At 40.8% G+C, this 144,179-nt stretch overlaps 2 protein-coding genes across 2 annotated transcripts; one reads left to right on the top strand and one right to left on the bottom strand.

Annotated features, from left to right (window-relative positions):
- Positions 1-40,790: 40,790 nt before the first annotated feature.
- On the bottom strand, positions 40,791-97,626 carry LOC127651897 (cyclic AMP-responsive element-binding protein 1-like). The gene is made up of 8 exons (XM_052137946.1): positions 97,487-97,626; positions 96,056-96,154; positions 95,545-95,691; positions 55,645-55,745; positions 48,559-48,698; positions 48,242-48,424; positions 47,825-47,978; positions 40,791-43,141 (listed from the first exon to the last, which is right to left on the bottom strand). Exons 2-8 carry the CDS (start codon positions 96,143-96,145, stop codon positions 42,997-42,999), a joined length of 960 nt encoding a protein of 319 aa, XP_051993906.1. The 5' UTR covers positions 96,146-96,154; positions 97,487-97,626; the 3' UTR covers positions 40,791-42,996.
- Positions 97,627-98,039: 413 nt separating this feature from the next.
- Positions 98,040-130,270, top strand: LOC127651203 (charged multivesicular body protein 2b-like). The gene is made up of 6 exons (XM_052136928.1): positions 98,040-98,175; positions 120,638-120,729; positions 122,753-122,947; positions 125,819-125,921; positions 126,100-126,206; positions 127,217-130,270. The coding sequence occupies exons 1-6, from the start codon at positions 98,142-98,144 to the stop codon at positions 127,328-127,330; spliced, it is 645 nt and encodes a 214-aa protein (XP_051992888.1). The 5' UTR covers positions 98,040-98,141; the 3' UTR covers positions 127,331-130,270.
- Positions 130,271-144,179: the final 13,909 nt, after the last annotated feature.

Below are 144,179 nucleotides of genomic sequence, written 5' to 3'. Positions count from 1 at the left end.
GTGGTGTATAGAGCCAAAAAGATTAGAATTGTGTCGATGTCCCAATATTTATGGACCTGACTGTATATTGTATGTGTCTTTAAAATTGTGCAAGGCTGGTCAGTTGATGTTTCAAAGACACAGAGCAGTAGCCATACAATCTTCATGCTCTGCTAATTGGAATAGATTGAAATGGCTACATTTATCCTTTATTAAAATGTTCCAGGAAAAGCATTGAAAATGATTGAATTCTCACTAATACTTATTCAAGTTCAGTCATGCATATTTACATGTATCTTGAGGCATTTGGTGTATTAATTTTATAGATTTGAAGTCATAGGTGTAAGTTTTTTTTTTCTAAAATATGTTAGATGTAGGCGACAGAACTGCAATTGTTGAGACCTGAAATCCACTACTGGAGTGGACGACTCATGTGAATTTGTCATTAATGCCGTAAGCAGTCCGTGAGGCATATCCAACTGAAGCACATCCTAGCACAAACTCTCAAACACACGCAAAGATATGTAAGGTTGATAGGAGTGTTGTACCAGGAAAGTGTTGCTTGGCAAAGTCACAGTCACTGCTAAGCTATTAATGTTAACCCTGATGTCTGATGATTAATTACAATTGTGATGACCTTCATGGAAGTGAAAAAATTCACAGACTCACTTTAGAGGTGACCAGCAGTTTCATCCATATGCTTTAAACTTTATCAGTCATCTAACAGACTTGCTCTGAATTAAACCTCTTGCTCTATTCAACTCTCAGTGGGAAAAAGAGAAAAGTATGTGAAGAGGTCTGTTTTCTTACCCATAAATCTCTAATTAGTGTCCACGGGCCACAGTTGTGTGTGAGGGAGTGTCTGCATGTTTGCGCTTGACTTGATCCATGGTCCCCTGTAGTATGTTTTCCAGCAGAAATGATGGCTATCTCTAATTTATCACTGTTACAGGCTTGCCAAGGCTTGTCACACTTTGCCAGTCACATTTTGGTCTCTATGGTGCTCCAGTTGGTCCCCCACTGCATCTGTAATCCAACTCTTAGCTTCACCATTCTAATCCTTATTTGACCCTGATTTGTACATTTTGTTTGCTCGATAAAATACGTGGGCTACACTTGGGCAGGTAAGTAGTCTCTGTGGAATTTAATAAATTAGTCGACAGTCACTTTCTTATCATGTTTCATCCACCAACTCCGAAACAATTGTCTTACCATTCAGAGCACAAGATGTGAAAAATATGGAATTTGACCTATAGGTCTTTGTGATTATGTCCCCTGAGAAAACCTTCCTTGTACCTGCCACAGATTTGTGTGTGAGTTATCATACAAATCCTACTTATCCACTGCAGCCTAAGGACATGGACTAACTGTGTTACCAGAAATGTCCTTTCCCTGTTAAATACTCTGCTGAAGAGTATAGCATTGTTGGCCACCAGTTTATTTTGGTTGCTGGTCCCCCTGCAATTAATCTATCTTAACCAGCTTCATAAGACTGTGCAGGTCATCCAGCTTCACCAGCTAGGTTTTGCTTGTAAAAAGCATGGCTATGCTGGTTCACCAGCTAGACTAGCAACAAACCATCATCAACCAGCCTAGACCATCATGAGAATTGCATGTTGGTTATGCTGGCCTTTGTAGCAGGGAAAAATCAGCTTTCTTACATGTCTACTTAGAATAAAAGAGTCATTTAAACATCCGTGTTAACCATTTCTCTTTCATTTTATGGATAGTTAGGAGAACTGTGGTTGGGCTTCGGGTCAGGGTTGGGGGTAACACAACATTAGGTTCTTTTCCACCACAAGGCCGAATAATTCTGAGCACGGTAAGTAACTGTTCAGTTAACATTTCCTCTTAAGCATGGTTTGGTATGGTATGATCATGACGCAACTTGTTAGCTCCTTGTGTGCGCATCCGCCTCTCACGCCGGAGACGTCAGTTCGAGTCCCGTTCGTAGTGTACTTTTACAGGGCCAGTGGTGGCTCAGCGGTTAAGGCTCTGGGTTTCTGAACACAAGGTCAGGGGTTCAAGCCCCAGCACTGCCAAGATAATAATGTTGGGCCCTTGAGCAAGGCCCTTGACCCTATCAGCTCCAGGGGCGCTGTTTCATGGCTGACCCTGCGCTCTGACCCCAGCTTAGTTGGGATATGCGAAAACAACTGCATTTCATTGGCTCTGTACCTGTATTCTGCACAATGACAATAAAGTTGAATCTTAATCTTAATCACAAACTGTTACCAACTTGGATTTCTCAACATGGTTAGCTAAACATACTAAGGTCAGGGAAACCACGTCTGGTCACTTTCCCAGTCAGACCTTTCTAATCCTGATTTCACAGCACTGTTGTGGACAAAGAAACCATTACTTTGCCAGCAAGCCTGGGTCAGTGCAGAACAGCATGGTTGGCAACAGTAACTGCTCAACCACATTGTAAAAAAAAACACCTATTGTTACCAAACAGTAATTTCTCTCTGATTTGATGGTTAGATTGGGGTTAGGAGTAAGATTAAGTTTGTAGTTGGGCTTCTGGCTGGGGCTACAGGCTTTAACATCATTTTTATCAAACAATCTTTGATTTTTTGGAAAAGATTGTGGTCATGTGTAGTATTAGGTTTAGGGTTAGGCTTTGGGCTGGGGTTAAAACATTATAGAACTGGGCTACAACTATTAGAGATCATATTAGTAATCCTAAAGAAACATCCTTTGATGAGAAAGACACTGCTTAAAGGCAGAAATGTCAAAAATTGCAGTCTCAGTCTCAAAAAATTATCAAAATGACATCAGGGCCCAATGGGTCTTAATGGATGACTTGACTGCAAAGTATTTTCTTGAGAAAATGTCAAATTTCTTTTTTTTTTTTTACAACAAAAGTAAAATTAGGCACAATATGCAAATTATTTGTGCTAATATAAATTTGGACGGAGTAATTATGGTAAATAAAATGTGTATATTTTACATTTGTAAATGAGCAAAAGCTTGGTTATTGATGTAAGTTAATCTGTTGGTGGATATGTGCAAATTGTGACAGTTGCAGTGATTTATCATGTAGGGTCAGTTTGACCTAGTAACAGCAACACTGTATCTTCAATGGGAACATCACGGAAGGGTTGAGCACTGTAAGTTCACTGCTATTAGCTCCTGTGCCCCCTTGTCAAGCTCCGTGGAAAGGCGTTATCCCAAAAACCAGCCAGCCTCCTCATACCTTGGTGGTATTGCCTCGATAAGCCTCAAAATTAAATCTTTCCCTCGACTATCCCATCCAAACCATAGTCATTATACATATTTAACAAGAGTCGGATGGACTCTTACCTCACAAGTGAAGATGCAGTGCCCTAACCAATTATTCATACTCTTACTCTTATTACAGTTCTCTTATTTGACTGAAGAACAAAGTCTAGGCTATACTAAAATAGTGTTTTCTGTGATATTTTATTTCAAAGCACTCAAATTAAAATTCTTTATAATTATTTTTATATGACTGTTGTACGTTCGAAAATGTACATTTTGGGTTTCATTTTTTTGGGAAGGTTCAGTGAGGTCAGACACTGATGTTGAACGATGGGCCAATCGAGTTCTTCCAAACTAGACTCAGTAAATTATTTCTTTACAGAGCTCACTTTGTAACCACATTTCCCTTATGACTCAGTCCACTTGACATTGCATTTAATAACGCATATGGGGAGTGCCTTCATACACAACCTATTTGAAACTTCTCTACAATACCAACAATATTCTAATATTGGCTATGGTGTTTGAGCCCTGCCTGTTTTGACAAAAATAGGACAGGGGAAGACCGCCTTCCCCAATGCATTTCATAGCGTGAAGATAGCCCCAGCCGCTTTACACTCTATGCGAGAGACATAGAGAGAGAAAAGGCTGCGGCTGCTGGGCTTGCTCCCATGCTGGTCATGTAGCACCTGTTCCCCCCTCAGGGGTGCTGGGAACCTAAGGTCTGTATATGACACATTTTCTGGGGGCGTTGGGGAGGGTTACGTGCGGCCAATACAGTTGTTTCTAGCATGCAGCAGCCTGCTTGCATCTGTGTCAGCAGTTCACGTAACACGGGCTAGTGCATGACGCTTTTGAACGGGACACCTTGTGTCACTTCATTCGACACAACATCGAGTGAGTGATAGAAGGGGAACATCACGGTTATTGTTGTAACCTCCGATCCCTGAGGGAGGGAACGAGACTTTGTGTCCCTTCTGCCACGACCTTAGACCTACCTCTGTAAATGGCCATATTTTATTCTTGGCTCCTCAGTGCAAAAACCTGACTGATAGACACACGCCCGCTTCCCTTTATACCCGTATGTCCGGGGGCGTGACATGCAAATTCTGTCTGCCAATTTCTCATTGGTCTATTGTCAAGTTCAGAGGTACGTGAGGCTCCCAAGGAAGACCCCTTGTGTCACTTAATTCGACACAGTGTCTCGTTCCTTCCCTCAGGGAATGGAAGTTTCAACCGTAACGTGACATTTTTAATTTCCACATGGCAATAATTTTACATGCCTCTTCATGTCTAATAAGTGAAACTATTTAACAAGTGTTTATTAATAGCTGCGTAATACTAGGGTTTAGTGTTGATTACATGAGTCGGGCAAGCTGATGCCCAGAAATACTGAAGCTGTTTTGAGTTATTTGGTTTAACCATATACAATAAGCAGAATATGTTGCATTAATACATGTGTGTTGTATTAATTTCTCGGATCAAAAAAGCACAGTTTTTATTCACAGTACATTACAGAAATATGCATTTTCTGTCTTTAAGACCTTTGTGTATTGTATGAATCTATGAATGCTAAGTTTGTTTTTGTTTTTACTTATTTATTTATTTATTTACCATACATTTCAAGCTGCTTTATAGAGAGGGAATAAAAAATTACATACCAGGTCTGAAGTAAGTCTAGATAAAATGCTCTAGGCTTTTATTACTGTTGTTGTTCTCCCTGCACGTGAGCTCTCAGATTAACAATATTGCTGTAATAAGTGGTTTTCATAATCAAAATGTGAGGAGACAAGGTAGTCTAAGTGGAACTGTATTTTGCCCCCTCAAGGCTTTCTTGTTGCAGTAAGGGGAGAAGGATAGACTGCGAGAGAGAGAGGCAGATGTGCCTAGAATCGCGATTAGTACACTTTCTTTTCCCTCAGTCTTATTGTACCCCAGGTCAGATGTTAAATACATATTGCAGTTTTTCCCAGTTGATTAGACAATACAGTCCATTCTGTTTGTTTGACTCGTTCCTTGTAATGAGTGTTCAAAGATGAGATCCATGCAATCCATTTGTCATTGAATAATGCCACTTTTAATATTCTTGTCTGTTCTTTACAGTCAATTGTGGATCAAAAACAACAAAAAATAAACATTTAATTCTAATCAGTCATAGCACAAATGCATTTTAAAAAGTCTTTCAACTCCACTCTTTTTAACATGCTCTCAACCAAAACACATTGAGACGAGACAGTTGCTAAACTGCCACTATTCTTAAAGAGACTGTTTCCTTTATAAATTTGTTCTACAAATCAATGTGAATACTTGGAAATGGTAGAAATGATGTATGTAACAATTAACATATAACAAAATATACAGTATATATACAAAATAGAGACAATATATTTATGGATGGACAGGAATACATGAGTTTGTATATAAAAAAAAAGCTCAAATGTGACAAAGTTGGAAAAAAATATATAAGAAAATTTTTAATTACGAAATGTGCCTAGTTAGAAGGTCCCCAGTATATATAATACCATTGGCTGATAGTGAATTACATTCACAAGTAAATTAGACATTGTAACTAAATTATGCCCAATTGAATTCGGAATCAAATTGAGAGCTTGTGAAGTTGAAACGTGAAATCTGTATCAGTATCCAGGCCTAGTATTTTTAGTTGTATACACACTAAATCAATGCACCAATGAATCAATTGCTTTTGTTAATATAGCAGACGCATTTACTATTGTTGAAAAACTGCAAACACATTTTTGTTGCTTCTATACAATTTGCAAAACTCTACACAAGGCTCTCAGTGCTCCAGCACATTTCACATTGTCAATACACTTTTTTCAAATCTAGAGTCTAAAACTAAATAAACTAAAAACATGGCACATCAGTGCATAAACATTGAACCATTATTCCAGTCCATTTTCCTCATTGTCAGATTTTTATTTACACAATTGCACAAGACAGAGCACAAGAGAGAAGAGGTAGAAGAAGATTTAGAGTAACAGGAAGACAGAAAAATACTAGATAAGTTCTATATAGAATGGTGTGTCTTGCCCTTGTTCTGCAAGGGGTCATTCCATATCTCAAATGTACAATACAACACAGCACTGCTTTTATAATTCCTAGTATAGGCATCTATTCCTACCCCCTGAAGAACAGCATATAAGAACATACTATCTATGTTGTTAAAGTATATAGGGCAAAGCCAGCTTCCACTATTTACAGTAGTGCACATACAAGAATGTTTTACCCCCTATATTCCAAGATTACATTACCTCCACCATTTTTCAATTGGATACACATTATGACTGAATCAACACTACATGACAAAATACTGTTTCTGCAAAACTGTAAACACATTTGTGTTGCTTCCACATAAGTTGCAGTTGTTTTTGTGCACAATTCTTAACTCTCAATGCTCTAGTCTGCCAAATGTATCAATGTGAACACACTTCACTTGACTTAAAGGAATATTCTGAGTTCAATACAAGTTAAACTCAATCTACAGCATTTGTTGCATAATATATGGAAGTGAATGTGAAAAAATAACTTACTAACGTTTTTTTGTGTAAAGTTATTGCCAATTTTACAACTTTGTTACCATGACGATGTAATGTCAACAAAAACTAAAATGTTGTTGATTGAGCTGAACTTGTATTGAACCCGGAAACATTCCTTTAGATCTAAAATCATTGGTCACTTGGGAAAATCACAGTCTAATAATATAGAAAACATCTCACTTGTAAAAAATATTTGACGGTTCTCCTCATTGTCTCAAATATATTATGTCACCCAATTTCTGATTGAAATGCCATAAATGAAAGAGTAAAGAGCCCAGTAAAGAATAATGAATATCAGATGAGATGTATATCCAAAGTAATGATGTGTCTTGCTCTTGGTCTGCAAAGAGACCGTCATCACCATTACACCAGGACCATACCATTCACAGTAGTGCACAAGAATTGATCATCCCCATCCTCCTAGATTATATTACCTCCATCATGTCCCCCCTTATTTAAAAAGTGCAGTACAAAATGTATAAAGTTTGCTCTGAAAACAATTGTCTCACTTAAGACAATTTCCCCAACAGCACACATATGCCATTGCTCAGAGGTCTATTTGATGTGTGTTTTCAGATTACATTTTTCATGATTTTGGAGTGCTTATCTGCTATATATCTGTAGCCAAGTTGAGGAATTTCATGTAATTTAACTCTAGTCATAAATTGGTCATGGCCCCTTTAAGAACTTGTGTTTATGCAACACTTGCTTTCTGGCACTCCTAGTGTTGCACGTGTGTGCTGGTTAGAGACAGGAGAACATATGTTGGGCAAGCTCCCAGTTTTGTTCATTGTTTGATCATTCTTTGGGTGAATATAACATTTTACACAAATGCTCAAAATTGCATTAAATATGTGTTCAGAAGAGTCATATATAGTAAAATGGAGTGTTTGTTATGGATAATTTTTGAAGGATGCGTATAGACACATTGCATGTGTGGAGTTTGACCACGTTTTGGTGCACATGCGAGGACTGGTATGTAAATTTTGAATTAATCATATCTCATTTAATGCTTTATAGCCCAGAGTGTTTTCCAATTAAGTGAACATGTGTAATGAGAATTACCGTAATTTCCGGACTATTGAGCGCACCTGAATATAAGCCGCACCCACTGAATTTAAAAAAAATATTATTTTGAACATAAATAAGCCGCACCTGTCTATAAGCCGCAGGTGCCTACCGGTACACTGTGTGGCAGCGGGGGCGTGGTCAAGCGCCCGTCCGGGAGAGAAAAGCGGTAAGGGCGCTTACACCTGAGCTAATGTCTAACACCTGTGTCTAATTTCAGTAAGCGTGGGGAGAGCGGCATAAAAAGGCAGCAGAGAGAGTGTGAGAGAGTGACACACGTCAGTCTAGTGTTGGCGCATAGAAGTCCAAGAATTGAGAAACTTTATAAAAATGTATTGTAAACATTGCTGTGGCCATTAAAAGCCTTACCTGGAACGTCAAGTGCCCTGCTTCACGTGTCCTTCTTGGGAAAACTGTCACACTGGCACCAGTGTGACAGTTTTCAGCACTTGATGTAAGCGCCCTTTACCGCTTTTCTCTCCCGGACGGGCGCTTGACCACGCCCCCCGCTGCCACACACGGCTTGTAACAAAAAATAAAAAATTAGCAGTAAACAGTAGCCTAGCAAGAAAGTCATTGGTCACTATCTTCCTCCTCTTGTGCACATGAAACCACTGAAGTCATCTCCTTCGGTGTCGGAGTTGAATAGCCTCAGCTTTAGTTGTCTTTTTGCACTGAGTCAATTCATCACGCTGCTGTTTCCAGCATCTCCCGTGCAGCAGCTCTATTTCCTTTTCCAACAGCCAGATCAATCGCCTTCAACTTGAAAGCTGCATCATATGCATTTCTCCGTGTCTTGAGGGTGACAAAATGACTACCATAATCAGAATTATGGGAAGTTTGAGCGCGCTCGATTTAATCTAAACAGTAAACTAAAAAGTTGTTTGACCTTAACCCGTTCGGCAATTTCATTGGTCTAATGAAAGCTTCATGCCGCCAAAAAACTGAGCACGTCACAGAATGTTTTTTTTTTTTTTAAATAAAATTTGAAAGCGGGAAAAATCCATATATTAGCCGCGTCGTTGTTTAAGCCGCGAGGTTCAAAGTGTGGGAAAAAAGTTGCGGCTTATAGTCCGGAAATTACGGTATATTGTTTAAACTGTTATACATGTCCATAAAGCCTGGTTAAAAATGAATGAAATTATTTGAGTGATTTAAGCATGTGTTAAATGCATAAAATGCTTTGAGTGATTTAAGCAAGTACTTATATGCATAAAATGATGTGAATGATATAAGCATGCATTATGGTGATGTATGCTGAAGCATGTGGGTAGGCTGTTTGTATTTTAATTTGGCATTAGCCTATACCATATTTCATTTCCGAATTGAAATTTTTCTATTTCATTGTACAGTGTTTAATTTTGTGTATTTTCTTTATTCTTTTATTTATATATATATATATATATATATATATATATATATATATATATATATATATATATATATATATATTTTTTTTTTTTTTTTTTTTTTAACAGCTGTCAGAATAAACCAGACAAAACTAATTTGTATCCTGTGTTGTTTAATTTCAACCCACCGACTTTTACTGTCAGATGTTAGAATGGCATTCATCTAATCTCTTTGAGATACTTAGGATTTAGAATGGATGTGAATCTGCTCTTTTAAAATGTTTATCGGATGTCTGTCTTTAATAAGAACATAGTAACTTGGGAACGTATCCATGCTTACTGGGTTTATAACCATTTCTATTATTTTCTTGTGCACTAATATTTTATAAGCATATGTATGACTGAGAAATGATAACAGGCTTCTAAAGAGGTATGGATGCCTTAAAACTGAAATGAGGTTTCTCAAAGACAGATGAGTGGAGGGAACTCATCTGAACATATCCAGCTTCAGGGTATTGATATCACAACATCCAAACCATTCATGCAGGAAGAGTTCCCATTAGTGATACTGTGTTCATTTTCTTCAGCGGTGCATGTCATATGAATTTCTGCTTGATAACTGATAACGTCCTAAAAATAAACGTTTATAAAACGTCTCATCTATATGTCACTTCAATTTCCCATAGGCAAATTCAGTCAGAAACAAATAAATCAAACGCACATTCATTTCATCAAAAATTACAACCACTCTTTACCCCAAGAACATATGGCTCAATTTTCCTTCAGCCTTCTGACAAACCAAATGTACTGAATTTAAACATTAATGTCATCAACAAATCCCTGAAACAAATTGCTCAGATGTTTGTAGCTGAATGACAGTTGACAGAAAGAGCTCTGAATGTAATCAATATGGCCGCTTTTGTGGTAAGGCTGCTTTCAATTACATCCCTGATTAATTCTGTCAGGGTCCTGACAGCATTTGATTAGGTTCAGAGTTGAGACAGCTTGGGTTGCACTGACCAAGAATCAGAATAGAAGGTCACAGTGCTACAAAAACATGTCCCTTAAGCATTACAATATAGAGTTTCTGATCAGTTATGCTGGAGGCAATTTTGACGTAAGAATCAAGCAACTGTTTACTCATCATTATACATTGCTGTGAAAAAGTATTTTCCTGGTTTCTTAAATTTGTGTGTATTTTTCATACTAAATTGTTCTTCAAATGAGATATATACACTCACCTAAAGGATTATTAGGAACACCTGTTCAATTTCTCATTAATGCAATTATCTAATCAACCAATCACATGGCAGTTGCTTCAATGCATTTAGGGGTGTGGTCCTGGTCAAGACAATCTCCTGAAATCCAAACTGAATGTCAGAATGGGAAAGAAAGGTGATTTAAGCAATTTTGAGCGTGGCATGGTTGTTGGTGCCAGACGGGCTGGTCTGAGTATTTCACAATCTGCTCAGTTACTGGGATTTTCACTCACAACCATTTCTAGGGTTTACAAAGAATGGTGTGAAAAGGGAAAAACATCCAGTATGCGGCAGTCCTGTGGGCGAAAATGCCTTGTTGATGCTAGAGGTCAGAGGAGAATGGGCTGACTGATTCAAGCTGATAGAAGAGCAACTTTGCCTGAAATAACCACTCATTACAACCGAGGTATGCAGCAAAGCATTTGTGAAGCCACAACAAACATGCACAACCTTGAGGCGGATGGGCTACAACAGCAGAAGACCCCACCGGGTACCACTCATCTCCACTACAAATAGGAAAAAGAGGCTACAATTTGCAAGAGCTCACCAAAATTGGACAGTTGAAGACTGGAAAAATGTTGCCTGGTCTGATGAGTCTCGATTTCTGTTGAGACATTCAGATGGGAGAGTCAGAATTTGGCGTAAACAGAATGAGAACATGGATCCATCATGCCTTGTTACCACTGTGCAGGCTGGTGGTGGTGGTGTAATGGTGTGGGGGATGTTTTCTTGGCACACTTTAGGCCCCTTAGTGCCAATTGGGCATCGTTTAAATGCCACGGCCTACCTGAGCATTGTTTCTGACCATGTCCATCCCTTTATGGCCACCATGTACCCATCCTCTGATGGCTACTTCCAGCAGGATAATGCACCATGTCACAAAGCTCGAATCATTTCAAATTGGTTTCTTGAACATGACAATGAGTTCACTGTACTAAAATGGCCCCCACAGTCACCAGATCTCAACCCAATAGAGCATCTTTGGGATGTGGTGGAATGGGAGCTTCGTGCCCTGGATGTGCATCCCACAAATCTCATTTGAAGAACAAATTAATGTACTTGTAATTACAAATTAATGTACTTGTAGTGTGTACTAGTGAATGTATTTTTTGACAGTCCAAAATGCATATTTAGGGTGCATCAAAATAATCCACAGGACTCCAGTCAACAAATAATGTTCTCCTGAACCCAAACGATTGATTATCTTAAGAAACAAAACAATACTTATATACTTTCTAACTACAAATGTCCGCTTCCATACATCTCTATGTCTGTTTTATAAATCTAACGTTAGGGCACAGTGTCTATTTAAAGAAAAATACGAAGGAAAGTACACTGCTGTTTCTACGTTACATTTTCCTGGTGCATTCAGGTTAAAATTGTTGTCTTTGGTGGTCAGATTTGTAAAATTGCTGCTGACCATTCCAGTGGTTCGGAACTGTGGGAAGAGTGACCTGTGAGGCCTATAATGTTGAAAATGGTAACTGGCAATCTTTTCTTTTTGTTGCATGTTAAAAAAAACTCTTCTGGCACTATGGTTCATTGTATGATTTAATGGGTATAAACATGCTTGACTCAATATATGACAGTTTGCCACTGTGACAATTGTTTCCAGTGACTGGTGGGCTCTAAAGCAACAATTTATGTCAATAACATTTTCGCGACATTACACACCTGTATTTTGGCAACTGCATTACATCTGTGTATTGGTTGTTCCTGGGATACGGTAACATTTCAACTTGGATTTGTTTTTTGTTTGTTTTTTCAACTACATTTGAATAATTGTCTGAATACCTTTAATAAAAACCTGGTAGAGCACCCTGTTCTTATATTCTAATCTTTTCTATTTCTTTTCTATTTGCAAATGTAATGTTTGGGAGTCTAACATTTATATTTCCTATTGACACCCTAAAGCTGAGGGTAATAAATAATAAATAATCATCTTAAGACAAATTCTTCTGTGAAACATCTGATGTGCCTTAGACTTTTGTACAGTACTGTATATATTATGTATTTTTTGTTAAAGTATCTTTCTCTGGAAACACAAATACATGTTCATATTAATAACAAAATTATATACAAATCAGTTAAGTGACATGACAAAATGCTTGGTATATGACTGAAAGAAGCCATTCTTGTATGATAAATATTATTTTAATTCAATAATTCTTTGAATTAATTATAATAAATTTTAATGGATATATCACCGTCCTGTAAAAAGAATCCAACATTTTATTTTAGTGAACCACCACATTACAAAGAATGACCCATTTCAAAATAGCCCAACTAGGTGTGAAAACTGCAAACCTGGCAACACTGTGTCCAGTTTGTGTACAGTGCACATATGTCAAGTTCAAGCATCTCTCATTAGGAGTTAAGGAATTCTGGTCTGTTTCTCAGCCAAAGTGATCATATCACTTCAGAAGACATATATTAAACCACTAAAGTTGTATCGATTACTTTAATGATGCCTTTATGTCCTTTTTGGAAAGTTTTGGAGACTTACATTGTATAGACATACATCCTTCAAAATATCTTTGCTTATTTTCCGCAGAAGAACAAAAGTCACACAAGTTTAAGACGGCATGAGGGTGAGTAAATGATGAGAGAATTATACTTTTTGGCTGAATAATCCCTTTAAATTTTATAAAGTGTACTTACATAATTTGCCCAACTTACATAATTAACTTCAATTAAATCAATTTATTTTACAGTTACAACATAATTTAGGCTATTGTAGCTTATTCGCCAATGTAGAACGTCTAGGTTACATATGTAACCTCCGTTCCCCGATGGAGGGAACGAGACGTTGTGTCGGAGAAGCGACACTAGGGATCTCTCTTGAGCGCCGATATATACCTCTGTTCTATGAAAAAAGGCCAATGAGAAGTTGGCAGATGGTATTTGCATATCCCGCCCCCGGACATATGGGTATTTAGGCGGGGAAAATATGGGAGTTCATTCAGGATTTTTCTGAGGAGCCGGAAATGGTCCGGCCACAACATACGTAACCTAGACCGAGGCAGCTGGAACTGCCTAAGGGAGACACGGGGGTCCGCTCGTGAGGGGACAGTGCCGCGGAAATACACACAGGGGGAGTCCGAACAGGAGGCCTTAACCTGTGGAGCACCTATTACAGTACAGGGTAGATAGAGTACCCGTAGTGGCTTGGGTCGGCGAGTTCCTCCGCTGAACTGCGGACCCATGAGGGCTAGGGAGGAATCAACCAGTGACCCGACAGATGGGGTCTCCTGAGAACAAAGGCGCACTATTTTACCTCGGCTGAGGGAAAGGGCGCTTGGCGCAAGCGATTCACCCGGCCAGTTCGTCAGCGTGTTACCGAGTTCTACGGGCTCGGACCAGAGAAAACACGGGACGATACTGACTCAACTCGGAGATTGTAGAATCTCGTGAAAGTGTTAGGTGTTGCCCACCCTGCTGCTCTACAGATGTCTGCTAGGGAGGTGCCTCTGGCCAGTGCCCACGAGGATGCTACACCTCTGGTTGAGTGTACTCGAAAGGGAGGCGGGCACGGCCTGGGTGTGATAAGCCAGTGAAATGGCATCGACAACCCAGTGGGTGAGCCTCTGTTTGGAGAAAGTGTTCCCTTTCTGCTGTCCCCCGAAGCAGACAAAGAGCTGCTCAGTACGTCTAGAGCTCTGCGTGCGGTCCAGATAGATACGCAAAGCACGTACCGGACACAGCAACGAAAGGGCTCTGTCTGCCTCCTCCTGGGGCAGCGCTTGCAGGTTCACCACCTGATCCTGAAGGGTGTGGTAGGAACCTTGGGCACGTAGCCCGGTCGCGGTCTTAGGATCACATATGTGTCTGCTGGACCGAACTCCAGGCAAGTATCTCTGACAGAGAATGTTTGCAGGTCCCCGACCCTCTTGATGGAGGCGAGCACGATCAGCAGGGCTGTTTTGAGAGAGAGGGCCCTGAGTCCAGCTGAATCTAGCGGCTCGAAGGGGGGGTCTCCGGAGGCCCGTGAGGACCACCGAGAGATCCCAGGTGGAGAACAGGCTTGGGCGGGAGGGAGTTAGCCTCAGGGCACCTTTTAGGAACCTGATAATTAAGTCATGCTTACCCAGAGACTTGCCGTCTATTGTGTTGTAGTGAGCTGCAACGGCGGCAACATACACCTCGAGGGTGGAGGGGGACAGCCTCCCCTCCAGCCTCTTCTGTAGGAACACAAGCACTGACCTAATTGCACACCTCTGTGGGTCTTCAGCCCGGCAAGAACACCAATTTGCGAACAGGCGCCACTTTAGGGCGTAAAGATGCCTGGTAGAAGGGGCTCTGGCTGGTTGATTGTGTCTACGACGGCCGATGGTAGACCGGCTAGACCTTCCGCATCCTGTCCAAGGGCCAGACGTGGAGGTTCCAGAGGTCTGGGTGTGGGTGCCCCGTCCCTGAGAAAGAAGGTCCGTCCTCAGGGGAATTTGCCAGAGAGGAGCTGTCGCGAGAAGCGTGAGATCCGAGAACCAAGTCTGAGTGGGGCCACCACTGAGGTGCTGTCTGACCTGACTAGGGCATGTTTGTCTCGAATTAACAGGATTCCCTTGCACAGGGCACCCCAACCCGTCGGTCGTGACCAGGACGCGTCGGGACACCTGCTGCAAGGGTACTCCTGCCCGTAGAAAGCAGAGGTCTGTCCAGGGTTTGAAGTTTTTTCAGCAGGCGGTGGTGATTCTCACACAGTGCGTGCCGCGGCACCAAGCTCGTGTCGGGACTCAAGTCTGAGGCCAGTGCTGAGGTGGTCTCATATGCATCAACCCCAGCAGCGCAGCCACCGCGGAGGATGCCATATGCCCCAGGAGCCTTTGGAAACGTTAAAGGGACCACAGTGCCTCGCTTGAAGGAAGCGAGGCATTTCAGCACCAACTGTGCACGCTCGTTGGAGAGACGTACTGACATTGAGACTGAGTCTAACTCCATGCTGAGAAAAGAGATGCTCTGAACCAGGGCGAGCTTACTCTTTTCCCAGTTGACCTGAAGCCCCAAACAGCTGAGGTGCCTAAGCACCTGGTCTCTGTGCGCGCATAGTAATTCTCACGAGGGGGCCAGGATGAGCCCGTCGTCGAGGTAATTGATTATGCGTATGCTGGATTCTCGGAGCGGGGCAAGAGCTGCCTCTGTGACTTTCGTAAAGACGCGAGGGGACAGAGACAGGCCGGAGGGGAGGACTTTGTACTGATATGAACGCGAACCGTAGAAGGGGTCGGTGTCGTGGCAGAATCGAGACGTGTAAGTACGCGTCCTTCAGGTCTACTGCTGCTAACCAATCTAGATGCCGGACACCAGACAGAATCAGTTTCTGGGTGAGCATTTTGAACGGTAGTTTGGACAGAGCCCGGTTGAAACTCGCAGGTCCAAGATCGGTCGTAAGCCGCCGCCTTTCTTGGGTACAATGAAGTAAGGGCTTTGTAGAAACCCTTCTTCCTTTCGGTTGGAGGGACAGGCTCTATCGCATCTTTGAGTAAAAGAGGGGCGATATCCTTGCGCAGGGATTTGGCATGTTCGCCGTATACTGCGGAAAGACAGATGCCCGCGAAGGGGGGTGGAGGCCTGGCAAACTGAATTGCGTAACCGAGTTGAAAGGTCCGGTGCAGCCAGCGTGATGGGTTGGGCAGTGAAAGCCACGCCTCTAAACTCCGTGGTAGGGGCACCAATGGGACGAGTATGTTGGACGTACCTGGCGGGGCTTTGCAGCGGGGTGGAACAGGTAATATGGCGTCGGGAGGCAGTGGTGCATCCCGAGGCTTGGTGCTGAGAACAAACTTGAAGCACTTACCTTGCTCCGCGCACCCGGCAGGGGGCGGGTTCGTGACTGAGGAGGAGGTCCGATGTTGGCGTCCTCTGGACTCATCAGAACCGGCCGGCCGGGGAACAGTCGTTGGGCTGAGGGCGGAGGTACCGCGTTCAGGGAGCCAGGACTGTTGAGATCTGGCTGCAGAGTGCTGTGAGAACGGCATTTGCGGGCCAGGTGACCCAGAGACAAAAGGAAATAGCTCTATTATTGAGAATGTAATGAATTTAACAAAAATATTCTCCTCCCGGCCCTCCACCGGGGAACGGAGCGGTCTTACCAGCTCCGGAGCTACCGTCTCGGTCTCTGGGTCGGTCATCTCAGGAGCACCTGGGAGCCTTCCGGGTCTTCAAGGGGGTCCGTGAGACGAGGGGCATCCAACTTCTGCGGGGAGCTCGACGCTGGGGCTGAGAGCTGGGCCCACTCTCTTTTGTTAGTTGAGGCGGAGCACCACATTCTTTCTTTCTTGAAAGCCGCAGGAGGACGCCCTCTGCGAGCAGACAGGGCATGGCCCCTGGCGGCAGATTTGCGGCAGGGCAAGATGTGTGAAATAGCCTCCGTCTGTTTCTTCAACACTGAGGACTGCTGGACGGAGTCGTCAATTGGTGTCGCCGAATGGACGGAGCTGGGAGACGGGAGTGTTTTGAGAAAGCGTGCTTTGTCTGCCTCCTGTACTGCGACCAGGTCCTGTCCATGTGTTGCGTTTCTGGACAACGGGGGTGGCCATCACCTGTTCGAGTGCAGTTCCTGCGGCACGTCAAGAACAGGACTACCCAAGTGCAGATTTTGAAGTGCCTTGGCCCGGTGGACTTGCAGGAGGGGGCAATGGCGTGCAGGGGGGAGTGGTCTGGGGTAGCGAGGGTTACCGAGGGTAGCGAGAGTGGAGGAGTGAGGAAGCTGGGCTTGCTCATCTCATCATGCACGTTCGGGAAGGAACCGGGGCACTCAGCACTCATCCCGAGCTCGGGGGAAGCAGGCAAGCGTGCGGGGAGGCAGGGGGTTTCGAGGTTCACCCGGCGAAACGGAGCCCGTCATTGTCCCCAGGTACTGCGTGTGATCGCAACCCAGGTACGCGAGGCAGTTTTTATGACCATCAGAGGTGGGGAGAAATCAACCGCATACAGAAACTACACAGGGGCGGAAAAAACATCTTTAAAAAGACGCGTCCTGAGAAGGACGTTCAACGCCGCTGTGTTTTGCTCTTTTTAGAACGAAATTACTCTTTTAGACTAACTCTTTCAAGTTGTCTGCGCTGTTGAAGCGCCCAGGGGCAACAATGCACAGCCGTGCAAGGAAGGACAAAGCCGCTGTTATGCGCCATCAGATCCAACAGCACGTCAGAGGATTAAAGAGGAACTGGTGTGTGACTCGCAGCAGACTGCATGCACGCCCATCGGCTCCGAAGAAATTTTCTGAATGAACTCTCGTATTTGCCCCACCTAAATACCCGTATATCCGGGGGCGGGATATGCAAATACGGCCTTTTTTTTATAGAACAGAGGTATATATCGGCACTCAAGAGAGACCCTAGTGTAACTTCTCCAACACAATGTGGAGCGAGCAACAGAAGGGGAACAGCCTTTTTGATGGGAAAAAGTTTTTAAATTTTTTTCTGCAGTACTCTAGTTATGTACTACTTGTTTTTACCCAACTGAATTCATTAATTGTAATTTTTAGGTGTTTAAAAAACTAATAAATAAAAATTTAACTTTTTTGGCAGCCTTCCACTTCCACTATATTTCCAGGAACACATTATGCTTTTGTTAAAGGGCTTGCTAACCTGTAATAGCTAAGTCACAACAATCAATATACAAATGCATATGACACATATTTATATTATATAATGTGAAACTGAGTTAGTGTAAGCACGCATGTCTTTGTATCTGAGTTTAAACATAGACAAATATAAGCATTCAGCTGACAGAACCTAAGGAGGCTGGGTTACTCTGATAATCACCGGGATTTGATTTGCATTTCAAATGGAGTTTGCAGAGCAATGGAAGGAAGAGAAATGCAGGGCCAGAGAGTCTCCACATAAAAACACAGATAACAGATACTGTGCAGCTAAACGTGTGGCTTTGTTAGGGCTGTACGTAATCTCAAGGTTAAACATATCTGTGGGGGCAGTGCTGCAGAAAATAAACAGTTAAAATTATTAGAGTCAAAAATTATGATCTAAACACAAGCAAACGTGTAGAAGGCAGCTATGTTTAGCACATAAACCCAACCTACAAATGTACATTACACTCACTAGAATGTACACCATACACATGCAAAGCATGGATTTTATCCATTAAGAAGCACATACCTTTCTTTCCTATATCAATATGAATTATTGCCACATAGGAAACAAGAAAGCAATCAAATTAAATGTAAATTAGTCATTATAAGTGATAACAGTATGTTTCTATGTTCACTGGTAGAGCATGGTAACACCATAGACACCAGATTAAATTTCTAAAGAAAACATATAGTAATAAAATATATAGCTGGAATGCTCTAAAAATCGCTAGGATAAAAGCATCTGGCAAATGCATAAATGGAAAAGGTTACTGGAAATGTCCATACAGCAATCGTTTAGTTTGCTTTAGAAGTCAAACATTTCTTTAGCCTGTTTTATGATTATGAATTTTGAATTATGTCAAAATGTCAACAAATAGAGACTGAAAATTTAACATAAATAAAATCACAGCAAATATAATAATGTGCTCACAATTATCTCTTACAAAAATCAGTCTATAAGCATATGCACATACAATAACAGAATCTGGCATAATTTTTTTAGTGTCAACCAATTTTTCCCTCTGCATATTACAAACTTTGATTTAGGTGAGTGTTTTGGCCCATGCGATGTTCCCTGTCCAGGGTAATGTGTCCCATCTGTTCTCTCTCCCACCATGTAAGCCACCACCTGTAATGACGGAGCTCTCAAGGTCAACAGCTCTTTATTGCAGCTATTAATCACAGGACATTGAGTAGATACACACACACACACACACACACACACACACACACACAATACTGTGTTCCACAGTAATCAGAAACACTGCACTCTGACCTCTGAATCTCCACTTCACGCTAACAATGAAAAATAACTTGTTTCGCACAGTGTAATTACTGAGAGGGTAGACAAGGAGCACAAAGGGAGACAGGACAAGAGAAGCAGGTGTCATATGCTCAGATGCTGGCAGACTCAGAGCTAAGGAATGCGCCAGTGTATATATAGTGAACCCTTACCTTAAAGCTGACGTGTTTCATTTCTGCACCACTAGCATCACCAAACTGAATGGCAAAAATAATGAATGTTTTTATCAGATTTCCCGAACACTCATCTCATCTGCAATCAGACTGATCCCACTGTGAATTCGGTGTCAAAAGTTCTGCTGCTGAAATCGGTCTGTGCTTACAGAAGTAATCCGATGTTGGAAGTGTTGTTGAACGTTCCAAAAATGCTTCAGGTTCCGGGTGAAATGTCCACACAGTGGCAACAAAAGCGGGTTGTAAAATTAGTTGTATTTCTACCTGTAAATGTTGAAACATAACGTCAATGGGGTAAAAATTTTAGTTTAGAGAGAAAAATGCAACATCTGAATCGCGCTTATTATTGTAAATATGAACAAAATGACTTCCTGGTTTCCATGGGACCAGATACTGTGTTTCTGAGGCTGATCAATAGAAAAAGATAAATACGTTTGAATTTATTCAAATATGTCTGATGGGGGATGCTGTTTTTTCATGGTAGCAGAACATTCAGTAGCAATGTGTGATTTCCCATGTGATCATGTTGCTGCTATTGGTTAACCAAAGAGATAGTTGCATACCAAACTCAGACAGTTGGTTGAGAAAATATTTGACTGGTTGGGGTTCAAACAGAACAATGTTTTGATTGTGACACAGCAGTGTTTTCATAAAAAATTATTTATGATTGGATAAACTGAAACATACAATATCAATATATTTATAGCTGTATGTAAAGCTTTAGAAATTTACAAATTATTAAGATCTCTGGTGGCTAGTTGGAACAGAAATTTAAGAAAGAAAGCTTTAAGAGATACAATTGCAGGTTACACTATCCCTTTTATAGGTGCACTAAGTAATTTTTTCCTGATTAAAAAAGCTTTATCCCCAAAGTATTGAAAAGTAATTTTGAAAAATATATGTAAAATTATGAGCACTCACATGAGATGAAGAGTCCAGTCATATCATTAACTCTACAAAAGCTGTTTAAATCCACACGGAGAGGGTCCTCTCATGGGGGCTGCCATGTTAGAATCTCATGACCAGGCAAACTATACTCGCTTAAACTCAGTAACCACACTGTTATTGGACACTTTCACTATTGGATTCCATTAATCATGGCTGACTGTGAATAATGATTTCTACAATGGCATAGGTTACTGAATGCTATTGTGTTTGAACAATGCTGCATCCACACCACTAGATATCAGAGTCCAAGACGATATATACAAAATAAATGACTGAGTGCACTTTTAATCATCAGTGAATTTTAAGAACATTTAGTCAGAAAGACCCTTTTAATGGCATATTTAAATATTAATGACATCTAGATGGGACTAATTAAAGTATAATTATTTCCACTTTGGATGGCTGAATTAAATTATCATCTAACCACATGTATGGTATATAAGGGAAACACTGTTGATGTTACAGTGTAATATTAACTATCCAATTCCTTGAACCCCAAAGGATTTGTAAACATGTGTATGTCTCTAAAGTTGTCCAAAGTTAAAATCATTTATATTTTAGATACTGTCAATTTGTTGATATTGTATATTTCTATGCTTATGCAAATATATATATATTTTTACATATGATAGAACCACATTTTATTTACGGATATCTATAATAAAGAGTTCATGTTGACTATAGAACCAGTGTTTGCATTATTATATATTTATTTGTGGCAATCAACCTAGCAATGGCTTACTTATTGTTGACTCTGCTTATTAAGCTGGGACAGAAGAAATTATTACAAATTGTTGGGTGCTTTGTTCAGGAGCAGGTTTGGTTATTAGCAATAATTAATAATTATCAGAGATAATTATTAATTATTAAAATCAATAGAACATTGATTAGAATCAACATTAGCTTATTAATCCTTCAAATCAACAATCATCAAAGATAAACATCAATTATCAAAATCAATACAATATTAATTATCAAAGACAGCTATTTATTATCAAAATCAATAGAACATTGATGATAATCAACATTAGTTTATGAATTATTCAAATCAACAGAATATTATTAAGGAGTAATATCGCCAGGGCACCACCCAGGGACTAATGACCAGACAGTATAGCAGTCCCACAATAGGATGATGGGTGATGATGGTAGGCCGTTTCTTCGCTCTGTGAGCGGGTGGTATGACGCCGCCGCCAGGCACCGCTATTTGCGCCATTTAGAATTTCAGCCGCCGCCAGACAATAATTTCGTAAGCCAAATTGAGCCGCCATCTGATAAAGTTTGGCTGAGCCGGCTAGAATTATTTGCATCAAATAATAATTCTATCATATAGAGACATACACACACGAAATATATAAACAATACACGAGATCTATTTTCCCACTGGATTCATAACAGCACAGTCTTGTGCTCGTTGCTACGATACACAGACTCACAGTGAATTGACGACCAATTAAAATTGCTCGTTTTCCGTACAGAAGAAGTGATGCATTTTGTTCTCGCACTGAGGTGAAATGGCGGAAAGAAGCAAGCAAGGTAATTTTGATCTCACTTCTCACATACTTTCCTAATTCCTACTTACTTTTTTTTTTAAACTTTGGCCTACCCAGACTTTTGTTAAATCTTCAGGGCACGGTTGCACAAACACCTGAATCAAAGAATGATGTTATGAACCAAATATTCTGGAACGGAGAGGTTTATAGCACTGAACGTGATATTACTGCAGTAACAAACCACCGTTTCCACATTGCTAATTCACGACGCATGCTTCAGTGTACATTGAAGTGAAATGTGCAAAACTTTGTCCAAAATAATACTGATAACAGTGTGTGTTTATATTAAGGCGAGACGCGGCAGGCAAAAACATCGTTTTTTTTTTACTGGTCAATTTTGAGATTTTTGGATATTTGTCTTCAATAACATGTCTTCTTTCAGACTTGTGGTGAAAAAATTCTGAATACACATTTAGGTCTTTATTTTACTACACTTCGTCTGTTTGCGTCTGTAGATTTCTCATAAATTCAACAAAAGTTTGCGTTCTTAATCAACATACTTCTCCGCGATCTCTGCCGTCATTCTGTAGACATGAAGTGGCAGCTTCAGCCATTTGCAGCTATGAAAAGTTTGGCGGCTGCAGCAGCCATTTAGGTTTTGGCTGAGCCGGCTAGCCAGCCAATAACTTCATCAGCCAGCCATTATTCTCAAAACAAATGGCTTCGGGCTCTAGGTATGACGGCTGATTCTCTGCAGGTCAGCGGAAAAAATGGCGAATCTCTGCTCATCCAGCGACATGGAGATTGTATGGCCAAAGTTCAGGTACATACGTTACTTCCTTTGGCAATGAGGCTACACCTGGGAGCAGCAGGGCTGCAACTAGACGTGGCTCATACTGTCTCTGGAAACAAAGCTTAGAAGCATCACAGAGGTTTTATACTCTCGATGACTTCATGGTTGAGGGACGTGTTCTGTTATGCGTTATATCCAATAGGAGTTGAGAGTTCGATCCTTCAGAATTTCACACATAGGTTTAAAGCAGGGGTGGGGAATGTCAGGCTGTATAAGGCCCTGCGAGACCATTTTACCCGGCCCGATAGGCCATTTGAGAAATAATTTGAAAAGCAAAAAATGTCCTTGATTTAATTTACCTGGAAAAAAAATCCTTTCAAATAATAATAAATTTTTTTTTTAATTGATAACAACACAAAATATTGTATACTAGACAAACCTTTTAGTGTTTTTGGTTTGTAAGCACGTAACGGAATGCGTACATTAATTTCAACCCACAATCAGAAATTGCAAGCAATTGTATGGCCTGTGAATAATTTCGTAAATACTCAAATGGCCCTTAATGGGAAAAAAAATTCCCCAACCCTGGTTTAAAGTGAGCAAGGCTTGATGGGATCTGTAATCTATTTTGGACTCGCTTTGTTTGATTTTGGCACCGTTTGTTTTATCAGGCTTTGAGTGTTCCTACAGGCCTCAGTCAGATTTATGACTGTATGTAGGCCTGCCTTTGTCTCCTATCTGAGTACGTGAGGCCCAACTACATAAAAATATACTCTTCACACCAAATAAGTATGACAATAAAATAAAACAAACTTAAATAAAATATTGGTTACTTGTTTGGCTATAGTTTGGATCCTTGAACAGACTTGCTCTCAAATGTGAGCGGGATTTGCATAGATTATAGTCACGATGACTGTAAATGCCTCATATTCCGTGTGAGTGCTGATATATTTCTTCTGTGGGTTTGAGGGAGAACTGAGAAGTGTAGGCCAGCAGCATCAATAACCAATCTGAAGTTGCTGAAATTGCACCGTTGATAGAAATTGCCTTACATTTTCTTCTCGTATAAGGTAAACCCGATAAAAAAAGCAAAATAATCAGTGCTCAAGCTATTATTCCACCCCATAGTGGGAGACAGCAGAGAGCAAATGAAAGAGGCGATCACCATCTGTGTTATTTCAGGGAATGGAGAAAAATATCACCATACCTTACCAAAATGGGAATCACCAAAGATATCACCACTGCAAAGCCCAGTGGATTGTGGGGCGGTTGAGCCAGGATTGAATGCATAATAGGTGCAATTGTTGACCCTGCCTTAGAAGACACACACAAACATTTTGACAGAAGTGGTAACAGGCTGTGGCCTTTGGTTTCCTGCCTGATTGCTTTGTAGTATTACCTTTTCCGAACTGTCTGTGCTGACTGATCTTCACTTCTACATATACACAGTGCATCATTTATTTACAGAAAACACATTCACATATAAAATCCAATATTAATCCATTTTTATAGGAATAATTCTTCCATTAATGAACGTTCTGCGATCATTTACTCACCCCATATTGTTCCAAAACCTGTATCAATTGCTTCTCACAAAATGAGATATTAGGCAGAAAGTTAGCCTCAGTAAACATTCATTATCTAGAAAACAATGCATTGATAGTGAATGGTGACTGAGGTTAACATTCAGCACATTTAATCTTGTGTTTCATGGAGAGAAAGAGAGTCATGCAGGTTTGAGCAACACGAGGGTGAGTAAATGATGAACGAACGTGTTATACTGCTTATAGTATACATGTGTTTACATCCCAGGTTTAATGTAGAATCAATTGCCCTTGATATACATGGCTTACCTCTATGACACATTTATAGATCGGGACATGGAAGCACTAAATTAGGTGCCCAATGAATAGCAATGGCTGAGCCTCCATTGTCTTGTGCCACTGCTCAGCGAGCGCAACAAGATGATCCACAAAAATCACCTATTACAGTGGACTGTGTGGCTTCTTACTGTGAGAAAATGGAATGTGCCAGGACACATATTTGGAGGCTGGACTCTGTAAGGGGAAAATGGGATTTGTCAGTGTTGAGGTAATAGATATATTCATCATCACTGGCTGACTGTCACAGTCTAGTTGGGGTGTTGAAACACATATTAGAATGTAACGGGCAGAGCCGGCTTCATCCATGTGTGAGACTTGAAGAGACTCAGAATTATCAGTATAATGAGGTCTAAGCTCTCCCTGCTGCCAAAATGGTAATCCAGATTATGTTTCTTATTTTTTTTGTGCTCTAACAAGCTCTGTGCTATTTTTGGATGCCTTGCTTTCCACACTGTATGTGAAGTGATTTATATTTTGTGTATTCATGGTATTTATGGTACCATGTCTGAGCCTCTCTTCTAAAATCACTCTAATGTTTGATTATCAGCATAAACATTTTCACATAAGTGATATGAAAACCATTTTCCGCAGAGGTAAGAATCTCATTAGACATGTTTTAGATGTTTAATAAATTAAATTAAATAAGACATTTGTGTAGAGGAATATGATCTGAACATCTGATAAGGTACAATATATGGCCAAAATATGTGAACACCCCAACACCACACCCATATATGCATGGATGTTTGTAGCTATAAGCAGTATAAGCGGTCGCTTGGGGCCCCTAAGTGACCACTTATACTGCTTATAGCTTCAAACAAAGCATAAACTTTGTTCTCAGAAAAACTTCTGGAATAGCTAAACCCGTTAATTAGAAGGGGGGTGCCCACATACACTGTATAGGTGAAATGAATAACACGATTGAAAAACATGCTTTAAAAATGATTGTCTTTAGGTCCCCAGTGAGCAAGCCAAAGGTGACTGTAGCAAGGAACACAAAATTCTATAAGATATTAGTTGATGGAGAAAAATAACCTTGGGAGAAACTAGGCTCAGCTGGGGGAGCCAGTTCCCCTCTGGCTTAATAATATGAATGTAATGTCAAGACTTTTTTTTATAAGAGTAGATGGTGGGCAATGTATGAAACAAAAGCATTTTGCATGAACTGTAATATTATTGATAAATTGTCTTTAAAGTCCATTCCGAAATTAAAGTCGGCTTGGAATCAAAATTAACCCTATATATTTTCTTAATGCATGCTAATGGTCTTATTGGGAGCATTTAATCAATGTAATTAATCAAATTGTCATAACTTCCATCTCTTCCACTGATATGATTGACTCTGCTGATGTATGTGAGACTGCAGCCATACATCAGCAGACTTTAGTCAGTTTTCCGGACGGCCGGAAGTTCTGCTGTGGGAATGGCCTCCGTGGCTGAGGAGGCTACCACTGGGATGGCCGAGGCTTCAGGAACTGGCTCGTTGGCCGTGGCAGGCGTGGGCACTGGCTCGTTGACCGGTGCCTCAAAGCATATTCAATTAACTTGATCAAGGCAAGTTCCCATCTGGCTCATTCAGTCCAAACCAATAGCAGTCCTTGAAAAGTCGCTAGATCCATAGTATGGTCAGTTGTTCTGTAACGTTTGCAGGCATGAGGAGGATCTATGTGTAGGCTTTTTAATTAAAACTCAGAGAAATAAACATAAAAAAATAAAATAAAAAACACACCAACAGAAACAAACCGTTACATATATGAAAGGTTAAAAACTGACTAAAACAGAAAGAACGCCAGGGCAATATATACACAAGAACTGACAAGGTTAATAAGACAGCTGGGCTCAATCAAGGGGAACACAGAGAACAGAGACACAACAAAAACCAAAACCAATCTTCAAACTAAAAGTATTTATCCTTCAAGTGACCTCTAGTGGCCGCTATGGAGAAAGTCCCAAGTGTTGGGAATATTCCTGAGCATTTCAAGACTTATTTTAAAGCAAATTCAAAGGTCCACTCTTACTTAACTTGTCAGTCTTCAGATTATCATCCTCTTTAAATTTCTCACTTGTACAGGTCAATTTTCGATTTTTGGGAAATTGTGAAGCATGAAATTATGGAATGGCTTTCCTCAACTGGCCAAAAAAAATATATATAAAACAGGCTTAAAAGATCACTTATTGCTGTCTTGTAACTGCGTTTCCCCATTTATCATTGACCATGTATTCATGTTTTAATTATTTCATTCACAGTGATATATTATTACTTTTGTTCAGGAGTCACTACACGTGTATTCAATATCTCCCTTATAGGCACTCATATGCACTCATACACATACATACGTACACACATTTTATATAAGATTACATGCAGGTATGCACATGCACACACTATGCATATATGCATGCATACACATGCACATATACACACAGACATATACACATTTTATTTACTTTTTTTATATATATTGATATATTTGTATTTATTGATGTTGTTATGATACATATTTTGTTTTATTTAGTTTGTCATCATTGTGATATAGTTGTTATTTTCTGTATGTTAATTTTGTGTTCTTTATTAGCATTATGAAATTGTAACATTATTTATGTGGAGGCCCTTAAGGCTCTTTCTGCCTCTCCCTGCACTGTATATACATTTTTATCTTTGCTATTTCATTTTTTGTAAACGTTTTAAATCGTGCCAATAAAAATAAATCAATCAATCAAAACCCTCATGCCATCTAAGATGTGCATGACCTTCTTTAATCTGCTAAACACAAACAAAGATTTTTAGAAGAATTTCTCAGCTCTGTAGGTTCATACAATATAAGTGAATGGTTGCCAAAATTTTGATGCTTCAAAATCCACATAAGGGTCACATAAAAGTACTTCAGACTACTCTGGTGGTTATATATTGACATTCTCCTTCTTCTGTTTTTGGTGATTCACATTCTTGTATATCACACCCTACTGGGCAGGGAGGAGAATTTATGATAAAAAATGACTTAAAAATTTATCTGTTTCTCACCTACATGTATTATTTCATGTCTGAGGACATGGATTTAACCACTGGAGTCATATAAATTACTTTTTACTCCACTATGTGCTTCAAAATTGTGGCACCTATTCACTTGCAATGTAAGGATCTACAGAGCTGAAATATTGTTTTAAAATCCTTAATTTGTGTTCAGAAGAAGAAAGTCATGCACATCTGTAATTGCCAGATGGTGAATAAATCATGAGAGAATTTTCATTGTTGGGTGACTACAAGATTGCTTTATTTTTTTATATTTAGTGAGTTTTGATTCAGAACTTTGAAATATTGTAATCTCTCACTCGCTTTTTTCTTATTCATAAAGATGACTTGCACAACTGCTCCAACGGCTTGTTATAAGCAAAGATTGTGATGTGCTGAGTATGTTTGTAGACTGGTTATGTAATAATGTTGTCAGTTAGATCATGGTTAGGTGATCAAGTAAGTGGAAATGTGGGCTGGTATTGAGATCACTTCTCAGTTTTCCCAACTGGTACTGACACGAGTAGCACGTGAAAATGGTTAAAGCCTATTGGCCTTTTCTTTTTTTTTAAAGGAACGAGCCGTTCAACATGTCCCACCCCTTCTTTCTGTTTGAGTAGAAAATATTACAAAACACCAAATAGAACTGCACTCATCAAGGCACTGCACTGCGATTTAACATGAAATGAATCATTTTGTAAATGCATAAGTACAATTGTGATTTACCAACCTAACACATGGAAGTGACAGATGAATTCTCCGAAAAAATACAAGTTTGATTGGGAACACAGCCTTTGCTGCCAACAACCATGATAAAATGGGAAATAAACATGTTGCTTTTGAAAGTTCATGTACCCCAAAATCAATCCCATGCAGTCAAACTACTGACAAGCACCATCCCCATCAGACATTTTTGCATCAATTCAAGCGTAAACAAATTTCCCTCAGATTGCAAGTTGTGTAACCAGAACCTGTGTCGAACCCAGGAAGTAATACCGTTCACATAATCTGTGTTTAGCATGGTTCAGAGGTTTCATTTTTGTTGTAAAATCAAATTTTTACTAAATTGAATGAAAAGTTTAGGGTTTGGGTTGGGGGTAGATTTATTTAAATATGCATTCCTGTTGACATTTTATAGAATTTACAACTATAAATCAACTCGCATTTGTCGCCACTCTGTGGAAATTTCACCAGGAAACTGGAGCTCATGCATACCCATACGTTCAACAAAACTTTAAGCTGCAGATGCTGGGTCAGTGATTCGAATTTAGGTAAGCACAGACCGATTTCAGCAGGAAAAATATCAACTTAATGTTGCTGAATTCAGATTCAGAATTCAGAAGATTCAGAATCAGCTTTATTGCCAAGTATGCTTACACATACAAGGAATTTGTCTTGGTGACAGGAGCTTCCAGTGCACAACAATACAAAAACAGCAGCAAAACATAGATAATAAAAAATATCTATATAATTATACATATACTTACATACACACAGTCACACACCTTCATTCATACATACATACATACACATACGTAGTGAAAATCTAAACAAATCCATTATATAAATTACACAAATACAGTATGTTATGTACAGTGCAAAATTTTTTAATTTTTTAATTTTTTTTTCTTTGTATGTAATGGCAGAAGAGGATATGTTAGATAATATAAATAGACTTAAACTGTGTATTGCACATAATTATTGCTCAATGGGGCAGCTTTAATTATTTATTATATGGATAGCCTGAGGGAAAAATCTGTTCCTGTGCCTGACGGTTCTAGTGCTCAGAGCTCTGAAGCGTCAGACAGAGGGCAACAGTTCAAAAAGGTAGTGGGCTGAATGAGTGGGATCCAGAGTGATTTTACCAGCCTTTTTCCTCACTCTGGAAGTGTACAGTTCTTGAAGGGGGGCAGGGGCAACCAATAATCCGCTCAGCAGTCCGAACTGTCCTCTTCTGATGTCTGATTTCGTAGCTGCACCAAACCAGACAGTTATTGAAGTGCAGAGGACAGACTCAATGACTGCTGTGTAGAACTGTATCAGCAGCGCCTGTGGCAGGTTGAAGTTCCTCAGCTGGTGAAGGAAGTACAACCTCTGATGGGCCTTTTTCACAACGGAGTCATTGTGGGTCTCCCACTTCAGGTCCTGTGAGATGGTAGTGCCCAGGAACCTGAATGACTCCACTGCTGCCACAGTGCTGTTTAGAATGGTGAGGGTGGTCAGTGTTGGGGTGTTCCTCCTAAAGTCCACAATCATCTCCACCGTTTTGAGTGTGTTAGCGCCAGGTTGTTTTGACTACACCAGTGAGTCAGCTGTTCAACCTCCTTTCTTTATGCAGACTCATCGTCATCTTGGATGAGGCCGATAACAGTGGTGTCGTCTGCAAACTTCAGGAGCTTGACAGAGGGGTCCTTGGTGGTGCAGTCATTGGTGTAGAGGGAGAAGAGTAGTGGGGAGAGCACACATCCCTGGGGGGCACCAGTGCTGATTGTACAGGTGCTGGAAGTGAATTTTCCCTGTCTCACAAGCTGCTGCCTGTCTGTCAGAAAGCTGGTAATCCACTGACAGGTAGACATGGGAACAGGGAGTTGGTTTAACTTAGTCCGGAGAATAGCTGGGATGATGGTGTTGAAAGCCGAACTGAAGTCCACAAAAAGGACCCTTGCATATGTCCGCGGTCTGCCCAGATGTCCATGTTGACTGCATCATCCACAGACCTGTTTGCACGATAAGCAAATAGAAGGGGATCTAGAAAGGGTCCAGTGATGTCCTTCAGTCCTCAGTGTGAAGCATGTTCTACTACCTTTTAAAAGTTGATATGCCTATTTCTTTTGCTATTGATGCTGATTGGTCAGTTGCATTTACTGTTGTTATTTGCCTGCTGTCCATGACCCTGTCCCACCAGCCGAGAACCACTATCTATCAGGGTCTATCAGGGTGCTTTCACACCGAGTTCAAATGACATCAAAGTTCGGTTCATTTGGGTGAAATGAACACACTGTTTTCCGAACTGGGGTGCATCTGAGGTACAGTTCATGTGAACTCCGGTGCGATTCGTTGCTAATATGAATGCAATTTTACCAAAACTTGCAAGTGGAATGCTATTGATGACGTATAATTTGCATCTTTGCAGGCTCCCGATCGCAATTATTATGGTTTAAGAAATATCTCATACCAGCTTGTGTCCAAATAATCACCTTCAGGGAGCTGCACACATACTTCACATCTCTTACAAGTTAAAGAATCCTCTGTAAAAATGCTAATATTCTTCACATCATTGCACATTCAATGCATCCATGACAGACATAATTGTTATTTTTTGCATATAAAGTTTTGGTGGTAATACCAAAGAGATGATTACTTTAATAAGGAGAGAGACTTTAATAAGGAGAGAAACTAACTCGGGTTCATTCCAAGCAATCAAACCAAGTTTGAAAGCACCCTCAGACAACTATTTATAGTGCTGAAATAATTCCTCTACATTTATACTGTATACTTCAGTCATACTTGACTTGAAAAAGACACTACTATATTCACTATTTTTTGGTGAGTACGATAAAGATTAAGCATAACCATAAAGTACACCTAAAATCAGAGAAAATATTGGTTGATAGGCATGTTGCTGAAACCCCAACCCCAGCACTAACCCAAGCGCTGAACCTAACCCTAAAATCTGATTGCGGTGCTGCTCCAGAAACATTTCCTACTTGAAAAATCACATTTACCAACCATTTCCAAAAGATATGCATGATGATGAATGCTGATGAATAATGTACATTTTTGTTATTGTGTGTATGTTTTTGTAGTGGGGTTATAATTGATTCTGCGTTTGTATTCTATTTGAAGACAAACTTTTAAAAAATAAACAAGAAAATCACAAGTCGTGACCGCAATAAAGCAGTCATGAAAAACATTGGTATCCCCAAACTATTTCATTTGCAATTTGCCTCTGCCCTCTGTCCTTGAAATAAAACCAAAATCTTCTCAGGACAGCAATGGAGCATGACAACAGAAAATAAATAAACAGGTTTTCAGTGATTTGCTCCAGGACCGGATCCTGGATGAGTAATACCACTGGAGCGCATTGTTCTCTCTGCTCTGTCTCTGTGTAATTAGATTGTAATTGTACCACAGTGAGATGCCCAAAGGAACCAAGTCGTCAACTCAATTGTGCTCTCTTCATTCATAGCTATTTCTGTTATTTTTTTAATTTTTATGAATAATTGAAACATCTTGAAAGCGACAAAAGGCTTTGGGCAGACAAACCTGCAAAGCTTGTTCTGCTCTTATTAAGTGATGATTTGATTTTTGTGAATGGGTGAAAAAGCAACCATTCTGGGGTCCATGTAACACTTTACTGTTCATTTTTCAGACCATACCAATCCAAATACAAAAATAGAAAAGAAAAAAAAAATCCAGTTATTTAAAAAATGGATAATTGATCTTGTCTCTCATTTTCTTCATTTTAACTTTTTCTAAATTGTTAAATTATTATTATTTGGAATAATTGACCAAATTTTGTGCTAGTTGTGGGGGAGGAAAGTCGACCCCTGGGAAAGGCTTTTAAACTACTCAACGTACATATAGTCCGTTCCTTAACCCACACTCCGATGCTAATGGTACAGCCCACATCGCACACTGCAAGACAAAAAATTTGAAAAAATTATAATTGGTGATAAGACAATTATTTAAATAAATAGTTTATAAAGTCTCAATGTAAAAAAGCGTTTAAATGTATGTTTTTTCCCTTTCCATTGCAAATCTAACCAATTCAAACAAATTTCTTTTAATTATTATGTGAATTATCACTCTCTGTGTGATATACCAATGTGTCGCAATGTCTTTTGAATGGTTTCGTCCATTAAAGGCATAAAAATTCACAAATACACATCATTCAATTGTGCGATGGAGAGCATGTTGAATCCGTCTCCATCACAGGATTTTATTGTGTCTAAAATACTTTTTTATCGTTTTACTCGCCATTTTGCAATATTTATTGGGGTTTTATTGTGCATATGTTATCCGTCCTATACATTGTATCTGTTGGTATGTTAGCATGTTTTTAACTCTCATTTTAACTCATTCTTATGCATTTATTCAAAGATTTCGTTTTTAAGGAGGTGAGGGTTAGTTTTATTTAAAGTAATGGTTTGTTCCAATTAGCAAAGGTGGGGAAATTGTGTATTTAAACCAGCCATCACTAAGGAAGAGGAAAAAGATGGACGACAAGTGCTTGAGAAAATGAGAAAGGTTATGCTAACACTGCTTGACTGCAAATATACTCCAGCCTCAATTGTTTAGAGAGCGGAGTAGGTACTGCTGTTAGTACTAAAAACAGGGATAGTTTTTAGACTTTTTTTAATGTAACCTTGTTTTTAAACACTTTATTTGCCCATTTTGCACCTCTAATGGATGAAACATCTTTTTGTAATGCCATTCCTTCTCTCTGGTGATCTCTCCTTGTGACAGCTCTGGTCCCTATCACAAATTGGATTAGCATCATAAAGTTGCTTTTAGTTTCTTAAATTGCTTTTGTAGTTGGCTTCAAAAATGTATATGAATGCACTTTTGTTGTAGTGATAACTTTGAGACATTTTTGGGGCATAACATTTTACAAATATAACTGTTTGATCTCTAACCACATGTGGATGGTGTCGTATGGATTACTTTAATGTTTCCTTTATGTGATATTTGGATCTTCAGACCATTCACTTGAATTGTGAGGACCTACATCGCTGAGATACACTTCTAAAAATATTAATTTAAGTTCTTCAGAAGAAATTAAGTCATACACATCTGGAATGGCATGAGTTTGAGTAAATGATGAGAGAATTTGTATTTATGGGTGAAATTTCCAATTAACATGGTCAATATCACAAACTTGCTTATTTGCTTAGTGTCGTGGAAATACTGCAGAATCTTAAATATTTACTATTTATTTCATGTCATACCATTCATTTGTTTTAATTTTCTTAAAAGATTCTATTTATTTCCAGATTTAAATTACATTTCTAGACCCAGGCTTTCAATGTGGACTTTTGAACCCACTGTATATGGAGAACAGAGATGACAAAGGGTTCACACTTCATTTACTATTTAATTTATTTCAATTAGTAACACAATCAGTTTGAAGGACCTCACTAAGAAAAACAATCAAATTCCAAAACAGCAATCAAACTCACAGTAAAAAAATGCAGGGTCAAAAAGTTAAATACCAAAAAGAGTGTGAGAGAAATGAGAAAGGAGTTCATGCCAAAAATGTTCAACAGTGTATCTGTAACGAGGACTCAGGCAAGTTGGGATCCATCTGCGGTTCTTTATTGAATAGCAGAACACAAGTCGTACAAGCAAGGTCGTGGGCAGGCAAACAGAGAATATAACAGGCAGGCAATAGCGTAACTAGAACAGGCAGCAAACAATCATGGTACAAGACAGGCAAGAGGCAAACAAGGGCAAGGTCTAAGTAACAGGCTAGGTTGGCACACAGAATAACTAGAGAAATAGACAGAGTTTAACTTGCTTGGTAATGTCGCCGGGGCTAACAAGACTTCGCAAAGAAGGATTAAACAGGCATGGTTAAATAGGGCAGGGTAACACAAAACAGCTGGTGATTAATCAGACCTAGGTATGCAGGCAGTAGGGAAATGTAGTTTAAATGATCAGTATTCGGTGAAAGCGATCTCTGACGGCTGAGGGAGGAGGCGCCTTCACCGGCATTCGTGACAGAGCCCCCCCTGTGAGCGGCTCCTGACGCGAAGACGCGACCTGCGTCGAGGTCTTCCCCAAGGTCGAGGGGCTGGTCTCTCCGGGTTGACCCGATAGAACTCGGCGATGAGGTTTGGGTCGAAGATCTCGCCGGCGTCAACCCAGGATCTCTCCTCCGGGCCGTACCCCTCCCAGTCCACCAGGTATTGGATCTGACCTCGGAGACGCCTGGAGTCAAGCAGACTTAACACCAGGAAGGCTTCTTCGCCGGCCACTACTAGGGGAGGGGGGCCGTGGGTCACCTCCTCTTCAGCCCTCGGATTGTCGGCTGGTTTCAATAGGGAGACATGGAAAGTGGGAGAGATACGATAATTAGCGGGGAGTTGTAAACGAAAGGTTACTGGATTAATTTTTCTTAAAATCTTAAAGGGACCCACATACCTAGGACTGAGCTTCTTGCAAGGTAGGCGGAGACGGAGGTCTCGGGTGAAAAGCCAAACCCATTGGCCTGGAGCGTAGTCAGGGCCGGGATGGCGGCGGCGGTCCTCTTGTATCTTGGAGCGGAACATGGCCCGTTGTAGGCGGACGTGGGCCTGTTCCCACACTGCCTCACTGCGCTGAAGCCAGTCGTTTACAGCCGGGACCTCTGAGGGTTCGCCGGACCAAGGAAAAGAGGGGGTTGGTAAGGGGTGCACTGGAAGGGGGTCAGGTTGGTAGACGGTTTGAGAAGGGAGTTCTGGGCGTATTCGGCCCAAGGAAGGAATCTGCTCCAGTCAGACTGGTTGTGGTGGCAGTAGGTGCGTAAGAACCTGATGATCTCCTGGTTGAGTCTCTCCGTCTGCCCATTGGACTGGGGGTGGTATCCTGAAATAAAGCTTAGGTTGACTTCGAGGAGGCGGAAGAAAGCTTTCCATACCCGGGAGGTGAACTGGGGCCCCCGGTCGGAGACAATGTTCTCTGGCAGCCCGTAGAAGCGGAACACGTACTGAAACAGGTGCTCAGTGGTTTCAAGGGCTGTGGGCAGTTTAGGTTAGGGGTATTAGGCGACAAGCCTTAGAAACCCGGTCTATGACCGTGAGAATGGTGGTGTTTCCTTGGGAGCTGGGTAGGTCGGTGACAAAGTCTACTGCAATGTGTGACCAGGGGCGCTGGGGTACGGGCAGTGGTAGTAGCAGGCCAGCCGGTGCTTGTTTCGGGGATTTGGTGAAGTTGCAGGCGTGGAATCTTTTAACAAAGTCGGCGGCGTCTTCGGGTAATGTCTCCCACCAGAAGTGGTTCCTTTGAAGTCGCGTGGTGGCGGAGATGCCGGGATGACCAGAGTTCGGGGAGTCATGCACCCAGTGGAGCGTCCTCTCCCGGAGACTGGGGGGCACGAAGGTCCGGTCAAGGGGACACTCGGGTGGAGGCGGAGCTGAGGCATGGGCCTGGGTAATGTAAGACATGAGATCCCACTGGACTGGGGCTAAAATCAGTGCTGGGGAAACGATCGGTTCGGCCGAGGGACAGTTTGCGGGAGAAGAAGGCGCAGGGGAACAACTGGCCCCTATGCCAGTGTTTGAGGCATCCACCTCCACCACGAAAGGGAGGTCAGAATTGGGATGATGCAGGATGGGAGCGGAGGTAAAACGCTCCTTAAGCCGGGCGAAGGCCTGGAGGGCATCGGCGGACCAGTGGAGCTTGGTTCTCCCCCCCTCAACATGGAGGTCAGAGGTGCGGCGACAGTGCTGAAGCTACGGATGAACCGGCGGTAAAAGTTTGCGAACCCCAGAAAACGTTGGAGCTCCTTCACTGTGGCGGGTTGTGGCCATTCCAAGACGGCTCGCACCTTGCTGTCATCCATGGCCACCCCCTCCGGGCTGATGACATACCCCAGAAAGGTCACTGACTTCAAGTGGAACTCGCACTTCTCTGCCTTGGCATATAGCTGGTGTGCGATCAGGCGTTTGAGAACCGTTCTCACGTGACAGATATGTTCCTCGAGCGAGTTGGAGTAGATCAAGATGTCGTCGCTGTACACAATCAGGCAGCGATTGAGCAAGTCTCTGAACACCTCGTTGATGAAAGACTGGAACACGGAGGGACTGTTGGACAATCCGAACAGCATCACCAAATATTCATAATGGCCGCTGGTGGTGGAAAAGGCGGTCTTCCACTCGTCCCCCTCCCGAATACGGATCAGGATGTAGGCGCACCGCAAGTCCAGTTTGGTGTAGGGCTGCGGGGATGAGTGGCAAGGGGTAGCGGAACTTGACGGTGACATAGTTCAAGCCTTGGTAGTCAATACACGGGCGGAGGGAGCCGTCCTTCTTGCCAACGAAGAAGAACCCGGCTGCCGCCGGAGAGGTGGAGGGTCGGATGAAGCCCTTGGCCAGTTCCTCCTCGATGTAAGTCTTCATGGCGAGGGACTCGGGTTCGGACAGGGGAAAGATATGACCTCGGGGTGGAGTGGCTCCTGGCTTGAGCTCAATGGTGCAGTTGTAAGGTCTGTGAGGAGGGAGCTGGGATGCCTTGGTCTTGCTGAAGGCCTCCCTCAAGTCGGCATATGCAGGGGGTATTTGGGTGGAGTGGTCGGGCGACCCCAGGACCTTTGTGGTCCCCACGGTGGTGGGAAGAATGGTCCACAAGCATTTTGCCGAGCACTCGGAGCCCCACTGCACGATTTGGCTGTCCCGCCAGGAGATGCGTGGGTTGTGAAGTCGGAGCCAGGGGAGACCGAGGATGACTGGATGGTGGGGGGAAGTGACAACGTGGAAGCGTATGGTCTCAGTGTGTAACACTCCCACCAGCAGGAAGATGTCGGTGGTGGTGTGACTCACCTTACCTGAGCCCAAGGGACGTCCGTCTAGCGCCGCCACTGTTAGGGGAGGACAGCAGGCCGTCAGGGATATGTTATGTTGCTTACAGAAATTAGCATCAATGAAGTTGCCCGCTGCTCCTGAATCAACCATAGCGTGGGCGCTTACACTAAAAGACTGGCAACGGAGCTTAATGGGTACCACTAGGCTGGTCCCGGTTAGGGTTGAGGAAAGCAACAAACTCACCCCGGGTCGTTGTGGTTCGGACGGTCGCGTCGGGCAGTTGGCCAGGAGGTGGCCGGCTAAACCGCAGTATAGGCAGAGACGATGGGCGCGGCGGCGCTCTCTCTCTTCCTGGGTCAGGTGAGTACGGTCTAGTTGCATGGGTTCTGGGACGGCATGCTGTTGAGGCGCTTTAGCGGGCTGCAGGAACCACCTGACTGGTCGTCTGGAGCGGATGAGGTTGTCCACGCGGATCGCAAACGAGATGAATTGGTCCAACAGAACTCCCTCATCGCGACATGCCAGCTCCGACTGCAGTTCCGAGTTTAGCCCCTGGCGGAAGAGGAGTTTGAGCGTGCTCTCGAGCCAGCCGGTTTGAGTGGCGAGGGTGCAAAAAGTGAGAGCATAGTCGGACGCTGAACGATTACCCTGGCGGAGTGCCAGGAGCTGTTCCCCAGCGCTCTTGCCGCCTTCTGGATGGTCAAACACTTCAATCAAACCCTGCATGAATGAGTCGAAGGTGAACTGTGAATAACCCTGGCTCGTCCAAATCGCGGTCGCCCAGTCGAGGGCTCTGCCCGTCAGCACTGAGCTGACGAAGAGGATCTTGCTCTCGTCGGTCGGATATAGAGCCAGTTGTTGTGACAGAAAGATGGAACTCTGCATCACAAAGCCCCTGCACTTCGAGGGTGTTCCGTCGAATTTCTTCGGGAGTGCAAGTCGGGGGTTGGCCGCGGTTTGTGGAGGAGAGATGGGTTTGGTCCGCCGCGGGTGCGGGCGTGGGTGCTGGCAAGGATATGGGATGTTGCGAGGCTTGAACGGCGCGCATTATCTCCTCAATGACTGATGTCAGCCGCCCGAGCTGATGTTGCTGTGCGGACAGAAGGCTCGCTTGCGTGGAGAGTTCCTCGGACATGCGAGAGATCACCGCTGGATCGATGGGTGGCGAAGTCTTCTGTAACGAGGACTCAGGCAAGTTGGGATCCATCTGCGGTTCTTTTTTGAATAGCAGAACACAAGTCGTACAAGCAAGGTCGTGGGCAGGCAAGCAGAGAATATAACAGGCAGGCAATAGCGTAACTAGAACAGGCAGGGGTCTGGGCAGGCAGCAAACAATCGTGGTACGAGACAGGAAAGAGGTAAACAAGGCAGGCTGCAAACGGGCAAGGTCTAAGTAACAGGCTAGGTTGGCACACAGAATAACTAGAGAAATAGACAGAGTTTAACTTGCTTGGTAATGTCGCCGGGGCTAACAAGACTTCGCAAAGAAGGATTAAACAGGCATGGTTAAATAGGGCAGGGTAACACAAAACAGCTGGTGATTAATCAGACCTAGGTATGCGGGCAGTAGGTAAATGTAGTTTAAATGATCAGTATTCGGGTGAAAGCGATCTCTGACGGCTGAGGGAGGAGGCGCCTTCACCGGCGTTCCTGACAATGTCAGCACACAGCTGTATGATGGCAAAAGCAATCACACTCTGCATATCAATACTGGTTAATAATCAGATCTGATAAACAAATGACCAGGTGGTGAAAAAATTATTTGAATGAAAATGTCTACTATGTGAATGCGAGTGTTCTTGGAACTGGGACATATTTGAAGATTGTAGTTATTTGTACTCTGACTGAGACTGGCATCATCAGTGGATGGAGGAGTGAATACTTTGACTTTGAAAACCATCCATTTTTAACAATGTGATTTTCATTTATCTGGGTTTCCACTGAGCCTCAAAATAATTTGAGAACATGCATTGAAACTCTTTATAATGGTTGAGCTCTCAAAAGATATAGCAGGGACCAAAAGATTGAGATCAGTGAAAATCTGGACAATCTAATTTAATCATATTGAAAATCTTATTTAAACCTGGAAATGGAAACAGGATGTTTTTCTGTTTTTTGAAAAATGTAAAAAAAATTATGCCATTAAATGAATAATCTTAAGACTCGTCAGTTCTAGTTTTAATTAAATATGCAAATTCTGTGAATTTGAAAACTGTACTACAGGTCAATTTTTCTTTCTTCCATTGAAGCACACATGACACTCTATAAAACATTCTCACATCATGCGATGTGATAACTTGGATCATCCGGATTTGTACAAATTTGTGGAATATATGCCAAATGGAATGTGTGCAATATGTGGGACATGCCCTATCCTAAAATACTCTAAAATGTTTCAGTTAAACTTTTTACCCAAATTGTTATGCTGATAATATATTTGTGACAAAAGACATTGCGTTAAAACATTTTAAAATTAAAAATGCAAAATAGAACCATTTTCACTAGTGGTCTCAGAATTTTGGACTCTACTTAATATTTTCCTCTTTTGAGTGTTTCCTATATATTCCTTTCATGTGTAAGGGCTTGACAGGGGTAGCTTACGCATTTATGCAAATGAAAGAACTTGTAACCAGTGTTGAATAATTTTAAGAAACATAAATAATATCGATGATCATTTTAAATGATTTAAGGTATCACTAAAGAATCAGCGCAAATTACTGGAGTTTGTAATCACTGATCAAAGAACATTCTAATCGTTTTTCTAACTAAACTAATTTTGGGTAAACATAATTAAAACCTAAGGACCTATTGTTTACCTTTAAAGTTTTTTTTTTTTTTTTTATCGTTTCACACAGGTCAGGTGCATCAGAAATGGGGCAATTGTTTGTTTAGAATTGCAATTTTGATTGATTCGTTGTCTGTTGGGGGGTGCCTGGGTGTGGTCCTTGATCGTTTCATTCAGGTTGGGGGCATCAGAAGTTTCTGGCCCCCCCAGCACTCCCTTAGATCTGCTATGACCTAAAATAAAGGTACCACCCCAGTGATGTCTTTGTACATAAAGCGGTACCTTTTTTCTGACAGTGATGGCTGTTACACACTATATTTAGTTCACACAAGTGGTATTAAGATCACATAAGTCGTATTAAGGGTTTTATCACACATCCTCATGAACACATGCAGTGGAGTATATGATTGAGCTGGAATTAATGATGCGGAGACCTGAGAGCACTAACTTGTAATTTCTATGGAATTTCCTCCCTCTCTAAATCAAAATCATCCTCAGAGGGAATCCTGTTTGGCAGGACTGCCCACTTGCTGTTATTTTTTTAAATCAGCTCAGTTTTGTGTGAGGCATGAATGTGCTGCACGTGTTTTAGAAATATGTTTGTCTGTGGACACTTACAAAGACTGCTGGAGACCTTGGTCTGCTGACCGTAACAGTAAAAGCAGTGAATAATAGAATACATGCAATCTAACGGGAGACAATCAGTGAGTTCTGTGCTGATTTGTTGCAAATAATGCCCCAAATTATTTTCTTTTTTTTACCTGTAAATGCAATCTGGTGTTCTCTGAGCAGAATATTGAGATTTGACTTTGGGAAATAAGATTCCCTTAATGCCTAAAACTCAGTTTCGACATACAGACAATTTACCATGTTAGTTTTTTTATTTTACTCAACTCGTAGACAACACTAGAATAAATGGCTGAAGTAGTGACCACCTTTATCAAACAAGTAACCTGCATAAAATCAATGCCATTTAGCCGAATGACTGACAAGCGCCATCCCATATCAGACATTTTTGCATCAATTCAAGTGTGAATGTATTTCCCTCTAGCTATGCTAGCATGTTGCATGAGCAACCTCTGAGATGCAGGATCTGGTCCCGTAGAAACCAGAAAGTAATCGCATCCACATAAACAATCGCGAGCACAATTTGAAGGTTGCGCTGAAATTATATTTTTATTCCACTGACAAGTAAAAAAATAGGTTTAGGGTTTGAGTCCTAACTCAAACCCTAAAGTTAGAGAAATATGCATTCTTGTTGACTATTACATAATTTATAACTAAAAACAACTTGCTTTATACAACACTTTCAGCTTCGATCACAGGAAAGGGCAGAGATTTGACTATCGACAAGCACAGGCTGATTTCAGCAGCAGAACTTTCGACCTACTGATGCCGAATTCTGTCCAATCAGTCTGGGTAAACTGCTATTCTAAATTTAGCTCCGCCCATAGCTGCTAATAATGTTTGAAGCAAGGTTGCTAAATTCTCTATCTGGAGATCCACCTTACTATGCCCATTGTTGCTGAAAGTTTTTCACTATGTGTCTTAGAACATGGTTGTTCCTAATCTTATTGAGCCTGTCAGGCACAAAGCAGGCCATTTTACATACAACCTTTGTATGAAAAAGTTCATTCCTATGAACTTTCCAATGAATTTGTGAAAAAAAAAAAAAGAAAAGCAAAAAACCGCAGGCAGTTGTGAACGGAGTTGGAACCAAACTGTGCAGGTTTGAAGCAAAGATTAAATCTGATATTTCATACATTATTTTACAGATAAACTCTATAGTAAATAAAAACTAGCCCAACACATTATATTATGAACCGCTGCCAAATATATAATTGCTGATGAAAGACTATTCCAGACTGCTTTTTAACTGATTTTGGTTACACATAAGCGACTTGTCTTAAAAACACAATATATAATAAAAATTCACAAATTTTTTTACAAAAAAAAAAAAAAAAAGATTTAAAAATAACATGTATGTCATGGAAAGCTACATGTTATGGCAAAGGACAGAAAAGGATAACAACAGCATTTCCATCATAGCAATGTGGAACAGAAGAGCTCAGGCAAAAACAAAAAACAAACAAAAAACAACCTTTTACAGTGATCAGAGATGACAATCAACACAACTTGTCTCTGATCAATGTAGATGGCACCAGAAAGACCAGTAATGTCTGGCATATATGAAGAAATATATTACAATATAAGCACACTTAAAAGTTTAAAAATGAATTTCTTATTATGGGCTACCAATGCTCACTGAAAATCACATATTTGATATATTTAATTGCTTTAAAACTTTTCCAAACATCATTCAATATTTTTAAAGGATCCACCTTCTATTCTTGGTTGACAAAGGTGACCGAGTTTCTCCATATAGCACTTAATTTTGTAACAAAAGCAACACTGCTTAAAATTACATAAAGGGAAAGAAATAGTAGACAATGGTGCATATATATATTTATCTGAATGTTTTCATTAGAACAAAATAAATGAGTATATGTATTAATAACAATAGCAGGAGTGGGCACTGTTGATTTGATCTTAATCATTAAAGATCCATGCTGCAAAAGTGAAAAATCCATCACTCTTTAATCATGCTTGCAGGCAACACCGAAACTGGTGCAGTGCAGGAAAGTCTTTCAAAGCCTCAGAATGACAGGAGCAGGTCTAAGAAGCAACCTGAGCTGTTTCCATCATAAAAACCCACACAAACATTAATTCCCTCTCACGGCTCCAGCTGAAAGGTGCTCTTATATGGTTCAGAATGCTCCTTAAGTAGGGCAACTTCTTGATAGCCAAACTGTACCTTGCAAATCATCTTCTCTTAAATTAGAGAAACCAACTCTCTTCCTCTTAAAGAGAAAGTGGAAAATAAAAAGTTTACACTTACAAACTTACAATGTATTCCTGATGATAACTGATTTGTTTCAGACGATAATATATATATAAAAAAAGAAATGAAAGAGAGAAATATAGATGCTGTGCAGGTGCCTGTGTTATGTTCAGAGTCTCTATCTCTTGAGGCACCACAAGAAATCTGTTCAGCACATATGTGAGTGCGAGTGTAATTATTCAGATTTGTGACAGTAAAGGTCCTTAAGTGCTTTAAGCTCCTCGATGAGTGTTTTGTTCTGATTCTCCAACACAGCCACTCTGTTTTCCAGACACTTAACGTATTCCTTCTTTTTCCTGCGGCACTCCCGAGCTGCCTCCCTGTGGTGGAAACACATTACTAATGTCAGGCGATTTTAAACAGTTATTCCTTGTTTTAATGACTTGGTGACTTACTACAAAAATCTAAAGATTGTAAATCATATACAGTCGTATACAGTCATAGAAAAATAATATGAGGAGTCCAATTAAAGATCTACAACAAACACACCACTAATAAATTCAGCAGTGTCAATTTATATCATTAACAACTTCACATTGTTATCAGACCATTATTTTAAGGTTGGGCAGGGCGATATACAGTTGTCACAAGTTTACATACACTTATGTTGAAGTCATTAAAAACATTTTTTTAACCATTCCACAGATTTAATATTAACTAGTTTTAGCAAGTCGCTTGGGACATCTACTTTGTGCATGACACAAGTAATTTTTCCAATAATTGTTTACAGACAGATCCTTTCACTTTTAATTGACAATATCACAATTCCAGTGGATCAGAAGTTTACATACACAAAGTTAACTGTGCCTTTAAGTAGCTTGGAAAATTCCAGATGTCAAGCCTTTAGGTAATTTAGACAATTAGCTTCTGATAGGAGGTGTACCTGTGGATGTATTTTAAGGTCTACCTTCAAAAACATTGCCTCTTTGCTTGACATAATGAAAGAAAAAAAAAAAAAAAAAAAAAAATCAGCAACGTCCTCAGAAAAAAAATTGTGGACCTCCACAAGTCTGGTTCATTCTTGGTAGCCATCGTTATGTTTGGAGGAAAAACGGCGAGGCTTGTAAGCCGAAGAACACCATCCCAACTGTGAAGCATGGGGGTGGCAGCATCATGTTGTGGGGGTGCTTTGCTGCAGCAGGGAAGCAACATCTCAAGACATCAGCCATGAAGTTAAAGCTCAGTCGCAAATGGGTCTTCCCTTTGCCAAGGTACTGGGGTGGCCATCACAAAGCTATGACCACACTCCGATAGAAAATTTGTGTGCAGAACTGAAAAAGCATGTGCGAGCAAGGAGGCCTACAAACCTGACTTGGTTACACCAGTTCTGTCTGGTGGAATGGGCCAAAATTCCAGCAACTTATTGTGAGAAGCTTGTAGAAGTCTACCCAAAACGTTTGACCCAAATTAAACAATATAAAGGCAATGCTACTAAATACTAACAAAGTGTATTTAAACTGGGAATGTGATGAAAGAAATAAAAGCTGAAATATACTACTATTCTGATGTTTCCCTTTTTTTTTTCTCCCCTTTTCTCCTAATGGAATGCCCAATTCCCACTACTTAGTAGGTCCTCGTGGTGGCGCAGTTACTCACCTCAATCCAAGTGGCGGAGGACACAGTTGCTGCGGTTCTGAGACCGTAAATCCACGCATCTTATCACGTGGCTCACTGTGCATGACACCGTGGAGACTCACAGCACATGGAGGCTCATGCTACTCTCCACGATCCACGCACGTGAACCTCTAATCGCGACCACGAGGAGGTTACCCCATGTGACTCTTCCCTCCCTAGCAAACGGGCCAATTTGGTTGCTTGGGAGACCTGCCTGGAATTACTCAGCGCGGCCTGAATTTGAACTCACGATTCCAGGGGTGGTAGTCAGCGTCAATACTCGCTGAGCTACTCAGACATTTCACATTCTTAAAATAAAGTAGTGATCCTAACTTACATAAGACAGGGAATGTTTTTTACAATTAAATGTCAGGAATTGTGAAAATGTATGTGTAATTTATGTAAACTTCTGAATTCAACTGTAGCTAAAATTCTATCTTGATATTTTTTCGGCCTTTAGACGATATTCAATGTGTGTATATATATATCTCAATTAAAGGTTGCCGATAGTGGATTTTGTTGATATGTTCACTAAGGGGGTGGAAAAGTCTGATAACTGAGTAATAAAAAGTTCATAGTTTAAAAAAAAGATTTATTGAATGTTAAAAACATGTTTTTAGCTATTTCCATGACGGGTACAGACATAGAGGCTACAAGAGTCCAAAATAAATAAAATCCCAATCCTAATAAAAACCATAAAAAAAGAACATCTGGGACTTATTTTATAATATTCGTTTTAATAATCCTGCATGAATCAACAAACAGTCGTGTGACAGAGACATGGCTCCATTACAATGCTCCATATGAAAGTATTCACTCAAATTAAGCTTTTAGAGCATGTATTTTCAATAGATAAGGTTTTTTTTATTATTATTATTTACAAAGATGTACAGTTGCTGACACAATGTATGTGCTGACTAGGGTCGCAGCGGTGTACCGGTTTCACGGTATGCCACGGTATGAAAATGTACAGTTTTCATACATGTACATTTACTTATCTATGGTATTGAGAAAAAAAATGCAACCGGACGGAGAATCTCACATCTCCTTTCCTCCTCGACTGCCTGTCAGACTCGTCAACTTGCATCTCACACACACACACACACACACACACACACACACACACACACACACACACACACACACACACACACACACACACAGGGGAGAAAATGTCAGAGAGAAGCGAGGGGGTCTGACATAAGTGAGTTAAAGCAGTGTTTCTCAACTGGTGGGTCACGACCCAAAAGTGGGTCACAGGTCTATTCGGACTGGGTCACGGACAGCAGGGAAAGATGATATTGACGGTATTTCAGCGGCCGTCCAAGTGATAGCCTATTTAGGACTGCGAGGCAGATTTAATGATAATCTTGCAAGCAGCTAAAGGCTTCTCATCCGCACTTTCGCGCGAGTGTAGCGGAACCAGCTCGCGATCATGATCTGCTCTTCTCTCTGGCACGCGCAACAGCCAAGCTTCCCTCGATATTGTGGAGTGCAGACCTCAAAACCGATGTGACCAATTTCAATTCTAGTGAGACTTTTCTAGTTTAAAGCGTTACGGAGGAAGTCGAAACTCTCAAACAGTAGGCAGCCCTGACATGCCAAACAGCACTGAGGAGGAAAAGAGCATCACTGTGCTATAACTGTTATATTTTGACACAATGTTAATTTCATATGAAATAATCTAAAAGGTAGAATCTTTTAGACCTCATTTTATACCAACAGTGGCAGTTGTAGTTAAAGTTTCAAGATGTGTTTCAGCTAGCATTTAATTTTTCATAAACACTAATTTATTATTACTATTATTTAAGGCTAGCTACACTGACCAAACCATGGTAATGAAGAGCCTTTCCTCCTGTGTAATAAGTATATTCAGTTTGAATTATGTTCGAAATTAGAAAACAAACGTGATAATAATGGGCTCATATAAGTAAATATGCTCTTACATTTTTAAAAGAGGAGGGGTGGGGGGGGACTTCCTGTGGCTTTTGTTATTGATGTCAACAACAAAAATAATGTCCCTTGATGCATGTCCTTGTACTTGACAAAACTATGCAACATAAAAGGAAATGCGAACCAGTATACATTAAATACAGGTTACATTTTTACTATAGTGGGTCGCCACTTGATTTCCATTGTAATATCTGGGTCCTGAAGTAAAACCAATTGAGAACCACTAGTTAAGAGTTAAAAGTACAGACAGGAGCAGTATATGCTAATTATTAATAATCATAGGACATTAATTTAAAGCTTACACAGCTGATGTTATTTTTCATGTAGTAGTTAATTTAACATGCTATGCTAACATGTAAACTAACATGCTTTATTTATATAACATGTTATAGATACATGCCATTTTTTTATCATGTTTATAATTCGGTTTATTATAATTCTGTTAAATTTCTTATGCATTCTTTTTTTAGACTTTTCTTCCATTAAAAAAATGGTTTCAAGTTTCAATTATAATAAAGCGTTTGTTCAACCAAACATACTGTTTGTAAATGATAAAAAACGGTAATTGTAAATGATAATAATTGTGTAATACCTTATAATATGATATTTTCTGAGATGGTTATCGTACCATGAAAATCTCATACCATTGCAACCCTAGTGCTGAAGTTTCCATATAGTCACATTTTTCTTTGCATAACCCTCAGTTCAATTTAGAGCAAATTCACGGTGTCAGTGATTGTTTTCATTTCACTGCTATACTGGCTAACTAAGCCATAGTATGCTTCTAACGTACATTTGAGCGATTTTTTATTTTTTTTTTAATCAGAGGAACCATTGTTTCAACCAAACAGTTATTGTGAGCAATTCAATTATAAATGTAATAATAATAATAATAATAAAACAAGTTTAAATAATAAGTCTTATAATAAGGCTAACATTATCAACACGTTATTGTTTTCATTAAATGAACACAAGAAAGAATGATATATTAATTGTAATTAATGTACACTAATATAACTTAACAGGGTTTTTCATGGGTCAAAAATGTTCTTTGGTGGTAGCTTACGTACATGATCGTCCACATGTGCAATGTTGGTTGATTACATAATTGCAATTACTAGTAATTAATAGTTAACAATTACTTAAGACACCCTTGTTTATAGAAGATGTGTGTGTTATTATCGATCACCTAAGCATCTGGAGCCTTTTTAATTCAACACAGATGTCAAATTGTTATGAAAAATCAAACTAACTTAAAACATTATTTATCTAGGACTAGTTAAAATATTCTGCCTGTATCCATGCCTTTAGATTTTCATGGTGCTTAATTTTATATGACCATTATAAATATATTGTAAACATTCAACATGTCGCAGAGCCCTATTCCCAGCACATTAACATATGGATCGCAATGCTTCTTAAGTTTTTAATCGTACCTGTTCTTCATAAGCCGAACCTCCCTTTTACGTGTGACTTCCTCTGTTCCTCCCTGACTAGGCAGAGCAGGAGAGGAGGTCATGACCACTCCTGGTGCAATTGCGTTGGTAGCAGTGGTGCGGATTTGATACGCTTGCACGTCTCCTGAGGCCGCTGAAAAACACAAGCACCAAACACTTATAGTTAAAAAATGCACATTTAGGTTTCTTGTGTGGCTGCCTTCCAAGACAAATATTAAGCCTTGCACAGAAGACAAACCTAGTACTTAATCAGATTCAATCTACATCTCGGAATCTAGACTGGCACTTAAGTCTCTGGTTTATCTCTCTTTATCTGTTATTTTCTTCTCTTTAAATACATATGTATATGTTTAAAGCTAAAATGTGCAGACTTTAAATGTTTTTTTGCAATCTAACCTTGCACAACTACTTGATTGCTGGGCACAAGTATCTGCTGGCCATCACTGGTTTGTGCATACTGCAGGATGGTGGTGCCGGGCTGAGCGCCTGCTGCATTGGTCATGGTCAGGGTTTGCAGCCCTTGAACACCATCTGTTCCATTATTGGCTATCTGGATTGCCCCACCCTGAGTGATAGCAACTGGGAGAGAACAAATAACGAGATTGATTTACCAATGTATATTAAATATTGTTGATTTAGAGGATTCATACAGTGTTAGATTATTTTATTTAGTCATGCAGTCACTTATTAGTAGGAGTAAGTGATCAACTTACTGTACTGCCCACTACTTGTTTGGTAGATAGGCGTTGGCACAGTAACTGTTGTGATGGCTGGGGTGGAATCCTCTTCTGATTTCTCCTCTTCTATTCGTGGCACTGCTGGGGCATCTGATGACAGGTCATTCAGGATCTTTCTGCATTACAAAACATCAAATCAAGTCTGTTATAAATAAACTAAGATACATCTATGATAATTACATTAAAGGTGCATTCAGTAACTTTTTGCTCATGTCATCTTGGACTTGCACACTGTCTACACCGGACGCGAGTGGTGCATTGCATCAAAAGTAATCAAACCCCATTATAATCACTGATGCGATCTACACTGGTGTCACATTCCATTTTGTGCTGCACGTGCTGGTGCCTCTACACAAATTAAATGGTTTAGAACGTTCGTGTCGATGCAGCACATCAACGGACTCGCCCAGTATACACAGGGTTTTACAGTGACACCTAGTGGTGTGGATGCAGCATCATTCAAAAGCAAGTTTTCAGTTACAGATGCCATTGTAGAAATTAAATATTCACAAGCAGCCATAATTCATTTAATCAAAGAGTAAGTGTCCAATAGGGCTGCAACTAATGATTATTTTGATTGTCGATTAATCTAGCAATTATTAGAATGATTATTGCAATGATTAATCATTAAATCTTAACTGATTATTCAGCTTGTGTCCCGACATAAAAGATTGCATTAAACATGCTTACTAACAATAAAAAGAGAAAATCATATTTTATAAATACCTCTAAATGACATTCACTGTATTAAATGGAACATTTATTTTTATTAAGTTTAATTCAGTAAAGAAATTCACTGCGAATAATCCTATAGTTATCAAGTGTTTTTGTCTTGTTTTCCATTTAAAATTGTCAAAAAATCCTTAAAACAAGATACATTTAATTGAGAAGCAACATATAAGATATTTAGACTTGCTTTAAGAGAATGTCTCTTAAATAAACATTAAGGGTATTTTGTATACAAGTGTATTTTTTCGCTTGGTTATACTTCTGAGAGTTCAGTAAAGACAAAATATGTGACCCTGTCTGTGAAAACCCAGCTGAAGTCATTTTTTTGTGATTCACTGTTTTTTACATAAAATCATCCTACATAATGTAAAGAACATTCTGTGAAAATATAATTTTGATATCTTTAATATTGACTAAGGCTATGTTACAAACTTGCTGAATTTTGGGCTCAGAAAATCATGTTTTTGAGAAATTCCAATGTAAAAACAAGCTTATTTTTAAAACTGCAACACATGTGAACCATAATTATCCTGACTATGTACCATATACCACATTAAAGCTGAGATTCTCCCATTTTCAGTGAAATGACACATGAAACTTCTTGAAGGCCTATTTATTATGATGCGCATGTCCAAAAAGCATAAAAACATTGAAACAAATGGGGGTACCACAAGAGCTTGAATGTAGCAACAATTACCAAGTCAATTCAGTGGAATGATTTTTATAACTTTATTAGTGAAATGAAATATCAGTAGAAAATGTCATTAACATATAAATAAATTCATATATAATATTTCGGTAGAAAATTTTCATCTCTTACTGGGCTACTGTGTAACATTTGGAGTAAATTTGGAGGGGGAAAAAAACACATTTAGAAAAATCAACCAAAAATGAACATTTTGTCATCATTTACTCACCCTCAAGCTATTCCAAATCTGTATGAGTTTATTCTGTTGAACACAAAAGAAGACATTTTGAAGAATGTTGATAATCAAACAGCTGAAGTTAACCATTGACTCCCATAGTAGGAAATAAAAATTCTATGGAAATCAATGGTTACTGTCAACTGTCTGGTTACCAACATTCTTCAAAATATCTTCTTTTGTGTTCAACAGAAGAAAGAAACTCAAACATGTTTGGAACAAAATGAGGTTGAGTAATAGGGCTGTATTCAACCAAAGAAAATCTTGGTCGACTGAAGTCCTGAAGTTTTCGACTAAAAATGACGTTAGAAAAAAAACGTTAAATTAATTAGCTGCGCACTGTGCGCAGTACTTGGTAGCCTTGATGTCCGCCTAAATGAATTATAAATAAACATAAAAAACTAGTAGGCTATTTGCAGTATATTAAACCGTTTTTGACCTAATTATTTTGCACTGAAATGAGTCTGACACATGAATCTGTCGGCTCTGACAGCGTTGCATCACGTGCACCTGCGCAATATCATAGCCTATGATTTCCGAAAATAGTAGGCCTACTATGTTGTCATGTGATATCATCACAAGAACTGTTGAGGAATATGCAACATAATTTAGACAATTATTTTTGTCATATGTTATAATAAGAAGTTATAACTGTCAGACACTATCATTTTTCAGAGACACGAATAGACTATTAACTTAAAGCTTTTACTCTTAATAAACACAAAAGGCACATCCACTTTAATAAAAAAAAGAATATTTATTAAACAAACCAGATCAAGAGCAGAAACAAAATAAAGTGCATAACTGAAAAATAAAGCATCTTAGGCTCAAAACTAACACAAAGTGGGCACAGCGCAATTGCGCACTAGGCTCCAAATTAAAAATAATAATAATAACAAAGTGCCCAAATCCAATAAATAATACTAGAAATAAATTTGCAGTTTGCACAATAATAAAAGGGAACCATACAAGTAAAGTAGGCTACAACATGTTATTCAGCCAAATTTTAAACGAAATAAAATAAATAAAGTGCATATACAACAACAAGGTATGTGAACTCAGAACAAATAGGCCTACAAAAATAAATAAATCAAATGCCCAAATCCACAAGTATTTCAAAAAAACTAAAACAAACAGTGGGCACAGCGCAATTGCGCGTTAGGCTACAAAAAAATAAATAAAAATAAGTGCCCAAATCACACAATACTTTAAATAAATGTGCAACATTAAAAAATGTATTAATGTTCAAAACGAAATAATGTAAAAACAATGAAATAAAACAAATGGCTACTCACTCACAGAGAGTACACTTCAATCAGTGTCCACGCCAAACTTTTTTGTGTTGTGTGCGAGAAACACAGACATATCCACGTTCTTTGTAAGGAGACAGCTTCTTGCTTTATTGACAATAAATCCCACCTTGGAGAAAATGCGTTCAGAAGGCGTGGATGTTGCAGGGATACAGAGCAGTCGCTTTGCAACTCGGGCCAGGCTCGGGTATCTGTCTTGGTTTTTTTTCCACCACCCCAATGATCCGGAGTCGATTTTGGTTCTGTCCTGAAGATAGTTTTTAATTTCTTCTGTCACTGTGCTTCTCCCACCTGATTCTCTAGAAACCTCGTCATCCTCATCTTCGCACAACAGCATAGCAATCTCCTTCTCTTTGTCGTTTTTCTGCTTTTTTGACACATGTTGCTCCTCCTCACTTCCAGGTTCACCTGTGCCTGTGACTGCGCTCACTGCGCACTCAGTCGTTCTGCTAGCTGTGCAACTACTGTATAGGCCTCGTCTCGTTTGGCATCATCCAGAAAAGACAGCTGCTTAAAATGAGGGTCTACTACTGCAGCTGTAATGTATACACTGTTAGTCATCATCATTCGGTTTTTAAACTCCCACCAACTGTCAATTTCTTCGACCAGCTTGCTTTTCATTTTTTTGGTAATGGGGCTTTCATCATCCGCGATGGCCAGGTGACGTTTCTTTAAGTTTGCCAGCATGGGTACTGTTGCAGACAGGGACACGTTGTCCTCTTCAGACAGCAGCTCGGTCAGGGTTGTCATCGGTTTCAGCACATTTTTAATGTCCTCTACCGCATTCCAGTGTGCTGTGGTAAGGTCCAGTGTACTGCTGTCGCTCTTCTTTGTAAAGTTTGGGTCAGACAGCACTGCGGTAATGGGCCAGCGTTGCTCCAGCAGTCACTCCAACATCGAAAATGTTGAGTTCCAACGTGTAGACACATCCTGAATGAGTTCATGCTGAGGGACGTTTTGCTGCTCCTGCTTTTGTTTTAGCCCAGTTTTTGCTTTGTGCCCCTTTTTGAAATGTCCCACCAGATGACGTGATGCAGCCACGGCATGACAAATTGGATCTTGTTTGAGTGCAGCGTTAATACAGAGCTGCAAAGTGTGCCCGGCGCACCTGACGCCCTGCATCTCTGGACATTTATGTGATTCCTTTAGTGTTTCCACACAGAGTGCCATATTAGCCGCGTTGTCACATACAATAGAAATTCTCTTTGCTTCTTGAATTCCAAATGAATCAGCAAATTCAGATAGTCGCGCAGCAATGTTTATTCCGTGTAGCCTCTTCTATTTGTTTTGTCTCAAGCACAAGACTCTGTGCTTTCCAGTCTCCATCAATGAAATGGGCAGTCACTGTCATATAGGAATCCATTCTAAGAGATGTCCACATATCTGTGGTCAAGCTCAGTGCCTCGCTGTGTTGTATTAACTCTGAAACTTTCTCTTTGAGTCCCGCATATTTTGCGGTTAGTGCATGCATGATTGTGTGGCGTATTGGCAGTGTATATCCAGGTTCCAAAACTTTTAACAGGTTCTTAAAACCTTGGCCCTCCACAACAGCAATGGGCCTCATATCCTGAGCAATAAAGTTAACAATTCCTTCCGTGATTTTATTTTTCCGTTTGGATGATAAAGGAGGCTTAAAATCCAGCGTGGTCTGGGTGTGGGTGGGGATGCTACCGTCATTGCGGATGGGTGCGCCTGCAGTTATAAAACGATTATTACACTAAAACATTGAAATATGCCAATTCTGATATTTTCATATAATGTTAGCCTACTCAAAACAGACAGAGCAACCTAACGCAGAACAAGTGAGCTTACCGCTTTTAGATGATACGACATGTTTGTCGTCGAGGCTGTGGAAGGCAAACTGTTTCTTGCAAACTTTGCATTCTACCTTTTTCCGTCAATTTTGACAAAATGCTGCCACACTGTCGTCATGTTGGACGAGGACTGACTAATATAATACAATAAATAATATTCCGCATATAGCCTATCTACCGCTCTTCTCCAGTGGGTTGGGCTAATCCAAAAAAAGTGAAAACAAGGGGGGTGTTCTGAAGACAGACTGTTACCTGTGTAACAGGGGTACTCTGAAAACCCCCCCATTAGCAGTTAGTGCTTTCCACCTGATGAAATGAGCGCGCCTCAGCGCGGCAAAACTGATGAAATGAACGCGGCAAAAAATCGACCAATCAGAATTTTGGTCAAACCAGAACGTATCGACCAATTAATCGACTAATCGACTAGGACAATACAGCCCTAGTGAGTAAATGACAGAATTTTCATTTTTGGGTGAACTATCCCTTTAACAGTTCAGTCTCAAACTTTGTATACACAGAACTACACACTCTAAAATTGCCAGAGCAATATATTTGATAATTTCAGGGATTCTATTAACAAAAGTATGACAATTTTGGTATTAAACAGTCTAAAATTAGTATTAAAATACAAAAATACCAGTTAAATCATAATTTTAGGCAATTCCACCGAGATTAATAACATACAAGCAGTTTAAGCAATCAGCTATTTTCTGTTCCTGCTCGCGCTTCCTAGGTACCATGTCAGATATTTAATTTGTCAACCCGATGCATCAGCATCCAGAAAACGACTTGTTTTGACTTGTACCAGGCCTAAAATGTCCTTAAAATAAGATGATTATTATTGACAGAATGTTGAGCTACGAAACAAATAAGCTGTTCTTAAAATATCAGCGATGACATGAAAAAAAAAAAAAAAAAAAACTCCACAGACATCAGAACCCAGCTTAAGTCGCATTTTTTTGCCTTAACTGGTGTTGACCTGATTGTCACTCCTGCGGATAGATATTAAGGTCTATTTACACTTTCTAATGGTAGAAAAGAAGTTCCTGAACTCAATGACACAAGAATCAGCAGGTGTTTTTGTGCCAAATTAAACACAGAGACAATTTAAATCAATGTTTAGGAAGCCCGCGTCTGGTATTTCTTTGCGCAAAATTATAAAACGTAGTAAATACATTAATTAATTTCAGTATTTATCATATTATAAATGAAAATTTTAGTATTGCATCTCAAATCCCTTGGTACAATAGATAATTTACAGCAATAAACACACTCATAATTAGATTATGCGACTTTAGCCGGGGTTTCACAGATGGGGTCACATATACTTATACTCAAGACCTATTTTCTAAAAGCAAGTCTAAATATGTTATATGCTGCTTCTTAGGTGAATACGTCTTTTTATAATTTTAATATTATATTCTTATTCTCAGATAACAATTTTCTCTTCTGCAGTATAGCTGCTAAAGAAAATGTATGTTGTTTTAAAGGAGATTTTGATATTTATATTGGAAAACAAGTCAAAACAAAAATGTATTTTGTTGCAGTGTATAATGGGGCAAAGTCTACCCTCTCTCATCTTTCTGTTCAATTCAATCATCTTTAACTCACCAAAAAAACTCTCTCTTATTAATAAAGCTGTATATTGCCAATTTTCTTCACGATAAGATACACACAGTGACATATATATTCTGATTCAATAGGTCGCGAGCCATCATGTTATAATCTAGTTGCAGCAAGTGTGCACGCTCGAGGGACAAGCGTCCCCGCAACAGAGTGTGCATCAGCCTCTTCCCCCTCAGATGAACACACAAACAAATGCCATTCTGCTCTCGCGAATCATCATTAGAGTTTAATGTGATCTCATGTTACATTAAATTAGATCAAATGACTATTCGAAAAAAACGTCAAAATGTTTTTTTTTTATTGTCGACCTTGTCAATAACGTCGTCTATACGTTTCAGCCCTAGTGTCCAATAACAAGATGGTTACTGAGATTGAGTAGTATTCATTTGGTCTTGTGATTCTAAAATGGCAGCCCCCAAGAGGGCACCTCTGCCCCATACAGAATAAAACATCATCTCATGTGAGTGGTGATGATTTTATGCATATCTTTCAAAATTATAATTCATTTCTTTAGGAGTACAACTTTTTTTTAATGGGGAAAAATTACTGAGTGCATCTTTAAAATATCTGTAAGGACTGTTGATATCTGGACAAGATCCAATTAATGATTATAAAAAGGACTTCTTGATATTCATTGAAACTACAAATACAGTCAAGAACCTGTATGAAGGCCGTCTGGACAGGATCTCTCTTCTTTTCTGGGAATCGGTCACACTGTCCACTGACTCTTGTGAATCATCACTTTCAGCAATGGTAGAAATCTAATACAATACATAACAAACACATGAATATTAATAGTAAAAAAGAAAAAGGCCTTTAATTCCAATTTCTCACATTTTATATTTCAAACATGAGTCTTTTATATCAGTGGTTCTCAACTGGTTTTGCTACGGGACCCAGATTTTACATCGGACATCAAGTGAGACACAACAAAGTAAAAAATGCAACCTGTATTTAATGTTGCCTGGGTCACATGATCTTATCTTGCATAGTTTTGCTCATGATTTTCAAGTGACATTATTTTTGTTGTTGATGTCAAAAACAAAATAGATATTTATACTATATATTATAATATTATCAGAGGCCAAGCACATACGGCGAGATGACAAAAACAATAAAATTTTACAGAAAAGATCTTGTGGATGCTGTGGACAGCTGTTTTGGAATGACATTTCACCTGCTTTGAACACAGTTGCAAAAATAGGATTGTCTTAAATTATAGCACCCACTAGCATTATAAATTAATGAAACTCGTTATATTACCTCAGAGTGTACTCTTGTCCCTGTATACAAATTTTGCGAAGTTTGAAAATTACACTCACAAGATACAGGCTTATAAGTCATTATAGGCCACGGCAAAAACATATTTGCTTATATCTTTGGAATGATTCGACACATTAAAATTCTTTGATAACTTTTTGTCAGGAGGTTCTGTAGATGATATATTCCAAGGTTTGTGAGAATCAGGAAAACGGCCTGGGACAAGTTCAGAAATGTAGGTTTTTCGATAAATTGAAATTGTAAAAAAAGTTTATTGTGGAAATTCACATCATTGTGTGGAACTGGTGGATTCAGAGAAGCTACACATTTGTATTGTAGCCTATATGGTTCCAGAGTTATGAGCAAAAATGCAAATTAGCTAATTATACAGCCACTGTGGCCGATTGTCATAAAATTTGGTATGCTGCTTCGAGTTGATACCCTGCTTATATAGTATAGTAATTTCCATAACCCTCAGACATTCCCAATACGAGTTATAAGGTGCTGACATTTTATTAGCCGGTGGCAGCCATTTTTGTTAATTTGTCAAATCTATTTTTTTAAGAATATGTTTGCATTTGAATCAAAGAATATGCATATTTAATTTTAACTTTGTTGCTCAAATGGTTGCAAAGTTATGACAGTTTTTATGTGTTGTGCCCCCTAGGGGTCCCCCTGCAATAAAATGACAAGCTGGATTGAACGAAACTTTGTTGACATCTTCTAAACGTCCTGTTGACTATGTGCACTGAGTTTGGTTACATTTGAAGTTTGCGATTAGATATCATTACTCAAATCATGTTAAACCGAAGGAATTGTATCGTTAATATCTTCGGAACAATTTGACATATCTACATTTTTGTCAGGAGGGTCTACAGATGATGTATAGCAAATTGCATGCCGATTGAACTAACGGTCTAGGAGGAGTTAAAAAAAATTCAGATATTAAATCGGAGGTATACAATATACAGGGCTTGACTCAAGGAATCAGAGGGAAAAATTCTGATTCTAGCCCTTACGGTCGCAGAGATATGAGCCAAAATGTAAAATTCTCATAGCACCACTCAGATGAGTGTGCCTTTGTGTGCCGGAGTAGTGTGGAGGATTTGGGATCATCCTGGCAAGTTTGATGACTCCACAACTTAGTCTCTGATACCTAGACACTTTTAGGACAGGAAAAAAAAAGAACAAAAGAAAGAAAATAAGAAAATCAGTACAATTACAATAGGGTTCCAGCAGCTTCGCCCCTAAAAGAAGAAAATCAGTACAATTACAATAGGGTTCCAGCAGCTTCACTGCTTGGCCCCCTAAACATACAGGAAGTTTATTTATTATATATATTTCCAGTTTATTTCCTAATATCAAACATGACATAAACAAAACCTACATTCCACAAGAAAACTTTGTCCAAAATGTAATTTGTCCTTAAGTCTTGGAGGTCCAGACTTTAAAAGCCTTAATGTACTTGCCTTTATATTTACAGTGCAATGACATACAAGCAAATGTAAAACTGTGAATGGCTCCTCATTAACCAGGTCAATGGAGCTAGTCTTTCTAAAATAATTATAATATTAAAGTCCCCCTCCAGTGAAAATCAAGTTTTTACTCGGGTTTGCAGTAGTCATTTTACAGAGAACTGTTTTGAAAGTTTTACCCAAAAACAGATGGGTTTTTCCACTAAACATATATTGAAGCCCAATGCAGTTTCATCAATTTATCCACGGGACACAGTGAGCCTGAGCTGCAGACGAGCGGTGCAGGGTCGAGTAGAGATGGTGGCGGGGACTCATTTGCATATTCTAACACATGCTAGCATCACCTAGCGAAGTGCTAAAAAATGCTAAAAATGTGCTAGCATCATGCTAACACATTGTAGCATCGCCTAGCGAAGTGCTAAAACGGGCTAAAAATGTGCTAGCATCATGATAACACATGCTAGCATTGCCTAGCGAAGTGCTAAAACATGCTAAAAACGTGTCTATCTAGCAACTAAGTTAAACTTTAAACTACTTTAAACTACAAACTACTTTAAACTTTAAACTAATTTAAACTACAAACTAATTTAAACTTTAAACTAATTTAAACTACAAACTAATTTAAACTTTAAACTAATTTAAACTGTAAACTACTTTAAACTAATTTAAACTACTTTAAACTTCTTCAAACTTTCTGGTCCAAACTTTCACAAGCCAACTTAAAGTTTGTCTCGACGAACTTTTTTTTCTAGTTAAGTTGGCTTGTGAGAGCCAACTTACTGAAATCCTACTTAAACTTATTATTATTCTGATTCTTATTAGTGGTGCTTGCAAAGCATCACTATTGTAATCTCACATACTTATTAGTGGTGCTTGCAAAGCATCACTATTGTAATCTCACATATTTATTATTCTTCTTTTTATTAGCGGTGCTTGCAAAGCATCACTATTGTAATCTCACATACTTATTAGTGGTGCTTGCAAAGCATCACTATTGTAATCTCACATACTTATTTTTCTTCTTATTAGTGGTGCTTGCCAAAGGCAAGGCATCACTATTGTTATTCGCCATACTTATTATTAGTGGTGCTTGCCAAAGGCAAGGCATCACTATTGTTATTCGCCATACTTATTAGTGGTGCTTGCCAAAGGCAAGGCATCACTATTGTTATTCGCCATACTTATTATTATTATTATTAGTGGTGCTTGCAAAGCATCACTAATGTAATCTCACATACTTATTAGTGGTGCTTGCCAAAGGCAAGGCATCACTATTGTTATTCGCCATACTTATTAGTGGTGCTTGCAAAGCATCACTATTGTAATCTCACATACTTATTAGTGGTGCTTGCAAAGCATCACTATTGTAATCTCACATACTTATTAGTGGTGCTTGCAAAGCATCACTATTGTAATCTCACATACTTATTAGTGGTGCTTGCAAAGCATCACTATTGTAATCTCACATACTTATTATTAGTGGTGCTTGCAAAGCATCACTATTGTAATCTCACATACTTATTATTAGTGGTGCTTGCAAAGCATCACTATTGTAATCTCACATACTTATTAGTGGTGCTTGCCAAAGGCAAGGCATCACTATTGTTATTCGCCATACTTATTATTATTAGTGGTGCTTACCAAAGGCAAGACATCACTATTGTTATTCGCCATACTTATTAGTGGTGCTTGCAAAGCATCACTATTGTAATCTCACATACTTATTTTTCTTCTTATTATTATATCTCCGTACAAAACTTCGGCACCTAACTCGTCCCCAGACCGCTTGGCGTGAGACCCACGAATGAGGTATCAAATCGAACGGCCTATTGAGGACACGTGTGCTATGACTTTTATGTTTATCGGAGTACGGTATTTGCCCCAGGGGCAAAAAAGCAGCCGCAAAATCCCATAGACTTAACATTGCGAGAAACTTTGACGCATCACAGCTCCGAGCGAGGATTTCGCAGAAACGTGTGATTTGCTACATTTTAAGAGGCTGGCAGGCTCTGTAAGAGCATGCCTCAATATGGGGTAAAAGTTGCACCCCTGGGGGCAGGAGCAGCCCAAAGTTGCCCCCACTGACTTACAATGGTGTAGGACGGACCATGAAATAGGCATTTTGTATTGAACATAGCTCTGGATCACAGTGTCATAGAGACAAGGGGCGGGCTCATTTTACTCAGATGACCAATCAGTCTCTCAGGATCATTGTGAAGCTATCAAGCCACGCCCTAACAACAATTTAAAGCACCTTAGCAACAAGTCCCATAGACTTCTAATGAAAGACATCAAAGGGATATCTCTGGATAGAAGTGTCATAGAAACACAAGGGTGGTCTCGTTTGACTCGGGGCAGCAAACAGCCAATCATGAATCACCTCAACACTTCCTAGCCCCTCCCTACCAACCATTGTCGAAGCACCTTAGCAACCAAAATCCATAGAGGGATATCTTCCATTCTGAATGTCACAGAGGCATGGGAGTTGGTTTATATCATTCATACTGACAAGCAGCCTTTGAAGTTTCACGATTGGCAGCTGCCAAGCCACTCCCTAGCAACTAAACAGAGTACCCTAGCAACCGCTTAGCTATAACTATATCTCTGCACCAGAAAATCAGAGAGACTTCTGGGTTGATTTATTCCAATCAGGATGGCAAGGACACTTGATAAGTATCACTACGGTAACTGCCTAGCAACCACATGGGATTACCCTAGCAACAGAGTAACAAATCACATATCTCTGCATCAGAAAAACATACAGACTTCGGGTTGACTTATTTCAGCTCGGGATGGAAAGGAGCCATGTATTGTATTACCTTGGTAACTGCAAAACAACCACACGGGCTTACCCTAGCAACCGAGTAACAAATCACATATTTCTACACCAGAAAATCGTACAGACTTCCGGGTTGATTTATTTACTGACCGTGATTTTTGTTCTTTTCGAAGTTACAGCATGCTTTTTGACGAGTTTTGCCACGGCAAGCACCACTCACATTTTCTTCAGGAAATGTACCCATCTAGTTATTATTATAATAACAATAATTATTCTTCCACACAAAAGTTCGGCGCGTAACTTGTCCCGCAGCTTTTGTCACACACCCCTGAGTGAGGCGTCAAATTATGCGGCCTATTGAGGAGAGGTGTGGAATGACTTTATAAGCTATCGGGTACGGTATTTGCCCCAGGGGCAAAAAAGCGGCCTAAAAAATCCCATAGACTTAACATTGCGACAAACTTTAACGAGTCACAGCTCCGAGCGAGAATTTCGCAGAAACGCAGTGATTTGCCACATTTGAAGAGGCTGGCAGGCTCTGTAAGAGCATACCTCAATATGGGGTAAAAGTTGCACCCTGGGGGCAGGAGCTGCCCAAATTTGCCCCATTGACTTACAATGGTGTAGGACGGCCCATGAAATGACACTGCATAGGGATATTGTATTGAACATAGCTCTGGATCAGTGTCATAGAGACAAGGGGGCGGGCTCATTTCACTCAGATGACCAATCAGTCTCTCGCAATCATTGTGAAGCTATCAAGCCACGCCCTAGCAACAATTTAAGGCACCTTAGCAACAAGTCCTATAGACTTCTAATGAAAGACATCAAAGGGATATCTCCGGATAGAAGTGTCATAGAAACACAAGGGTGGTCTCGTTTTACTCGGGACAACAAACAGCCAATCATGAATCACCTCAACACTTCCTAGCCCCTCCCTAGCAACCATTGTCGAGCACCTTAGCAACCAAAATCCATAGAGGGATATCTTCCATTCTGAATGTCACAGAGGCATGGGAGTTGGTTTATATCATTCATACTGACAAGCAGCCTTTGGAGTTTAATGATTGGCAGCTGCCAAGCCACTCCCTAGCAACTAAACAGAGTACCCTAGCAACCGTTTAGCAATAACTATATCTCTGCACCAGAAAATCAGAGAGACTTCTGGGTTGATTTATTTCAATCAGGATGGCAAGGAGACTTGATAAGTATCACTATAGTAACTGCTTAGTAACCACATGGGGTTACCCTAGCAACAGAGTAACAAATCACATATCTCTGCATCAGAAAAACGTACAGACTTCCGGGTTGACTTATTTCAATCAGGATGGCAAGGACACTTCATCAGTATCACTATGGTAACTGCCTAGCAACCACATGGGGTTACCCTAGCAACCGAGTAACAAATCATATATCTCTGCATCAGAAAACGTAGAGACTTCCGGGTTGACTTATTTCAATCAGGATGGCAAGGAGACTTAATTAGTATCACTATGGTAACTGCCTAGCAACCAGATGGGGTTACCCTAGCAACCGAGTAACAAATCACATATCTCTGCATCACAAAAACGTAGAGACTTCCGGGTTGACTTATTTCAATCAGGATGGCAAGGAGACTTGATTAGTATCACTATGGTAACTCTCTAGCAACCAGATGGGGTTACCCTAGCAACCGAAGTAACAAATCACATATCTCTGCATCAGAAAACGTAGAGACTTCAAGGTTGACTTATTTCAATCAGGATGGCAAGGAGACTTGATTAGTATCACTATGGTAACTGCCTAGCAACCAGATGGGGTTACTCTAGCAACCGAGTAACAAATCACATATCTCTGCACCAGAAAATAGTACAGACTTCTGGGTTGATTTATTTCACTCAGGATGGCAAGGACACTTGATTACTATCAATATGGTAACTGCCTAGCAACTAGATGGGGTTACCCTAGCAACCGAGTAACAAATCACATATCTCTGCACCAGAAAATAGTACAGACTTCCGGGTTGACTTATTTCAATCAGGATGGCAAGGACACTTCGTTAGTATCACTATTTTAACTGCCTAGCAACCAGATGGGGTTACCCTAGCAACCGAGTAACAAATTACATATTTCTGCACCAGAAAATCGTACAAACTTCTGGGTTGGTTTATTTCAATCAGGATGGCAAAGACACTTGATTAGAATCACTATGGTAACTGCCTAGCAACAAGGAGGGGTTACCCTAGCAACCAAATAACAAATCACATATCTCTGGATCAGAACATCGTAGAGACTTCCGGGTTGACTGATTTTACTCAGGATAGCAAGGAGACTTGATAAATATCACTATGGTAACTGCCTAGCAACCAGATAGGGTACCCTAGCAACCGAGTAAAAAAAAACATCTCAGCAGTTATAAAATGCTATTTGACGAGTTTTGCCACGGCAAGCACCACTCACATTTTCTTCAGGAAATGTACATTCTAGTTTTTATTATTAGTGGTGCTTGCAAAGCATCACTATTGTAATCTCACATACTTATTATTTTTATTTTTATTTTTATATCTCTTAACAAAACTTCAGCACCTAACTCGTCCCGCACCGTTTGGCGTAGACCCACGAATGAGGTGTCAAATCGAACGGCCTATTGAGGACACGTGTGCTATGACTTTTATAAGCTTATCGGGTACGGTATTTGCCCCAGGGGCAAAAAAGCGCCGAAAAATCCCATAGACTTAACATTGAGACAAACTTTGACGCGTCACAGCTCCAAGCTGAGGATTTCAGAGAAACGTAGTGATTTGCCACATTTGAAGAGGCTGGCAGGCTCTGTAAGAGCATACCTCAATATGGGGTAAAAGTTGCACCCTGGGGGCAGGAGCTGCCCAAAAATGCCCCAATTGACTTATAATGGTGTAGGACGGCCCATGAAATGAAAAGGCATAGGGATTTGTACTGAACATAGCTCTGGATCACAGTGTCATAGAGACGAGGGGTGGGCTCATTTTACTCAGACGACCAATCAGTCTCTCAGGATCATTGTGAAGCTATCAAGCCACGCCCTAGCAACCATTAAGAGCACCTTAGCAACAAGTCCCATACACTTCTATTGAAACAGATCAAAGGGATATCTCCGGATAGAAGTGTCATAGAAACACAAGGGTGGTCTCGTTTGACTCGGGACAGCAAACAGCCAATCATGCATCAAATCAACACTTCCTAGCCCCTCCCTAGCAACCATTGTCAAGCACCTTAACAACCAAAATCCATAGAGGGATATCTTCCATTCTGAATGTCACAGAGGCATGGGAGTTGGTTTATATCATTCATACTGACAAGCAGCCTTTGGAGATTCATGATTGGCAGCTGCCAAGCCACTCCCTAGCAACTACACAGAGTACCCTAGCAACCGTTTAGCAGTAACTATATCTCTGCACCAGAAAATCAGAGAGACTTCTGGGTTGATTTATTTCAATCAGGATGGCAAGGACACTTGATTAGTATCACTATGGTAACTGCCTAGCAACCAGATGGGGTTACCCTAGCAACCGAGTAACAAATCACATATCTCTGCATCAGAAAACGTAGAGACTTCCGGGTTGACTTATTTCAATCAGGATGGAAAGGAGACTTCATTAGTATCACTATGGTAACTGCCTAGCAACCAGATGGGCTTACCCTAGCAACCGAGTAACAAATCACATATCTCTGCATCACAAAAACATAGAGACTTCGGGTTGACTTATTTCAATCAGGATGGCAAGGACACTTGATTAGTATCACTATGGTAACTGCCTAGCAACCACATGGGGTTACCCTAGCAACCAAGTAACAAATCACATATCTCTGCACCAGAAAACAGTACAGATTTTTGGGTTGACTTATTTCACTCAGGATGGAAAGGAGCCATGTATTGTATTACCTTGCTAACTGCATAGCAACCACATGGGCTTACCCTAGCAACCTAGTAACAAATCACATATTTCTGCACCAGAACATTATACAGACTTCTGGGTTGATTTATTTATGACCACAATTTCTGTTCTTTTCAAGCAGGCTATTTGATCGAGTTTTGCCACGGCAAGCACCACTCACATTTTCTTCAGGAAATGTACCTATCTAGTTAGTGGTGCTTGCAAGCATCACTATTGTAATCTCACATACTTATTAGTGGTGCTTGCAAAGCATCACTATTGTAATCTCACATACTTATTATACTTTTATTTTATTTTTATATCTCTTAACAAAACTCGCACCTAACTCGTCCAGACCGCTTGAGACCCACCTAATGAGGTGTCAAATCGAACGCCTATTGAGGACACATGTGCTATGACTTTTATAGCTTATCGGGTACGGTATTTGCCCCAGGGGCAAAAAAGCAGCCGAAAAATCCCATAGACTTAACATTGCGACAAACTTTGACGGCCACAGCTCCAAGCGAGGATTTCAGAGAAACGTGTGATTTGCCACATTTGAAGAGGCTGGCAGGCTCTGTAAGAGCATACCTCAATATGGGGTAAAAGTTGCACCCCTGGGGGCAGGAGCTGCCCAAAAATGCCCCAATTGACTTATAATGGTGTAGGACGGCCCATGAAATGAAAAGGCATAGGGATTTGTATTGAACATAGCTCTGGATCACAGTGTCATAGAGACGAGGGGTGGGCTCATTTTACTCAGACAACCAATCAGTCTCTCTGGATCATTGTGAAGCTATCAAGCCACGCCCTAGCAACCATTAAGAGCACCTTAGCAACAAGTCCCATAGACTTCTATTGAAAAAGATCAAAGGGATATCTCCAGATAGAAGTGTCATAGAAACACAAGGGTGGTCTCGTTTGACTCGGGACAGCAAACAGCCAATCATGCATCACTTCAACACTTCCTAGCCCCTCCCTAGCAACCATTGTCGAGCACCTTAACAACCAAAATCCATAGAGGGATATCTTCCATTCTGAATGTCACAGAGGCATGGGAGTTGGTTTATATCATTCATACTGACAAGCAGCCTTTGGAGATTCATGATTGGCAGCTGCCATGCCACTCCCTAGCAACTACATAGAGTACCCTAGCAACCGAGTAACAAATCACATATTTCTGCACCAGAAAATCGCAGAGACTTCTGGGTTGATTTATTTCAACCAGGATGGCAAGGAGACTTCATTAGTATCACTATGGTAACTGCCTAGCAACCAGATGGGGTTACCCTAGCAACCGAGTAACAAATCACATATCTCTGCACCAGAAAATACTACAGACTTCGGGTTGACTTATTTCACTCAGGATGGAAAGGAGCCATGTATTGTATTACCTTGGTAACTGCATAGCAACCACATGGGCTTACCCTAGCAACCGAGTAACAAATCACATATTTCTGCACCAGAAAATCGTACAGACTTCTGGATTGATTTATTTATGACCATAATTTTTGTTCTTTTCAAGCATGCTATTTGACGAGTTTTGCCACGGCAAGCACCACTCACATTTTCTTCAGGAAATGTACCTATCTAGTTATACTTTTTATTTTTATTTTTATTATATCTCTTAACAAAACTTCGGCACCTAACTCGTCCCGCACCGTTTGGCGTAGACCCACGAATGAGGTATCAAATCGAGCGGCCTATTGAGGACACGTGTGCTATGACTTTTATAAGCGATCGGAGTGCGGTATTTGCCCCAGGGGCAAAAAAGCGGCCGAAAAATCCCATAGACTTAACATTGAGACAAACTTTGGCGCGTCACAGCTCCAAGCGAGGATTTCAGTAGAAGCGTGTGATTTGCCACATTTGAAGAGGCTGGCAGGCTCTGTAAGAGCATACCTCAATATGGGGTAAAAGTTGCACCCCTGGGGGCAGGAGCTGCCCAAAAATGCCCCAATTGACTTATAATGGTGTAGGACGGCCCATGAAATGAAAAGGCATAGGGATTTGTATTGAACATAGCTCTGGATCACAGTGTCATAGAGACGAGGGGTGGGCTCATTTTACTCAGACAACCAATCAGTCTCTCTGGATCATTGTGAAGCTATCAAGCCACGCCCTAGCAACCATTAAGAGCACCTTAGCAACAAGTCCCATAGACTTCTATTGAAAAAGATCAAAGGGATATCTCCGGATAGAAGTGTCATAGAAACACAAGGGTGGTCTCGTTTGACTCGGGACAGCAAACAGCCAATCATGCATCACTTCAACACTTCCTAGCCCCTCCCTAGCAACCATTGTCGAGCACCTTAACAACCAAAATCCATAGAGGGATATCTTCCATTCTGAATGTCACAGAGGCATGGGAGTTGGTTTATATCATTCATACTGACAAGCAGCCTTTGGAGATTCATGATTGGCAGCTGCCAAGCCACTCCTAGCAACTACACAGAGTACCCTAGCAACCGTTTAGCAGTAACTATATCTCTGCACCAGAAAATCAGAGAGACTTCTGGGTTGATTTATTTCAATCAGGATGGCAAGGAGACTTGATAAGTATCACTATGTTAACTGCCTAGCAACCAGATGGGGTTACCCTAGCAACCGAGTAACAAATCACATATCTCTGCATCAGAAAAGCGTAGAGACTTCGGGTTGACTTATTTCAATCAGGATGGCAAGGACACTTCATTAGTATCACTATGGTAACTGCCTAGCAACCAGATGGGCTTACCCTAGCAACCGAGTAACAAATCACATATCTCTGCATCACAAAAACATAGAGACTTCCGGGTTGACTTACTTCAATCAGGATGGCAAGGAGACTTCATTAGTATCACTATGGTAACTGCCTAGCAACCAGATGGGCTTACCCTAGCAACCGAGTAACAAATCACATATCTCTGCATCAGAAAAGCGTAGAGACTTCCGGGTTGACTTATTTCAATAAGGATGGCAAGGACACTTGATTAGTATCACTATGGTATCTGCCTAGCAACCAGATGGGGTTACCCTAGCAACCGAGTAACAAATCACATATCTCTGCATCACAAAAACATAGAGACTTCGGGTTGACTTATTTCAATCAGGATGGCAAGGAGACTTCATTAGTATCACTATGGTAACTGCCTAGCAACCAGATGGGCTTACCCTAGCAACCGAGTAACAAATCACATATCTCTGCATCAGAAAAGCGTAGAGACTTCGGGTTGACTTATTTCAATAAGGATGGCAAGGACACTTGATTAGTATCACTATGGTATCTGCCTAGCAACCAGATGGGGTTACCCTAGCAACCGAGTAAAAATCACATATCTCTGCATCACAAAAACATAGAGACTTCGGGTTGATTTATTTTAATCAGGATGGCCAGGAGACTTGATTAGTATCACTATGGTAACTGCCTAGCAACCAGATGGAGTTACCCTAGCAACCGAGCAACATATCACATATCTCTGCACCAGAACACACTACAGACTTCGGGTTGACTTATTTCACTCAGGATGGAAAGGAGCCATGTATTGTATTACCTTGGTAACTGCATAGCAACCACACGGGCTTACCCTAGCAACCGAGTAACAAATCACATATTTCTGCACCAGAACATCGTACACATTTCTGGGTTGGTTTATTTATGACCATAATTTTTGTTATTTTCAAGTTACAACATGCTGTTTGGCGAGTTTTGCCACGGCAAGCACCACTCACATTTTCTTCAGGAAATGTACCCATCTAGTTATTTTTATTTTATTTTTATTTTTTATATCTCTTAACAAAACTTGGCACCTAACTTCGTCCGCTACCGTTTGGCGTAGACCCACGAATGAGGTGTCAAATCGAGCGGCCTATTGAGGACACGTGTGCTATGACTTTTATAAGCGATCGAGTGCGGTATTTGCCCCAGGGGCAAAAAGCGGCCGAAAAATCCCATAGACTTAACATTGAGACAAACTTTGAGCGTCACAGCTCCAAGCGAGGATTTCGTAGAAGCGTGTGATTTGCCACATTTGAAGAGGCTGGCAGGCTCTGTAAGAGCATACCTCAATATGGGGTAAAAGTTGCACCCCTGGGGGCAGGAGCTGCCCAAAAATGCCCCAATTGACTTATAATGGTGTAGGGCGGCCCATGAAATGAAAAGGCATAGGGATTTGTATTGAACATAGCTCTGGATCACAGTGTCATAGAGGCGAGGGGTGGGCTCATTTTACTCAGACGACCAATCAGTCTCTCAGGATCATTGTGAAGCTATCAAGCCACGCCCTAGCAACCATTAAGAGCACCTTAGCAACAAGTCCCATAGACTTCTATTGAAACAGATCAAAGGGATATCTCCGGATAGAAGTGTCATAGAAACACAAGGGTGGTCTCGTTTGACTCGGGACAGCAAACAGCCAATCATGCATCAAATCAACACTTCCTAGCCCCTCCCTAGCAACCATTGTCGAGCACCTTAACAACCAAAATCCATAGAGGGATATCTTCCATTCTGAATGTCACAGAGGCATGGGAGTTGGTTTATATCATTCATACTGACAAGCAGCCTTTGGAGATTCATGATTGGCAGCTGCCAAGCCACTCCCTAGCAACTACACAGAGTACCCTAGCAACCGTTTAGCAGTAACTATATCTCTGCACCAGAAAATCAGAGAGACTTCTGGGTTGATTTATTTCAATCAGGATGGCAAGGACACTTGATTAGTATCACTATGGTAACTGCCTAGCAACCAGATGGGGTTACCCTAGCAACCGAGTAACAAATCACATATCTCTGCATCAGAAAAGCGTAGAGACTTCGGGTTGACTTATTTCAATCAGGATGGCAAGGAGACTTCATTAGTATCACTATGGTAACTGCCTAGCAACCAGATGGGCTTACCCTAGCAACCGAGTAACAAATCACATATCTCTGCATCACAAAAACATAGAGACTTCGGGTTGACTTATTTCAATCAGGATGGCAAGGACACTTGATTAGTATCACTATGGTAACTGCCTAGCAACCAGATGGGGTTACCCTAGCAACCGAGTAACAAATCACATATCTCTGCACCAGAAAACAGTACAGATTTCTGGGTTGACTTATTTCACTCAGGATGGAAAGGAGCCATGTATTGTATTACCTTGCTAACTGCATAGCAACCACATGGGCTTACCCTAGCAACCTAGTAACAAATCACATATTTCTGCACCAGAACATTATACAGACTTCTGGGTTGATTTATTTATGACCACAATTTCTGTTCTTTTCAAGTACAGCATGCTATTTGGCCGAGTTTTGCCACGGCAAGCACCACTCACATTTTCTTCAGGAAATGTACCTATCTAGTTATTATTTATTATTATTTATTCTTATTTTATTATATCTCTTAACAAAACTTGACACCTAACTTCGTCCGCACCGTTTGGCGTAGACCCACGAATGAGGTGTCAAATCGAGCGACCTATTGAGGACACGTGTGCTATGACTTTTATAAGCGATCGAGTGCGGTATTTGCCCCAGGGGCAAAAAAGCGGCGAAAAATCCCATAGACTTAACATTGAGACAAACTTTGGGCGTCACAGCTCCAAGCGAGGATTTCAGTAGAAAGCGTGTGATTTGCCACATTTGAAGAGGCTGGCAGGCTCTGTAAGAGCATACCTCAATATGGGGTAAAAGTTGCACCCCTGGGGGCAGGAGCTGCCCAAAAATGCCCCAATTGACTTATAATGGTGTAGGGCGGCCCATGAAATGAAAAGGCATAGGGATTTGTATTGAACATAGCTCTGGATCACAGTGTCATAGAGACGAGGGGGTGGGCTCATTTTACTCAGACGACCAATCAGTCTCTCAGGATCATTGTGAAGCTATCAAGCCACGCCCTAGCAACCATTAAGAGCACCTTAGCAACAAGTCCCATAGACTTCTATTGAAACAGATCAAAGGGATATCTCCGGATAGAAGTGTCATAGAAACACAAGGGTGGTCTCGTTTGACTCGGGACAGCAAACAGCCAATCATGCATCAAATCAACACTTCCTAGCCCCTCCTAGCAACCATTGTCGAGCACCTTAACAACCAAAATCCATAGAGGGATATCTTCCATTCTGAATGTCACAGAGGCATGGGAGTTGGTTTATATCATTCATACTGACAAGCAGCCTTTGGAGATTCATGATTGGCAGCTGCCATAGCTAACTCCCTAGCAACTAGACAGAGTTACCCTAGCAACCGTTGTAACAAGTAACTATATCTCTGCACCAGAAAATCAGTAGAGACTTCTGGGTTGATTTATTTCAATCAGGATGGCAAGGACACTTGATTAGTATCACTATGGTAACTGCCTAGCAACCAGATGGGCTTACCCTAGCAACCGAGTAACAAATCACATATCTCTGCATCACAAAAACATACAGACTTCGGTTTGACTTATTTCAATCAGGATGGCAAGGACACTTGATTAGTATCACTATGGTAACTGCCTAGCAACCACATGGGGTTACCCTAGCAACCTACTAACAAATCACATATTTCTGCACCAGAACATTATACAGACTTCTGGGTTGATTTATTTATGACCACAATTTCTGTTCTTTTCAAGCAGGCTATTTGACGAGTTTTGCCACGGCAAGCACCACTCACATTTTCTTCAGGAAATGTACCTATCTAGTTATTATTATCTTTTATTATCTTATTTTATTATATCTCTTAACAAAACTTGACACCTAACTCGTCCGCACCGTTTGGCGTAGACCCACGAATGAGGTGTCAAATCGAGCGACCTATTGAGGACACGTGTGCTATGACTTTTATAAGCGTCGGAGTGCGGTATTTGCCCCAGGGGCAAAAAGCGGCCGAAAAATCCCATAGACTTAACATTGAGACAAACTTTGGCGTCACAGCTCCAAGCGAGGATTTAGTAGAAGCGTGTGATTTGCCACATTTGAAGAGGCTGGCAGGCTCTGTAGAGCATACCTCAATATGGGGTAAAAGTTGCACCCCTGGGGGCAGGAGCTGCCCAAAAATGCCCCAATTGACTTATAATGGTGTAGGGCGGCCCATGAAATGAAAAGGCATAGGGATTTGTATTGAACATAGCTCTGGATCACAGTGTCATAGAGACGAGGGGTGGGCTCATTTTACTCAGACGACCAATCAGTCTCTCAGGATCATTGTGAAGCTATCAAGCCACGCCCTAGCAACCATTAAGAGCACCTTAGCAACAAGTCCCATAGACTTCTATTGAAAAAGATCAAAGGGATATCTCCGGATAGAAGTGTCATAGAAACACAAGGGTGGTCTCGTTTGACTCGGGACAGCAAACAGCCAATCATGCATCACTTCAACACTTCCTAGCCCCTCCTAGCAACCATTGTCGAGCACCTTAACAACCAAAATCCATAGAGGGATATCTTCCATTCTGAATGTCACAGAGGCATGGGAGTTGGTTTATATCATTCATACTGACAAGCAGCCTTTGGAGATTCATGATTGGCAGCTGCCAAGTCACTCCTAGCAACTAAACAGAGTACCCTAGCAACCGTTTAGCAGTAACTATATCTCTGCACCAGAAAATCAGAGAGACTTCTGGGTTGATTTATTTCAATCAGGATGGCAAGGAGACTTGATTAGTATCACTATGGTAACTGCCTAGCAACCAGATGGGGTTACCCTAGCAACCGAGTAACAAATCACATATCTCTGCATCAGAAAAGCGTAGAGACTTCGGGTTGACTTATTTCAATCAGGATGGCAAGGACACTTCATTAGTATCACTATGGTAACTGCCTAGCAACCAGATGGGGTTACCCTAGCAACCGAGTAACAAATCACATATCTCTGCATCACAAAAACATAGAGACTTCGGGTTGACTTATTTCAATCAGGATGGCAAGGAGACTTCATTAGTATCACTATGGTAACTGCCTAGCAACCAGATGGGGTTACCCTAGCAACCGAGTAACAAATCACATATCTCTGCATCAGAAAACAGTAGAGACTTCGGGTTGACTTATTTCAATCAGGATGGCAAGGACACTTGATTAGTATCACTATGGTAACTGCCTAGCAACCAGATGGGGTTACCCTAGCAACCGAGTAACAAATCACATATCTCTGCATCAGAAAATCGTAGAGACTTCTGGGTTGACTTATTTCAATCAGGATGGCAAGGACACTTGATTAGTATCACTATGGTAACTGCCTAGCAACCAGATGGGGTTACCCTAGCAACCGAGTAACAAATCACATATCTCTGCATCAGAAAACGTAGAGACTTCGGGTTGACTTATTTCAATCAGGATGGCAAGGACACTTGATTAGTATCACTATGGTAACTGCCTAGCAACCAGATGGGGTTACCCTAGCAACCGAGTAACAAATCACATATCTCTGCATCAGAAAACATAGAGACTTCGGGTTGATTTATTTCAATCAGGATGGCAAGGACACTTGATTAGTATCACTATGGTAACTGCCTAGCAACCAGATGGGGTTACCCTAGCAACCGAGTAACAAATCACATATCTCTGCACCAGAAAACACTACAGACTTCGGGTTGACTTATTTCACTCAGGATGGAAAGGAGCCATGTATTGTATTACCTTGGTAACTGCATAGCAACCACATGGGCTTACCCTAGCAACCAGTAACAAATCACATATTTCTGCACCAGAAAATCGTACAGACTTCTGGGTTGATTTATTTATGACCATAATTTTTGTTCTTTTCAAGTTACAACATGCTGTTTGGCGAGTTTTGCCACGGCAAGCACCACTCACATTTTCTTCAGGAAATGTACCTATCTAGTTATTATTTTTATTTTTTATTTTTATATCTCTTAACAAAACTTGACACCTAACTTCGTCCGCACCGTTTGGCGTAGACCCACGAATGAGGTGTCAAATCGAGCGACCTATTGAGGACCGTGTGCTATGACTTTTATAAGCGTCGAGTGCGGTATTTGCCCCAGGGGCAAAAAGCGGCGAAAAATCCCATAGACTTAACATTGAGACAAACTTTGTGGCGTCACAGCTCCAAGCGAGGATTTAGTAGAAGCGTGTGATTTGCCACATTTGAAGAGGCTGGCAGGCTCTGTAGAGCATACCTCAATATGGGGTAAAAGTTGCACCCCTGGGGGCAGGAGCTGCCCAAAAATGCCCCAATTGACTTATAATGGTGTAGGGCGGCCCATGAAATGAAAAGGCATAGGGATTTGTATTGAACATAGCTCTGGATCACAGTGTCATAGAGGCGAGGGGTGGGCTCATTTTACTCAGGCGACCAATCAGTCTCTCAGGATCATTGTGAAGCTATCAAGCCACGCCCTAGCAACCATTAAGAGCACCTTAGCAACAAGTCCCATAGACTTCTATTGAAACAGATCAAAGGGATATCTCCGGATAGAAGTGTCATAGAAACACAAGGGTGGTCTCGTTTGACTCGGGACAGCAAACAGCCAATCATGCATCAAATCAACACTTCCTAGCCCCTCCCTAGCAACCATTGTCGAGCACCTTAACAACCAAAATCCATAGAGGGATATCTTCCATTCTGAATGTCACAGAGGCATGGGAGTTGGTTTATATCATTCATACTGACAAGCAGCCTTTGGAGATTCATGATTGGCAGCTGCCAAGCCACTCCTAGCAACTAAACAGAGTACCCTAGCAACCGTTTAGCAGTAACTATATCTCTGCACCAGAAAATCAGAGAGACTTCTGGGTTGATTTATTTCAATCAGGATGGCAAGGAGACTTGATTAGTATCACTATGGTAACTGCCTAGCAACCAGATGGGGTTACCCTAGCAACCGAGTAACAAATCACATATCTCTGCATCAGAAAACAGTAGAGACTTCGGGTTGACTTATTTCAATCAGGATGGCAAGGAGACTTCATTAGTATCACTATGGTAACTGCCTAGCAACCAGATGGGGTTACCCTAGCAACCAGTAACAAATCACATATCTCTGCATCACAAAAACATAGAGACTTCTGGGTTGACTTATTTCAATCAGGATGGCAAGGACACTTGATTAGTATCACTATGGTAACTGCCTAGCAACCACATGGGGTTACCCTAGCAACCGAGTAACAAATCACATATCTCTGCATCAGAAAAGCGTACAGACTTCTGGGTTGATTTATTTCAATCAGGATGGCAAGGACACTTGATTAGTATCACTATGGTAACTGCCTAGCAACCAGATGGGGTTACCCTAGCAACCGAGCAACAAATCACATATCTCTGCACCAGAAAACACTACAGACTTCGGGTTGACTTATTTCACTCAGGATGGAAAGGAGCCATGTATTGTATTACCTTGGTAACTGCATAGCAACCACATGGGCTTACCCTAGCAACCGAGTAACAAATCACATATTTCTGCACCAGAAAATCGTACAGACTTCTGGGTTGATTTATTTATGACCATAATTTTTGTTCTTTTCAAGTTACAACATGCTGTTTGACGAGGTTTTGCCACGGCAAGCACCACTCACATTTTCTTCAGGAAATGTACCTATCTAGTTTATTATTTTTATTTTTATTTTTTTATTTTTATATCTCTTAACAAAACTTGGCACCTAACTTGCGTCCGCACCGTTTGGCGTAGACCCACGAATGAGGTGTCAAATCGAGCGACCTATTGAGGACACGTGTGCTATGACTTTTATAAGCGATCGAGTGCGGTATTTGCCCCAGGGGCAAAAAAGCGGCGAAAAATCACATAGACTTAACATTGAGACAAACTTTGGCGTCACAGCTCCAAGCGAGGATTTCAGTAGAAGCGTGTGATTTGCCACATTTGAAGAGGCTGGCAGGCTCTGTAGAGCATACCTCAATATGGGGTAAAAGTTGCACCCCTGGGGGCAGGAGCTGCCCAAAAATGCCCCAATTGACTTATAATGGTGTAGGGCGGCCCATGAAATGAAAAGGCATAGGGATTTGTATTGAACATAGCTCTGGATCACAGTGTCATAGAGGCGAGGGGTGGGCTCATTTTACTCAGACGACCAATCAGTCTCTCAGGATCATTGTGAAGCTATCAAGCCACGCCCTAGCAACCATTAAGAGCACCTTAGCAACAAGTCCCATAGACTTCTATTGAAACATATCAAAGGGATATCTCCGGATAGAAGTGTCATAGAAACACAAGGGTGGTCTCGTTTGACTTCGGGACAGCAAACAGCCAATCATGCATCAAATCAACACTTCCTAGCCCCTCCCTAGCAACCATTGTCGAGCACCTTAACAACCAAAATCCATAGAGGGATATCTTCCATTCTGAATGTCACAGAGGCATGGGAGTTGGTTTATATCATTCATACTGACAAGCAGCCTTTGGAGATTCATGATTGGCAGCTGCCAAGCCACTCCTAGCAACTAAACAGAGTACCCTAGCAACCGTTTAGCAGTAACTATATCTCTGCACCAGAAAATCAGAGAGACTTCTGGGTTGATTTATTTCAATCAGGATGGCAAGGAGACTTGATTAGTATCACTATGGTAACTGCCTAGCAACCAGATGGGGTTACCCTAGCAGCCGAGTAACAAATCACATATCTCTGCATCAGAAAAGCGTAGAGACTTCGGGTTGACTTATTTCAATCAGGATGGAAAGGACACTTCATTAGTATCACTATGGTAACTGCCTAGCAACCAGATGGGCTTACCCTAGCAACCGAGTAACAAATCACATATCTCTGCATCACAAAAACATAGAGACTTCGGGTTGACTTATTTCAATCAGGCTGGCAAGGACACTTGATTAGTATCACTATGGTAACTGCCTAGCAACCAGATGGGGTTACCCTAGCAACCAGTAACAAATCACATATCTCTGCACCACAAAATAGTACAGACCTCTGGGTTGATTTATTTCATTCAGGATGGCAAGGACACTTTATTACTATCACTATGGTAACTGCCTAGCAACCAGATGGGGTTACCCTAGCAACCAAGTAACAAATCACATATCTCTGCACCAGAAAATATCACAGACCTCTGGGTTGATTTATTTCACTCAGGATGGCAAGGACACTTGATTACTATCACTATGGTAACTGCCTAGCAACCAGATGGGGTTACCCTAGCAGCCGAGTAACAAATCACATATCTCTGCACTAGAAAACAGTAGAGACTTCGGGTTGACTTATTTTACTCAGGATGGCAAGGAGACTTCATTAGTATCACTATGGTAACTGCCTAGCAACCATATGGGGTTACCCTAGCAACCAAGTAACAAATCACATATCTCTGCATCAGAAAAGCGTAGATACTTCTGGGTTGGTTTATTTCAATCAGGATGGCAAAGACACTTGATTATGATCACTATGGTAACTGCCTAGCAACAAGGAGGGGTTACCCTAGCAGCCAGTAACAAATCACATATCTCTGCACCAGAAAATTGAAGAGAATTCTGGGTTGATTTATTTTAATCAGGATGGCCAGGAGACTTGATTAGTATCACTATGGTAACTGCCTAGAAACCAGATGGGGTTAACCTAGCAACCGAGTAACAAATCACATATCTTTCCACCAGAAATTTGTAGAGATTTCGGGTTGACTTATTTCACTCAGGATGGCAAGGAGACTTCATTACTATCACTATGGTAACTGCCTAGCAACCATATGGGGTTACCCTAGCAACCAAGTAACAAATCACATATCTCTGCATCAGAAAAGCGTACAGACTTCTGGGTTGGTTTATTTCACTCAGGATGGCAAGGAGACCTGATTACTATCACTATGGTAACTGCCTAGCAACCAGATGGGGTTACCCTAGCAACCAGTAACAAATCACATATCTCTGCACCACAAAATAGTACAGACTTCTGGGTTGATTTATTTCATTCAGGATGGCAAGGACACTTTATTACTATCACTATGGTAACTGCCTAGCAACCAGATGGGGTTACCCTAGCAACCAAGTAACAAATCACATATCTCTGCACCAGAAAATATCACAGACTTCTGGGTTGATTTATTTCACTCAGGATGGCAAGGACACTTGATTACTATCACTATGGTAACTGCCTAGCAACCAGATGGGGTTACCCTAGCAACCGAGTAACAAATCACATATCTCTGCACCAGAAAATTGAAGAGACTTCTGGGTTGATTTATTTCAATCAGGATGGCCAGGAGACTTGATTAGTATCACTATGGTAACTGCCTAGCAACCAGATGAGGCTTACCCTAGCAACCGAGTAACAAATCACATATCTCTGCATCAGAAAAGCATAGAGACTTCTGGGTTGACTTATTTCAATCAGGATGGCAAGGACACTTGATTAGTATCACTATGGTAACTGCCTAGCAACCAGATGGGGTTACCCTAGCAACCGAGTAACAAATCACATATCTCTGCACCAGAAAACACTACAGACTTCGGGTTGACTTATTTCACTCAGGATGGAAAGGAGCCATGTATTGTATTACCTTGGTAACTGCATAGCAACCACTTGGGCTTACCCTAGCAACCGAGTAACAAATCACATATTTCTGCACCAGAAAATCGTACAGACTTCTGGGTTGATTTATTTATGACCATAATTTTTGTTCTTTTCAAGTTATAGCATGCTGTTTGGCCGAGTTTTGCCACGACAAGCACCACTCACATTTTCTTCAGGAAATGTACCTATCTAGTTAGTGGTGCTTGCAAAGCATCACTATTGTAATCTCACATACTTATTATTTTTATTTTTATTTTTATTTTATATCTCTTAACAAAACTTGGCACCTAACTTCGTCCCGCTACCGTTTGGCGTAGACCCACGAATGAGGTGTCAAATCGAGCGACCTATTGAGGACACGTGTGCTATGACTTTTATAAGCGATCGAGTGCGGTATTTGCCCCAGGGGCAAAAAGCGGCGAAAAATCCCATAGACTTAACATTGAGACAAACTTTGTGGCGTCACAGCTCCAAGCGAGGATTTCAGTAGAAGCGTGTGATTTGCCACATTTGAAGAGGCTGGCAGGCTCTGTAAGAGCATACCTCAATATGGGGTAAAAGTTGCACCCCTGGGGGCAGGAGCTGCCCAAAAATGCCCCAATTGACTTATAATGGTGTAGGGCGGCCCATGAAATGAAAAGGCATAGGGATTTGTATTGAACATAGCTCTGGATCACAGTGTCATAGAGGCGAGGGGTGGGCTCATTTTACTCAGACGACCAATCAGTCTCTCAGGATCATTGTGAAGCTATCAAGCCACGCCCTAGCAACCATTAAGAGCACCTTAGCAACAAGTCCCATAGACTTCTATTGAAACAGATCAAAGGGATATCTCCGGATAGAAGTGTCATAGAAACACAAGGGTGGTCTCGTTTGACTCGGGACAGCAAACAGCCAATCATGCATCACATCAACACTTCCTAGCCCCTCCCTAGCAACCATTGTCGAGCACCTTAACAACCAAAATCCATAGAGGGATATCTTCCATTCTGAATGTCACAGAGGCATGGGAGTTGGTTTATATCATTCATACTGACAAGCAGCCTTTGGAGATTCATGATTGGCAGCTGCCAAGCCACTCCTAGCAACTAAACAGAGTACCCTAGCAACCGTTTAGCAGTAACTATATCTCTGCACCAGAAAATCAGAGAGACTTCTGGGTTGATTTATTTCAATCAGGATGGCAAGGAGACTTGATTAGTATCACTATGGTAACTGCCTAGCAACCAGATGGGGTTACCCTAGCAACCGAGTAACAAATCACATATCTCTGCATCAGAAAAGCGTAGAGACTTCGGGTTGACTTATTTCAATCAGGATGGCAAGGACACTTCATTAGTATCACTATGGTAACTGCCTAGCAACCAGATGGGCTTACCCTAGCAACCGAGTAACAAATCACATATCTCTGCATCACAAAAACATAGAGACTTCGGGTTGACTTATTTCAATCAGGATGGCAAGGAGACTTGATTAGTATCACTATGGTAACTGCCTAGCAACCAGATGGGGTTACCCTAGCAACCGAGTAACAAATCACATATCTCTGCATCAGAAAAGCATAGAGACTTCGGGTTGACTTATTTCAATCAGGATGGCAAGGACACTTGATTAGTATCACTATGGTAACTGCCTAGCAACCAGATGGGGTTACCCTAGCAACCGAGTAACAAATCACATATCTCTGCATCACAAAAACATAGAGACTTCGGGTTGACTTATTTCAATCAGGATGGCAAGGAGACTTGATTAGTATCACTATGGTAACTGCCTAGCAACCAGATGGGGTTACCCTAGCAACCGAGTAACAAATCACATATCTCTGCATCAGAAAAACATAGAGACTTCGGGTTGACTTATTTCAATCAGGATGGCAAGGACACTTGATTAGTATCACTATGGTAACTGCCTAGCAACCAGATGGGGTTACCCTAGCAACCGAGTAACAAATCACATATCTCTGCATCAGAAAACATAGAGACTTCGGGTTGACTTATTTCAATCAGGATGGCAAGGACACTTGATTAGTATCACTATGGTAACTGCCTAGCAACCAGATGGGGTTACCCTAGCAACCGAGTAACAAATCACATATCTCTGCACCAGAAAACACTACAGACTTCGGGTTGACTTATTTCACTCAGGATGGAAAGGAGCCATGTATTGTATTACCTTGGTAACTGCATAGCAACCACATGGGCTTACCCTAGCAACCGAGTAACAAATCACATATTTCTGCACCAGAAAATCGTACAGACTTCTGGGTTGATTTATTTATGACCATAATTTTTGTTCTTTTCAGTTACAACATGCTGTTTGGTCGAGTTTTGCCACGGCAAGCACCACTCACATTTTCTTCAGGAAATGTACCTATCTAGTTATTAGTGGTGCTTGCAAAGCATCACTATTGTAATCTCACATACTTATTTTTATTTTTCTTCTTTTTATTATTATTCTATCTCCGTTACAAAACTTCGACACCTAACTCGTCCCGCACCGTTTGGCGTAGACCCACAAATGAGGTGTCAAATCGAGCGGCCTATTGAGGACACGTGTGCTATGACTTTTATAAGCGATCGAGTGCGGTATTTGCCCCAGGGGCAAAAAAGCGGCGAAAAATCCCATAGACTTAACATTGTGACAAACTTTGAGCGTCCACAGCTCCGGCGAGGATTTCACAGAAGCGTGTGATTTGCCACATTTGAAGAGGCTGGCAGGCTCTGTAGAGCATACCTCAATATGGGGTAAAAGTTGCACCCCTGGGGGCAGGAGCTGCCCAAAAATGCCCCAATTGACTTATAATGGTGTAGGGCGGCCCATGAAATGAAAAGGCATAGGGATTTGTATTGAACATAGCTCTGGATCACAGTGTCATAGAGACCAGGGGTGGGCTCATTTTACTCAGACGACCAATCAGTCTCTCAGGATCATTGTGAAGCTATCAAGCCACGCCCTAGCAACCATTAAGAGCACCTTAGCAACAAGTCCCATAGACTTCTATTGAAACAGATCAAAGGGATATCTCCGGATAGAAGTGTCATAGAAACACAAGGGTGGTCTCGTTTGACTCGGGACAGCAAACAGCCAATCATGCATCAAATCAACACTTCCTAGCCCCTCCTAGCAACCATTGTCGAGCACCTTAACAACCAAAATCCATAGAGGGATATCTTCCATTCTGAATGTCACAGAGGCATGGGAGTTGGTTTATATCATTCATACTGACAAGCAGCCTTTGGAGATTCATGATTGGCAGCTGCCAAGCCACTCCTAGCAACTAAACAGAGTACCCTAGCAACCGTTTAGCAGTAACTATATCTCTGCACCACAAAATCAGAGAGACTTCTGGGTTGATTTATTTCAATCAGGATGGCAAGGAGACTTGATTAGTATCACTATGGTAACTGCCTAGCAACCAGATGGGGTTACCCTAGCAACCGAGTAACAAATCACATATCTCTGCATCAGAAAAGCGTAGAGACTTCGGGTTGACTTATTTCAATCAGGATGGAAAGGACACTTCATTAGTATCACTATGGTAACTGCCTAGCAACCAGATGGGCTTACCCTAGCAACCGAGTAACAAATCACATATCTCTGCATCACAAAAACATAGAGACTTCGGGTTGACTTATTTCAATCAGGATGGCAAGGACACTTCATTAGTATCACTATGGTAACTGCCTAGCAACCAGATGAGCTTACCCTAGCAACCGAGTAACAAATCACATATCTCTGCATCAGAAAAGCGTAGAGACTTCGGGTTGACTTATTTCAATCAGGATGGCAAGGACACTTGATTAGTATCACTATGGTATCTGCCTAGCAACCAGATGGGCTTACCCTAGCAACCGAGTAACAAATCACATATCTCTGCATCACAAAAACATAGAGACTTCGGGTTGACTTATTTCAATCAGGATGGCAAGGAGACTTGATAAGTATCACTATGTTAACTGCCTAGCAACCAGATGGGGTTACCCTAGCAACCGAGAAACAAATCACATATCTCGGCACCAGAAAAGAGTACAGACTTCGGGTTGATTTATTTCAATCAGGATGGCAAGGACACTTGATTACTATCACTATGGTAACTGCCTAGCAACCAGATGGGGTTACCCTAGCAACCGAGAAACAAATCACATATCTCGGCACCAGAAAAGAGTACAGACTTCGGGTTGATTTATTTCAATCAGGATGGCAAGGACACTTGATTACTATCACTATGTTAACTGCCTAGCAACCAGATGGGGTTACCCTAGCAACCGAGAAACAAATCACATATCTCGGCACCAGAAAGAGTACAGACTTCGGGTTGATTTATTTCAATCAGGATGGCAAGGACACTTGATTACTATCACTATGGTAACTGCCTAGCAACCAGATGGGGTTACCCTAGCAACCGAGAAACAAATCACATATCTCGGCACCAGAAAAGAGTACAGACTTCGGGTTGATTTATTTCACTCAGCATCGCAAGGACACTTGATTACTATCACTATGGTAACTGCCTAGCAACCAGATGGGGTTACCCTAGCAACCGAGTAACAAATCACATATCTCTGCACCACAAAATAGTACTGACTTCGGGTTGATTTATTTCACTCAGGATCGCAAGGACACTTGATTACTATCACTATGGTAACTGCCTAGCAACCAGATGGGGTTACCCTAGCAACCGAGAAACAAATCACATATCTCGGCACCAGAAAAGAGTACAGACTTCGGGTTGATTTATTTCACTCAGCATCGCAAGGACACTTGATTACTATCACTATGGTAACTGCCTAGCAACCAGATGGGGTTACCCTAGCAACCGAGAAACAAATCACATATCTCGGCACCAGAAAACAGTACAGACTTCTGGGTTGATTTATTTCAACCAGGATGGCAAGGACACTTCATTAGTATCAATATGGTAACTGCCTAGCAACCAGATGGGGTTACCCTAGCAACCGAGTAACAAATCACATATCTCTGCACCAGAAAACACTACAGACTTCGGGTTGACTTATTTCACTCAGGATGGAAAGGAGCCATGTATTGTATTACCTTGGTAACTGCATAGCAACCACATGGGCTTACCCTAGCAACCGAGTAAAAAATCACATATTTCTGCACCAGAAAATCGTACAGACTTCTGGGCTGATTTATTTATGACCATAATTTTTTTCTTTTCCAGTTACAACATGCTGTTTGGCGAGTTTTGCCACGGCAAGCACCACTCACATTTTCTTCAGGAAATGTACCCATCTAGTTTTATTATTTTTATTTTTCTTATTTTTATATCTCTTAACAAAACTTGACACCTAACTCGTCCGCACCGTTTGGCGTAGACCCACGAATGAGGTGTCAAATCGAGCGACCTATTGAGGACACGTGTGCTATGACTTTTATAAGCGATCGAGTGCGGTACTTGCCCCAGGGGCAAAAAAGCAGCCGAAAAATCCCATAGACTTAACATTGAGACAAACTTTGTGGCGTCACAGCTCCAAGCGAGGATTTCAGTAGAAGCGTGTGATTTGCCACATTTGAAGAGGCTGGCAGGCTCTGTAAGAGCATACCTCAATATGGGGTAAAAGCTGCACCCCTGGGGGCAGGAGCTGCCCAAAAATGCCCCAATTGACTTATAATGGTGTAGGGCGGCCCCTGAAATGAAAAGGCATAGGGATTTGTATTGAACATAGCTCTGGATCACAGTGTCATAGAGACGAGGGGTGGGCTCATTTTACTCAGGCGACCAATCAGTCTCTCAGGATCATTGTGAAGCTATCAAGCCACGCCCTAGCAACCATTAAGAGCACCTTAGCAACAAGTCCCATAGACTTCTATTGAAACAGATCAAAGGGATATCTCCGGATAGAAGTGTCATAGAAACACAAGGGTGGTCTCGTTTTACTCGGGACAGCAAACAGCCAATCATGCATCAAATCAACACTTCCTAGCCCCTCCCTAGCAACCATTGTCGAGCACCTTAACAACCAAAATCCATAGAGGGATATCTTCCATTCTGAATGTCACAGAGGCATGGGAGTTGGTTTATATCATTCATACTGACAAGCAGCCTTTGGAGATTCATGATTGGCAGCTGCCAAGCCACTCCTAGCAACTAAACAGAGTACCCTAGCAACCGTTTAGCAGTAACTATATCTCTGCACCAGAAAATCAGAGAGTCTTCTGGGTTGATTTATTTCAATCAGGATGGCAAGGACACTTGATTAGTATCACTATGGTAACTGCCTAGCAACCAGATGGGGTTACCCTAGCAACCGAGTAACAAATCACATATCTCTGCATCAGAAAAGCGTAGAGACTTCGGGTTGACTTATTTCAATCAGGATGGAAAGGAGACTTCATTAGTATCACTATGGTAACTGCCTAGCAACCAGATGGGCTTACCCTAGCAACCGAGTAACAAATCACATATCTCTGCATCACAAAAACATACAGACTTCGGTTTGACTTATTTCAATCAGGATGGCAAGGACACTTGATTAGTATCACTATGGTAACTGCCTAGCAACCACATGGGGTTACCCTAGCAACCTACTAACAAATCACATATTTCTGCACCAGAACATTATACAGACTTCTGGGTTGATTTATTTATGACCACAATTTCTGTTCTTTTCAAGCAGGCTATTTGACGAGTTTTGCCACGGCAAGCACCACTCACATTTTCTTCAGGAAATGTACCTATCTAGTTATTTTTATTAGTGGTGCTTGCAAAGCATCACTATTGTAATCTCACATACTTATTATTTTTATTAGTGGTGCTTGCAAAGCATCATTATTTTTATTTTTCTTATTTTTTATATCTCTTAACAAAACTTCGGCACCTAACTCGTCCCGCACCGTTTGGCGTAGACCCACGAATGAGGTGTCAAATCGAACGGCCTATTGAGGACACGTGTGCTATGACTTTTATAAGCGATCGGAGTACGGTATTTGCCCCAGGGGCAAAAAGCAGCGAAAAATCCCATAGACTTAACATTGAGACAAACTTTGACGCGTCACAGCTCCAAGCGAGGATTTAGTAGAAGCGTGTGATTTGCCACATTTGAAGAGGCTGGCAGGCTCTGTAAGAGCATACCTCAATATGGGGTAAAAGTTGCACCCCTGGGGGCAGGAGCTGCCCAAAAATGCCCCAATTGACTTATAATGGTGTAGGACGGCCCATGAAATGAAAAGGCATAGGGATTTGTATTGAACATAGCTCTGGATCACAGTGTCATAGAGACGAGGGGTGGGCTCATTTTACTCAGACGACCAATCAGTCTCTCAGGATCATTGTGAAGCTATCAAGCCACGCCCTAGCAACCATTAAGAGCACCTTAGCAACAAGTCCCATAGACTTCTATTCAAACAGATCAAAGGGATATCTCCGGATAGAAGTGTCATAGAAACACAAGGGTGGTCTCGTTTCACTCGGGACAGCAAACAGCCAATCATGCATCAAATCAACACTTCCTAGCCCCTCCCTAGCAACCATTGTCGAGCACCTTAACAACCAAAATCCATAGAGGGATATCTTCCATTCTGAATGTCACAGAGGCATGGGAGTTGGTTTATATCATTCATACTGACAAGCAGCCTTTGGAGATTCATGATTGGCAGCTGCCAAGCTACTCCCTAGCAACTAAACAGAGTACCCTAGCAACCGTTTAGCAGTAACTATATCTCTGCACCAGAAAATCAGAGAGACTTCTGGGTTGATTTATTTCAATCAGGATGGCAAGGAGACTTGATTAGTATCACTATGGTAACTGCCTAGCAACCAGATGGGGTTACCCTAGCAACCGAGTAACAAATCACATATCTCTGCATCAGAAAACAGTAGAGACTTCGGGTTGACTTATTTCAATCAGGATGGAAAGGAGACTTCATTAGTATCACTATGGTAACTGCCTAGCAACCAGATGGGCTTACCCTAGCAACCGAGTAACAAATCACATATCTCTGCATCACAAAAACATAGAGACTTCCGGGTTGACTTATTTCAATCAGGCTGGCAAGGACACTTGATTAGTATCACTATGGTAACTGCCTAGCAACCAGATGGGGTTACCCTAGCAACCGAGTAACAAATCACATATCTCTGCACCACAAAATAGTACTGACTTCCGGGTTGATTTATTTCACTCAGGATCGCAAGGACACTTGATTACTATCACTATGGTAACTGCCTAGCAACCAGATGGGGTTACCCTAGCAACCGAGAAACAAATCACATATCTCGGCACCAGAAAAGAGTAGAGACTTCCGGGTTGATTTATTTCAACCAGGATGGCAAGGAGACTTAATTACTATCACTATGGTAACTGCCTAGCAACCAGATGGGGTTACCCTAGCAACCGAGTTGAAAATCACATAACTCTTCACCAGAAAATAGTAGAGACTTTTGGGTTGACTTATTTCACTCAGGATGGCAAGGGCACTTGATTAGTATCACTATGGTAACTGCCTAGCAACCAGATGGGGTTACCCTAGCAACCAAGTAACAAATCACATATCTCTGCACCAGAAAATAGTAGACTTCTGGGTTGATTTGTTTCACTCAGGATGGCAAGGACACTTGATTAGTATCACTATGGCAACTGCCTAGCAACCAGATGGTGTTACCCTAGCAACCGAGTAACAAATCACATATCTCTGCACCAGAAAATAGAACAGACTTCTGGGTTGACTTATTTCAATCAGGATGGCAAGGAGACTTCATTAGTATCACTATTGTAACTGCCTAGCAACCAGATGGGGTTACCCTAGCAACCGAGTTACAAATCACATAACTCTGCACCAGAAAATAGTAGAGACTTTTGGGTTGACTTATTTCAATCAGGATGGCAAGGACACTTGATTAGTATCACTATGGTAACTGCCTAGCAACCAGATGGGGTTACCCTAGCAACAGAGTAACAAATCACATATCTTTGCACCAGAAATTAGTAGAGACTTCCGGGTTGACTTATTTCACTCAGGATGGCAAGGACACTTGATTAGTATCACTATGGTAACTGCCTAGCAACCAGATGGGGTTACCCTAGCAACCAAGTAACAAATCACATATCTCTGCACCAGAAAATAGTACAGACTTCTGGGTTGATTTGTTTCACTCAGGATGGCAAGGACACTTGATTAGTATCACTATGGTAACTGCCTAGCAACCAGATGGGGTTACCCTAGCAACCGAGTAACAAACCACATATCTCTGCACCAGAAAATAGTACAGACTTCTGGATTGACTTATTTCAATCAGGATGGCAAGAAGACTTCATTAGTATCACTATGGTAACTGCCTAGCAACCAGATGGGGTTACCCTAGCAACTGAGTTACAAATCACATAACTCTGCACCAGAAAATAGTAGAGACTTTTGGGTTGACTTATTTCAATCAGGATGGCAAGAACACTTGATTAGTATCACTCTCGTAACTGCCTAGCAACCAGATGGAGTTACCCTAGCAACCGAGTAACAAATCATATATCTCTGCACCAGAAAATAGTAGAGACTTCTGGGTTGACTTATTTCAATCAGGATGGCAAGGAGACTTAATTACTAGCACTATGGTAACTGCCTAGCAACCAGATGGGGTTACCCTAGCAACCGAGTAACAAATCACATATCTCTGCACCAGAAAATAGTACAGACTTCTGGATTGACTTATTTCAATCAGGATGGCAAGAAGACTTCATTAGTATCACTATGGTAACTGCCTAGCAACCAGATGGGGTTACCCTAGCAACTGAGTTACAAATCACATAACTCTGCACCAGAAAATAGTAGAGACTTTTGGGTTGACTTATTTCAATCAGGATGGCAAGAACACTTGATTAGTATCACTCTGGTAACTGCCTAGCAACCAGATGGAGTTACCCTAGCAACCGAGTAACAAATCACATATCTCTGCACCAGAAAATAGTAGAGACTTCTGGGTTGACTTATTTCAATCAGGATGGCAAGGAGACTTAATTACTAGCACTATGGTAACTGCCTAGCAACCAGATGGGGTTACCCTAGCAACTGAGTTACAAATCACATAACTCTGCACCAGAAAATAGTAGAGACTTTTGGGTTGACTTATTTCACTCAGGATGGCAAGGGCACTTGATTAGTATCACTATGGTAACTGCCTAGCAACCAGATGGGGTTACCCTAGCAACCAAGTAACAAATCACATATCTCTGCACCAGAAAATAGTAGACTTCTGGGTTGATTTGTTTCACTAAGGATGGCAAGGACACTTGATTAGTATCACTATGGTAACTGCCTAGCAACCAGATGGTGTTACCCTAGCAACCGAGTAACAAATCACATATCTCTGCACTAGAAAATAGAACAGACTTCTGGGTTGACTTATTTCAATCAGGATGGCAAGGAGACTTCATTAGTATCACTATTGTAACTGCCTAGCAACCAGATGGGGTTACCCTAGCAACCGAGTTACAAATCACATAACTCTGCACCAGAAAATTGTAGAGACTTTTGGGTTGACTTATTTCAATCAGGATGGCAAGGAGACTTAATTACTAGCACTATGGTAACTGCCTAGCAACCAGATGGGGTTACCCTATCAACTGAGTTACAAATCACATAACTCTGCACCAGAAAATAGTAGAGACTTTTGGGTTGACTTATTTCACTCAGGATGGCAAGGGCACTTGATTAGTATCACTATGGTAACTGCCTAGCAACCAGATGGGGTTACCCTAGCAACCAAGTAACAAATCACATATCTCTGCACCAGAAAATAGTAGACTTCTGGGTTGATTTGTTTCACTAAGGATGGCAAGGACACTTGATTAGTATCACTATGGTAACTGCCTAGCAACCAGATGGTGTTACCCTAGCAACCGAGTAACAAATCACATATCTCTGCACCAGAAAATAGAACAGACTTCTGGGTTGACTTATTTCAATCAGGATGGCAAGGAGACTTCATTAGTATCACTATTGTAACTGCCTAGCAACCAGATGGGGTTACCCTAGCAACCGAGTTACAAATCACATAACTCTGCACCAGAAAATAGTAGAGACTTTTGGGTTGACTTATTTCAATCAGGATGGCAAGAAGACTTCATTAGTATCACTATGGTAACTGCCTAGCAACCAGATGGGGTTACCCTAGCAACTGAGTTACAAATCACATAACTCTGCACCAGAAAATAGTAGAGACTTTTGGGTTGACTTATTTCAATCAGGATGGCAAGAACACTTGATTAGTATCACTCTGGTAACTGCCTAGCAGCCAGATGGAGTTACCCTAGCAACCGAGTAACAAATCACATATCTCTGCACCAGAAAATAGTAGACTTCTGGGTTGACTTATTTCAATCAGGATGGCAAGGAGACTTAATTACTATCACTATGGTAACTGCCTAGCAACCAGATGGGGTTACCCTAGCAACTGAGCTGAAAATCACATAACTCTGCACCAGAAAATAGTAGAGACTTCCGGGTTGACTTATTTCACTCAGGATGGCAAGGACACTTGATTAGTATCACTATGGTAACTGCCTAGCAACCAGATGGGGTTACCCTAGCAACCAAGTAACAAATCACATATCTCTGCACCAGAAAATAGTAGAGACTTCTGGGTTGACTTATTTCACTCAGGATGGAAAGGAGCCACGTATTGTATTACCTTGGTAACTGCATAGCAACCACATGGGCTTACCCTAAAAACCGAGTAACAAATCAAATATTTCTGCACCAGAAAATTGTAGAGACTTTTGGGTTGACTTATTTCAATCAGGATGGCAAGGACACTTGATTAGTATCACTATGGTAACTGCCTAGCAACCAGATGGGGTTACCCTAGCAACAGAGTACCAAATAACATATCTTTGCACCAGAAATTAGTAGAGACTTCCGGGTTGACTTATTTCACTCAGGATGGCAAGGACACTTGATTAGTATCACTATGGTAACTGCCTAGCAACCAGATGGGGTTACCCTAGCAACCAAGAAACAAATCACATATCTCTGCACCAGAAAATAGTACAGATTTCTGGGTTGATTTGTTTCACTCAGGATGGCAAGGACACTTGATTAGTATCACTATGGTAACTGCCTAGCAACCAGATGGGGTTACCCTAGCAACCGAGTAACAAATCACATATCTCTGCACCAGAAAATAGTACAGACTTCTGGATTGACTTATTTCAATCAGGATGGCAAGAAGACTTCATTAGTATCACTATGGTAACTGCCTAGCAACCAGATGGGGTTACCCTAGCAACTGAGTTACAAATCACATAACTCTGCACCAGAAAATAGTAGAGACTTTTGGGTTGACTTATTTCAATCAGGATGGCAAGAACACTTGATTAGTATCACTCTGGTAACTGCCTAGCAACCAGATGGAGTTACCCTAGCAACCGAGTAACAAATCACATATCTCTGCACCAGAAAATAGTAGAGACTTCTGGGTTGACTTATTTCAATCAGGATGGCAAGGAGACTTAATTACTAGCACTATGGTAACTGCCTAGCAACCAGATGGGGTTACCCTAGCAACTGAGTTACAAATCACATAACTCTGCACCAGAAAATAGTAGAGACTTTTGGGTTGACTTATTTCACTCAGGATGGCAAGGGCACTTGATTAGTATCACTATGGTAACTGCCTAGCAACCAGATGGGGTTACCCTAGCAACCAAGTAACAAATCACATATCTCTGCACCAGAAAATAGTAGACTTCTGGGTTGATTTGTTTCACTAAGGATGGCAAGGACACTTGATTAGTATCACTATGGTAACTGCCTAGCAACCAGATGGTGTTACCCTAGCAACCGAGTAACAAATCACATATCTCTGCACCAGAAAATAGAACAGACTTCTGGGTTGACTTATTTCAATCAGGATGGCAAGGAGACTTCATTAGTATCACTATTGTAACTGCCTAGCAACCAGATGGGGTTACCCTAGCAACCGAGTTACAAATCACATAACTCTGCACCAGAAAATAGTAGAGACTTTTGGGTTGACTTATTTCAATCAGGATGGCAAGAACACTTGATTAGTATCACTCTGGTAACTGCCTAGCAGCCAGATGGAGTTACCCTAGCAACCGAGTAACAAATCACATATCTCTGCACCAGAAAATAGTAGACTTCTGGGTTGACTTATTTCAATCAGGATGGCAAGGAGACTTAATTACTATCACTATGGTAACTGCCTAGCAACCAGATGGGGTTACCCTAGCAACTGAGCTGAAAATCACATAACTCTGCACCAGAAAATAGTAGAGACTTCCGGGTTGACTTATTTCACTCAGGATGGCAAGGACACTTGATTAGTATCACTATGGTAACTGCCTAGCAACCAGATGGGGTTACCCTAGCAACCAAGTAACAAATCACATATCTCTGCACCAGAAAATAGTAGAGACTTTTGGGTTGATTTGTTTCACTCAGGATGGCAAGGACACTTGATTAGTATCACTATGGTAACTGCCTAGCAACCAGATGGGGTTACCCTAGCAACAGAGTAACAAATCACATATCTTTGCACCAGAAATTAGTAGAGATTTCCGGGTTGAATTGTTTCACTCAGGATGGCAAGGACACTTGATTAGTATCACTATGGTAACTGCCTAGCAACCAGATGGGATTACCCTAGCAACCAAGTAACAAATCACATATCTCTGCACCAGAAAATAGTAGAGACTTCTGGGTTGACTTATTTCACTCAGGATGGAAAGGAGCCACGTATTGTATTACCTTGGTAACTGCATAGCAACCACATGGGCTTACCCTAGCAACCGAGTAACAAATCAAATATTTCTGCACCAGAAAATTGTACAGACTTCTGGGTTGATTTATTTATGACCATAATTATATAAAAAATCTCTCTCTCTCTCTCTCTCTCTCTATCTATCTGACGGTAAATATCTATCTATCTATATCTATCTCTCTATATATCTAAGGGTAAATATCTATCTATCTGAGTGTCTATCTATCTATCTATCTATCTATCTAGCAACTAAGTTAAACTTTTTTAACACTACACTGTAGAACTGGCTCATTAGAGTCATTAATGTTGTAATCAGACTACACTGGTCACACTGTATGTTTCACACTGTAGATTCAAAAGAACTGGCTCATTAGAGTCATTAATTTGGGAATCAGACTACACTGGTCACACTGTATGTTTCACACTGTAGATTCAAAAGAACCGGCTCATAAGAGTCATTCATTTGGGAATCAGACTACACTGGTCACACTGTATGTTTCACATTTTAGATTCAAAAGAACTGGCTCATTAGAGTCATTAATTTGGGAATCAGATTACACTGGTCACACTGTATGTTTCACACTGTAGATTCAAAAGAACCGGCTCAAAAGAGTAATTTGGTAACAGGTAGTGTACCCTACACACACACAGACAAAAAGGGCCTGTCAGCCCTGCATCTCTCCCTCTCTCTCTCCCTCAGAGGATTTATTTTATCAAGCAGCCAAAAAGTAATGACCTAAAATCTTCATAGCCACACCCTAAAACAGGCTAAAAATGTGCTAGCTTCATGAAACACATGCTAGCATCGCCTAGCGAAGTGCTAAAACATGATAAAAAGTGCTAGCATCATGCTAACACATGGTAGCATCGCCTAGCAAAGTGCTAAAACATGCTAAAAACGTGCTAGCATCATGCTAACACATGCTAGCATCGCCTAGCGAAGTGCTAAAACATGCTAAAAGCGTCTAGCATCGCCTAGCGAAGTGCTAAAAAATGCAAAAAACATGCTAGCATCATGCTAACACATGCTAGCATCGCCTAGCGAAGTGCTAAAACATGCTAAAAATGTGCTAGCATCATGTTAACACATGCTAGCACATCGCCTAGCGAAGTGCTAAAACATGCTAAAAACGTGCTAGCATCATGCTAACACATGCTAGCATCGCCTAGCAAGTGCTAAAACATGCTAAAACGTGCTAGCATCATGCTAACACATGCTAGCATCGCTTAGCGAAGTGCTAAAAAATGCTAAAAACGTGATAGCATCATGCTAACACATGCTAGCATCGCCTAGCGAAGTGTTAAAATATGCTAAAAACGTGCTAGCATCGCCTAGCGAAGTGTTAAAACAGGCTAAAAACGTGCTAGCATCATGCCAACACATGCTAGCATCGCCTAGCGAAGTGCTAAAACATGCTAAAAACCTGCAAGCATCATGTTAACACATGCTAGCATCGCCTAGCGAAGTGCTAAAACATGCTAAAAACGAGCTAGCATCATGCTAACACATGCTAGCATCACCTAGCGAAATGCTAAAAAATGCTAAAAACGTGCTAGCATCTATCTATCTATTTGAGGGTCAATATCTATCTATCTATCTATCTATCTGAGGGTAAATATCTATCTCTCTCTCTCTATCTATCTATCTGAGGGTAAATATCTATCTATCTATCTATCTATCTATCTATATCTATCTATCTGAGGGTAAATATCTATCTATCTCTCGTTCTATCCATCTATCTATCTGAGTGTCTATCTCTCTATCTATCTAGCAACTAAGTTAAACTTTAAACTACAAACTATTTTAAACTATAAACTACTTTAAACTACTTTAAAGTAATTTAAACTTCAAACTACGTTAAACTTCTTCAAACTTTCTGGTCCAAACTTTTTTTTCTAGTTTCTTTTGATTTTCCCATGATGTCAAGCAAAGAGGCACTGAGTTTTAAGGTAGGCCTTAAAATACATCTACAGGTATACCTCCAATTGACTCCATTTTGCAATCAGAAGCTAATTGCCTAAAGACTTGATTTTATTTTCTGGAATTTTCCAAGCTGATAAAGGCACAGTTAACTTAGTGTATGTAAACCTCTGACCCACTGGAATTGTGATATAGTCAATTAAAAGTGAAACAATCTGTGTGTAAACAATTGTTGGAAACATTACTTTTGTTTGGCACGACTTGCCAAAACTAAAGTTTGCTACTATGACATTTTTTAAATCTGTGGAATGTTTAAAAAAAAAATTTCATGTCTTCTACCTAGTTTAAGTAAACTTCTGACTTCAACTGTACACATGTGACCATTTAAAACAGTGCGGGTACAGAATTTAGTCAGTACTCGGTAGTGTTGGTACTTTTAACATCAGCTGCAATTAAAATAATAAACTGAGGCACCCCTAGCCAGTCGTGGCGGCACCACAGGATGTGTTCCCGCTCTGTTGAGAATGCAATGAGTCCAATAGGCTGTTTATTATCGTGTCTAGTGTCATCTTCACGTGACGGTAATGGCGGGTTTAAAAACATCGCAACAAAAACGAAAACCAAATATTTTTCAAGATTATTTTAGTTTGTTTCAAAGCCATGAAAATTTTTTCTTTTTACATTTAGTTTTCGTCTTCATTTTCATTTACGATAATAACAGCCATAGTGCGCCAGATCACTCACCACACACCAGCTATAGGAGGATCTTTGTTGACATCTTTGTACGCATGCGCGAGTGGTTGTGTGGCAACAAAACAAACAGTATGGCGGGCTGTAAAGACGCGACGAGCACTTTCAAGAGAGTTAGCGGGCGAAATCCACAATATATAAGCACTTTAACATCTGAAGACCGGAGGAGGTTTGGAGAGAAGCTCAAAATTTGTATTGGTGACAAAATCGAAGTTAATCAAAGCCCATATGAGATCTGGGATTACAAAAAACGTTGGTCCGACTCGCCCGTGTCTTGGCCACCAATCTGCTGGGGAGACATTTATTCTTATTTAATAGAAACCCCTGGACCCTTCACTCATGAAAGATTAAAGGCTTTCAAAAGTCTGGAGGCCTATGATTATTTTGTTTCTCGAAAAGTTGGGCCGATCTTTTCTGCCAAACAGAAAGCAGTGATCGTGCTAAAAGCAGAGGTTAGACCTGGCCAAGCAGAGTCACAGCGTGATTCGCATCTTCCGTGGGTGATCGCCAAAGAGAACGGCGAAATAATCACTGCTCACTGGGACTGCAAAGTCGGGTAAGTCTTCATTGATCAGTGTTCTTATTTATTTATTGAAAATGTAGTGACTGTTGTACCAATTCAATTGTGTTCAGTGTGAGACTTTCAATGGCGTCTGTACTATGGTGAAAATTTGTATATCACAGCTTACACATTTCTCCTTCTTTCAAATCCAGTCTTGGAGAAACATGCAGTCATGTAGCAGCTTTAATGTTTAAAGTAGAAGCAGCTGTCAGGATAGGACTTGCAAATGCTGCATGTACTAGGTTCAATCGCGTAATTGCACGCAACCATTTCTTTCGTTTTTCGCGATCCTTTTTGGAGGGAATTCGAAAAAACTTTTTATCAGGCCCCCAACGAGCCGTACAATCGACACACAGCAAGAGTGAACCATCCTCTTCTCTAAATCATCCTCCAAACGTGCAAAACAATAAAATTACAGGTATCTAGCGGTGTTTCCTGCCACACGATTCCCATGATGCAACGCGACAAACATAAACAATGATGTCACAAAAGATCCGCCTATTGGTGGAGACGAGAGAGTAGAGTGATGGATCCATAAAAGTAAAGGGATCATTTTCAAAAATTGTTGCAGCAACCTTATTCCAGCAGCAACCTTAGTTTTTCCCAGGAAGTCTCCCATCCAGGTACAGACCAGTCTCAACCCTGCTTAGCTTCAGTGGGTAACCAGGCAAAAGCTGAAGGGTTATATGGTTGCTGGCTGTAATTAAGTAATTTTCAAGTGTTAATTGTGTCGGGCTAACGCTCTTACTTGTACAGTTTGCACCTGTGGAGATTGTATGACTGAGGGCTGGGCTGCTTGGATGACCCCATGAACTTGCACAGTTTGCCCATTAGGCAGCTGCACTAAGGTTACTGTGGGCCCAGTGGCTGAAGCCTGTCCTGCTGCCATGGAAACCTGCACAAGGGAGGTACAACAAGGTTGAAGAGTGAGAGACACAGAGAGCAAGCTACAATTGGACTGAATTTAAAGGGATAGCTTACCCAACAGTGAAAATTATGTCATAATTAACTTGTATTTTGGATGTTATATGCATATTCCAAACCTGTATGACTTTCTACTGTGGAAAACAAAAGGAGATATTGAGACAATAAAGTCACCATTGACTTTCATTGCATATATTTTTATTTTTCATTAAATAAGGTGAATGGTGTCTGAGGCTAAAATTCTGACAAACATCTCCCTTTGTGTCATTTGGGTTTGGCACATACATATTATATTTATATATGGTGTCATAACTGTTCAAATGTTTCACACTCGCCTGTGCTAAAGTAGCAATCTGCTGAGTGTCTGTCTCTGAGACTGCAGTATCACCGCCCTGCTGGATATCTGCTCCTGCCTCCATCTTCATTTAGATAACCTGGTGATGTTAATTCAAAATCTTTTATGTTCGCTATCTGAAATTTAAAACAGCTTTTGCAAATATACACACTGCAACCATGCATGTAGCGTACCCTTAAATGAAAGGGTGTAACTGTAAAAATACTCTGCCTACAGATAGGGTTTGTCAAAGTTTCATTTTGAATATTCATTTGTATAGCCTGAATGGTTGTTTAATAGGTTATGTTCAATAAAATATTACAATGTTGTGCCAACAATGAAAATAGCTAGAAAAGTAATAATAAAATAAATGTTTTAAAATATTGAGGCAAGTGAAAAGTCATTATTTATGTAGTCTCATTTTATTATGTAATTGTGTAAAATAAAGACATTTTTATGAAAAATACACATTATGATACAAATGGAAATAAAAATAATTGAATCTAAACGCAATAATGAAAATCTAAATAAAATGTATAATGCATCTACACATACAAATAAAAATATGAATAATTATATTTATAAACGTAATTTTGTTGAACCCAATGAATACATTTATATCTGTAATAATGATGAACTGAGACGCTACACAAATCATAAAGCTGCCTCCAATTGCCGCCTTTTTTACTTCCGTGTATACACAGCTGTTAGTCTACTGTGAGATTTGGTTTAAGAATTTAAACAAGATTAACAAAGAATTAAAATGACAGAATGCGAAGAGAAAAAAAAGTTTAATTTCTACGTGTATTCTGATAACAACATAACGTAAAATAAATAAAAATAACAGTGCTTGCATGTTTCAACTTGTTAAACGGTATTCCAGGTCGAATGAAGCAATCATTTAACGCAATATCATTGTGTTTCATGGTTTAATATAAAAATATTAATACACAGAGGAATGCATTTTCTCTCTCTGACTTTATTAATCGACTAAACAACACAATTTATTACTCAGCCTTAAGAAATAATCAGCTTTTGTGGTCTAGAAATAGCTCTGCATGGGCGAGTATGAAGAAATTAAAAGATCTTGCATGTATACGAAGAGCTTCAGCTAATCTAATGCTGGAGACAAGAAGAAAAAAAAAACTAATTTTATGTGCAGTAGTGTCCATCCAAAGGTGCCATGGACGGGCGATTGCATTCATAGTACTATGCATCTTCTATATTTTAAATTACAGTACACAGTTGTGTTACTAGAACCCTCTCTCTTTCCTCCGACTGCCTGACTGACTCATTGTCTGCAAGCAAGTCCGAGCTGTTGAGCAACATGCCCACCGCCGCCATGATCTCTTTGTTACAGACGGATCGGGCATTGCGACATGTCCACAAAAACGGCATAATCTCTTCCCCCCACGAATGCGTCTCTTCTTACCCGACACAGACTCGCCTCGTCACTCCCAGGCCTCCGGAGCTCCACTTTTATTTAGACCGACACGTAAGAGACCGCGTCAGGCTACACCTCCGTCGCGTCACCGAAGACAGCACATAGAACGAGAGGGATGAACACAGCCCTATTCACGATCGACAAGATCCGAGACGTGGGCGGAACGTGCCGAAGTGACTACGAAGATATACGAAAAGTTGACGAACAGAGTCGGATTTTAACGAACTCCGTGTTCATCCACACTGCGCGTGTGTAAAGTGCTTGCGCTGTGATGGGCTATTATTTTATTGTAATAATATAACATGTCGTTCACAGTGTGTTGAAATGTGTACATTTTATGAAAATCCCACACGTATACAGTTTATTATGTGACGGCAGTGGAAAAATCCAAAGGAATACCTCTGTTTATGGGCGGTGCTTGTCGGGATAAGGTTATGATTGGATGCATTGTCTGTATCGTCATGGACATTTTCACCAATCAGAATTAAATAATCACTGCTGAAGAGCAGAAGTTTGCCGCCTACTTGCCAAAAACTAGGAAATGGTCATAAGATTGTGATAGGCGGCATTCTCCGTTAATATTAGTCTTTGAAATATACTTGTTTTTATTTTACTGTCGTTGTCGACAGAGGCTGTTGCAGACATGGCTTCGTTATTCAAGAAAAAGACTGTAGATGGTAAGTTTCCTTCCCCTATGGGACTTGTTTGTTTGTCAAAGCCGCCCAGCAACACATTTCGCGTAAATCATCAGCTGGTTTCGTCAGTACGTTTGATTTGTTTAATAAATTGAATCTGATTTAGGCTTTCTTGACTTGTCAGCTGTGTCGCCCAACATATTCGTTTCGGGATTTTATTGGAAACGAAGATTTTATTCTAAATCACCGGAATGTTATTTGTGTTTTGGACATCTGCCACAGAAAACATACTTGAGTGACTGCGGTCAAGTGGGCCGCGCGTTGAAAATACACGGTCAAGCCAGCCGCACATCTTTTTTTAGTATGCGCGTCTAATCGTGTCCTTACGGTATGGGTGCTGAAAGAGGTCAAACTTGATTTTTTGACTCTATTTTCCGCTATTTTCCATCTTATTAGGACACAAATAATTATTATTTTTTTTTTACTATTTTAATGTTTGTATGCCTAAATATGATTAACATTAATTATTACATAATTTATTCATGTTCATATTCATTTTAATTATCATACGTCCTTAATATTTTTACATGTTTATTTTTAATGTTTATATATATATATATATATATATATATATATATATATATATATATATATATATATATATGTATATTAGTATACATTAATTATTATAATATATTTATTAATGCTAATGAAATCTGTAATATTGATGTTAATTATCATACATTTATTTTACATTTGTATTGTTGATTTTAATGTTTGTGTAGGCCTATATATAAAGTATACATTTAATTATTATACATAATGTATAAATGTTTATTTATTTATTTAATTTTTTCATGTTAATGTAAATGATTAATATGATACAACAGGCTTTTGAAACACAAATGATATTTAAAACACAAGCACACACACACACACACACACACACAATTTATATATACAAGTATGTTATATTACTGTATAGTTTTGGAGGAAAGGCAAACTCACCCCACACATCAAAGTGCATTCTATCACTTACACCATGTCCCATGTTCAAGCACTCATAAAAAGTGTTCCTTCAAAGGTTTGCTCATTCTTTCAATATATTCCTGTTCAGAGTGACTCTGACTATTACTGTAATTATTTTCAATTCATTTTACTGTATAGTTTTGGAGGAAAGTAAAGGCAAACTCACCCCAATCATGAAACTGCATTCTAGCACTTACACCATGTCCCATGTTCAAGCACTCATAAAAAAGTGTTCCTTCATAGATTTGCTCATTCTTTCAATATATTCCTGTTCAGAGTGATGCTGACTATTACTGTAATTATTTTCAGGTAATTTTACTGTGTAGTTTTGGAGGAAAGTAAAGGCACAATCAACCCAAAAAGTGCATTCTTACAGCGTATTTATTGATGAAATATAAAATAATTTTCAGAATTACGTTTATACAATAACGTTTATACAAAAAAAATCTTGATCTCCGTTTTGTAATAAAAAAAATAAATAAGGATCTGGATTTCACTCCTTAACTTTTATTTAGGTAGTAAAAACAAAGTAGAATGTACATTTCCTTAAGAAAATGTGAGTGGTGCTTGCCGTGGCAAAACTCGTCAAATAGCATTTTATAACTGCTGAGATATGTGTTTTTTTACTCGGTTGATAGGGTACCCCCATCTGGTTGCTAGGCAGTTACCATAGTGATATTTATCAAGTGTTCTTGCTATCCTGAGTAAAATCATTCAACCCAGAAGTCTGTACTATTTTCTGGTGCAGAGACATGTGATTTGTTACTCGGTTGCTAGGGTAACCCCATCTGGTTGCTAGGCAGTTACCATAGTGATACTTATCAAGTCTCCTTGCCATCCTGATTGAAATAAATCAACCCAGAAGTCTCTCTGATTTTCTGGTGCAGAGATATGTGATTTGTTAGTTGGTTGCTAGGGTAACCCCATCTGGTTGCTAGGCAATTACAATAGTGATACTAATCAAGTCTCCTTGCCATCCTGATTGAAATAAATCAACCCAGAAGTCTGTACTATTTTCTGGTGCAGAGACATGTGATTTTTTACTCGGTTGCTAGGGTAACCCCATCTGGTTGCTAGGCAGTTACCATAGTGATACTAATCAAGTCTCCTTGCCATCCTGATTGAAATAAGTCAACCCGGAAGTCTCTTCTTTTTTCTGATGCAGAGATATGTAATTTGTTACTCTGTTGCTAGGGTAACCCCATGTGGTTGCTAGGCAGTTACCATAGTGATACTTATCAAGTCTCCTTGCCATCCTGATTGAAATAAATCAACCCAGTAGTCTCTCTGATTTTCTGGTGCAGAGATATGTGTTTTGTTACTCGGTTGGTAGGGTACTCTGTTTAGTTGCTAGGGAGTGGCTTGGCAGCTGCCAATCATGAAACTCCAAAGGCTGCTTGTCAGTATGAATGATATAAACCAACTCCCATGCCTCTGTAACATTCAGAATGGAAGATATCCCTCTATGGATTTTGGTTGCTAAGGTGCTCGAAAATGGTTGCTAGGGAGGGGCTAGGAAGTGTTGAGGTGATTCATGATTGGTTGTTTGTTGTCCCGAGTCAAACGAGACCACCCTTGTGTTTCTATGACACTGCTATCCGGAGATATCCCTTTGATGTCTTTCATTAGAAGTCTATAGGACTTGTTGCTAAGGTGCTTTAAATTGTTGCTAGGGCGTGGCTTGATAGCTTCACAATGATCCCGAGAGACTGATTGGTTGTCTGAGTGAAATGAGCCCGCCCCCTTGTCTCTATGACACTGTGATCCAGAGCTATGTTCAATACAATATCCCTATGCAATGTCATTTCATGGGCCGTCCTACACCATTGTAAGTCAATGGGACAACTTTGGGCAGCTCCTGCCCCCCAGGGGTGCAACTTTTACCCCATATTGAGGTATGCTCTTACAGAGCCTGCCAGCCTCTTCAAATGTGGCAAATCACACGTTTCTGCAAAATTCTCGCTCGGAGCTGTGACTCGTCAAAATTTGTCGCAATGTTAAGTCTATGGGATTTTTTCAGCCGCTTTTTTGCCCCTGGGGCAAATACCGTACCCCCGATCAATTATAAAAGTCATTCCACACCTCTCCTCAATAGGCCGCATAATTTGACGCCTCACTCAGGGGTGTGTGACAAAAGCTGCGGGACAAGTTACGCGCCGAACTTTTGTGTGGAAGAATAATTATTATTATTATAATAACTAGATGGGTACATTTCCTGAAGAAAATGTGAGTGGTGCTTGCCGTGGCGAAACTCATCAAACAGCGTGCTGTAACTCGAAAAGAACAAAAATCGAGGTCGTAAATAAATCAACCTGGAAGTCTGTACGATTTTCTGGTGCAGAAATATGTGATTTGTTACTCGGTTGCTAGGGTAAGCCCGTGTGGTTGCTATGCAGTTACCGAGGTGATACGATACGCGGCTCCTTTCCACCCCGAGCGAAACAAGTCAACCCGGAAGTCTCTACGTTTTTCTGATGCAGAGATATGTGATTAGTTACTCTGTTGCTAGGGTAACCCCATGTGGTTGCTAGGCAGTTACCGTAGTGATACTTATCAAGTGTCCTTGCCATCCTGATTGAAATAAATCAACCCAGAAGTCTCTCTGATTTTCTGGTGCAGAGATATAGTTGTAGCTAAACGGTTGCCAGGGTACTCTGTTTGGTTGCTAGGGAGTGGCTTGGCAGTGGCCAATCGTGAAAGTCCAAAGGCTGCTTGTCAGTATGAATGATATAAACCAACTCCCATGCCTCTGTGACATTCATAATGGAAGATATCCCTCTATGGATTTTGTTGCTAAGGTGCTCGACAATGGTTGCTAGGGAGGGGCTAGGAAGTATTGAGGTGATTCATGATTGGCTGTTTGCTGCCCCGAGTGAAACAAGACCACCCTTGTGTTTCTATGACACTTATATCCGGAGATATCCCTTTGATGTTTTTCATTAGAAGTCTATGGGAGTTGTTGCTAAGGTGCTCTAAATTGTTGCTAGGGCGTGGCTTGATAGCTTCTCAATGATCCCGAGAGACTGATTGGTCGTCTGAGTAAAATGAGCCCGGCCCCTTGTCTCTATGACACTGTGATCCAGAGCTATGTTCAATACAAAATCCCTATTTCATGGTCCGTCCTACACCATTGTAAGTCAATGGGGGCAACTTTGGGCTGCTCCTGCCCCCCAGGGGTGCAACTTTTACCCCATATTGAGGCATTACAGAGCCTGCCAGCCTCTTCAAATGTAGCAAATCACACGTTTCTGCGAAATCCTCGCTCGGAGCTGTGATGCGTCAAAGTTTGTCGCAATGTTAAGTCATAGCACACGTGTCCTCAATAGGCCGTTCGATTTGATACCTCATTCGTGGGTCTACGCCAAACGGTGCGGGACGAGTTAGGTGCCGAAGTTTTGTACGGAGATATAAAAATAAAAATAAAAATAATAAGTATGTGAGATTACAATAGTGATGCTTTGCAAGCACCACTAATAAGTATGTGAGATGACAATAGTGATGCTTTGCAAGCACCACTAAATAATAAGAAAAAGAAAAATAAGTATGTGAGATTACAATAGTGATGCTTTGCAAGCACCACTAATAAGTATGTGAGATTACAATAGTGATGCTTTGCAAGCACCACTAATAATAATAAGAAAAATAAGTATGTGAGATTACAATAGTGATGCTTTGCAAGCACCACTAATAAGTTTAAATAGGATTTCAGTAAGTTGGCTCTCACAAGCCAACTTAATAAGTTTAAGTAGGATTTCAGTAAGTTGGCTCTCACAAGCCAACTTAATAATAATAAGTTTAAGTAGGATTTCAGTAAGTTGGCTCTCACAAGCCAACTTAATAATAATAAGTTTAAGTAGGATTTCAGTAAGTTGGCTCTCACAAGCCAACTTAATAATAATAATAATAATAATAATAAGTTTAAATAGGATTTCAGTAAGTTGGCTTTCACAAGCCAACTTAATAATAATAATAATAATAATAATGTTTAAATAGGATTTCAGTAAGTTGGCTTTCACAAGCCAACTTAATAATAATAATAATAAATATAGCTGCAAGCAGCGATGGCGGGCCCAAGCCGGTGGCGCCGCCACCCCCGTGCCTTTAGGGTTGCTGTGCACGATGGGCAATAACATAACCTCGCTTTAAATGTCGAGAAGATGTGTGCTGTAGAGCTCGCATCAGTGTGTGCTCTGCAAAAGTGCGCATCGAGGGCACATATCAACCACAAAGTATGCGTGAGCACCCTTCTGATACCTAAAATGAAAAATTAGACACCCTACGGTCTCATGGAGTTAATGGACACATGAAATAAGTACACAAGACTGAAAATTCATATGAAGTGTGCCATTTGGGACAGGGTCTATGACCGTGAACCACAATAGTCACATTTATGAGAATTCAAATGTAGAATAATTTTTGATATCATAGGATGTCATAGGTCAATATCTTTTGCAGCACTTAAATATGTTAATCCAGAAGGCCAGTATTTATCTGGAGGTCTTTGTACAGGTTTATTAATGTAATTATAATTTACGCTTATGTGTTCCTATGATATGCAATGGAAGTACATTTTTATGTTTAACATGGGTGTATTCACAATACATAGCATACGATATAATATTTTAAGATTATTTATCATTATGTTAAGTACATCATTAAAGTTAAGATAGTAAATGTATTTATATATTTTGTAGTAGCTAATTTAACAAGCAAGTACACTGCAGGAATTATGAATTATACCAATGGAGTCGTATGGATTGCTTTTATGCTACCTTTATGTGCTTTTTGGAGCTTCAAAGTTCATTTGCTATGTGTTCCACATTCAAACCAAAATATCTGACTGTCTGTTGGTCGGAGCTAATGACTGTAAATTAGAAAGTTGTTCGGCTCGACGAGAACAATATACACGCCGAGTTTTGTAACTGTAGATAGAACTAACTAAGTTATAACACACTTCATATGTCCTTTTTTAGTCATAAATTAATTTCCTCGCCACGGCCAAAACGTTCGAGATATCAAAAATCCGTCTGCAATGTAGCATCCTCAATGACTTGACTTCATGCTGACCGAGTTTGGTGGCGATTGGATTAATTCTCTAGGACGAATATATATAATTCCAGAGCATGTGTTTCCAAACAACCCATAATAGCCGACTTCCTGTTGGGCTGGCGTAAAACTTAGAGCACGAAAGTTGTTCGGCCCGATGAGATATAGAAGTGTACCGAGTTTCATATTATTACATGCAAGCATGTTGATATATGGACAAGTGTTCAGACCCTGTTCAAGGGGGCGCTGTCGAGCCCCCCTGCCACGCCCGGGTACCAGATTCAGCCCGGCCCTGATGGCCGCGGGTTCTGACCTGTGTGCAAAGTTTCAAGAGTTTTTGAGTACGTTAAGGGCCCCAAAAGTCCCGGAAACCTTGAAAAACAATATCTTAATGCAAATATCACCCAAAAGAGAAATCCCCTCTCCCTCCCCCTCCCCTCCACTCCCCACACACAGAGAATTGGCAGGGGGCATGTTGTCAGAGAGAGACAGAGAGAGAGAAAAACATAGAATGGGAGCGGTCACGCTGTCAGTCAGAGAGAGAAAAATTCCAAGAAATCCACATTCAAACCACAATATCTGACTTTCTGTTGGTCGGAGCTAATGACTGTAAATTAGAAAGTTGTTCGGCTCGACGAGAACAATATACACGCCGAGTTTTGTAACTGTAGATAGAACTAACTAAGTTATAACACACTTCATGTGTCCTTTTTTAGTCCTAAATGAATTTCCTCGCCACGGCCAAACCGTTCGAGATATCAAAAATCCGTCCGAATGTAGCATCCTCAATGTCTTGACTTCATGCCGACCGAGTTTGGTTGCGATTGGATTCATTCTCTAGGAGGAATATATATAATTCCAGAGCATGTGTTTCCAAACAACCCATAATAGCCGACTTCCTGTTGGGCTGGCGTAAAACTTAGAGCACGAAAGTTGTTCGGCCCGATGAGATCTACAAGTGTACCGAGTTTCATATTATTACATGCAAGCATGTTTGATATACGGACAAGTGTTCGAATCCCATTCCAGGGGGCGCTGTCGAGCTCCCCTGCCACGCCCGGGTACCATCTTCGGACCGGCCCTGATGACCGCGGGTTCTGACCTGTGTGCAAAGTTTCAAGAGTTTTCGAGCACGTTAAGGGCCCCAAAACCTTGAAAAACTAAAATAAAAGCATTTTCACTCATCAGCAAAATCAGCACCCTCCCCACAGACACAGAGACACGTAGGGTCAGTGAGAGAGGGAGAGAAAATTCTCCAAAACATCCACATTCAAACCAAAATAGCTGACTTTCTGTTGGTCTGAGCTAATGACTGTAAATTAGAAAGTTGTCCGGCTCGATGAGAACAATATAATTACTGAGTTTTGTGACTGTGGGTCAAAGTGTAAAGCAACCCCCCCACTTTTGTCAAAAGGTGGCGCTACTGAGCCCCTGCACCACGCCCGTTTCTGAAACTTTGCACATGTCTACTGGCTAATAAATGTGATGTGTCTGTCGAGTTTCATGCAATTTCAAGTATGCTAAGAGTCTCAAAAGCATCAAAAAAGAATATTCAAGTTTGAAGCGTTGCCGCGGCAACAGTATCGAAGATATCAATAATCCTTTCACATGTCAACATCTGCCGTGTGTTTACATTACACACCTACATTTTTAAGTAAATCGGGTAAAAATAAGAGGGTGATTTCAAAGCATTTTGAAAGTGACACACTTCATTCTGCCAGTTGGTGGCGCTATAACTTTGACTCACAATACTCACATCCATGCGATCGGCCTCTTACAGCGAACACATTGCTGAAGTTTCATCGAGATCAATTAATGTATGCAGAAGTTATAACACACTTCCTGTTTCTCTTTTCGCGCCATCATTTCGTTTCCTCGCCACGGCCAAACCGTTCGAGATATCAAAAATCCGCTGTCAATTTTTCATCCTCAATGTCTTGACTTCATGCTGACCGAGTTTCAGTGGCGATTGGTGGAATTCTCTAGCAGGAGTATTTCACATTCCATTGCATGCGTTTTCCAAAAAACCCTAAATAGACGATTTCCTGTTGGGCTGGGGTAAAAAGTAAAAGTATAAAGGATATATGAAACGATGAGATCTATATGTGTACCGAGTTTCATATTATTACATGCAAGCGTGTTTGATTTATGGACCAAGTTTTCGGACCCTGTTCCAGGGGGCGCTGTCGAGCCCCCCTGCCACGCCCGGGTACCAGCTTCAGCCCGGCCCTAATGGCCGCGGGTTCTGACCCGTGTGCAAAGTTTCAAGAGTTTTTGAGCACGTTAAGAGCCCCAAAAGTGCCCCAATAGTCGTAAAAAAAATAATAATCATAGTCATCCTAACGAAAACAATAGGGCCTTGCCTTTTCAAGGCTTGGGCCCTAAATATAGCTGCGAGCAGCGATGGCGGGCCCAAGCCGGTGGCACCGCCACCCCCTGTGCCTTTAGGGTTGCTGTGCACGATGGGCAATAACGTAACCTCGCTTTGACTGTCGAGAAGATGTGTGCTGTAGACCTTGCATCAGTGTGGGCTCTGCAAAAGTGCGCATCGAGGGCACATATCAACCACAAAGTATGCGTGAGCACCCTTCTGATACCTAAAATGAAAAATGAGACACCCTACGGTCTCATGGAGTTAATGGACACATGAAATAAGTACACAAGACTGAAAATTCATATGAAGTGTGCCATTTGGGACAGGGCCTATGACCGTGAACCACAATAGTCACATCTATGAGGTAATTCAAATGTAGAATAATTTTTAATGTCATAGGATGTCATAGGCCAATATCTTTTGCAGCACTTAAATGTGTTAATCCAGAAGGCCAGTATTTATCTGGAGGTCTTTGTACAGGTTTATTAATGTAATTATAATTTACGCTTATGTGTTCCTATGATATGCAATGGAAGTACATTTTTATGTTTAACATGGGTGTATTCACAATACATAGCATACGATATCATATTTTACGATTATTTATCATTATGTTAAGTAGATCATTAAAGTTAAGATAGTAAATGTATTTATATATTTTGTAGTAGCTAATATAACAAGCAAGTACACTGCGGGAATTATGAATTATACCAATGGAGTCGTATGGATTGCTTTTATGCTCCCATTATTATGCTGTCCTTTTTTTAGTCCTAAATCAATTTCCTCGCCACGGCCAAACCGTTCGAGATATCAAAAATCCGTCCGGAATGTAGCATCCTCAATGTCTTGACTTCATGCCGACCGAGTTTGGTGGCGATTGGATTCATTCTCTAGGAGAAATATATATAATTCCAGAGCATGTGTTTCCAAACAACCCATAATAGCCGACTTCCTGTTGGGCTGGCGTAAAACTTAGAGCACGAAAGTTGTTCGGCCCGATGTGATCTACAAGTGTACCGAGTTTCATATTATTACATGCAAGCATGTTTGATATACGGACAAGTGTTCGGACCCCGTTCAAGGGGGTTTATTTTCTTTATTTTACAAAAGCACAAGGTTTTGTTGTTATTTTAAGTGTACACAAATAAAAGTACGACTTTCATAGTTTGTGATGATGTATTAAATGTATCAGTATGGGCACAAATAACGCAGTATTTTGTTTAAGTTGTTTCCGCTGTTTCGAGAGAAAAATATAGCAGGACGTCATATGGAATAATGCCAGAATTTAATATAATTATACCAGATTTCTTTCTCAACTGTTTGTTCACTTGAGACATAACAGACTCCTCAATATATCATGTATTTTTACACTTTACGTTAGGATCGATAAGCCCATCCCTACTTTCTTTAGACATATGTTTCATGTGTTGGTTTTAATAAAGACTCGGAGTACTCATAAAACTCACAGAACGAAATATGCGTCACACTTTACTGCGTTCTCAACAACATGTACACAAGTCTTCTTCATACGTTAAAACAACGAGAATACAGAAAATAGGCTTAGAACTCCACCTAGTGGTTATATTATAGAATTAAAGGAGAAATTACATGAGACAGCTTTATAACTTAAATGGCTTTAACTGAAATAGACTAAAGTTTAATATAACTATTCTGATAAGTGTATATTTCCAACATCATGTTTGTGTTATCCGTTTCTGTAAGTTTTTGTGACGTGTTTCAGAAAGATAATCGCTTAGACAGAGCAATAGTTTATTTTCATCTTAACCGGACATTGATCACTGCAATAATTCATAATTCAATATATTGATACCCGATTTCTTTATCAACTGTTTGTTCAATTGAGACATAAGGGGGTGATTTCAAAGCATTTTGAAAGTGACACACTTCCTTCTGCCAGTTGGTGGCGCTATAACTTTGACTCACAATAGTCACATTCATGCGACCGGCCTCTTCCCGCGAACACACTGCTGAAGTTTCATCGAGATCAGTTAATGTATGCAGAAGTTATAACAAAACTTCCTTGCTTTTATGCACCCTTTATGTGCTTTTTGGAGCTTCAAAGTTAATTTGTAATGTGTTCCACATTCAAACCAAAATATCTGACTTTCTGTTGCTCTGTTTGTTCACTTGAGACATAAGAGGGTGATTTCAAAGCATTTTGAAAGTGACACACTTCCTTCTGCCAGTTGGTGGCGCTATAACTTTGACTCACAATAGTCACATCCATGTGACACACTGCTGAAGTTTCATCGAGATCAGTTAATGTATGCAGAAGTTATAACACACTTCCTTGCTATTTGCTCCCTTCATATGCTACCTTTATGGGGTTTTTGAGCTTCAAAGTTTCCTTTGCAATGTGTTCCACATTCAAACCAAAATATCTGACTTTCTGTTGGTCTGAGCTAATGACTGTAAATTAGAAAGTTGTCCGGCTCGATGAGAACAATATAATTCCTGAGTTTTGTGACTCTAGGTCGAAGTATAAAACCAATACCCCACTTTTGTCAACAGGTGGCGCTACTGAGCCCCTGCACCACGCATCAAAAAAGAATATTCAACTTTGAAGCGCTGCCACGACCACAGTATTTAAGATATCAATAATCCTTTCACACGTCTACATCTGCCGTGTCTTTACATTATACACATAAAGTTTTAAGTAAATCGGGTAAAAATAAGAGTGTGATTTCAAAGCATTTTGAAAGTGACACACTTCCTTCTGCCAGTTGGTGGCGCTATAACTTTGACTCACAATAGTCACATCCACGCGACCGGCCTCTTCCAGTGAAGAAACTGCTGAAGTTTCATCGAGATCAAGTAATGTATGCAGAAGTTATAACACACTTCCTTGCTGTTTAAGCTGCATTTATGTGCTTTTTTGAGCTTCAAAGTTCTTGTACAATGTGTTCCACATTCAAACCAAAATATCTGACTCTAGGTCAAAGTATGAAACCAATACCCCACTTTTGTCTGAAGGTGGCGCTACTGAGCCCCTGCACCAGGCATCAAAAAGGAAATTCAAGTTTGAAGAGCTGCCACGACAACAGTATTTAAGATATCAATAATACTTTCACACGTCTACATCTGCCGTGTGTTTACATTATACACCTAAAGTTTGAAGTAAATCGTGTAACAATAAGTGGGTGATTTTAAAGCATTTTGAAAGTGACACACTTCCTTCTGCCAGTTGGTGGCGCTATAACTTTGACTCACAATAGTCACATCCATGCGATCGGCCTCTTACAGCGAACACACCGCTGAAGTTTCATCGAGATCAATTAATGTATGTAGAAGTTATAACACTCTGACTGTTTCTCGTTTCTCGCCATCATTTCGTTTCTCGCCACGGCCAAACCGTTGGAGATATCAAAAATCTGCCGGCAATTTTTCATGGTCAATGTCTTGACATCATGCTGACCGAGTTTGGTGGCGATTGGTGGAGTTCTCTGGGAGGAGTATTCCAAATTCCATTGCGTGCGTTTTTCAAACAACCCTAAATAGACGGTTTCCTGTTGGTCTGGGGTAAAAAGTAAAAGTATGAAGGATATATGAAATGATGAGATCTATATGTGTACCGAGTTTCATATTATTACATGCAAGCGTGATTGAGTTATAGACCAAGTTTTCGGCCCCTGTTCCAGGGGGCGCTGTCGAGCCCCCCTGCCATGCCCGGGTACCAGCTTCAGGCCGGCCCTAATGACCGCAGGTTCTGACCCGTGTGCAAAGTTTCAAGAGTTTTTGAGCATGTTAAGAGCCCCAAAAGTGCCCCGTAAGTCGTAAAAAAAAAAATAAAAAATAATAATAATAATAATAATAATAATAATAATAATCCTAACGAAAACAATAGGGTCCTACGCACTTTGTGCTTGGGCCCTAATAATAATAATAATAATAATAATAATAATAATAATAATTAAAGCTGCGAGCAGCGATGACGGGCCCAAGCCGGTGGCACCGCCACCCCTGGGCCTTTAGGGTCGCCGCGCACGACGGGCAATAACGTAAGCTCGCTTCGACCGTCGAGAAGATGTGTGCAAATTCCAAGAAATCCACATTCAAACCAAAATATCTGACTTTCTGTTGGTCTGTTTGTTCACTTGAGACATAAGGGGGTGATTTAAAAGCATTTCGAAAGTGACACACTTCCTTCTGCCAGTTGGTGGCGCTATAACTGACTCACAATAGCAACATCCATGCGATCGGCCTCTTACAGCGAACACACTGCTGAAGTTTCGTCGAGATCAATTAATGTATGCAGAAGTTATAACAGACTTCCTGTTTCTCTTACTGCCTTCTGCCAGTTATTATAGGCTTTGTACTTTACTCACGCTCCAATACCGACGTAGAAAATCATCCTCTTTGCATGCATAAAAATATGTTTGGAAACATCACAGTGGAGCGGTGCTTACTGTGAATGATACGAATTGTACTACTGACTATTTAAACAGAGTAATTTTTATATGGTAGGTTTACTATTTTATTATTATATTTTATTGCGGCTATAATGAACAGGCTGCAATGTCAAGATTGCAATGATGGAGTGTGTGTGTGTGTGTGTGTATTTGTAACCTTAAAGGGGTCATATAATGCCATTTTTGTACAAGTTAATATGAATCTTTAGGGTCTAAATGAAAACTTTGTAATATACTTTTATTAAAAATTCTCATTAGTGTTTTAAGAAAACACAAATTTTAACTGCTCAAAAACAGCTCCGTTTTCAGCACGCCGTTTCAGTGCATATGACTTTAAATGATAATGAGGTTTGGTCACCCGCCCCTCCCTCCGTTCTGAGGGAATTGTAGTCTTGAATCATATGCATTTGCAAGATGTAAACAGTATTTTGCCAGTATTGTGTTACCATTCATCTTCATGCAGTTATAACTGTTTTTTTTACATTACTTCTTAATCAGTAACATACAAGTAAACCAGGTGTAACTTAGTGTTACCATGTTAACTGTAAAACCTGCGTACACAGTTTTTAATAACACAATAACCATAACGCGTTGTTCATTATAAACGTGTGATTATGAATTATATTGAGAACGTCGTAACGTTATGGAAAACATGCCGTAATGTACCCTGAGTGTAAACATTAGCCACATGCAGTTTAGCGTTGTTTTGGTTGAACTCACCTCTGAGTGCTGCTTTACCTGCAGTTGAGCGTTGTTAAACTCACCGATGAATGGTATTGTACGCCACAATGAGCGTTGTTAAACTCACCGATGAATGCGGTTGCCTATGAACGCGCTAAACCTTTGCTGAGAGGGCACTTTGATATCAGATTGTGAGGGTTTTTAAAAATAAAAAAACTGTTGGAGGGTCAGATAAAGATGATCTGGGGGCCACCATTATACTAGCCCTGCCATAGATCATTCATTGTAGCCTATTCCTTTTTATTTTTATTTATTGCAGTCTCGACCCATTCGCAGCAGACGAAAAACGTACGTGCAGGTCCAGCTGTTTCGTTTTGGTTGTGCGATGAAGACTTTCGTCGAACATCAGCACGAACGGTCCCGTGATTTTGGAAATTAGTCATCATCCGCTATTCCAAAGCGCGTAATGGCTGATAGCTGTAGTTTGCTGGAGACCCTTGACAGCAGTTAGATATTTTTCACTTTTTGAATGAGACTCCAGCCCCGTACACCCAACATTCCCAATTTAATAGCTTTCTTGCATAAGCAGTAGGCTTCAAATGCGTTATTTGCAACTGGGTTTAACCAAGCACGAAATTCAGATTTTTCAAGCCAAGTATCGCTAAACTTGCACTTCCTCATAGCTGAATAAAATCCGTTTAACGTCTTTCTGTTGTATCCGAGAGACTCGCGCCAATAACACGAAAGTTCAAAGCTGGCTGTTGCATGTTGGTCTATTTTGTAGTCATAATACAGCGAATTATATTTGGACTAGCGAAATAAGAAACTACAACACCACGGAAGTAAAAAAAGAAACATTCCAAAGCGCTGTGGGAGCATTTAAATGAGATTTACATGGACGTAGGAAAATTAAGACCTGTTAAAAATTATTTAAGACCTAGAACACAATACTTCAGCAAATTTAAGACTTTTTAAGGCCTTAAATTGTGATTTTGAAATTTTAGACTTTTAAGACTTTTAAGACCCCGTGGAAACCCTGTTTTTTTTTTTTATTTATTTATTTTTTTGTAGAGTATTTTTTTATTGTATCACCAAAGCAATGACGCTCACGACTCCCGTTGAAGTATCCAGCATCTCTAAGGTCTGCAAATAACTCCATCCAGAACTGAGACCTATATACATTTTGAAGAGTCCTCAAGCTGATGCTTACACCGTGTACAGCGTACGAGTGGCCCTCGTTAAAATATTGAACGCAATGATGCAGTATGTCTTGTTTTTCCGTCTGGTCCGCGTCTTTTAAAATCTCCAAACACCGTTCTCAACAGTCAACACGTACAAGTGTTCTTCTTACGTTAAAACAACGAGAATACAGAAAATGTGCTTAGACCTCCATCTAGTGGTTATATTATAGAATTAAAGGAGAAATTACATATGAGACAGCTTTATAACTGAAATAGACAAGTTTAATATAACTATACTGATAAGTGTATATTTCCAACGTCATGTTTGTGTTATCCGTTTCTGTAAGTTTTTGTGACGTGTTTCAGAAAGATAATCGCTTAGACAGAGTAATAGTTTATTTTCATCTTAACCGGACATCACAGTTGATCAGTGAAATAATTCATAATTCAATATATTGATACCGATTTCTTTATCAACTGTTTGTTCAATTGAGACATAAGGGGTGAATTCAAAGCATTTTGAAAGTGACACACTTCCTTCTGCCAGTTGGTGGCGCTATAACTTTGACTCACAATAGTCACATCCACGCGACCGGCCTCTTCAAGTGAAGAAACTGCTTAAGTTTCATCGAGATCAAGTAATGTATGCAGAAGTTATAACACACTTCCTTGCTGTTTAAGCTTCATTTATGTGTTTTTTGAGCTTCAAAGTTCTTGTGCAATGTGTTCCACATTCAAACCAAAATATCTGACTGTAGGTCAAAGTATGAAACCAATACCCCACTTTTGTCTGAAGGTGGCGCTACTGAGCCCCTGCACCAGGCATCAAAAAGAAAATTCAAGTTTGAAGAGCTGCCGCGACAGCAGTATTTAAGATATCAATAATTCTTTCACACGTCTACATCTGCCGTGTGTTTACATTATACACCTAAAGTTTGAAGTAAATCGTGTAACAATAAGTGGGTGATTTTAAAGCATTTTGAAAGTGACACACTTCCTTCTGCCAGTAGGTGGCGCTATAACTTTGACTCACAATAGTCACATCCATGCGATCGGCCTCTTACAGCGAACACACCGCTGAAGTTTCATCGAGATCAATTAATGTATGTAGAAGTTATAACACTCTGACTGTTTCTCGTTTCTCGCCATCATTTCGTTTCCTTGCCACGGCCAAACCGTTGGAGATATCAATAATCTGCCGGCAATTTTTCATGGTCAATGTCTTGACATCATGCTGACCGAGTTTGGTGGCGATTGGTGGAGTTCTCTGGGAGGAGTATTCCAAATTCCATTACGTGCGTTTTCAAACAACCCTAAATAGACGGTTTCCTGTTGGTCTGGGGTAAAAAGTGAAAGTATGAAGGATATATGAAATGATGAGATCTATATGTGTACCGAGTTTCATATTATTACATGCAAGCGTGTTTGAGTTATAGACCAAGTTTTCGGCCCCTGTTCCAGGGGGCGCTGTCGAGCCCCCCTGCCACGCCCGGGTACCAGCTTCAGGCCGGCCCTAATGACCGCAGGTTCTGACCCGTGTGCAAAGTTTCAAGAGTTTTTGAGCATGTTAAGAGCCCCAAAAGTGCCCCGTAAGTCGTAAAAAAAATAAATAAATAATAATAATAATAAATATAGCTGCGAGCAGCGATGGCGGGCCCAAGCCGGTGGCACCGCCACCCCCGTGCCTTTAGGGTCGCTGTGCACGATGGGCAATAACGTAACCTCGCTTTGACCGTCGAGAAGACGTGTGCTGTAGAGCTCGCATCAGCGTGGGCTCTGCAAAAGTTCGCATGGAGGGCACATATCAACCACAAAGTATGCGTGAGCACCCTTCCGATACCTAAAATGAAAAATGAGACACCCTACGGTCTCATGGAGTTAATGGACACACGAAATAAGTACACAAGACTGAAAATTCATATGAAGTGTGCCATTTGAGACAGGGACAGTGCCTAGGACCGTGAACCACAATAGTCACATCTATGAGGTAATTCAAATGTAGAATAATTTTTGATGTCATAGGTCAATATCTTTTGCAGCACTTAAACGTGTTAATCCAGAAGGCCAGTATTTATCCGGAGGTCTCTGTTCAGGTTTATTAATGTAATTATAATTTACGCACTGCTGAAGTTTCATCGAGATCAGTTAATGTATGCAGAAGTTATAACACACTTCCTTGCTTTTATGCTGCCTTTATGTGCTTTTTGGAGCTTCAAAGTTCATTTGCAATGTGTTCCACATTCAAACCAAAATATCTGACTTTCTGTTGGTCTGTTTGTTCACTTGAGACATAAGAGGGTGATTTAAAAGCATTTTGAAAGTGACACACTCCCTTCTGCCAGTTGGTGGCGCTATAACTTTGTCTCACAATAGTCACATCCATGTGACACACTGCTGAAGTTTCATCGAGATCAGTTAATGTATGCAGAAGTTATAACACACTTCCTTGCTTTTATGCTGCCTTTATGTGCTTTTTGGAGCTTCAAAGTTCTTTTGCAATGTGTTCCACATTCAAACCAAAATATCTGATTTTCTGTTGGTCTGTTTGTTCACTTGAGACATAAGAGGGTGATTTCAAAGCATTTTGAAAGTGACACACTTCCTTCTGCCAGTTGGTGGCGCTATAACTTTGACTCACAGTAGTCACATCCATGCGACCGGCCTCTTCCCACAAACACACTGCTGAAGTTTCATCGAGATCAGTTAATGTATGCAGAAGTTATAACACACTCCCTTCTTTTATGTTACTTTTGATGTGCTTTTTGGAGCTTCAAAGTTAATTTGAAATGTGTTCCACATTCAAACCAAAATATCTGATTTTCTGTTGGTCTGTTTGTTCACTTGAGACATAAGAGGGTGATTTCAAAGCATTTTGAAAGTGACACACTTCCTTCTGCCAGTTGGTGGCGCTATAACTTTGACTCACAGTAGTCACATCCATGTGACACACTGCTGAAGTTTCATCGAGATCAGTTAATGTATGCAGAAGTTATAACACACTCCCTTCTTTTATGTTACTTTTGATGTGCTTTTTGGAGCTTCAAAGTTAATTTGAAATGTGTTCCACATTCAAACCAAAATATCTGACTTTCTGTTGGTCTGAGCTAATGACTGTAAATTAGAAAGTTGTTCGGCCCGACGAGATCTAGAAGTGTTCCGAGTTTCATATTATTACATGCAAGCATGTTTGATATATGGACAAGTGTTTGAATCCCATTCCAGGTATCGCTGTCGAGCCCCCTGCCACGCCCGGGTACCAGATTCAGCCCGATGGCCGCGGGTTCTGGCCTGTGTGCAAAGTTTCAAGAGTTTTCGAGCATGTTAAGGGCCCCAAAAGTCCCAGAAACCTTGAAAAACAATCAAACAATCAAAAAGCAAATCTAAACCCAACAGAGAACCCCCCAGACGGTTTCCTGTTGGTCTGGGGTAAAAAGTAAAAGTATGAAGGATATATGAAACGATGAGATCTATACGTGCACCGAAGTTTCATATTATTACATGCAAGCGTGTTTGAGTTATAGACCAAGTTTTCGGACCCTGTTCCAGGGAGCTGTCGAACCCCCTGCCACGCCCGGGTACCAGCTTCAGCCCGGCCCTGACAGCCGTGGGTTCTGACCCGTGTGCAAAGTTTCAAGAGTTTTTGAGCACGTTAAGAGCCCCAAAAGTGCCCCAATAGTCGTAAAAAAATAATAATAATAATAATAATAATCCTAACTTGAAAACAATAGGGTCCTACGCACTTTGTGCTTGGGCCCTAATAATAATCCTAATCGAAAACAATAGGGTCCTACGCACTTTGTGCTTGGGCCCTAATAATAATAATAATAATAATAATAATAATAATAATAATAATAATCCTAACTTGAAAACAATAGGGTCCTACGCACTTTGTGCTTGGGCCCTAATAATAATCCTAACGAAAACAATAGGGTCCTACGCACTTTGTGCTTGGGCCCTAATAATAATCCTAACGAAAACAATAGGGTCCTACGCACTTTGTGCTTGGGCCCTAATAAGTTTAAATAGGATTTCAGTAAGTTGGCTTTCACAAGCCAACTTAATAATAATAATAATAAGTTTAAATATGATTTCAGTAAGTTGGCTTTCACAAGCCAACTTAATAAGTTTAAGTAGGATTTCAGTAATTTGGCTCTCACAAGCCAACTTAATAATAAGTATGTGAGATTACAGTAGTGATGCTTTGCAAGCACCACTAATAAAAATAAAAATAATAAGTATGTGAGATTACAAGTGATGCTTTGCAAGCACCACTAATAATAAGTATGGTGAATAACAATAGTAATGCCTTGCCTTTGGCAAGCACCACTAATAAGTATGCAAGAGAACAATAGTGATGCTCTGCCTTTGGCAAGCACCACTAATAATAATAAGTTTAAATAGGATTTCAGTAAGTTGGCTCTCACAAGCCAACTTAAGAAGTTTAAGTAGGATTTCAGTAAGTTGGCTCTCACAAGCCAACTTAATAATCATACATTTTATTTATATGCACCTTTAATACTCAATGACACCTAACAAGCACAGTATCGAATGTTTATCAGAAGACTGCAGTAGGCTACAACCTAATGAAATTTAAACAAGAGTTTTATAAACAGAATTACAGAAATATGGTGTGATAGGTATTATGTATGACATTTCACAATAGATACAAATGCAAAAATGTAATTTTAAGTAATAAAACAAAAACCTAATATGAGAAGATTATTTTAGGTGTGTGCATTAGTGTGCAGCAGCCAGTCAATGCCCGCAGGTGCCAAAGCCACAGTAGACACTTGCAGTCTGATGGGTTGTACATGAGTACAACAGCATGCCGAAAGTGGTGTTGCAAGATGGACATAGTTGTTTTCTGAAATAAGAAAAGCAAATAATTAATAAAAATGTGATCATATTCAAGGACAAGGACATGACACTGCATAAGTATAATTTTTCTTTGTGTTATCAACTCTTTCTCCTTATCTCTATGATGTGACACTTGCTGTATGGATTTTCATTTAGAAAGATCATTTTAAAGTTCATCTCAATGCCATATGTTTGTAATGATTCTGTCAAGGAGGAGGGGAAATGACAAATTCCAGTTGAGCAGATTCAATAGACTGCAGATTAAGGTAAACATAAAAAAAACAGTTTTGCAGACTTAATCATCAGAAACAAAGAAAAACACCAACAACTAAAGAAACATAGACATAAGGATATAAAACGTAGACATAAGAAACTAAAGGTGAGGTAGTAACCATTAACCAAAAGAAATTACTTCTCAAACGGATGATGAACATAATAATTCTTATAGTTAAAAACAAGGTTTTCACTAAATTAAATGACAATAATACGTAAAATGCAAGAAGACATTGTGTATATGCTGTATTTCCATGTAAATTTGTCCACTACTGTATATTAAATACTGTAAGTTAATTATGAAATACAAAATAAGCATGGTATGTTTGCACAACAATGACTTAAAAAATGTGCAAACATCCTAATTCGCCTCCTAATTTAGTGTTTAACCATGGCACAATTAAATGAAAATTGATACAGTAATAGTCAGGGTCACTCTGAATGGGAATCCATTGAAAGAATGAGCAAACCTCTAAAGGAAAATCACTTTGATGATTGGGGTGAGTTTGCCTTTACTTTCCTCCAAAACTATACAGTAAAATAACTTGAAAATAATTACAGTAATATTAAGAGTCACTCTGAACAGGAATATATTAAAAGAATGAGCAAACCTATGAAGGAACACTTTTTATGAGTGTTTGAACATGGGACATGGTGTCAAGTGCTAGAATGCACTTTGATGATTGGGGTGAGTTTGCCTTTACTTTCCTCCAAAACTATACAGTAAAATAACTTGAAAATAATTACAGTAATAGTCAGAGTCACTCTGAACAGGAATATATTGAAAGAATGAGCAAACCTATGAAGGAACACTTTTTATGAGTGTTTGAACATGGGACATGGTGTAAGTGCTACAATGCACTTTGATGATTGGGGTGAGTTTGCCTTTACTTTCCTCCAAAACTATACAGTAAAATGACTTGAAAATAATTACAGTAATAGTCAGAGTCACTCTGAACATTAATCAAATGTAAGAATGGGCAAACCTATGAAGGAACACTTTTTATGAGTGTTTGAACATGGGACATGGTGTCAAGTGCAAGAATGCACTTTGATGATTGGGGTGAGTTTGCCTTTACTTTTCTCCAAAACTATACAGTAAAATTACTTGAAAATAATTACAGTAATAGTCAGAGTCACTCTGAACAGGAATATATTGAAAGAATGAGCAAACCTATGAAGGAACACTTTTTATGAGTGTTTGAACATGGGTCATGTGTCAAGTGCAAGAATGCACTTTGATGAGTGGGGTGAGTTTGCCTTTACTTTCCTCCAAAACTATACAGTAAAATGACTTGAAAATAATTACAGTAATAGTCAGAGTCACTCTGAACAGGAATATATTGAAAGAATGAGCAAACCTTTGAAGGAACACTTTTTATGAGTGCTTGAACATGGGACATGGTGTAAGTGATAGAATGCACTTTGATGTGTGGGGTGAGTTTGCCTTTCCTCCAAAACTATACAGTAATATAACATACTTGTATATATAAATTGTGTGTGTGTGTGTGTGTGTGTGTGTGTGTGTGTGTGTGTGTGTGTGTGTGTGTGTGTGTGTGTGTGTGTGTGTGTGTGTGTGTGTGTGTGTGTGTGTGTGTGTGTGTGCTTGTGTTTTAAATATCATTTGTGTTTCAAAAGCCTGTTGTATCATATTAATCATTTACATTAACATGAAAAAATTAAATAAATAAATAAACATTTATACATGATGTATAATAATTAAATGTATACTTTATATATATACACAAACATTAAAATCAACAATACAAATGTAAAATAAATGTATGATAATTAACATCAATATTACAGATTTCATTAGCATTAATAAATATATTATAATAATTAATGTATACTAATATATATATATATATATATATAAACATTAAAAATTAAAATAAAAATGTAAAAATATTAAGGATGTATGATAATTAAAATGAATATGAACATGAATAAATTATGTAATAATTAATGTTAATCATATTTAGGCATACAAACATAAAAATAGTAAAAAAAAATAAAATAATTATTTGTGTCCTAATAAGATGGAAAATAGCAGAAAATAGAGTCAAAAAATCAAGTTTGACCTCTTTCAGCACCCATTTACATTTTACATTTATGCATTTGGCAGACGCTTTTATCCAAAGCGACTTACAGTACACTTATTACAGGGACAATCCCCCCAGAGCAACCTGGAGTTAAGTGCCTTGCTCAAGGACACAATGGTGGTGGCTGTGGGGATCGAACCAGCGATCTTCTGATTACCAGTTATGTGGTTTAGACCACTACACCACCACCACTCCATATGCACCCATACCGTAAGGACACGATTAGACGCGCATACTAAAAAAAGATGTGCGGCTGGCTTGACCGTGTATTTTTAACGCGCGGCCCACTTGACCGCAGTCTTGAGTGGTATTGATCTGACCAATAGTTGGAAAATCAGTATCAGATTAAGGACTATAAGCCAAATCTTATAGTTTCTTGTTATAAAAATCACAGAGTTACGACTGTAATGACTTTTGGTCATAAACACTTGATAGATGTAGTAGCCTTAATTGAATGTGTTATAACTGATTAGGCTTCTCAAGCATTACTATGATGATCGATAACCATATCTGCCCTCATCCTCTCAGATGTTATTAAAGAACAGAACAAAGAGCTGCGGGGAACGCAAAGACAGATTACAAGAGACCGGACAGCACTAGAAAAACAGGAAAAACAATTGGTAAGAATCCCCAACCATCACTGTGACGTGCACATGATGCCAAAAGGTTCCCTTCCTCGCCACTGAGGTGTGTGAGATCACTCGGTTATGTAATTAATGCCACAGAGTCTGTTTTCTGTGTCATTGGATTATGACTAACCTGACTTGGCTCATGGTTTTATTGTTTAAATTTGACTAGTGCTATCTATGTGCTATCTATGGCATTGTAACTAATTATCTTTCAGATGTTGTAAGTGGAATTTCTTATACTTTTTTTAATATCATATCAACATAACTATGATCTGATGACAATTACATAAAGCCTATTTTTGGATTTTCAGCATTGTTTGGGAGAATCATGTACAGTCAGGTCCATAAATATTGGGACATCGACACAATTCTAATCTTTTTGGCTCTATACACCACCACAATGGATTTGAAATGAAACGAACAAGATGTGCTTTAACTGCAGACTTTCAGCTTTAATTTGAGGGTATTTACATCCAAATCAGGTGAATGGTGTAGGAATTACAACAGTTTGTATATGTCCCTCCCACTTTTTAAGGGACCAAAAGTAATGGGACAATTGGCTGCTCAGCTGTTCCATGGCCAGGTGTGTGTTATTCCCTCATTATCCCATTTACAAGGAGCAGATAAAAGGTCCAGAGTTCATTTGAAGTGTGCTATTTGCATTTGGAATCTGTTGCTGTCAACTCTCAATATGAGATCCAAAGAGCTTTCACTATCAGTGAAGCAAGCCATCATTAGGCTGAAAAATCAAAACAAACCCATCAGAGAGATAGCAAAAACATTAGGTGTGGCCAAATCAACTGTTTCTTAAAAAGAAAGAATGCACCGGTGAGCTCAGCAACACCAAAAGACCCGGAAGACCACGGAAAACAACTGTGGTGGATGACCGAAGAATTCTTTCCCTGGTGAAGAAAACACCCTTCACAACAGTTCGCCAGATCAAGAACGCTCTCCAGGAGGTAGGTGTATGTGTGTCAAAGTCAACAATCAAGAGAAGACTTCACCAGAGTGAATACAGAGGGTTCACCACAAGATGTAAACCATTGGTGAGCCTCAAAAACAGGAAGGCCAGATTAGAGTTTGCCAAACAACATCTAAAAAAGCCTTCACAGTTCTGGAACAACATCCTATGGACAGATGAGACAAAGATCAACTTATATCAGAGTGATGGGAGGAGAAGAGTATGGAGAAGGAAAGGAACTGCTCATGATCCAAAGCATACCACCTCATCAGTGAAGCATGGTGTTGGTAGTGTCATGGCGTGGGCATGTATGGCTGCCAATGGAACTGGTTCTCTTGTATTTATTGATGATGTGACTCCTGACAAAAGCAGCAGGATGAATTCTGAAGTGTTTCGGGCAATATTATCTGCTCATATTCAGCCAAATGCTTCAGAACTCATTGGACGGCATTTCACAGTACAGATGAACAATGACCCGAAGCATACTGCGAAAGCAACCAAAGAGTTTTTTAAGGGAAAGAAGTGGAATGTTATGCAATGGCCAAGTCAATCACCTGACCTGAATCTGATTGAGCATGCATTTCACTTGCTGAAGACAAAACTGAAGGGAAAATGCCCCAAGAACAAGCAGGAACTGAAGACAGTTGCAGTAGAGGCCTGGCAGAGCATCACCAGCGTCTGGTGATGTCTATGCGTTCCAGACTTCAGGCTGTAATTGACTGCAAAGGATTTGCAACCAAGTATTAAAAAGTGAAAATTTGATTTATGATTGTTAATCTGTCCCATTACTTTTGGTCCCTTAAAAAGTGGGAGGCACATATACAAACTGTTGTAATTCCTACACCGTTCACCTCAACGTAAATACCCTCAAATTAAAGCTGAAAGTCTGCAGTTAAAGCACATCGTGTTCGTTTCATTTCAAATCCATTGTGGTATAGAGCCAAAAAGATTAGAATTGTGTCGATGTCCCAATATTTATGGACCTGACTGTATATGCTAATGTCAGTAGATTCAGCTCCAATGGTTTTCTGTCATTTGTTTTCTTTATTACAGGAGATGGAGATAAAGAAAATGGCTAAGACAGGGAATAGAGATGCATGTAAGGTTTTAGCAAAGCAGCTTGTGCAATTGAGGAAACAGAAAACACGCTCGTATGCTGTCAGCTCTAAGGTCACCTCCATGTCCACACAAACCAAGCTTATGAACTCGCAGATGAAGATGTCTGGAGCCATGGCCACAACTACCAAAGTAAGACACTTTTTTTGTTTAGACTCAAGATTCATTTATTTGCTTAGCTCTTGTAGGTGTACATATTATTGGCAGTGATTGGATGTTTAAGTAAACTAACATTTTAAGCAGCTCTTTTTATATTTTAGAAAAGTATTTATAATAAATGGTTTGTTGGTCTATAAATGCATTATTGGCAGGGGCGTAACTAGAGGGAGGGCAGGGTGGGCAGCCAAGCCCCCCAATGAGTGGGCCCATTAGTTTCTTTGCACTGGCCCTGCAAGATCCAATATTTCCCAATTTCGAAATTGTTCTTGTTAAGGAAAGGTCCCGGTGCATTTCATACAAAATCGAAGACTCAAAGTTTGTGATGTCATTTAGAACAAAATTTGGCCAAAAATATGTTTTGAGTTTGTTTCTGTGGTTCTTAACTGCTTGCCAGCACAAACATTCAGGAAAATTACATACCGGCTGCTAAACACCATTGATCTATGTAATTGGTTGGCGTGACCTGAAGCTCCACCTACATTTTGAAGCCAAGATTTAATTCTCATTCAGTCAAAGTGTTTGTTCATCCAAAAATGAAAATTCTCATAATTTACTCACCCTCATGCCATCGAAAATGTGTATGACATTCTTTCTTCTGCAGAACACAAAGATTTTTAGGAGAATATTACATCTCTGTAGGTCCATACAATGCAAGTGAATGGGTGCCAGAACTTTGTAGCTCCAAAAAGCAAATCAAGTCAGCATAAACATAATCGACCAAACTCCAGTGTTTAAATCAATGTCTTCTGATGTGATCCAGGTGGTTTTGGATGAGAACAGTCCAAAATATAACTTCTTTTTCACTGTACATCTTGACAGCAGTCTCCTTGGCGAACATGATTTCAAGCTTGATTACACTTATAGCGCCATCTAGAGCTTTGCACATGCGTCAAGCACTAAGAAGTGCAATCGAGCTTGAAATTATGATCATCCCTTGAGACTGCAATGGCAAGATGTACAGTGAAAAGGAGTTATATTTTGATTTGTTCTCACCAACTGTGGTTTGTTAAAACCAACTGTATCGCTTCAGAAGACATTGATTAAAACTCTGGAGTCGTATGGATTACTTTTATGCTCACTTCATCTCATTTTAGGAAGAAAGAAAGTCATACACATCTGGGATGGCATGAGTGTGAATAAACAAGATAATTTTATTCTCATTAAGATCAGATATAGTGAAATGGTTCAAACTTGCCTACATTTGTAAGATTGTTCATGTAGAGACATTTTCCAAAAACATGTTATTCATTTTTTTTTTTTAGTCTACAAAAGGAATCAAAACTACTAAAATATTCTTAAGTGCCCATTTGCTCCTGCACTATCTACCGCTGAAAGGCATTCATACATCTTTCCAAAGTGAGATATGCCTTAACTTAAATCATTATCAAGTCATTAAAACGGCTTCTTTTACTGATCTCGTGTGAATTCTACTCAAATAATGATGCATGAAGTCAATGATAACACATTTTAATGTCATATTAGTTGAAATTTTACATGTAGTCTTGTGTGTCCTCAATTTACATGCTCTTCTAAATGCCTCCCACACCGTGGCCGATATCTGTAGTTTCGCAAACAAACAAAGCTTTTTCAAAATTTATTTTGACTCTGAGCGAAGAACAAAGAAGCACTTCACCGTGAGTGTGCCAGGGCCTTAAAAGTTTTTCGCAGTCCATAGTGATTCTGATTTGTCAGTGAATCATTCTTTTGTCTTTTCAGTTAATTGGTTGAAATGTATCACAAATCGGTCTAAACATTTCATTATCCAATCTGTCAAAATCAAAAGGAATTTTACAAATCTGTATCCAGTAATCACACATGTCATGGACATTTCATTGGTTAAAAAGGGTGGGAACTCTCAATATTGATACACGGCCACCACTCTGCATTACTGCACTAGCCCAGTGGTCGGCAACCTATGGTGCCTATGGAGGGGTAATCACTGGCATGCCAGCAATGGCAATAAATTAAACCTGGAAATAAAGTTTTAGGATATTGCAGGTGCGATTCACCGAAAAGGGCTAAATAGTTGATCAGCTTGTGATGCACGAATGGCTTGCATGTGCATTGCGAGTGTCGTCAAACTCCCATTCAGCTGATGAAAACATGCTGCGTGATCATGAGGAAGGATTACATCAAGATGTAGATTTTGGAATGCAGGTGCAAAAAACTTAATATAAATAAAATGGACTGTGTGTGATTTTGATAAATGTATGACATAATATAAAATGAAACACCCTAGGGAGGCGTTTCAGGCATGTCCAGCTGGGAGGAGGCCTCAGGGAAGACCCAGGACTAGGTGGAGAGATTACATCTCCACACTGGCCTGGGAACGCCTCGGGGTCCCCCAGTCAGAGCTGGTTAATGTGGCTCAGGATAGGGAATTTTGGGGCCCCCTGCTGGAGCAGCTGCCCCCGCAACCCGACTTCGGATAAGCGGTTGAAGATGGATGGATGGAACTCATTTTGTACAAAAGGACAGGTTTTCTTTCATTAAAGCACTTTCACAAGGTGCTCTGTAATAATTCATATGCAATATTTTTCACATGTGGGTTTTGCAAAAATTTTTCACTCCAACTGTTATGCTGATGATATAATTTGTAATGAAAAATAAACTATTAAAATTAAAACATTTTCACTGGTGAACTCAAACTTTGGAAAATCACATACATGCACATTTGTTCTTTTGTTGTTTATTTGACCAGGAAAATAAAAATGCCACTCCCGTGTCAAAAAGGTTGCCGACCCCTGCACTAGCCTTAAGGGGCCCAATTTATAGTGGGCATATGAATCAAGCAGTGACTCGTTTGTTTGTATCTCTACCTCTCTCAAAAAAATGCACTTTAAGACAATGCAAGCTGTCAATAAAAAGATGGATCCAAAAAAGACTATGCAGACCCTGCAAAACTTCCAGAAGGAGACAGCAAAGATGGACATGACAGAAGAGATGAGTAAGATGCATTTTATTTATTTATTGGGGGCATTGAAAAGGTTTTGATATGGGCCTTAAAAAAATCCTTGAAGGGGTTTCTCACAACCTTGTTTCTGAGTGACTTTAAACACACCACTATATCATTTGATTATGAGTGGTTTTATTCTGTAATTTCCTGTGTTTGCATTTGTTTACAGTCAACGATACTCTGGATGAACTCTTTGAGGATTCTGGTGATGAGGACGAATCTCAAGACATTGTGAACCAGGTGTTGGATGAAATTGGAATTGAGATATCAGGAAAGGTACGATTAGACAGATTATTGTCACATTAGTAAAATTGTAGTTCATGAGAAAATGTATGTAGGCCACCTTGAAACTAACTAAACTAACTCTTCATTTACACTGTCTTTTAAGTGATCTGACATAGGAAACAGATTTATGATTAATAAGGATTTGTCTCGATGGCTGTCGACTAGTTATCCAACAACCAGAAAAGTTGCATCTTTAAATCCATCCCATTGAAAGTATAGCTATTTGAGACTTGTGAGATTTTTTAAGAAAATGTTCTAGTCATATTTAACCATAAATAAAAAAAAAAGTTTTTATTACATTTTGCACAAAGTAAATGAAGTCTACATTAAGGACCATTAAGATTATGACATTATTTTCAGGACACTTAATAACATTTTACCCCCAGTTCACATAAACGTAACATGTCTGGACATTTAACTTGACTATTTTCATTGTTATTGTTATGACAATTATAATTATAAACAGTCTTTTTTTATGTATAGTAGTACAAAGCCATATTACAATGATTTGTTTTTATTGAAATCATTGAAAATTAAAGTTAGCACCAGCCAACAGAGGAATACTACTCTGATATGAGAATATTATTTATGAGTAAAATAGGACCAGGACATCTTCTTGACAAGTTTTCTGAGATCACTTATGTACGTTCAGACAGATGTATTTGGCTGTTGCGTCACATCTTGCTGCGTTTTTAAGATGGCCTGCCTAGTCTAACTTTTCACAAAAATGTCTTGAACATAAGAAAACATCTTATATTAACGTCTCCTGAGAAACTCTGTTTAAAAATGTATAGTTGTGCAAATCCTTAATAATTGGTACATTGCATTATTGTTAAAATTTAATTGTCCATATAACTATAAAATCCCTATTCATTAGTTATTTATGTGTGAAATTATTTCATTTTTGCATTATGTATTAGTGTGTTAAATACAATTTACCTGTACAAACACCATCATTTAATTTATATCTGGATCCATAATGAATTCTGTTTCCTTTGAAGATGGCCCATGCCCCTTCAGCTGACAGAAAGACCCCAAGCGCCTCCACATCCAAAGCTGATGGGATATCAGATGAAGAGATTGAGAGACAGCTCAAAGCCCTTGGAGTGGACTAGTGCTCATGCCCGCATACACCCGATCATTGCCTGGCAACAACAATACACTCTGCTCAAATTAACAGAAACGCATTATAATTTGTTTATACTGAATACAAATGGAAACACACACATCCTCACTGACAATGGATGCATATAAATGGACAGTCAATAAAAACTTACTGTCATGGACATGCCTACTCTGGGGTAAAGTGCCACAGATGGCAAATACCATTTTTATTATTTATTTTGTGACAATATGAGATGTCTATCGAAGGTTTATTAGGACTCTTTAAGATGAGCCACTGTTTTGTCAGGCTTTAGAGTAGTAATTTTAGAAAGACAAATAATCAATTAACTGTTTTTGGAAAACCTGTGTTGTAAATGAATACATACAATGCCTTCAACTGTGGAGAATAATGTGGACGTGTTCCCCTGAAATCTAGACAGGCAACATGCTCCAACTTAAGACTCTTTAAAAAGCAACACTGAAAATCTTTCTTCTCATAATGTTGTAAAAAGGTTTGACAGGAGAACTCTACCTCTGTTAAGGAGTGACACAAGGCCCACATTTAGCCTCTTTATTCCTATAGCATTTTGTCTTTTCCCCATTTTACCCTGCTGTTCTCCCAGTGTTTGAAAACAAGATTTTGTGTGAATCACACCATTAATCTTGCTTTCACCTTTGCTTCATTTATCAATGGGAAATTATTGAATTTGCCCTCTAGTTTCATATCTTCCTCAGATATTTTGAGTGCACATACACTCACCTAAAGGATTATTAGGAACACCTGTTCAATTTCTCATTAATGCAATTATCTAATCAACCAATCACATGGCAGTTGCTTCAATGCATTTAGGGGTGTGGTCCTGGTCAAGACAATCTCCTAACCACTCGTTACAACCGAGGTATGCAGCAAAGCATTTGTGAAGCCACAACACGCACAACCTTGAGGCGGATGGGCTACAACAGCAGAAGACCCCACCGGGTACCACTCATCTCCACTACAAATAGGAAAAAGAGGCTACAATTTGCAAGAGCTCACCAAAATTGGACAGTTGAAGACTGGAAAAATGTTGCCTGGTCTGATGAGTCTCGATTTCTGTTGAGACATTCAGATGGTAGAGTCAGAATTTGGCGTAAACAGAATGAGAACATGGATCCATCATGCCTTGTTACCACTGTGCAGGCTGGTGGTGGTGGTGTAATGGTGTGGGGGATGTTTTCTTGGCACACTTTAGGCCCCTTAGTGCCAATTGGGCATCGTTTAAATGCCACGGCCTACCTGAGCATTGTTTCTGACCATGTCCATCCCTTTATGGCCACCATGTACCCATCCTCTGATGGCTACTTCCAGCAGGATAATGCACCATGTCACAAAGCTCGAATCATTTCAAATTGGTTTCTTGAACATGACAATGAGTTCACTGTACTAAAATGGCGCCCACAGCCACCAGATCTCAACCAAATAGAGCATCTTTGGGATGTGGTGGAACGGGAGCTTCGTGGCCTGAATGTGCATCCCACAAATCTCCATCAACTGAGAGATGCTATCCTATCAATATGGGCCAACATTTCTAAAGAATGCTTTCAGCACCTTGTTGAATCAATGCCACGTAGAATTAAGGCAGTTCTGAAGGCGAAAGGGGGTCAAACACAGTATTAGTATGGTGTTCCTAATAATCCTTTAGGTGAGTGTATTTTATATGGTTGTTTTATTCCAGTGAGATCTATGTTGTGGTTGAGAATGCTATTTATCATTGTGTTGTCTAAAGATGGTGGCTCTCCAGTTGTGCCTGAGGGTACATGTTGATCTTTATTCATAGTCATGCATGCCTGGCCAAAAAAATGTGGCATACTCTATTTAGTTGGATTACCTTTAGATTTGATTACGCCGCGCATTCGTCGTGGCATTGTTTCGACAACATTTTACGCAACATTTATTTCCATCCAGAGTTGCATTTTTGGCTGAGATCTTGTATTAATGAAGGGAGAGTCGAACACCTGAGTAAAGTCTTCTGCAGCACATCCTAAAGACTTTCAGTGAGGTTAAGGTGGATGCCAATTCATGTGTGAAAATGATTCCTCATGTTCCCTGAACCACTTTTTCACAATTTGAGCCCGATGATTCTTGGCATTATCGTCCTGGAATATCCCGTGCCATCATGGAAGAAAAAAATAAAATAATTGATGGGATAATATGAAGATATTATTGGAGCAAATCAAATGTGCACCTGTGACAGTGTTATTTGTAGTTGTAGAGATTAGCCACATGTGTATCAGTGAATTTGAAGTCACAGAGAAATGTATTTAAAGAGTTGCAAGCTTATAGAATTTATTTCTCTCCCACAACACAACAGTTACACCTTCTCAAATTCTTCATTGCAGGTGCACAAATCCTTTTCTACGAATCTCAAATTAAGAAACTCATACGCTCAAGTTTTTGCTATGTATAATGGTGAGTGATTTCAGAAAAGGAAAGAAAAAAATACCTTTATTGGTATTTGCCATTGCCAGCTCGGGAAGATGCTCTTGGAAGTATTTTATTTATTTTTTTCTGTTCGGGCGTCAGGTTCCGCCAATGGAGAGGCGCTCAAACTAGCTCTTCTGATTGCCTAAATTCTCTGATCTCTGAACAGTGCCGCCTGCTGCCTCTACAGATGCACAAATCACCTTTGCTCAATATTTTATGCTGCCATGTGGTGCGAAAAACAGAGACTCGTAGCAGCAGATTCAAGCAGTTGTAGTTTTGTACTTGTGTTTGTGCGAGAAAAATATCAAAGAAATTTTTTTTTGTCAGAAAATATTCTACAAGCGTGCAACTCTCGTTGGATGAATTCATATACTGATTTGCGGATGAGCAAAATTTGTCTGTGACTTCACATTTTTTGATGCGGGTGTGTGAATGTGTTTTGCACCATATTTACTGGAACAACTGTAGCAAAAATGTGAGCATATTAGTTTCTTAATTTGTAATTCGTAGAAAAGGATTTGTGCACCTGCAATGAATTTGAGAAGGTGTAACTGTTGTGTTGTGTTTGTGGGAGACAACAAATTCTAAACTTGCAACTCTTAAAATAAATTTCTCTGTGACTTCAAATTTACTGATACACATATGTGGTTAATCTCTACAACTACAAATAACACTGTCACAGGTGCTCATTTGATTTGCACCAAATTTATCTTCATAGGATAACGTGGTCATTCAGTACATTCAGGTAGTCAGCTGACTTCTGTTTATTGCCGCACAATGTTGCTGAGCCTAGACCTGACCAATGGAAGCAACCCTAGATCATAACACTGCCTCAAGAGGCTTGTACAGTGTGCACTATGCATGACGGGTGCATCACTTCATGCACTCTGCCACGCCCATTGCTTGGAATAGGGTAAATCTGGACTCATCAGACCACATTACATTTTTCCATTGCTCCACACCAATCTTTATGCAAATTCTTTTTTTTTCTGATTAGCCTCACTAACAAGTGGCTTTCTTGTGGCCACACAGCCGTTTAGTCCCTATCCTAAAAGTTGTTATCGCTTTGTGCGTGTGGAAAATCATAGCATTTTTGTCTATTTTTTACGATGTGACTTAAAGTGTTTTAGTGATCTCCTGAAAAGCTGTTGGTTCACCACTATCCTTCCAGGTTTTAATAATGCACTGGACAGTTCTTAACCCAATTCCAGTGATTTCAGAAATCTCTTTAGCTGTTTTCTTTACTTGAAGCAGGCCAATAATTTGCCCATTCTGAAACATAGTAATATCTTTTCCATGACCACGAAATACATCTTAGTTGTTTAAGAAATGAGAAGCTACACACTGAATCAGTTAGGGTTAAAAGAATTGTTGCCAGCTGAAAAATATTAATTACTGGAAATATCTGCTTATTTAAATCCAAATGGTGACTTTTTAATGTATTTTTTATTTGGCCAGCCAGTAGGCTATATATTAATCACAGTTTTGGGTTAATGAGATGATTTTCATTTCTCAGAAATTATTCATGGGAAGTATTGTTCAGGTTTAAAGGGATTACATATCCCATTTAACCATAAATACAATTTTAATTGATATGTGAATTGATTGTGTTTTTAAAGGCAAGTGGAAAGTTGTTTAAAATGTTGATTTGCCACTAGAGGGCAGAGCCAAGTCATATTTACCCATTTATCTGAAGGCTTCTTTATTTAACATATATCTACATATTAATTTGAAACAAAGTTATTTTTTAAATATATATATATATATATATATATATATATATATATATATATATATATATATATATATATACACACACACACAGGGCTGGTAGGATTACTTTTGAAATGTATACCTGTCACGATCCCCTGTTGTCTGCCCTGTGATTTTAATGTCACCGTCACGATTGTTCCCGGTCCTTCACACTGTCACGATTCTTTGGCTGTCTGTCTCGTGTTTTTCATGTCACCGTCATGATTGTTCCCGGTGCTCTACACTCTGTCATTGTTCGCGCCTGAATGTAGTTTGTTATCTTCCTGTGTCTGTGTACATAACCCTGTTTGTTTCTCCATTCCCCTGTCGGTCTTTGATGTATGTGGATGCCTGTTTTCCATGCTTTCCGCCTTTGGTTGTTCCCCCGATTAACCCTTTGTATGCCTTCCGTGTTTTAGTTTTATTTTTTTCCATCGTGGATGTTTCCTTTGTTCGTGTTCTTTTTGTGTTGCCCTTTTATTTAAATAAAGTTCCGCTGCAATTAGATCCTCGTCCCTCGTCTGCCTTCACCTACACCCCTAACAGAAAGACCGACCAAAAATGGATCTAGCATAGGTTTTCACCGAACTGGCCCAGGCAAATTTGACCGTTCGCGAGTACTCACGTCTCTTCTCCACGGTCGCCATCCACACCGGGTTTGATGACGCTTCCCTGAAAACCATCTACCGGATCGGGTTACCATCATCCCAGCGGAGGGAAGCGCCGGAACCCGGAGAGCACACGTGGAGGGAGTACGTGAGTCTCGTTCTGAAGAAACTCGCTGCCGAGGAACCACCCCTCTTGATTCAGGCTTTTGAGCCAGCGCCCACGCCTGCCAAGGTCAGCGAGCCAGCGCCCACGCCTGCCACAGTCAGCGAGCCGGAGCCCACGCCTGCCACGGTCAGCGAACCAGCGTTGCCTGTCTCTTCCGCCCGGAGGAAGAGGAGAAAAGGAAAGGCTTCCGCTCTCCAGCCTCCGTCTTCCACGGCCAACCAGCCAGCGCCTGTAGCCTCGACCGTCCCTGAGCCAGCGCCTGTAGCCTCGACCGTCCCTGAGCCAGCGCCAGTAGCAGTGACCGTCTCTGAGCCAGGGCCAGTAGCCATGACCGTCGCAGAGCCAGGGCCAGTAGCCATGACCGTCCCTGAGCCAGCGGCAGTAGCCCTGACCATCCAAGAGCCAGCGCCAGTAGCCCTGACCATCCAAGAGCCAGCGCCTCCCGAGCCTCCCAGGGCTCCGCCTCTCAAGCCTCTTGAGCCGTCTAGGGCTCCGCCTCTGAAGTCTCTCGAGCCTCCCAGGGCTCCTCCTCTCGAGCCTCCCGAGCCTTCCAGGGCTCCGCCTCTCGAGCCTCCCAGGGCTCCGCCTCTCGAGCCTTCCAGGGCCCCGCCTCTCGAGCCTCTTGAGCCACCCAGGGCTCCGCCCTCGAGCCTCCCACGGCTCCGTCTCCCGAGCCTCCCTCGGCTCCGCCTCTAGAGCCTCCTGCGGCGCCACCTCCCACAGCTCTGCCTCCTGAGCCTATAACCCTGTTTGTTTCTCTATTCCCCTGTCGGTCTTTGATGTATGTGGATGCCTGTTTTCCGTGCTTTCCATCTTTGGTTATTCCCCAATTAACCCTTTGTATGCCTTCCTTGTTTTTGTTTTATTTTTTCCCATCGTGGATGTTTCCTTTGTTCGTGTTCTTTTCGTGTTGCCCTTTTATTTAAATAAAGTTCCACTGCAATTAGATCCTCGTCCCTCATCTGCCTTCACCTACACCCCTAACAATAACACTACAGGTTGCAGAATACATGCTGTAAAATTTAATTTCTAACATATTCCGTGAGATTACTCAAGGTCAGTAATGTATTCTAAATACTTTTAAAAAACTATTTAGTAGGAAGTTTTATTATGCATTATAACTGAATTATAACTGTAATTTAATACAAAGTGTTTGGTATGTAATTGATTGTTTCTTTAATTCCAGAATAATGGTGTTTAGTATATTCGGGTCATTTGCAGTTATCATATTCTTATGAAATTAATGATTAAAACTTTCACTTTTTGAGTGGGAAACTGACAAACCTTTGAACAAATGCCATAAATTAATTATCTTGAGGGAGAACAATTTGACCACAGGCCCTCTGAAAAGCCGCCTCTGATTGGCTTAGAGCCTCTTTGGGATGCAAACAAACTGAAGGGGTTTAAAGGCCGGCCTACACAACCCCTCTCTCTCTCTCTCTCTCTCCTCTGCTCTATTGTCTTACACACACTTTGACTGTCTATGTGTTAGTTTAGTTGTTTGTTGTAGTTTAGTTAATAAAGACTTGTTTGTATTCAAAGAGAAGTTGACTGTGTATTTGATTAAATTATATTGATCCCTTAGATCTGTCGATCCCAAGCTACATTCCCATAAACAATATTTCAATCTATTTATGATAATAATTTCAATGGCCATGAAAGTAGTATTACCATAAGAATTAATCTTAATATGTTCCAATCAACTCATTGCTGGCCAAAGACTTTGATTGGAGGTACATATTGATTCTTTTACTATTCCCTAAATCAATCCCATATTGAGCTAAATTCCTTGAAATTATTAGCAGATACAAGGAGCCTGTTGTATTTGTAGCATCTGGACCAATCAGACACACAATTATTCATTATTTAATGAGTAAGCCAACAGATGTCTCAAGACTGTCCAAGTTGGCCCAAGCCGACACAGTTATGTCTGCTCCCCCACTGATCATTATCAAGCCTTTACACTGTCTTTACATGGTCCAGCAACTAGTGGACATTAGTGACATTCCAAGCGGGGGAGATTAGCTGCATGCTAGAGCACTCCTTTCCCCCATAGGAAATGGACATAAAGCCCAGAACACAGACTTTTCTTTATTCTTTTACAGACAAACTATAAATTCACTGCATTACTGTCTTGTATAGTGTTTTTTGTACTGTAAACTGTTTTATGCATGCCTTATGACAGAACTACCAGATAATGTACAATTAGTGTAACCATGTTTCCTATCACATTAATCCTTGTGTTACATACTGCAAAGTGGTATATATATATATATATATATATATATATATATATATATATATATATATATATATATAATTCTGATAGCATGCATTGTATGCTTGCTATATTAATCAGAGCATAAAGGGGCACACATTAACAGTTTACACCCCCAATCATGCAAATGTGTCAGCTTCGAAACAAAGTAACATTTCCCAATTAAAAGTTAAAAGACTCTTATTCTTTCTCTTTCCCCTGACTCTCTTCTGCTGTTTGTGTGGGACCAGGACAACCCGGTCCGACCCTGATTTTGCAGACTGGCAGGCCTCAACACATCAAGCCATGTGCAACTACCTCGACCATAGAGTCAATGAACACCACAGTTCATCATAATTTCTTCATTCAACATGGAAGAAATTGATTGTGACTTGAACACCATCAACTCGAGGAACCATCAAGACATTCTCCTGCAACATTATCCAAGCTCTCTCAACAGCCAAGGCAATTGCAAGTACCGTACCAGTAACTAACTGAACTTAGGTTTAGTATAAGAACCCCTTTGTAACAAAAGGTGCTTTTTAAATTAAGAACTTGATGGTTCTCTCAGATGGTTAAGTGACTCTTTTCATAAATTCATTTCACCTATTCTGTTCCGGTTAAATTTTATTTTCACTTTTCCCTTTCCATGTATGAGTGTTTTGTGTGTATGTTTTTGTTTTGATTAGTTATGTGTTCGTATTTTATTTAAATAAACTTTGTGTACATTCTTGCGGGTTGATCCCCTTGTAAATCAACATAAATTTAAAGATTTGATTACAGCTACATGCTAAGAAAGAGTTATTTTTGTGTGGCCACGAAAAATATCCTTTCTGAGAATTGATAGATGATCAATACTGAGTGTTCGCCGGATGAACAGATAAATTAATTGTAATATTAATTCAGCTACATCAAGTTAATTCTATTAACCGATCCAAATGTTCATAATTAATTATAGCAAGTTATGTTTAATTATTCATATTTCCCTTTTAAAAATATTTTGACTGTGGTATATTTTGATTAATAATCTCATCCCTGTTTCTAAAAGATTTTGCTTCAAATCTATACCTATATGTGTAATATTATTGTCAATAAGCCATGAGAATAATATTACTCTGTGGCAGGGCGGAGGGTGGGGCCAGGTCGTGATCATACACAACCGGTCCCTTATCAGGCTAATTAAGCCTTGGAAGGGGATAAAGGCTGATGGCAGATGGTGGTGCGACGAGAGAGAGATAGTTTACATGACATGTCCGTCATGTGTGTGTTTGTTTAAGTTTTATATAAAAAATATTATTTATATTATCAAGCCGGTTCTCGCCTCCTTCTTTCCATTGATCCCTTTACACTGGTGCCGAAGCCCGTGAAGGAGGAGGGATGCCTGTCGCAGAGCCCTCGACACTGCCCTCCACCCAGGGGAGCGCCGCTACCATCCACAGGGGGAGGGAGTAGACCGACCGCCCGGACGCTGTGAACGGCCTCCGTCTGCGAGGCGAGTGGGGACTGGACTCCCCGAACACCTGGAGCGATGGAGCCGCTGCCAGGGGCGGAGGAGAGCCCTGCCATCCCCCAGAAACGCGGAGGGGTCGATGGAAGACCGCCGTCCACGAGGGGAGGAGGGAAGTGTCGCTCCGACCGCCTGGAGCGGTAGGGCCGCTGCCAGGGGCAGAGCAGTGTCCCCACGAGTCGCCGAGAACGCGGAGGGGCGTTCTTTCTGCCGAGGATCGTGAGTCTGACTCCGGTTTGCCCGGGGAGAAGCAGCTGTCATCCGCCTGAGAGGGTGGAGTAATGATCAAGGACCATGCGACGGTGTATCGGAGAACCGGCGAGTAGTTTTTTTTTTCTCTCTCTCTCTCTCTCACTGCCGCTCTGCGTTGGCCTTTTCCCTCTCATTTAAATTGCACAGTGTTTTTTTGGGGGGTACTACACTGTTACAGGAAGTACCCCCCCATTTTAATGATTTCTGTTTCCCTCCCCTTGCCCCCCTCCCTAGTCCAGGTAGATGGGGATGACCTGCCGGCAGACCAGGCTTGAAGTACGCCCTCCCCAGGGAAGGGGGGGGGGTGTACGTCAGGCCGGGGGCTCCCCAGTCTGAGAGAACGAGGGAGGAATGTGGCAGGGCAGTGGGCGGGGCCGGGTCATGATCATACACACCCGGTCCCTTATCAGGCTAATTAAGCATTGGAGAGGGATAAAGGCTGATGCAGACGGTGATGCGACGAGAGATGACATGTCCGTCATGTGTGTGTTTAAGTTTTATATTAAAAAATATTATTTATATTATCAAGCCGGTTCTCGCCTCCTCCTTTCCATTGATCCCTTTACACACTCCTATAAGAGTATGTTTCCAAATGTTTATGTTTTGTGTTCATTAGTTGTATGCATTTATAACCTTCCTTTTCCCCATGTCTTTGCCTTGACTTGTTTGGGTATTCTCTAGTTACCTTTGGTGAGGTCATTGCATATTTGTTTGTTTTTAAGTGATTCCATTTTTTCCATACCTAAACATTGAAATGTTTACTATTACTGTTTATTAATTCAACCTTTCTGTCTTTTTGGGGGGAATGACTGCTGAGCAACTGCTGTGACACAGCTGGAACTTGACTGAAAGTACAAACAGATGTTTTGGATTACAAGCATGGTATTTTCATGAATGTACGTCAAGTACATTTTTCAATAGTTTTTAAAAGCACTAAACTAAATTGTAAATAAAATAAAAATAAAGGTGTGTGGTGCATGTGTTTTGCACCTGATTTATTCCTCAATCTGTACTTGTGCTGCATTGCATATTTATTATTCTGCTGTAAAATTAAATTAAAACCATCTGTGCTAACATTGTCATTTGCTTCCCAATGTTTACCAGAAATGTTGATACTCATTGATTAGTAATAGTCATTGCAAGGGAATGCCCCTGTGTCTGAGGAATGCAGAGGGGGAGGATCTGCTTCTGTGGGAGACCTTGGGCAAGAGATATAAAAAACAAGTCAGCCCTCCCCTTCAGCGTCTCGCTCATGGTACAGAGTAACTCCTGTGTAATGACTGGGTCCTTCTTGCAAGAATAAATTCTTTTAAAAGACTGTTTGATTTGGAGTGTCTCTTATGCAGTGATAATGGTTGGTTAATAATTTTTTGCCAAAACAGGTCCATCCTCATGCACCACTCCTACAAAGCGATGGACACTAAGCAGACAGCAAGGAACACTTTGAAATGTCACAATCTATAGCTTCAGTTGTACTATTATGTGTAACTTATGGTTTAAAAGTCATTAAATGTTGTATTTACAAAGTTATATCGACATGCATAAACTGATTTTAAAGGATTTCTGCTCAGGCAGTGAATATATTTCCCATTAATAGGTCCCTCAACCAATGGAATTGCTGTGAAATCAGACTTAAACACAATATTCAGGGGGGACTGGATTGTTCACGAAACGGGGGGTAACATGGATAAGACATCTCCAGTGTTAAACAGCTCATTGTAAGAGGCTATTTCTTTAAAACCATACTCACAGAGCATATCAGTGAAGGCTGTTGGAGTGTGTGCCCATGTGATGCCACTAAATGACGGAGAAGAAGAGAAAAAAAAGCCTAGTGGGAAAAATTTTAATTACTGTTGAACAAAACACTCCTTATCATTGACTTACTGCAGACACATCACTTATTCAAGGAAGAGGTAATGGTTAAATTGCATTGGAAAAAACAACAGTGCTTTTGTTTGTTTGAATTCATGTACTTTCTGCAAGGAGATGGTTTATTCTGTTTCCATGCAACTTTTAGGAACTGATAACCTCCCCCACATTGTTGACTAGGCAAGAACATTTCATTACCCGAAGCAAGGAACAGTTATTGAATGATTAAATATTTGCACAAATGTCAACAACTTGAGCTTTAAATTATTGAAATTAATAAAACATGTTTACATGGCTTTATTCTGCTGTTTGTGTGCATGTGTGTGTATGTGCGAGTGAGGGAGATCTGTGAGAACAGGCATGTTTCAATGGAGAAATAATGCAAAATCAACTAATGATGGATAAAAATAACCATGACAAAATGTTTACAACTCATATCCATCTGTGTTTTTGTGATAATTTTGTTTCCCCTTCTTTCACTCACTCAACGTTGTGTCAAATGAAGTGACACAAGGGGGGGTCTTCCTTGGACGCCAAATCATACCTCTGAACCTGAGAAAAGGCCAATGTCAAGTTGGCAGACATAATTTGCATGCCCCGCCCTGAACATACGGGTATAAAGGGAGGCAGGGCAGCGAATGCCAGTCAGGAATGGTCGTGGAGGGCACCTTTCACTGCCCGTAACCGATCCCCTTGCTCATCCGCTCTCACTATCCTTGATGGATGAGCGGCCCACAAGTCCCCCAAGTGTATAGGGCGGTTGCGATCTATCTGTGCCCAGAGAACACCGAACACCCTGCGACTGCTCAGCCCCAGCAGGCCAGCGCTGACGAGTTCCGAAGGCGCCTCCTTAGGACCTCTTCCTCAGTCTCTAACCCGCCCCCTGCCGGGTGCACAGAGTGAGGCAAGTGTGTAAAGAATTTCTATGGAAAGGAGGAGGTGAGAACCTGCTTTTCATTATAAATTATATTTTAATAATAAACTTAAACAGAAGACAAAAAAACACACTTGACGGACATGTCCGTAAACTATCTCTCTCTCCCGCACAATCCTCGGCAATCAGCCTTTATCCCTCTCGGAGGCTTGATTAGCCTGATAAGGGACCGGGTGTGTAGAATCACGACCCGGCCCCGTCATCCGCCCTGCCACAAAGTGCTTTGAGTCTTTTCTCAGCACCCAAGCCTCGGGACGCTCTTTTGCCTCCCAATGCATTATTACCTGCTCCCCCCTGTTTGGATGCGTGGCTCTCACAGAAGGGTTTCTACAGCCCTTACTTCATCGTAGCCAAGAAAAGCGGCAGGTTGCGACCAATCTTGGACCTGCGAATTCTTAACCGGGCTTTGTCTCCCATTCAAAATGCTCACGCAGAAACAGATTCTCACCTGCATTCGACAGCTAGATTCACCTGCGTTCGACAGTCAGGCGTATCAGTAAAAGGTCCTCCTCTTCGGCCTGTCCCTGTCCCCTTGCATCTTCACGAAGGTCGCAGAGGCCGCTCTTGCCCCCCTAAGGGAAGTGGGCATCCGCATATTGAACTACCTCGAAGACTGGCTCATCCTGGCCAGTCCATCCAGGTGCTCATGCACCTCAGCCACCTAGGGCTTCAGGTCAACTCGGAAAAGAGCAAGCTCGACCCGGTTCAGAGCATCTCTTTTCTCGGCATAGAGTTAGACTGAGTCTTAATGACAGCGCAGCTCACCAACGTGCTCAGGTACCTCGCTCGCTTGATGATGCATATGAGACCGCTACAGCACTGGCTACAGACTCGAGTCCCGAGATGGGCATGGTGCCATGGCACACACCGTGTGACAATCAACCCTTCCTGCCGTCAAACTTTCAACCCTTGGACAGACCTCTGCTTTCTGCGGACCGGAGTCCCCTGCAGCAGGTGTCCAGATGTGTCGTGGTAAGCACAGATGCCTCTCAACAGGGTTGGGGCAGCATGTGCAATGGGCGCGCTACCGCTGGCCCCTGGAAAGGACCCCAGCAGCATTGGCACATCAATTGCCTAGAGTTGATGGCTGTAATTCTTGCCCTACGGAAGTTTCTCCCACTAATCCGAGGCAAGCGCGTCTTGATCTGTTCAGACAGCACCGCGACGATACCGTACATAAATCACCAGAGCTGCGTGCGCTCTCGTCGTATGTCACAACTCGCCTGCCATCTCCTCCTTTGGAGCCAGCCGTGACTCAAGTCGCTGCTCACCACTCACATCCCTGGCAACCGCAACACGACAGCAGATGCGCTGCCGCGAAAGGTTTCACCCAGCGGAGAGTGGAGTCTCCACCCCCATGTGGTCCAGCTCATATGGCACCGATTTGGCAAGGCACAGATAGATCTGTTTGCCTTCCAAGACAACTCCCACTGCCCGCTCAGGTACTCCCTGATGGGAGCCCCTCTCGGGACAGACACGCTGGCACACAGCTTGCCCCGGGGGCTGCGCAAGTACACATTTCCCCCAGTGAGCCTTCTTGCATCGGTGCTGTGCAAGATCAGGGAGGACAAGGAACAGGTCATCCTGGTGGCCCCCTACTGGCCCACCCGCACCTGGTTCTCGGATCTCATGCTCCTCGTGACTGCCCCTCCCTGGAAAATTCCCCTGAGGAAGGACCTTATTTCTCAGGGACGGGGCACCCTCTGGCATCCACACACAGAGCTCTGGAACCTCCACGTCTGGCCCCTGGACGGGATGCGGAAGATCTAGTGAATCTACCACCTGCTGTTGTAGACACGATCAACCAAGTCAGAGCTCCCTCCACCAAGCAACTCTATGCCCTAAAGTGCCGCTTGTTCGCGAATTGGTGTTCTTCCCGAACCACAGTTCGGTCAGTGCTTCTATTCCTGCAAGAGAGGCTGGAGGGGAGGCTGTCCCCCTCCACCTTGAAGGTGTATGTAGCTGCTATCGCAGCCCACCATGATGCAGTAGATGGCAAGTCCCTTGGTAAGCACGACTTGATTAATAATTATGCATTTGGCAGACACTTTTATCCAAAGCGACTTACAGAGCCCTTATTACAGGGACTTATTACAGGAACAATGGACCAACCTGGAGTTAAGTGCCTTGCTCAAGGTCACAATGGTGGTGGCTGTGGGGCTCGTACCAGCGTCCTTCTGATTACCAGATTACCAGTTATGTGCTTAGACCACTACACCACCACCACTATCAGGTTCCTGAAAGGCGTCCGGAGACTGAATCCTCCCTGGCCTAGCCTGTTCCCCTTATGGGATCTCTTAGTGGTCCTCTCGGATCTTCAGAGGCCCACCTTTGAGCCGCTTGATTCAGTCGAGCTCAAGGCCCTTTACCTGAAGACGGCCCTCCTCATTGGGTTAGCCTCCATCAAGAGGGTTAGATACCTGCAAGCGTTCTCTGTCAGGGACACCTGCCTGGAGTTCGGTCCGGTGCTTTCTCACGTTATCCTGAAACCCTGACCGGGCTACATGCCCAAGGTTCCTACAACCCCTTTCAGGGACCAGGTCGTGAACCTACAAGCCCTGCCTCGGGACGAGGCAAACCCAGCCCTTTCATTGCTGTGTCCGGTGTGTGCTTTGCATACCTATTTGGACTGCACTCAGAGCTTTAGATGTTCTGAGCAGCTCTTTGTCTGCTTTGGCAGACGACGGAATGGGAACGCCGTCTCCAAACAGAGGTTATCCCACTGGGTCGTTGATGTTATTGCCTTAGCCTATCACACCCAGGCCATGCCCACCCCCTTGCGGGTTCGAGCACACTCTACTAGAAGTGTGGCATCCTCGTGGGCACAGAGCCATGGCACCTCCCTAGCAGACATTTGCAGAGTAGCAGGCTGGGCAACACCCAATACCTTTGCCAGGTTTTACAATCTGAGGGTTGAGTTGGTCTCGTCCCGTGTTTTGTTTGGTCCAAGCTGGTAGAACTCGTAACGTGGCACAACCAACCGGGTGTTCCGCTTGCACCTTGCACCCTTCACCAAGTTGATCCAGTGCACCTTCTGTCCCAGTTCAGCCACTGAGAGTCGCTGCCTGGATGTCTCTCCTCCCTAGCCCACTGGCCCGCGAATTCAGCAGAGCAATTCGTGGCCAGACCCACTACAAGTCTCAAATGCTCTGTACTGTGGTCGGGCTCCACAGGCATAGTTCCCTCTTCAGGCTAACACCCCGTGATGTATTTTCTGTGGTACCACCGTGCTTGTAGAGTCCCTCCTCATTAGGCTGGAGCTACCACCGCGCCATATCCCACATCTGGCTTCACAACCCTTGTGGTGTATTTGCCACACAGTACCTCCCCCTAAAACTGGGCAGGGCATAGCCTCCGTAGGGTCTTTCCCTCCTAAAAGAATAGGAAATTTGCAGACCGGACAGCTACCTTGCACACCGGCGCTGTTGAGTTCTGAAGACGCCCCCTTAGGCCTCTTCCTCAGTCTCTTTTTCTCTCTGGGTGCGCAGAGCAGGGTATGTGCTTCGAGTCTTCTCTCAGCACACTAGCCTAGGGACATCCTCCTGCTCTCGACATGCTATCTCCTGCTCCCCCCCGGGGAAAGACCGTCTTCCCCGACTTAAGATAGGCCACAGCCGCTTTACGTCCTATGTGAGAGACATAGTGAAAGAGAAGGCTTTCGCGGCTGCTGGGCTTGCACCCATGCTAGGCATGTAACACCTTTTTTTCCCCTCAGGGGTGCAGGAAACCTAAGGTTTGTTTGCAAAAAAAGTTGAGGCATTGGGGAGGGCTACATGCAGCCGGCACAGCAGCCTCTAGCATGTAATAGCCTGCTGTGCACCTGTTTCGACAGTCACGTAACACGGTCAGTGCGTAGTGCTTTTCTATGGACCCCTTGTGTCACTTCATTTGACAAAAACATCGAGTGAGTGACAGAAGGGGAACGTCATGGTTACTTTCGTAACCTCCGATCCCCGAGGGAGGGAACGAGACGTTGTGTCCCTCCTGCCACAGCACTAGACCTAGCACTGTAAATGGCCGTGCTTCATTTTCGGCTCCTCAGTGCAAAATCCTGACCACTGCCCTGCTTCCCTTTATACCCGTATGTCCGGGGCGGGGTTTGCAAATTCTGTCTGCCAACTTGACATTGGCCTTTTCTCAGGTTCAGAGGTACGATTCAGCATCCAAGGAAGACCCCCCCTTGTGTCACTTCATTCAACACATCGTCTTGTTCCCTTCCTCGGGGAACGGAGGTTACGACAGTAACCGTGACGATTTGGAGCACAACTTCTAACTGGTCGACGCTCAAAAATTCTCTAGAATGTATAATAGTTGACCAATTCTTTACAGGCACATAATTTTAACCGATATATATCTATGGATGAGCTTAATCCTAAAAGAGCAATTTAACATAGTGACCAATAAGGGGACTACTTGCTCACGTTTGACTTTTATTGACATAGTTTTGGTCCATTTTGAAATGTTGCCTTGTGAAACCGAACCGAACCAAGAAACAAATTATGAGTTCAGTAATGAACAAACTGAACTCACCATAGGCATAAATTTAGGTAGGGATGATAGGGACATGTCAGAAAATCATTCAGAAAATCGAAAATGTCCCAACCAATTTTTGGACAATTTTACCACTTAGAAAACACTTTAACTTTAGAATATGGTTTTATTTTCATTATTCACTATTCATATGTAAATTATTGTCCGACATCTGAAGCAGCACATAAAAGACATTGTCACTTGGCATCTGTTACTTTTCACAGTGCTGTTCAGGATGCACCATTCAGAGTTGTTTATGATCACTGAATATGTTTTTTTTTAATCATAATCTGAAGATTACACTGGTAGATTTCCATTTGTATTTTAGGTCCAATCCTTTAAACTAATAGATTTAAACAAGCATATCTTAATGAATAAATTTTTCCTATCAAAGACTAAGTCAAACAACGTCCTAAATTTTGAATGTGGACCAATGGAAGATTCTTCTTTTTTTATGGGCAGTAAGTACCCTCTTAATGAAGACACCTTTAAATTTGAGTGACTGTGGCAGATAAGGGGGT

The sequence above is a fragment of the Xyrauchen texanus genome, chromosome 11, assembly GCF_025860055.1.
Source record: "Xyrauchen texanus isolate HMW12.3.18 chromosome 11, RBS_HiC_50CHRs, whole genome shotgun sequence".
NCBI classification, from domain to species: domain Eukaryota; kingdom Metazoa; phylum Chordata; class Actinopteri; order Cypriniformes; family Catostomidae; genus Xyrauchen; species Xyrauchen texanus.
The sequence above is the reverse complement of the archived record's forward strand: the minus strand, read 5'-3'. Positions and strand labels throughout refer to the sequence as shown.

Coding starts and splice junctions, on each gene's coding strand:
- LOC127651203 (XM_052136928.1), top strand. CDS start 98,142: ATGGCTTCGTTATTCAAGAAAAAGACTGTAGATG. Junction 98,176..120,637: donor CAAGAAAAAGACTGTAGATG/GTAAGTTTCCTT, acceptor TCATCCTCTCAG/ATGTTATTAAAGAACAGAAC. Junction 125,922..126,099: donor GGACATGACAGAAGAGATGA/GTAAGATGCATT, acceptor ATTTGTTTACAG/TCAACGATACTCTGGATGAA.
- LOC127651897 (XM_052137946.1), bottom strand. CDS start 96,145: ATGAAGATGGAGGCAGGAGCAGATATCCAGCAGGGCGGTGATACTGCA. Junction 55,746..95,544: donor CACAGGTGCAAACTGTACAA/GTAAGAGCGTTA, acceptor GTATTGTATTAG/ATTTCTACCATTGCTGAAAG. Junction 43,142..47,824: donor GTTCGGCTTATGAAGAACAG/GTACGATTAAAA, acceptor TTTCCACCACAG/GGAGGCAGCTCGGGAGTGCC.